This window comes from Canis aureus, chromosome 30, assembly GCF_053574225.1.
Source record: "Canis aureus isolate CA01 chromosome 30, VMU_Caureus_v.1.0, whole genome shotgun sequence".
Lineage (NCBI taxonomy): Eukaryota > Metazoa > Chordata > Mammalia > Carnivora > Canidae > Canis > Canis aureus.
Window position 1 is genome coordinate 34,821,731 of NC_135640.1, and position 144,179 is coordinate 34,965,909.

Genomic DNA, 144,179 nt, shown 5'->3' on the forward strand with positions numbered 1-144,179 from the left:
TTGCTTCTTATCTGTTCAGCCCTCAGAACTGTGGGGCTCAAATAATCGATAGGGAATTTTCTGCTAAGTGACAATTTTTAATTCTAGGAGACCCAAAATGGAATTCTATTCTTCCTTAAACTAAAAGGAGACATCTCAGAAAATGAGGTATTTAAGATAAATATCACCCAGCATCAATTTGAGCATTATCTGAATTCTGACATCACAAGCGAAAACAATTTCAGCTCCACTTAAAAAGATGTCAAATTCAGTCAGTTTTACAACAGGAAATGGAAAAAGGTTAAGGCTTTAACATGATTCAGGTGTCATTTGATATATATACATAGGAAATTAGGTCACTGAAAATAATTTTTTTTAATCAAGAAATTCACAGCTCAGAATAAAATGTTTCAATCCATTTTAACCAGTGTTTCTACTCATTCTCACGACATCCGTGTCTCTTAACATTACCCTACACTGATCACTTAAAAGATACGAACAATAAAAAGTTCAAAGACTTCTGTGCTTCTTTTATTGTTACTAATATTTTAATGCTAGTAAGATTAAAACTATTGAACACAGCCGTTTTAATGGAAAAAAAATTGGAGTCAGCCATCTGCTAAATCGTGAGTGACTAGAATAACACAGGAGAGATTCATTAGCATCTACATCCTTGATTCATGAAACAAACAAGAGCAAGCCAGGAGGGTGTGGAGGAGCCTCACCTACTTTTGCTATTTCTTTATAAATATCTATACAAGTATTCAGGACCCAACTCAAATATCCCTTGTGTGTGAACACTTGCCTTTCCCTCTCATGCAGGCTGGATCATTCCCTCTTCACTTTTCAATGTATGAATCCCTCTATTCTTATATATACTTTATGACGTTGAGACATGTCTCTGACACTTCTACTTTCTTAAAAATAGGAATCCTTTTTTTGTCAGCCCTGAATCTCCAGCCCCCAGCACAAGGCCAGCATTCAAGAAAAGCTTATTGGTGGAACAAAGTTAAAAAGTATTTAACTGAGGTCCTCCTACGCATACTAAGTGATGATCATGGTCACAGCTAGAGTAATTTTTAAAACTCTGATCTACCCCTGCCCTCGTACTTCGTGTTCTGCTTGTGGAGTTCAAAGAGAAGAAGGGCTTGCTCTCTATTTATCCCCTTGCCTTCACTCATCCAGTTTGTCAGGAGCATAAGGGCAACCTGTTTTTTTCTGGTACAAGGGGTTTATACTCCAAATCAACACGCATGGTCATAATAATAAAAAAAGATCAGAAAATTGTTTCACATCACTGCAACTAGCATGTGAATATTCATAATGCTGTCTTCTAAGTTAAGGGAAAAGATCCACAGCATTCCAGACTGTTTTCTAAAGAGAAGCTCCAATTTAAGAAATGTTTCAGAACATGTTTGCAATGTTTTTTTAAAGAAATTTTAAATATAATGTGTGCAAGTCACTATACTAATTTATTTATAAAATATACCCAGGAAAGAGCTCCTTCTAGGCATAACTTAAACATTGAATGTCCTGCTATAAATCAAGAGCACTCACCATGGGGTGTTTCTAGCAAAATTGTCCCACTCCCCATTAATTTTGCTGACTGGAATTTCACTTGAAGATTAAGTAGTTGATTTTTCAAGTGGTAGCACAAATTCTCCCTTCTCTTAATGGAAGATGGCAAGAAGAGTGTTTTTCACATTTGTAGTCCATGTGGGGAGACAAAACTATTTTATTGTATCTGATTGCAAAGTAATGATCCTATTTGGATAGATTTTTTTAATCACTCATTCGTGTAGTGTAGAAGTTGAGAATTTTCTTATTCAAGGGAGTTATAAAATATATTTTCAAATGGGAAAAATCTGCCATACTAGAGATATAAAAGCTATGTCATCCAATGTGTGAAATAATGGTGACTTAAAATATTATGTTCCATTATCCCCATAAGAACCCTTACACTTACCACACGTTAGGTTTGGTCTCTGATTTGAATAATATGGATGTTGTAATGTCCCAGCACACCAGGTCACCCAAAATGATATGTAATAAAAGCATACTGTAACTCAGTCTTCTCCATGGGAATTAACCCCACTCTACAGCTCTGATTTTATAAGCAGACCTCAGTCTAATTTCACTCTTTTAGAAAGCTCCTTGCTATAAATTTCCCACCAGATAATCTTTAAAATTATTGTGAGTTTATCCACAATGTGAAATTCCATGGAGTTAGTGATAGATCTTTCCTAAATCCAATAATCAAGTGTCTTTGAAACACTGTTTACTAAATATTAATCTCTGTGTTTAACACTAGCTTTTCTAAATTGTTTTCCTAGATCCTGTGGAAAGCATTCCAAAATAATGTCTTATGCAACACAAGTGCAGAAGTGCAGCTCATAAACAAAACAACTAAGTATTTATACTCTGCTTTCAATTTATTCAAAATACATGGTTCTCCCCTAGTTAAAGGAGAAAATGATTACATATTCAGTTATCTTGAAATAATTAAAAGGTCATCAATTTCCTGTCATGGAAGTGATATGGTTTAATTACATTCTATAAATGTATTGACCGGGCCATCAGGGGAGACTATCCTGCTGAGAGATTATTATCTTAATAACAAACTGATGTCCATAGAATGGGATAGAAGTATGTATATAGAGACTTGTGTATTTGTGGAGATTCAAAAATGACTGTAGAGACTATGAATGGCGAGAGTTGGTTGGAACCAGAGTGAATTTAAGATTTGCTCATATTATCCTAAGCGAGAGTATATATTTATTCATAAAAATAAAGAATGTACTTATATTAACATATAAAAACATTTCCCTAGCAAAAACTTTGAACCACATCAGACTATCTTTTTTTTAAGATTTTATTTATTTATTCATGAGAGACACACAGAGAGAGAGAGGCAGAGACACAGGCAGAGGGAGAAGCAGGCTCCATCCAGAGAGCCCAACATGGGACTTGATCCCGGGACTCCAGGATCACGCCCTGGGCTGAAGGCAGCGCTAAACCACTGAGCCACCTGGGCTGCCCAAAACACATCAGACTATTGAAGTTGGGTAAAGAAAATGGCACTGACCATCTAGAACATCAAAATGTAATGTTTCTGCCCAAAGGTTTCATTACAATGAAGGGTAGCATACTGTTATTAACAATGGATTAATAATTCATAAAATGGACTTTTATTGTCCCTCTCCTCCACATCAATAGTGCTGAAATGTACCAGGTTGCTTGGATCCCTCTACAAAAGCGTCACTGCTCCATTCATCTGAGCAATCCACTGGGTATGTGTCCCAAATGCTATTTTGTCCTCTTTCCTAGTCCCACTTGGTAAACAGACTTAACTCAGACATCAAAGTTCTTAGTAAAGCTCTCAGAGCTGGGCATTTCTTCCACTGCTTACCTCAATCATACAAGGCGGCCCAGTATATGGAAACACTGGACAAGGAATCAACTCTCTCTCTGAAACTAACCAGCTTTGTGACCCTGAGAAAGCTTCCAAACCACCCCAAGCATTGGGTTCCTTATCTGTAAGACTGGAATAATGACACATAATTCAGCAAATCTTACAACCAATGAGAGAATATGTGAGCCAAGTACAGTGTATGGTGCACAGAGGCATGCAGCAAATGGTAATTCCCCGCCTCCCCCCCCCCCCCCCCGCCGTGCCCCATGCCTCCACGTATTTCTGCCCCCCTTCAAGGCTCCAGGGTTTTCTCCAATAAACCTTCAGCCAACCAGAGTGGAGGCCGTGGAGATGAAGCAGCCTATGTTAGGTCAATACTCTGTTTGCTGCTCCCTAAAGTCCTATGTATACATAGGATCCCTTTTGTGTGTTTCATCCTTCTCTACCTCATCTCTCTGCCCAACTAATTCCAGCTTCCACCCACAGAGACTGCAACTAAAATAGTGCAGGGTAGGGTCTACAGCTGAGTATTTTGTTTTGTTTTTTTTTAACTTCTAGGGATTATTCTAATGTGCAACCAAGGTTGAAAACCAGAGTACCCCTCCATGGCCCTTTATGTACCTCCCACTAAGTAAGACCCTCCCCAAATGAACTGAAAGTGTTTCCTGGCTTGTTCATCCTGCTTTCTGTGATAGACTTCAACGCCAATGCTATGTCTTGCTCATCTTCAAATCAATTGAAATGTAGCACAATGCCTAGCCTTTTCCCAATCCTCTGAATCTTGATGAATAAATAAATGAATAATATATAGGATAAATGGCTTTCCCCTATCTTGTCTTTTTTATTCAGGAAAATGTGTATATTGATTCTTCTCCTATCTGCAAAGATATTGAATGGATAAATTGAGTCAAAGGAAAGCATCTGTTTAAAAAAATATATACCACACTAAATTATAAACACACACACATATATATACCACATAAAGCATAGTATTGCTAAACTCCAATAAATGTGTTCAAATTCACTTGATACAATAGGTAAGCAGCAAATAAGAATGTTTAGTGAAAACTTCTATCAATACAGTCATTCAGCATTCACTCTTGAATTCATTTCTTTTTTAACTTGAGACTCTCAGGGGTAATCCTGAAAGTAACTCCTATAGAGTAAAATTAATTCTTGGCCACCGTGATTTTGAATTCATCTCCCAAAGACTGATAAATGATGAGCTAAACTTCATTTGCAGACAAAACCAGAACATGAAGCTGTGGCCTTAGAGAAAAAAGGATTATGTGTGTAGGAGGTTCTGCTCCTGGATCCAGAACTGGACCAAATTCTGAAAAGCAGAACAAAACCAGAAGCCACTCTCTTTGCATCACTCTCAGGCAGAGTTTGGACAGCTCCCACCCTCATCCTTTGGAAGAGAGTTCTCCATACCATACCTGATGGGTGCTCTGGTTAAGTATGTTATTGACTCTAGATGTGGGGGAGACCAGTCTTACTTTCAGAGTGCTGCTGTAACAATTTACCACAAACTTAGTGGCTCAAAAACAAAACAAAAACATTCCCATAGTTTGTTTTTGTTTTCACAATTCTAGAGGTCAGAAGTCCAGAATGAGTCTTAAGTAGCTAAAATCAAGGCGTCGACAGGGCTGACTCCTTCTTGAGGCTTCAGAGGATAATCTGTCCCTAGCTTCTTCCATCTTTCAGTGGTTCCTGACTCCATTACTCTAATATCTTCCTCCATGGTCATATCTCCTTCTCCAGGTCAAGTTTCTCTTTGTCTCCTCCTTACAAAGATCTTTATGAATACATTTAGGACTACCTGGATGACCCAGGACAATCTCTCCATCTCAATATCCTTAATCACATCTGCAAAGTCCCTCTTGCCATGTAAGGTGACATTCACAGGTTCTGGAGATTAGGATATGGATATCTTTGGGGGCCATTATTCTGTATCTATTACAGATATAGAATTAGATGAAATGAGATTTGTCCACAAACAACTGTAGTACAAGGAAGCAAGTGAGTAATGATGAAGAGAAGTACCAGACATTGCCATGCAGGAGAAAGAAAGGGAGTAAAGTTCTTTCCACCCAGAAGGACCAGGAAAGACTCTGTGTGCTGCAGAAATGGGAAGAATTTGGAAAAAGTAAAACTCAAACTATGTCAGTATAAAAGTCAATAATCTATACTCACTCCTCCCATGGCGTGCACACACACATACCCAAAGTAACATAAAACAAAACACCTTCTTCAAAAAGATTAACATTGGGAAGATTCTGCACCAGACAGCCAATGACCAATGGTACAAACTGATAGTAAGTGAAACACTGAAATTCTGGAACAAGCTTAAAGTGAAAATTACCAGAACATAGTATCAAGAATCAAACTCTCTCATAAATTAAAAATGTGTATGTATATAATAGTATAAGAAACATTTTAAATGAATGAGGAAGGGTAAGTGATTTCATGGGTAAGTCCCCTTGGTACAGTTGATTATTCCATGAAAAAAATCTACTAGATGCTCACCTGAAATTATTCACCGAAATAAATTCCAGGAAATTTAAAAATTAAATATGAAGTGTCAGTATAAAAAAAATCAATGAGAATTTTTTTTTAATTTACCATCACTGGAGGAGATACAATTTACTGAATGTAGAATAAAAACAATCTATTTTACTAAGTTAAAATTTTAAGCCCCTGTTCATCCAGAATAAATAAATAGAACAAAATTAAAAGACAAGCGTTGTATTTGGGGGGAAAAGAGTCACAGGAAATACTATATAGACAAAGTACTAATATCCTACATACAAAGAGGTTAATCAGATTGAATTTTAAAATACTGAAGCTCTAATAGATAAATTGACAAAGGATGTGAATAGGCAATTTCCAGAAAGGAAATATAACTAATCAACAAATGTGTGGAAAATGCTTTCCTTCACTGGTAATCAAGGAATGGTGCATTAAAATAACAATGAAGTCACATTTGACCCCTATCAAATTAGCAAAGATTTTTTAAAAAAATAATAGTATCCATTGCTGATGTGGGGACTGTGGAAAGGGTACTCTCGAATATTGCTGATATTTTGGGATAAGCCTTTTGGAAAGCAATTTGGCAAAGAGCCTTATAATGTTTATACTCTATAACTCAGGAAGTCCACTTTTGAGAATGGAGCCTAAGAAAATAATCCTGAATATTGAGAAGCATTCAATAGCACAAAAAAATATTTCAAAAGGAATCTAAATAGCAGACAAAAAAATATAGTATTACACAAATATGTGTACTCACTTCACTTATTATGACGTAACTTCAAAAAATTATGTTTACAAATAATATGCAATATATGGAAAATATGTTATGTTGAATTGAAAAGTGGGATAAAGATAGTATATGCATGACATTTAGAGTGAAAACAGAATAGGATTAGAAAGAAATACAAGAACATATTAACAATGTCTGTTTTGGGGTAGTAGAACCATGGATAAGATACATATACATTTTTTTTTTTAATTCAAGGACCTCCTCATTATGAGATATCCCTTTTCTGTCACTGTCAATTTCTTATAGTATATCATATAAAGCTTTATTAAAAACCATATTTTTAAATACCCAAAATTAAATTGTTTTTCCTACTTAGGATTTTCAGGAAAAAAACTTTTTCCATTCTTTTAAAATAAGAACTGTCTTTTTTGTTGTTGTTGTTGTTTAATTTTGTTATTGTTGTTGGTAGGTAAATAACACAAGAATTATAGATTTGGAATTTCCCTCAAGAGGGTACCCAGACCACTTTCCTTCTAGGACAGTAATGTGTATAGCATTTTAAATCTCCATTGATTATAACACAGCCCTCATAAAATATTTCTACTTGCTCCTAATTTCCCCCCATAAACCTTGAAATTCAAATAAATGATGTGATTTTTAAAAATTTCTAATCTAGCTTTTGACATATATTTACCTAGAGATAAAAGCTAAATTGACTTCATGTTTTTAAAGAGACTCCCAAATATCATATATAGTTCTAAGCTTCAAAGCGATTAGTTTTTAAACTATTTGCTCATTGAATGTAACGTTTTAAGAAGTGATTTTTCAAATCATCTTAAGAAATCCATCAAATGACTCCCCACTGTTGGGTTTGGCAGAAATGGAGTTTGAGGTTGAGGGAAGGAGACAAAAAAAAAAAAAAAAAAAAGGCAGGGTCCAGGAGCCCAGTCAATTCAGGAACCGGAAGTCTTCATCCCCGAAAGGGGTCTTGTCATTCCTGGAAGCCAAGAGCTACTTGCCATTGTGAACCCAAAGGAAACCATTCTGTCTTGGAAACCAGACCTGGGATGCAGCCCAGAGTGGAGCTTGCCTTGGGGTACTTTTAGAAAAAGTAACCCACTTCTCTCCTACACCACCCTTGGATGGTCCCTTCTCATGTTGGAGCTTTATAGTGTCCTGGGCAGGAGCCATCCCCGCAGACCAGCATGCAGGCCCTCTAGCCACAGAGGGGAACCCCACTTCCATGGACCAGGAAGGGTGCCCTGTTCAGACACGATGGTGTCTTTAGGACATGGGCAAAACTTTGACTAATTCTCTTGAACTTCTCTGGCTTGGTTTGTGGCCTCATTGGATCAGGCCAGAGACTATGACCTCCTGATACACAGTGTCTTGACAGAATGACATTCTAAACGGCATTGGCAAACCTCACCTGATCACAAAAATCTCAGTGTTCTAGAATTGAGCTATCCAGTATTGGAGCCACTACCCATACAAGGCTACTTAACATCAACTTCAAATGAATTTAAATTAAATAAAATTAAAAATATAGCTCCTCAGCTACATAAGCCTTAGTTCAAGTTTAGCCACAGGTGGTTGGTGGCTTCCACATTGGAAAGCACAGGTATAGACCATCCCTACCTTCCCAGGAAGTTCTCCTAGACATGCTATTCCAGAAGATACTGGTTCTAGCAGAGTGAATGGGCCTTGTTTCTCCATTTCTAAGACAATAAAACTTAGACGATCTGACTTTTAAAAAGAACAAACAAACAAACAAACAAACACCCAGGGAACAGGCTTGCAGGCTGTTAGCATTTAATTAATTAATGAATTAATTAATTAAAATTTGCCTTCAGCCCATATAAAATATACCCCTGACTGTGGTCAGTGGTTACATGCAGACTTTGTCATTTTGCTTACTGACCACACATTCTCATTGATCAATTCTAAATTGGATTATTGTTAGTTTTAAAAGCGCCTGAGCAGCAGAAAGTGGCTGTGGTGGCAGGCAAAGGGGAGATTGATAGCAGAATAAACAGGGAAAGTGACAAGATTCGGGGCTGAATTGATCACTGTCAGCGGGTCCGTGGTCAGCTGTCTGCCCTTTAGTGCCCAGAGTAAACATCAGAATAATGTTTAGACAAACACATTTGATTTTTGAGGTAATGGGTATGTCAACTAAATGACAAACCTTAGAAAGGTCAAAGGGATATCCATTTTTCAGACTTTTTCAACCATTAATCGTTGATTTTGGTAACAGTGCACTTGTAGGCAGAGCAGGGAAAGAACGCCAGCTGGTGTGTGCACTGCATGATGTTCAAGGCAAACCTCCCCAGGATTCACTTGGACATCAAAATTTTCCATGATCAAATTACATCCTTTAAAAATGGCACCCTCGCTGGTGCACAACTATAGTTGTCTAAAGACAATCCAAAATGCAAAAATTCCATTAATCTTCAGAAGGGACCCAGTCTGTTAGCATCCACTCGAATCATATTTATGTTGCCTGTTATCCATAATAAAACAAAGCACAGCCAATCTATTCACAGTTGTCCATTAGTCTGTGAGAAATTTATAATGTTGTCCCAAAAACAGAATATCATTGGTGAATAACAAGTACCCAAAATTACAGTTTGGTACAATTCACCATTTGCTGGGTCATTTTTTAAGATTATTTGTTTATTTATTTATTTATTTAATATATTTATTTGAGGGAGAGCAAGAGAGAGCACAAGCAGGGGGGATGGAGCAGCTAGAGAGGGAGAAGCAGGCTCCCCATTGAGGAGGGAGATGCATGCAGGACTTAATCCCAGGACCCCAGGATCATGACCTGAGCCAAAGGCATATGCTTAATTGATTGAACCACTCAGGTGCTAGGTCATTTTTAAAGTGATTTTTTTTCCCTTTAAAATATCATACCTGGGTGGCTCAGCAGTTGAGCCTTTGCCTTTGACTCAGGGCGTGATCCCGGGGCCTTGGGACAGGCTCCCCACAGGGAGCCTGCTTCTCCCTCTGCCTGTGTCTCTGCCTCTCTCTCTCTCTATGTCTCTCATGAATAAATAAATAAAATATTTTAAAAAGTAAAATATCACACATTAGCTATGACTTGGCAGCCCAATCAGCATTGATGGTGACAGGTACTGAGAGTCCCAGAAATAACCTGGTTCTCCTGACCACACAGGCATTTTTTTCCTCTTACCTGGAGGGATGACAGATGAAACCAAGTGGGAATGGAATGTGGTATAGAAATTTGCTTACCTCCAGAAGGAGCTGAGCATGACTCTGCTTCTCACAGAGGAGACCCATAGTATGCTGGCAGTTGCCTCCTGCATATCATACTTATCAATCTACTGAAGTTGTGTCATTTGCCAAAATGCTGGGGCCCTCTAAATTCATCAAGTGCATCAATGTGTTGAGGAGGCAGATGAATGTGAAGTATGTACTTAAGTTCTACCTGCAAATCATGCTGCGGCACAGGATGCATATCACCCAAATGAAAGAATGTAATGAGAGGAAAGCACAAACAATACAGGTTCTACTTCCTTTGCTGTTTAAGTTTCCCAGCAAACTTACTGGGAAAGTTGAGTTCTTAGGAAATAAGTCTTAATATGTTTGCAGTGTGGGCTTGCAGTCGGCTCCTGCTGCCATAACATACGCTGGGTTAGACAACTGAATTTCATTGTCTCTCAATTCTGGAGTGTAAAAGTCCAAGGTCGAGGTACCATCATGGTCTCTCCCTAGCTTGCATACAACTCATTTCTCACTGTCTTCACATGGCAGGAGGAGAGAGAGAGAGAGCGAGTGCAAGCTCTCTGGTGTCTCTTCTTACAAGGGCACTAATCCCATCATGAGGGCCTCACCCTCATGACCTCACCTATCTAAACCAAATCACTTCCCAGAGGCCTTACCTGAAAAACCAACACAGTGGAGGTTAGGGCTTCAGCATACAATTGTGTGACGGGCACAATTTAGTCCATAGTATGAGGTATGGGGTTTCCAATGTTCAGAGGTGGATGTTGCTGATGTTCATTAGTTTCCAGTTCTGGTCTATTTCTGATGAATTGCTAATTATACTTCTCCACCCTCTTGAAATTAAGGCTGCATATGTGATTAGTCATGGCTATTGAAATATGAACATGTTACTTCCAGGCCAAAATGTTTCATTGCTGTGTCTCAGCTCTCCTGCTGTCTTTTATCCCGTCAGCAAGCTCTGAACCCATCAGGGAGGAGATGGTGTATACCAGTTACCATTGCTGCAGAAGAACTAAGCAGCTTAAACCAACCATCAACTTCTGCTCCTGGATTCTGTGGGTCAAACATTTGGACAGGGAAAGGCAGATGACTTATCCATACTCTGTAGTGTCTGAGACCAGGAAGACTCAGTGGCTGAGGTCTAGAATCATCTGAAGGCTTGTTCACACACATATGACTCAAAGGCTAAGACTGCCCCCTGGAGTGCCTGCTATAACCTCTGCAGGTGGTGAGGACTTGTTCACAACATGGTGACATCAAGGTGTTGGATTCCATCTGTGGCCACCAGGGCTCTAAGCAACAGTTGTCCCAGCAAAGGAGGCAGAAACTGAATGGCTTTTCTTGAGCCAGTTTGGAAGCCACGCAGCAGGACAACTGCCATGTTAAAGTAGTTAAAGTAGTAATAAGCTGGCTCAGATTCAAGCAGAGGGGAAACAGATGCTATGTATCTGTTAGAAGAGTGTCAAAATATGCATGCAGGACTTGGAGAAGGCATTTTAAAACCACCAAGGATGGTGTGGAGTGACTGTGGGGTGCAGAGCCCCCCACCTCTCACCCCACCAACCTACGTGAAATAATAGTAAACTCTGTAAAGCCATTAAGGTGTTAGTAGCACTCGTCCCGGTCCAACTCAAATAGAATATCTCTTAAGACCTTAAAGAAAAAAATAAAAATAAAAATAAAAATAAATAAATAAAAAAGACCTTAAAGAGTCAATGAGCATCCTCTCTAAATATCAAATTGACCAAAGCAGGAAAGAATTCTACGTTAGGGGAGTATATCTCCAGTACTAGATGAATGCTTCAAAAGCCATCAGGTCACTTAACTTTTAGCCAACATTCCCCAACCTGTGTTTAGAGGAACACTGAATATATGTATTCAGTCTTTTTTAGCAGGAAATTGGAGGTTCCCATTTGTACCATGATAGCAAACACCTGCCCCATGTCCCCACTGCCCACTGAGGAGCCACGCCAAATACTGCTGACCAGTCTCAATACCAATCAGTGAGCCATCCACCTGACTCCCCAAAACTACTCCCTGTAAGAATCTAGTGCAGTTCCTTTCCAAACTCACTCTGTGTTTGTATCTTCGTATTTTTAAGTTCCTGGCTTTGGTCAGCTTTGGTTCAGAAGAGGTGGTGCAGAGTCGAATGCCACTATTTTATTGGTTACTTCCAATTAATATTTCAAAGTATAACAATTCTTTAAAAATAAAGCTGAGATAAAAGCTGGGGGTGGGGCAGGGGTCTACTGAAGAAATGTAAAGCAAAGACTAAGATCTGAAGTCCCATTCCATCTCCCTGGTGAGGCAAAGTATGCACACAAAACCATAGTTAATAATATGACCATTCATGAGAAGGGCCTGAAGGCAAAGCACAATAAAGCCTGTTGTCAGAATTGTGAGCAAGGAGATGAGATTTGGTTGAAGAAAAAGACTTTCAGGAGGGAAGTGGGTTGAGCTTGATTTTGAAGGGAAGACAGATTTGACCAAAAGGAAAGGAGCAAAGAAAGTGCAGAGGCAGGGATGCTAAGGGCAGGACCTAGTGCAATGAAGAAACTGGACAGGCTGGGCTCTGCAGTGTTCTCCAGAAGCATCAAGCATTGAAGGCCATTCTAGAGACGTCAGTGTGATCTAACAGTCAGTCTCACTCAGCTCACTCCCTGAGGACTTCAGATGATGAAAAGCAAGGTCTTCTCTTAGTCTCTGATCTGGAACAGCTTGAAAGAGGCAAGCCAAGTCAAGAGCCCCTGAGAGGTTAAGCTTTGAAGCAGGGAATCTTGGGCACCAGTGCAGCTCTGGCTTTCACTCGCTGAGGACACCGGATAGGTTAACTACTTAACCCATCTGTATCTCTGTTACCTCTTTGTCAAATGGCCCTGAAATTCGAATTAGCATGACTTCTCTGAGAATTAGATTTAACAGTGGGTGTAAAGTTCCAAGCACTATGATGGTTACCCAGCAGGTGCTCAAGATATGTACCATCATCACCACCCCCATTGTCATTGTTGACATCATCATCATCATCATCATCATCATCATCATCATCATCTCATTAGTAAAATGAAGGCTCCCAAGGATAATTCCAAGATATGCTTTGGAAAGGAATAAACTAGGATGCTAGGGATCTGTGGAGAACACAGGGCCTATGGGTACTGAGTCAGTAATAGAATGTGCTTCGATTGGGGTGACTGGGTGGATTTGTTGGTTAAGCATAAGCCTTTGGCTCAGGTCATGATCCCAGGGTCCTATAATTGAGTTCAGCTTTGGGCTCCCTGCTCAGCGAGGAGTCTGCTTTTCTCTCTGCCCCTCTCCCCCTGCTCATTCTCTCTCTTTCTCTCTCTCTCTTTCAAATAAATAAATAAAATCTTTAAAAGATATATTAAAAAATGAAATAAATTTTTTTTCAAAAAGAATGCTTCAATTAAAAGCTTGATGTAGGGGTACTTTAGTGGCTCAGTTGGTTAAGCTTCTGCCTTTGTTTCAAGTCATGATCTCAGGGTCCTGGAATTGAGTTCAGCTTTGGGCTCCCTGCTCAGCAAGGAGTCTGCTTCTCCCTCCCCGTGCCCTTCCCTACCCCCTGCTCATGTGTGCATGTGCTCTCTCTCAAATAAATAAATAAAATTGAAGAAAATAAAATAAACTTAAGGTGTGATTATTATTTAGGTGTCATGCTTTGACATGAATAAACATTGAAACAGTATGCTAAGTGAAGGAAGCTAAACACAATGAGCCACATATTTTATGATTCTATTTGCAGGAAATGTCAAGAATAGGCAAATCCATGGAGACAAAAGACAGATTAGGGGTTGCCAGGGGCTGGAGAGAAGGGATAATGGGGTGACAAAGTATTGGGTCCAAGTTTCCACATGGGGTGATGAGAAAGTTCTGGAACTAAATACTGATGATGGTTGCAAAACATTGTGAATGTAAAATGCACCGAATTGTCCACTTTGCAATTGTACACTTTTAAGATGATAGATTTTATATTAGGTATATTTTACCACAATTAAGAAGTGTGACATCCAAACCTATGAACAGAAAAACATCATCTGAAATCCAGGCACTAACTCCCACCTGCTGCTCAGAATTTAAAACCCTAAGTAGATTACGGTACAGTGTGGATCCATCACATTAAAAGTAACTGATAGGGAAATTAAAGAGCAATGAAAATAATAAAAAGCCCAGATAAGAGACACTGTGCCAATAAGTGGCTGGAGATAGAATGACTAACATGGACCAAGGGCAGCAATAACACAAGGAACAGAAGAGGTTATCAGAGATGACCTGACCTATTCAGGCAGGCTCTTAAAATAACAACAAAAATGGTGTTTTGGCATAAATCCTCACTCTAACTCACTTCAGCCAGTCTCATCCCAGAACCTCAGGGACGCTGAGTGCCAACTACACATAAATCGTGTATAGCAAAACCTGAATCAATTTTCATTGTTTTTCCAAACTTCAATGCATGGTGAAACTCTCCTCCTGGTGTAATATTTCCAAACCCAGAGAAAGCTGATAGTTTCACCACTTGGAAGGTGGGGAGCAAATCAGTGTTGATTGGAGGAGGAAGGTGAAAGACACCTTCCTGTGAGCAGGAGGAGAGCCATGGTGGGCAAGTACCTCCATACAACAGCCAGCCACCTGCCAGAAGCAGCGAGCAGAAGGGCAGATGTGCAATCTAATCTCTGTATTAGGGAAGCCCTTCACTGGGGAGGAAAACTTTGCTGACATGGAGCAACCAACGAGCCACACCAGAACCGTACCTGAGGTGACCCCGAGAGCTCTGTAGGGAAAAGGCACCTGCCGTTAGGCTCAGATGAGAGTCAGCAAACAAATACATAATTTTCAAGTTATTTCTGGCATTTCCCACTGTAATAATTTTGTTTCTATGCTTATAAGGTTTTCACGTTGGAATTTGTGGACTATCAGGCAGCGATAGCTCCGTGGATCTGGCTGCCTGAGTTCAGTTACAAATATTTTATCTATGGTGGCAGCAAGTTGGTATGAGGTTCAGCTTGGAGGGAAGACTGGAAAAGTTTCATCTGGACCACTAGCCTTCAAACATGCTCCTGAAAATATTACCAATGATTCTGAAACATTCACAGACATACACATTTCACACTATGAGCTTCTTTTCTATTTAAATTCTAGTTAGTGAACATATAGTGCAATATTGGTTTCAGGAGTAGAATTCAGTGATTCATCACTTACGTACCATAGCCAGGACTCATCACAACAAGTATCCTCCTTAATGCTCATCCCCCATCTAGCCTATCTCCCACTGACCTCCTTCTATCAACCCTGTTTGTTCTCTATTATTAAGAGTCTCTTGGGGATCCCTGGGTGGCTCAGCGGTTTAGCGCCTGCCTTTGGCCCAGGGCACGATCCTGGAGTCCCGGGATCGAGTCCCACGTCAGGCTCCCTGCATGGAGCCTGCTTCTCCCTCTGCCTGTGTCTCTACCTCTTTCTCCCCCTATGTCTATCATGAATAAATAAATAAAATCTTTAAAAAAAAAAAAAAAGGGTTGTAAAAAAAAAAAAGAGTCTCTTAAGGCTTGTTTCCCTCTCTCCCTTTTTTCCTTTTCCCCCTTCGCATATCTTAATCTAATTTCTTTCTTAAATTCAACATATAAGTGAGATCATATGCCTTATTTCACTTAGCACAATATACTCTAGCTCCGTCTACATCATGGCAAATGGCAAGATTTCATTCTTTTTGATGGTTGAGTAATATTCCATTATACGTATAAACACCACATCTTCTTCATCTATTCGTCAGTCGATGGACTTTTGGGCCCTCTTCATACTGTGGCTATTGTTGATACTGTTGCTATAAACATCAGGGTGCATGTATCCTTTTGAAAATGTATTTTTGTATCCATTGGGTAAATCCCCAGTAGTGGAATTGCTAGATTGCACAGTAGTTCTATTTTTAACTTTCCGAGAACCTCCAAACTGTTGTCCAGAGTGGCTGCACCAGTTTGCATTCCCACCAACAGTGCAAGAGGGTTCCCTTTCTCTATATCCTCGCCAACATCTGTTGTTTCTTGCGTTGTTAATTCTACCCATTCTGACAGGTGTGAGGTGATATCTCATTGTAGTTTTGATTTGTATTTCCCTGATGATGATTGATGTTGAGCATCTTTTCCTGCGTCTGTTAGCCATCTGGATGTCTTCCTTAAAAAAGTGTCTGTTTATGTCTTTGCCCATTTCTTAACTAGGTTATTTGTTTTTTGGGGTGTTGAGTTTAATAAGTTCTTTATAGGGCAGCCTGGGTGGCTCAGCAGTTTAGCGCTTGCTTTTGGCCCAGGGTGTGATCCTGGAGACCTGGGATCGAGTCCCACATCAGGCTCCCTGCATGGAGCCTGCTTCTCCCTCTGCCTGTGTCTCTGCCTCTCTCTCTTATGAATGAATAAATAAAATTTTTTTTAAAAAGTTCTTTTTTTTTTTTTTAATAAATTTTTTAATTTTTTAATTTTTTTATTTATTTATGATAGTCACAGAGAGAGAGAGAGAGAGGCAGAGACACAGGCAGAGGGAGAAGCAGGCTCCATGAACTGGGAGCCCGACGTGGGATTCGATCCTGGGTCTCCAGGATCGCGCCCTGGGCCAAAGGCAGGTGCCAAACCGCTGCGCCACCCAGGGATCCCTAAAAAGTTCTTTATAGATTTTTGGATTCCAACCCTTTATTAACCAGGTTATTTGTTTTTTTGGGTGTTGAGTTTAATAAGTTCTTTATAGATTTTTGGATACTAACCCTTTATTAGGTATTTCATTTGCAAATATCTTCTCCCATTCCATAGATTGCCTTTTAGTTTTGTTGTTTCCTTCCCTGTGCAGAAGCTTTTTATCTTGATGAAGTCCCAATAGTTCATTCTTGCATTTGTTTCCCTTGCCTCCAGAGACTTGTCTAGTAAGAAGTTGCTGCGGCAGAGGTCAAAGAAGTTTTTGACTATGTTTTCCTCTAGGATTTTGATAGTTTCCTGTCTCACGTTTAGGTCTTTCATCTTTTTTGAATTTATTTTTTACACTCTGAGCCTCCTAAGGAATCTTTTTGGGAGAGGGCTTATTGCACACCCTGGATTTGGATTGCAAATCGCCACCTGCAGAGGAAGGAAGAAAGAGATCCATTTAAAAAGCAGATTACCAGAAAAAGAGTGGGAGAGAGGGAGAAACAACAGGGGGGAAATGGGATAAAGTGATGGGGTGAAATAGGAGGGACAGAGATGGAAATAAGAAAGGTCCTCAAAGTGATAGTTACTTCATCTCTACAAACTCGCTGGTGCCCTGATGGAGTTATGAGAGATCCAACCATGAGGAAAGAGTCAAGACACATGCATTGGCTTCCAGATTTGTCATTCTGGATTTGGGCATTGTCCACCTCTCAGCTGACATGTCACTTGCCCACAGGCTTTCCCCAATCTGATACAGGTGTGAATGCTTGCTGGCCAGCACATCAGCATGTCTGTAAGAGCTTGCCATGGAAAAATGAGTGATAATATGCAGAATGCTCATTGACAAAGAGTCACTCACTTACCTGCCCCGATGACATAAATTGCACAAAAGGATACTTTGTCATCATAGAGGAAGAACATCCGCAGCCATGCTGATATATGAGCTTGACCTACCTACCTAGGGCTTGGAAAACCAGGAGCCCCACGAGGGCTCCAGCCCTTGGCACCAGGGTACATCATTAACACTCTCATCCACTCACTTATTTCTGAACTCCCAAATATTCTGCAAACCTTCCTAAGTATTAGCACCATGGGAAATACAGTGAGCACCTTGAGAAGAGAAAGGGTTTTTGTTTTTATTAAGGTTTTCTTTTTTCAATTTGTTCTGATTACACTTATTTTTCAGGTCTGCTACCAACTCTTCAGAATGGAATCAGACTTCCTTCCATGTACCACAAACAGGACCCTGGCTTTACCCCCCCCCCCAAAAAAAAAAAACTTCTAGAACTTCTAGAACCTTCCTGACACAAGTTGCAGGCAGGAAGTTAGAAGCACAGAGCTCTGGAATTATGAGGATGGAAAAGACATAAAGGGTGCCAACCTGGGGCACCTGGGTGGCTCAATCAGTTAAGCATCTACCTTCAGCTCAAGTTGTTGTGATCCTGGGGTCCTGGGATCGAGCCCTGTGTCAGGCTCCCTGCTGAGCAGGGAATTTCTCCCTGCTTGTGCTCTCTCTCTCTCTCGCAAATAAATAAATTAATTCTTAAAAAAAGAAAGGCCCAACTTTCAGTCTTCTGGACTATAACTTAAATTTAGTGCTTAAAACAGCAACTTCATCCCAGAAAGAGGAGGCTGCTGCTCAGGGCAGTGGGCCATTTCCTGGCTAGAGCTGCTCCTTTCTGGGCTAATGCCAAAGTGCCTGCTGTGTGAGCCCCAGCTAGACACTCCTTTGTGTTCTACAACTGTCTTTTTTAAAACTGGCCACAGCTGAGGTCCATCCACTCCCCCTATTGTACCTGTTTTGTTGGCATCCCGGGTTTCTATTAGAGAGCTATCCCCTCAATATATTACTTTTTTTAAAAAAAAGATGAAATAACTTAGTTTCAAGAAATTTAGTAAATGTCCCTAGCTGAACCAAAAACGTAAAAACCAAGGAGGATATAGAATTATCTATACAATTTTACTGTTCAGTGACCAAATGATGTATTGTTTGCTTATTGTGACAAGAGGCTCTTTGGCTACATATATAAATCTCCTTAAATGGTCTCAGTGATTTCCAGCTTCATAGGAAATCATCTAGACGTATCCTAGTGCAAATTTAAAAAAAAAAAAGTTTTAATTAAAAATAAACTAGAGAGAGTAAACGTAGAGTTAGAACGTCCCAGGAATCAAACACTCTGGAGACCAGTCCCAGCTACTCTGCCATTGATGATCTGAGACCAGTTTCCAACACTTCCCCTACCTCAACTTCCTATGCCCATGAGACTCTGGTAAGGAATCCTGCCCTACCTGCTTCACAGTGCTAAAATGAGGAAATGGGAAAGTGCTAGGAATTATAAAGCACACAAATGTGCCCTCCGATTGCTGCTAAGACAAGCTGGTCCAGTCCACAATAATCATTGGGAGACTTAAAGGTTATGTGTGAGTCTGTGAAACAAAACATAAGCAACCTCCTAGCTAAACTACTATATGATCTCCTCCATAACCTAACCATGCATGTGCTTTTAGTATGCTGTTACATGGGATTTTATCTATGATATTTAATATCTGTTTTTGCAGAAAGATAATAGTAATGCACTCATTTCCATCTTTTTTTTTTTTTTTGAAAAGTCAAGATGGGGCACCTGGGTGGCTCAGTGGATTAAATGTCTGCCTTTGGCTCAGGTCATGACCCCAGAGTTCCAGGGATTGAGCCCCTTATCAAGCTCCTCACTCCAGAGAGTCTGCTTCTCCATCTCCCCTTCCTCTTATTCATGCACTCTCTCTCTCTCTCTCTCTCAAATAAATAAAATATTTTTTTAAAACAAAAAGTCTAGATAAGAGCAATTTAAAAAATTATTTCACTTATACAGTAAAATTAACCTTCACTTTTTGATGTACAGTTCTATGCATTTTAACACATGCATGGATTTGCCTAACACCATCACAATCAAGACACCCAACAGGTCTATAACCCTAAAAATTCCTATTATAGTTACATTCTACCCCCCACCCCAGCCCCTACACCATGGATCTGTTCTCCTGGTCTATTCTGTTCCTTTCCAAAAAGGTCCTATACATGGAACTATATGATATGTAGCCTTTAAACCTTTTTTTCTTTTTTCATTTCAGTGTAATATCTTTGAGAATCATCAAAGTTATTGTCCATTCCTTTCTTTGCTAAATAATATTCCATGGCTTCTTTAACTATTCACTTGGTGAAGGACATCTAGTTCATTTCCAGATCTTGGTACTTATAAATAAAGAGGCTATAAACATTCATGTATAGGTTGCTGTGTGACTATAAGTTTTTGGTTCTCTAGAACACCCAGTTGTGGGCCTCCTGAGTCATTCAATTTTGTTTTAAACAGTGACTTGCAGATGTCAACATCACTGTAAATCTCCAGAACTGTTTTTCAAGTCAACCTTTTAAAATCAAAGACTAGTACCACTATTAATCTACACTCAAAAACTAATGTTTTAATACTTTGGGGGAACTACTGTTTTCCATAGATAGTAACAAAAAATGTCATTGTAGCACTGTTGCAAAAAAGAAAAAAAAAACTTCAGTGATTCTATCAAGAGTTATTTTTATTGGCTAAGAAATGGTCCCTCCATTTTCCAAAATAAGGTAAAATAAAATAAAGCTGAGTCGAAAGGGGTTTTAACATCAGGCATTGAGTTAACACACACCAGGTCTGGCCCAACGTAAAAGCCAGGTGCTAAACTGGAAAGGACACACCATCGTCCCTACTCACCTTGGAGTGTTTGAAGAGACTTTGGGGTGTGGCCCAAAGGCCTGTGTTTAGCATTTGTTAAACAGTCTAGAGGAAGCTGCCTTCACTGGGGTTCTGTGGGCCAATCAGTAACTGGCACCTCTCACCCTGTGCCTCATGGGTCCCGTGGGCCCCAGAACAATCTATATTCCCCCGGTTGAAGATGATAGCATAATGTCAGTGTACTTAAAATTCAATTTCACTCTCCTGATCTATGCTCCATTATGCAGGCCTTTGAAATAGTCTCCAAAGAAGGTAAGCCTTCTATTGATTCCCATTCTCCTACAGAGCAACTGGTGTGTAGCAACCCATAGCATAATATGAGGGGGAGAAAATATTGATTCTAGGAAACTTAATATTATTAAAAGACAGTTGTATTAAATCTCTTTCCTGGACTTAGCTGAGCGCTTTTTTTTTTCTTTCCCATTTTCAGAAAATCAATGAAGCTAATACCCTTGTTAGTTTTAGAGTTTCTACTACAGCAGTTTCATGTCATCGTAGAACCTACGGAAGGTTTGTAGGCTCAGCATTTGAGGCTGGCAGTCCTTCACTGATCATAACCACAGTTCTCTCTTTAGTGATTCACTCAGAGGGGGCAAGTTATATTTAAATCACATGTTCCACATATTCGTTTTCATCAGTGTGTAAAAGTCTCAAGACCATGCTTAGTCTTAGCTACAAAATGCCTAAATTCTTAAGATAAAGTTCATTGCACAAATGCAATGTTCAAGTTGGGAGGAGTCTAAAGAAATAAAAGCAACAAGAATCCGTGTGGGGAGAGGGTTGTTTGATGGGGAACACCTGCCAATTGAAAACCCCAGAATCTGCTATTTAAGACTGTAAGTCACATTTGCTTTTCTGTGGATCATCCTTGAACTTTCCATTTTATGAGGAGCAGCTGCTTCTGATTTGTGACAAGATTAAAGCATTTTGGAATCTCTCTCCATATAGCCAAGTTCTGATAGAATGTCTGCTATGTCATTATCAAATATAACAAGACTGTAATATGGCTCCAGAGTCAATGAACCAAGGACCGGAATCTTCTTCTAATTATATAATATGAAACTTCTTGTAATTCTGATGCCATGAATTTGGAATTTGTGATTAATATGGGTTAGACTGCTAAGCAAGCGTTTTCTTCACAGACCCTGCAAACAGTATTTTAAAGAGAAGATAGCAAGAATAATGCTGAAACTATGTGAAAAACAAACTTTTTTCAAACCCCCTCAAAGATTTTAGAAGCCACAATTAACATGTAAATACTTGTGGGGCTTTTTATTGTTATTTTATACCCTTTCTTCTGGCTTCTCTTGAGAGTGGTATTCTCAGCTCCCAATTGACCAAGTCCACCTGCATATTCCAGACAGCATGAACTTATTTGTCCCAAATTGGATCAGATATTTGTATTCTTGCTCACTCTCCATCTTCCTGTTTTCCCAAGTACCACTACAAGGCTCTTCATTTCCATCTTCATTTCCACCACCATCTAAAAGAGCAATCAAGGACCATTGGTTGACATTGTTTTTGATTCCTTTCCCCAGAATCCAGCCTGTTGCTGCTTCCTCCTCACTCATCTGAACTCTGCAAGCCCTCCTTCAAGCCTACCAGTATCTCTTGCCCACCCTCTGCTACTGGAGAGACCCTTCTGAAAACAACAAAATGCATTATGTCCAAGCATATTGAAAATTGCCGTGGGCTTCACATGACTGATCAGATAGCCCACCAAGTCATCAGCACTGGGTACTGGGAAAGCTCTGCAGATGATGCAGACAAGCCTGAGCAGGCACAGGAGCAAAAACACTTATGTCATGTTTGGGTGATGGCAAGAAGACATAATTGGCTTAAACAGGAATTTTTTATTAATGATAGCTATATAAGACTGGGACATAAAAGTGAAGGAGGTTCAGACCTGAGACTTGAAAGTCAGGCTGAGATTTCTGAGCTTTATCCTTCCATTCCTGGGGAGCCATTGTGCATCATGACCAGAAGAGGCAGATAAGGCAAAGTCCAGTTGGAAACAACTATTGCCTCCCCTGCTGCCAAACTGGTGGATGATACCATTAGGCTGCTAATTATTTTTGCTAGTGACAAACTTTGTCTTTCACTAGGAAAAGGAGAAAAAGGAGAAATTTATTGATGAGTAATTCTTTAGGTGTTTCTCTTTAATACACTTTGAATTTTCAAGTAACATTTCATACTGGCTTTGCAAATATAAATACCAGTTCAGAGATTCACAATATGGTAGTAGTAGTAGTAGTAGTAGTATGTAATTAAAATGCACTAATCCTTTTTCCGAGGCTAAGAAAATAGAAACAAAACACATCACTAGATAAAGTACTAAGGCATTCATGAGCCGACTTCATTTCTTTGAACCAAAGAAAACAAAAAATATGATGAAGAAATGCACTCTTGAGGATTTCAAGTGCAAGTGCCAGAAATTCAAATGTTGTTCCCAAATATGTTAATTGCTTAAGATCAGAATTGGATATGTTAAAACCTATAGATCATCGGAGCTGCCCTCTATGCTGACTATGAGAGTGCAACCTCAGTGTCGACCAGCCACCTCTCCCAACATATCTTTGGGGCAGCTCCAACTTACCATGACCAGACCTGAATCCATTACCACCCACTCCAAACCTTCTTTCTCTCCATCAAAGGTATTTGTGTCCATCTGTCCACCTAAGCTCGAAACACTGTCATCATCCATGCCTCTCTCTCTCTCTCTCTCTCTCTCTCTCTCTCTCTCTCCCTGGACCTCTTCATCCATGGGGCTCCCCATAGCTATCACTTATCTTCCGAGTGTCTGCCTGAATCAGCCCCCCTCAACGGTCACAAAATCTTGCCTTACTATCAGTCTCCCAAGATTTCAGCTACCTTCTAAATGGCTCTCACTACCAATCTGACAGCCGGTGGTGTCTTCTCTTTTGAGCACTCCTGGAATCCTCTCTCCCTCTTTCTTCTCCACCTGTCAAATGCCCCTCACTCTTTTAGCTTGAGCCAAATGACATTTCCTTGCACTCTCATTATTTCCTACCTCTTTCTCCAAAAGTGAACAGTTTTCTCATCTAGATTCCCTCTTATTTTTTCTCTTTGATTATAACACACATCCAGTTTCTACTATGATTTGATGCTTAAGACTCTTTCTCCTCTGATAAATGTGTATTTCTTCAGGTTTGGGACCACATGTTATTCTTTGAGTCTCTGGGGAGTGTAGCACTCTCCGAGAAACATGGTACACTCTCTCGAAATTGCTGAATTCATGCCATCTTCTCTCTGAAAAGTGACATATCTGATCCAAAATGTGATCATTCCCAATTTAAGCTTTTATGATTTTTCTGGCTGCAGATCTTGCCTCACTTAAGTTATTCTTGCTCACTCTCCCCTGTGGCTATGTCTATTTGGTCTTTTTAAGAGCAAATCACTTTCAAGCAGAACTTGGTATAAGATTTTATCACTAGCTAGATGCCTACAGGAAATACAGATGAAAGAGTAGGTACAGTGAAAGATCTATGTGTACCTCAGCACTTAGTTTAAAAATACCCTATACATATACCTATAGAGATAACCCATGCCCCAACCCTGGCCTTGACATCTAGAGAAAATAGCTGCATGTAGAGAGCCACCTGTGTGCTCCAATGAGGAGACTAGAGTGTTACATGACTGATAATTATCTGTGGGCAAAAATAACAACATGGTCCCTGCAGCGATCGTTCCTCATGCCAACTAAACAGCTTTCTCAAACCCACACCTGCCTTGAATTAGTCAATTACCAATGTTGAGAAAGCAGGAAATGAATGGCTCATGGTTTTAAGCATCAATAATTAAAATAAAAAAGTCATAAAGAGTCATTCTTCTTCCTGGAGTGTAAATGAATGAGACTCTAAGTGTATGGTAAAGACACTATAATTGCCAGCAAATTAACTCCCAAAGAAAATGAAGAGGGAAATCTGTCTCCTTGACTCTTGGACTATTTCCTTCCAAAGGTATTTTATTGTTCCACTTTAGGAGTGGGAACTCAACTCAGTATAGACAACACTCCTGTAGTGTGATCACCAGGCAGCCACATGGGAGCATCTTCTATCCACGGCATCACTTGTATCCACTTGGGCCTGTTAAGGTTATGCGCTCTGCAACTGAGGTCCTCATCCAGTGAAGACTTGGTCCAGAGATGTGCTGGATAAAGAGAAGGCAGGCCTTCTCTTGCCCAGATCCTCTTTTAGCACTAATCTTTGAGAATAAGGGGTGTGTATGTTTTGATTCTACACTCAGCAATGCTATGTTACATTTAGTCAGAGAGAAGCCATAGGAATCATTTCCTAGAACTCAAACCAGAGTCAGACCTCTACTAAATTATATGTGGTTCCACCCCCCTCCATCCCTCCATCACTTCTCTGTAGTTTGAGAGTCCCCTTTCCCAGGCAATTTTCCCTGGTCCTTTTAGTCCAAAGTAATTGTATCAGATAAGCTCTTTCAAAGAAATATATCAGTAGTTGTGGTCCTATGCATTATCTGCTTATTTGAGGAGATCATTTAAAAATAATTTTAAAAGGACTTCATATATATATTCCACAGTCTATTTATCCAACCATCTATCCACTGATGAACATTTGGGTTCAGCCATAAAAAAAAAATCTACAATATGAATGAACCTTGAAAACATGATGCTAAGTAAAAGAAGTCAGACACAAAAGACCGCATGTTGTATGATCCCATTTATATGCAATGCCCAGAATAGACTAATCCATAGACAAAGAAAGCAGAGAGTTGGTTCCCAGGGGTTGGAGAGAAGGAAAATAAGGAATGACTGCTTATTGGGTACAAGGTTTCCTTTTGGGGTGATTAAAAATGCTTTGGAACAAGATATAATTGGTAATTATATGATGTGCATGTACTTAATGCCATTGAATTCCCTTTAAAGTGGTTAATTTTATAATATGTGAACTTCAGCACAGTTTTTAAAGGGTGGAGGAATCTGTAGATGGTCATCCACTAGTCTCTCTTGGTGAAATTCCAGATATAGTAGCAATAGGGTAGAGCTCCCATTAAAGAGCTTTCTCAGGGTCCTTAAATCACAGGAATTTGTTTGCTTTGTCCAACACTGAGCCTGCCTCAGATGGGAAGCCCTCATTGTGGCCTGTCTGGGAAGCCAAGGTTAGCTCACAAGGAAGGAAGCAGAGTTGGCCTCAACCTTTCATTGGAATAGATCCAACCTCTATGGAGAAAAAGAAATAATAAGTAGCTAATGCTGACTGGAATTATTATTATTATTATCATCCTTCTTCTATGCTGACCTTTATATTCTGTGACCTAAAATTAGATTGTGTGTTGTTTATTTAACTTTTTCTTGGGATTTTGTGGGGAAGTTTTTTGTTTTTTTGTTTTTGTTTTTGTTTGTTTGTTTTTGTTTTTGTTTTGTTTTAGTTTGTATTGATTCCCTACTGCTGTGGCAGCAAAACCAAGCCAAGGCAAAAGAGCTGGTGGTTACACACAGTTCACTTTCTGGTTTCACCCCCAGCCAGAGACTGAGGCAGCAAGACTGGTTTCTGGTTACTGATGACACGTGTGCTTCCTCTTTCTTTCCCATGCCCCCCTCACCCACTAATCCGGGAATCCTCCCTAGGGCCTTACCCACGGAGTCCCTGGTTATTGAGGCTCAAGATTAGAAAGTCTAGAAGTCTGAGACCTGAAGACCCCCTCAGCCTGTTCTCATTGGATCTTTGATAAGAACACCAGCCTTTCTCAGGACAAGAAATTAACATACTAGAGCTAAGAATAAAGAAGGGGATTCAATGGAAGTGAACTTTGAGTAGGTATGGTTTTGCTGTCCTACTTTCTGATTTGAAAGGATGGACATTTCAACTTTGACTTTCTACAGCAAAAACTACTAGAAGGAGGTCATATCCATCAGGGTCCAGTCAAAAGAAATCACTCTAGTTATTTTAACAAGGAAAACGTGATATAAAGAACTGTTAATTATAAAAGGTGCTTGTCTATGAAAAATGACTAAAAATGGACCCCAAAGAAGTAGCATGTGTGAAGAGTAGCTCTTATCTCCAGGATGAGAAAGAACAGATAAAGGGACTAAGGACTAGTTGCGAAACCTCTGTCCCTAGGCTTGGCCACCCTCAAAGCTGAGACTCAGACCTCATCAGAGAGCCTAGCTACTATAGGAATTCACAACCCACTGGTGAGGTTAAAAAAATAAACCTTTCTGGAAGACAAAGGCCAGAGATGGCCTGGAGAAGCAGCCTATCATTGCAGGAGGTATGGTGGGAAAAGCTTCTGGGAAGTGGCCAGCAGTGGAGAGAGTATGGCCTTGAGGGCACAGCTGAGCTCAGCTCCATGGGCCACTGGACTACTGGAATGAACAATAATAGTGGGGGCCCAGAACTCAAAAACAAAGTTCCTTCACCTTGCACTGCACTCTAGAACCTTCCAGTGATGAAGTTCATATTCAGCAAGTGGACAAAAAAAGGCATGTTTACAGGGTCCAGTTCCAGCATTACAGATCAGGGTGGAGAAGGGTGGATCTGGAGCTGAGAGACAACAAATTGAAACTTGGCCCAGATGGAGATCCCCATTCCAGATCTGGCTTGGCGTCCAGGGCAGACAAACCCTTCACCTTGGTGAACTGTTATCATAGTGTCTTCAGCCATGGGAGGAACACAAACAACATGATTCACCACTCCGTTAGCTGGTACTCAAGAATATGTCCAAGAGGGTCAAGGAATATCATTCAACTTTCAAAATCATTGACTAATAAATAATGTCACAGTGTCTTAGGAACAGGAAAAAAGTAAAGAGGAGAACTTTCATAACTTAGGTGTGGCAAAAAATGGCTATATTTTCATTAATCTAGTTTCCTTGTCCTCCTGAGGACCCAGATGGACTCTGTTCCCAGCTTCCTTTTGCAATTAAGTAGAGCCACATGACTGATCCTAGCCAATAAGATGTAAGGAAAAGTAATACATCCCACCTCCAGGCCTGCCCTAGAGCCTTCTGACACAATTCTGTGTGCTCTTTCTTCCACAACCTACTAGCCACCTACAGACCAAGAGTCCATGGTCTTTGAACCTGGCAGAGATTCTAGGGAAAGAGCCTAAGTCCCTGACTTACCATTTGGAGGAGAGCATTCCCAGAGAGTTGCTCAACCAGAAATACCCCCACTGGACTATGATGGTAGCAAGAAATAAGCCCATAATGCACTGATTCCTACAGTATGATCTCCAGGAAAGCAGCATTAGCACTGCCCAGAAACTTGTTAAAAGTGCAGATTCTCAGGCCCCAGTCAAAACTCAATCAGAAACCTGGAAGAGTAGACCAGCAGTTTGTGTCTTATTTGTCTCCTTATTAAAGGAGATCAAAATGCTCTACAGTTTAAAAACCATTGCCATATTGTATAAAGATACTGAGATTGGGAAGCTCTTTGTTAAGGCACTTGGATAACAATCCAGGGAGTTCCAACACAAAAACCATAAACCAAGTCTTCAATAACCTATTAGAACTTAACATCACCTCACTAGGAACCTTTGACATGGCTCTGTCACCCATGAGGCTCCTGTAAGTTCCATCAGGGGGTTGATCACACTTGTGTTGCAGACTTTTTGCTTTTGAACATTTGGCTGTTCTGCTATTCTTATGACCTACTTTGGATCTTCCCATTTATCCCAAACTGGGACCAAATTGATGAGGTCTTTGTAAAGTTGAAGGTTTACCAACCTCAGGTATCACCTGTGACATTTGCCAAGAGCCAGAAAACAAGAACTGCATTTGTTGAGTTCTTCTGGACAAGTCACTTAACCTGCTCACCTTATTACCCTCTGTGAAAAGTTTGATTAACTCTAACCCCTTTACAAGTCACCTGGAGGAAAAGTCTTCAGAAAAGCATAACCCATAGATTATATGTCCATGGTTAGAGAAATTCCATATAACTCTGTATATCTTTCAAACTTTACACAACAGAAAACAAAAAGCAGCCCCTCTTCACTCTGTATACAACAGCTGGAAACAAGAAACTGTGGAGAAAGAAACTCTAGATTGACTCATTATAAGTTTAGAACTATTCAAATGCAAAATTTTCTATTTCCTTTTTTTTAATTTTTTTTTAAGTTATCTCTACACCCAACTTATACCTGGAACTCACAAACTTGAGATCAAGAGTCACATGCTCTACCCACTGAGCCAGCCAGGTGCTCACAAAGTTTTCTTTTTCAATTGTTGACCAAAATGTGATATCACCTCTACAAAATTTGAGTTTATTTGCCAAATATGAAGTGCAACTAGTGTGTGTGTGTGTGTGTGTGTGTGTGTGTGTGTGTGTTTAAGTCAGATCTCCTGGCGGGGGCGAGGGGAGTCATCATTTAAGGAAAATGCGAAGCTTGGAATGAGCATCTGTTATCAAAGCAATGTGTTTAATTAGCCACATGGGTAAACAAGTGTTGCCAGGAATGTGGTGGCTCAAAAGATGTGGCATTTAGCTCCAGCTCCATGCAAAGCCACATCTTCAGCACTTAGTTCAAAAGTAATTACCATCTCACTGGCACTTGGGTAGAGAGAGAAAAGAAATCACTATATTCATCTTGTGATTAAATGGCAATTAGCAACTAAGTGCCCTGCAACAATGTGGCACTCACCACCTCATCACAGCATCAGTAGCTTCCCCGCCAATCCGCCAGTCCTCTGGGCATCAGAGCCCAGCGCACCAGGAGGAGGGTCCTGGGGAGGACCCACACACCAGCCCACGCAGGCGGGAGTGAGGCACAAATGAATGGTTAACAAATGAATACTTCAGCTAAGCTATGTGGGTTCCAAACACAATCCCATCACTTATTAACCTGCCAACTTGGCCAATTTACTTAAACATTTCTTGTCATCAGTGTCCTCACCTGTAAATTGGGAGAACTAGTTGTTCTTAACATATAACATGGTGTGAGGCTTACGTGAGTTAATAGATGCAAAGCATATAAGAGAGCTCTTGGAATATGGAAAATCCTCAAAGATGGTTAGTGTCTCAATGCTTCAGTTACTTCTCCCACCAGGCGAGGTAGATTAACTCTTTCCTGCCATATGCCATTTAACGCTAAAAAAATCATTTAAAACGTATTGTACTGCCAAAACCCAAACCCAAACACAAAACAAAAAAAACCCTCTCTATGCCAGCACGCCTCTTCAGTCATGAATTCTGGTTCATGCGGTACCTGAGGAACAACCCCCAAATTCCAAATTGTGAAACAAATAGAAGCAATTTCTGGGAAACCATGAACAGAAATTGTGTATTGTCCAAGAAGAACAAGCCTACAAATTCAGACAAGAAACTCAGAAGTCCAAACCCTGCAGACAGAAATGAATGAGGATGGACCAAAGTAAGACCAAAAGGATGATGGGTATGGCCAGCTCTTCATTATGAACATTTATGGTCAAAAGGTTGCTTCTCAACTGGCATCTCCACTCACCTTAGTTATTGTGAATTTGGTGCACAAATTATTTCTATATTAGCTTTAAAACATAAACAGGTGACAAAGCTGTTGTAAAACCATACAGCTTTTTAAAGTCTATCCCTCTGTGGTGGCAGGTGCCCATCTATTCTCAGATGCCTTCCCAACCTTTGCCCTGATCTGTTCTGTGCCACAGGAATCTGCATCTCCTGTGCCCCTTGCCAACTGACTTCTAATGAATTGGTCCAATAGGAGGCAATGGTGAGACTTGAGAGTCTTTCTTACTCCTCTTGTAACAGGGCTTCCAACTGTATCTGAGTCTCCTACCTAATCGCCTTCCACATTGAGTTTCTAGATTCAGTCAGGGGCCCCAGTTTGATATCAGATCCTCCCAATGTCCTTCCAGCCCAAGAGGTGGAAGTGGAATGTTCTTAGAGCTAATCACTGATTGCTTAATGGCTTTCTAATGGTTTATTAGCTCTTATAGCACATGTGTATCCAATTCCCTTTCTTAAATTCCCTCTGAAATACCTAGACTGGATTTTAGGAATCAAGGGACTCTGACTGGTAAACCGTTGCCTCATTTACATAATTTTCCCTTCAATTATCTTAGTAGGAAAAGCACTGAATAGGAATCAGGAATGCAGAGCTCTGAGTTCTGATCCCATTTCAGCTGCTAATTGACTACATAACCACAGGCATTTCTCAGTGCCTCAGTTTCCTAATACATAGGAATATTGGACTGGGGGACTTCTAAGATCACTTTCAGTTATAATATTCTGGGACTTGACATTATAACCAATGTCACTGGCATCACTGTCACCTGGCACTTGAGAATGTGCAGTGGTGGGGACTGGGGGCATGCACTTACTGAGCTGCTTCAAGCACATGTGCTGGCAAGCCATTTTAGATCAGCAGCTGAGTTCAATCAAGGTGATCCAATCTGTTTCATGGGTAAGAGTAGGAATCAGGGAGGGCTGGGGTAGATGGGCTGGGTGCATGGATGGTGGGCACACGTACGCTTGTATGTCTTACACAAGTGTGTGATTGGCTAAGAAACTCATCAGTACATGAATCTCTATGTGTTGTTCCCACCCTTTATCTTTTACATTTAAAATTATAAAGAAAAACAAGTACAAAAATGAAATTATAAAGAATTTAGCACTTTAGCATCACACGATGAGGATCAGTAAGGATGATACTATCCAAATTAATTCCCCATCCAAATGAATATAAAGCCACTAGATACTAAGCATGACTATGTGATAAATTCATGGCCTCAGTAAGCAGATTTCCATTCTCCTTCTCTTCCCCAAACTTCCCCAAATCTTTTTTCCCTCACAACATGACAATGTATGGGTCACACATGAGCAGAGCCATGCAAAACTCCCGGTGTGCTGTCTGTACTCTGACCCTTCTTGCTTTTTCTAATCATTATGAAATGTGCCTATAACATTTACATTGTTAGCCTTTAATTGGTTTTGGGCTCAAAGTTGTGATCAGTAAATAGTAAAGCGAGTTATCATGTTCTTTATTGATAAAACATTAAATATAAGCCTCTATTGCACATCACATACACAAGTGCACACTCAACCTTGAAGATATTTTTACAGTAAAAACTCCCACAAATTTTTTCTTCTCAAGAAATATAGTCCTAAACTTCACACAAAATAATCCAGTTTAACTCCTCAGGGCTTCTTTAAAAAGATTGCTCTATCCTTTTTGTCAAAAGCAAATGCTGATATATTCCTCTATAACTAGTTGCAATTTGCAATGTGATAACCACTAAACACATGCTATTGAGCACTTGAAATGTAGCTGGTCCAAATCAATTTATGCCATAAACGTAAAGAACACACTAGATTTTGAAATCTCAATGTGAAAAAAAAAAAAAGGCCTAAGACATCTCAGTAACTTTGAATATTGGTTGCATTTTGAAATTATAACATTTTGGATATTGTGTTAAATAAAAGATACCATTAAAATTCATTTTATCTCTTCATTAGACAATTTTAACTTCCATTGCTCCATCTCTCTACTGAGCAGCACTGATTCTAGGAGTTAAAGGAAATGCAAACATACTTCTTCCACGTTTTTCTTTCTTACTAGACGATCTTGATGAAAAGCAGCCATACTGACTACAATTGATGGGGGGGGGCACCCAAATTTACAGGAAAGATGGATGTGCTGTAGTTTCAACTTGATGACACCCAAATCAAACTTCAGTCTAAAAAAAAAAAAAAAAAAGCTTCAGTCTATACAGAAAATAGCAAAGACTCAGTTAATGGTGCTGTTCACTGGAAAGAGCATCATTGTGTTTAAAACCTTGTGCTTCAAAAAAATAAATAAATAAAAAAAAATAAAACCTTGTGCTTCTTTCAAAAAACCAAGGGAGGGGAGGGCTTAAGGCAATTATTCGTATTAATTGAAAGCCAAAGAAGGTAAGGACCCCAAGTTAAAGTTTCAGAGGATTGACTTCACCCACAGCTCCTCCATGTCCTTACTATTCCAAAGCACACATCAAAAATAAATCTTACGGGGGTGCTTGGGTGGCTCAGTCATTTAAGGTTCCGACTCTTGATTTTGGCTCAATCATGATCTCAGGATTGTGAGATTAAACCCCATGTCAGGCTCCCTGCTGGGCAGGGAGTCTGCTTAAGATCCTCTCTCTCCCTCTCCCACTTCCCCTCCTCCTATCTCTCCTCCTCTCTAAAACACACAAAAAAATAAAAATAAAAATAGATCTTATGGACATGCAGGAGGCTTTAAAGCTTTAGGATGTTCAGAGCAGAGGATCTCATATGTTCTGTCTTACAACTAAATAATTTTATTCAGCATCTTAATCCCTGGCCTGAGCCATGGAGCCTGGTATACAGTAGGTGCTTAAGGATATTTGCTGAACTGAACCAAGCAACTGAAACACTGCAGTAACTGAGAGCTAGGGCCAGTCAGCTGTTGATAGCAAGGGAACAAAGACACAGCTCCAGAAATTGAGAAACACAATTACAGAAATTACCAGGAACATGCCACAGTGATTACAACTACGAAAGACTGAGTGAACCATTTTCCGAATACCACATTGTCACTCTAAGGAACTGAGGACCTTGGTTTTTCTTCTGGGTCACATAATAATCACCTTGCTAGCTTCATATTAGTAAAAAAAAAAAAAAAAAAAAAAAGCCAGGACTCTTTGCCACCTCTGCTTTGTATTCTTTTGTCCAAGCATTCACACTTACAAAAAAAAAAAAAAGAAAGGGAAAAAAAATATATATATATATTTATATTTATATATATTTAAACTTTGCATTCTTTTTCACCTAAATGGATCACGTAGGGACTCGGGTGGACCTTGGGGGCTTTTGGGGGGATAAGACCAATAACAGGAATTGCTAATGTAGTTTCTATTGAATGTGATGGATTCATTATGTAGAATCATTTGATAAATCAAGAGTACTACATTTTTACTCCATTCATCTTTGTCTTTTGGATTGCAGGGTGACATTGCCCACAGTCCCACTTTGAGCCTTGCTTGAAGCAGCTGGCCTCAGGGGTGAGCGCGGCCATGCCTCAATTCTCGTGAGCCTCTGCATTCATAATGCTGGTCTCTTGCCTTGAAGTCACTCTGAAGCTACACCCCACAGAAGTGCCCTCTTTTCTCCCAGCGAGTACAGGGACAAGCCTCATGCCTTGGAGATTGTCCTTGTCTCTCTGCCACATACTGGATGCAACCAGCGTGATCTTTAAAAATCACAAGGGTTATTATTTATCAGGTGTAGTGGGTTGAATAGGGCCACCTTTTGGGCTCCCCCAAAATATATGTCTACGTCCTAACCTCCAGAATCTGTGAATGTGATCTGATTTGGGAAAAAGGTCTTTACAGATATAATTAATCTCAGGATCTCAAGATGACATCATCCTGGATTTAATGTGATCCTGCCTAAATCTGACAACAGGTATCCTTATAAGAAAAAAACAGAGCGTGTTGACACACAGGGAAGAAGGCATGTGAGGTGGAGGAAGAGACTGGAAGGCTGCAGCTGCAAGCCAAGGAATGCCAAGGATTGCGGGAGGCCACCAGAAGGCCAGAGAGAGGCATGGAAGAGGTTCCCCCTCCTCATGAACTTCCAGATGGAACCAACCCTATTGACAGCTTGATTTTGAACTTCTAACCTTTAAACCTATCAGAGCATGAAGTTCTGTTGTTTTAAGCCACTCCATTGGTGGCAATTTGTTACAGCAGCCGCAGGAAATGAATATATCAGGTAAAAATGTTCAACAGAACCCAGGGAATAAATGAACCTGACGGTTTGCACAGGGAGGCTAGAGGCAAGTTTACATTTGCAAAGTCTATGAAGAGTGTAAATTCTGCTCAGCACGTTGTGTTTTCCATGAGACTAAAGCCTAAGTCGCCCCATGTGTCCTAGCTCCATTATTGCTGTTTATTCATGATGTCACTCTCCCTATTCGCAGCCACATACCTCTGGGGAATTCACCTCCTCCTACAAAGTCACCCACCTTCAGGCTCCCCTCTGAGCCTCTGGAAAGCAGGCTGTATTCTCAAGCTCCTTATGGCCCCAGCTTCCAAAGCCATGTCCATCACAAACAGGAACTTGATAAATGTCTGCTGAGTGGACAAATGGAACCAACCTTTGATTTATAATGTCCTCTTTGTATTGAGCATAAATGGACCTCCCCAAAACACCTGTCTCCATCCTAACTCCTTTCTGCAATACCCTCGCCAGGTGAGCTTTGTCATGGTCAATATGGCACTGCTTTCCTGGCCAGTTTGACTAACAGGCTTCCTCGTGTAGACCCTTTGCTGCTGAGCAGAGGCACTAAACACACGGTGTTCTCCTCTATCTTTTTGCCCTTATAAGGCTGCCTCTTCTTTGTTTTTGTTTTTGTTTTTTTTTAATTTTATTTATTTATTCTTGAAAGACACACAGAGAGAGAGGCAGAGACACAGGCAGAGGGAGAAGCAGGCTCCATGCAGAGAGCCTGACGTGGGACTCGATCCCAGGACTCCAGGATCACACCCTGGGCCAAAGGCAGGTGCTAAACCGCTGAGCCACCCAGGGATCCCCGTCTTCTTTGCTCAAAATCCTATTCCTTCAAATCTCAACTCAAAGGCAGTGACCTCTGGAAAGCTTTTCTGGATTTCCCTAAACAGTTTAACTTTTACCTTCCTTCTCCACTGCATTATGGAAAACCCTTAGCATTGAAACCCAGTAGATTTCAATTGTTGCTCCGTACCCTTTGGTGTTAGAAGGGGTAGCATCAAGATGAGGACCCTCTGCCGGGTGTCCTCCCCTTCATTACACCAATTATCTTGTTTTATTGTAACTCCTTGCATGTTTGCCTCTCCCACTATGGATTTCTCCATAAGCCATTATAAATTGAGTCTACTGTTTAAAAAATATTATCATCTCAGAGGAAGGAGGGCTGCCTTCAGTGCCCATGGAGCCAAGCCACCACAAAAACCCTGGTGGAAAGTTTTCTTAAAGACAAACTGACAGGCAGGCTGAGTCTGTAGAGGAAATGAGCCCACGGCATGAGCATGGGAATGCAACTCTCTGCCTAGACCCTGTGGGACAAAATCTGGAAATCTGCCCAAATGAGAAACCCCAAGTGCAGTGTGCAGGGGATTTCACACAGAATATAAGCGATACCCTAACTAGTCAGAACTGCGCCCTAGGGTCAAGTAGTTTCATTCTTCTTCACAGGGGAAAACTTGGAAAATGAGCCCTTTCACCTTGCCTAGCCTTATGTTTTTATTGCTTCCTTGTTACCCCTTCAGAGAAGTCAAACTTTTCTCTGATGATGACGGCATCTTCCTAAAAGCTTCTTCTGAGTTATTTTCGAAGAAGCTGGATCCATCTTAATATTTTCCTGCCATAATTGCCTCAGGCCAATTTCTTCTAAAGGAATTAAAAATGCAAATCTAATATTCTAATTGCATAATAGGATCATCTTGGCAGCTCGATCAATACTATCTCCCACTGTCAATAATATGGCTGGGCTGCGTGGATGTCAGAGCCCACCAGTCTCACTTTATCACTGGCCCCATGGCCCATCCACATCTATAAGATGTGACATCTTCTCCGTGCCCTTCTATCAATCAGCTTTAATTTGTGCATCACAGAGATGCACATTGTCATCTTCACATCCACATTGCCTTGGGCACCAGACAGCCCGGAGTTTGAGCGTTCGCATTTCCAAGGACTTGAGTTAAATGGCAGAAAGAGCGTGGATGACAACCTCATATAGGATCTTTTTTTCTTTCTGGCTACCATCCAACGGAATTGGAAGCACAGGACCTACAACAACAGGTGACCCCAAAGATCCCAGATCTGTCAGTGCAGCTACAGATCATTGCAAATGGCATGGGCCTGGAGCCCAGAGTCCCTGCTATGAGCTCCAGCTTGGCCGTCCCTCAGTGAGTCCAGTTGAGCAAGTCACCTAGCTTCTAGGTGTCTCAGTTTCTCCTTTTATAACAGATGGTGTTAACTTAGGTTGAATGCTGAAGTCTCTCCCAGCCTAAAACTTATTTTACTTCTAGAAGAATAAAGATCCTACTCTGTGTAGCAAGGATGAAAACTGTCAGCTTGATTGAAATAACTGACATTGTCACTACTTCTGGGCAATTTGCCAATTAACAGTAGCAATATTGTAATTAACACCTATTACACAAATTCTATTTCCATTGGGAAATGCTTTTTCAATAGATGTCCTTCACCCTTTCAATATTCCTTCTCTGGCTGAATTTGTTTTTCCAGGTTTCAAGTACCGTTCTATTTAATCCAAAATGCCATCATTCAATTTATCTACTTCAGCCCGCAAAAAACACCGGTGCAAACTATATCAAAAATCTTAAATTTCCTGAGGTAGAAATAAGCAATGGGGGTATACCAAATTGAGGTTTTTAATAGAAACCTTTACCTTTAGGTTTCTATTAAGTCCGATTTTAGGGTAAGCTAATTTTGTGGGTTGTTTTGTTTTGTTTTGTTTTGTTTTTTAGGGTAAGCTAATTTTGAATTGGCAATCAGGCCAAAGATTTTTAGATTCTTTGAGGAACATCTTTCTGAGATTATGACAGCACAGTGAAATTCAAAGTAATTTATTTGGCTTCCTAGAGAAGTATTTTGTGGGCATCTGTGAGTACCTCATGCAATTATAGTAAAATTCCTTATTTATATGGTTCTTTTTAGTTCATTCAATCACTCTATGCTGGGCTTGGGTAAAGAGCTTTCATACATATTTTCTTATCTGGTGTTCAGAGTGACCCAGGGCTTAGATGAGATTGGCATCATTTTCCCCAGAGGAGGAAATCAAGGCTGCAGGACAGTAAGAGATCCCCAGGAAATATCAGGAGACACGAAAGTGACAGAAGACACAAGGATTATTCAAGAAACCAGGAAGAAAAGAAAAGGTTCCTGCAGACTTAAGGCAGGCAAAGTGTTCCATTTTCAAAAGAGCTGGCAGAGGTCTTGAAGTTAAGGAGGTAGAGAGTGGAAAGGAAGGGATATTCTGTGAAATACAGACCAGCGAGCTTAATATTGATCCCTGGCAAAACACAAGAACTAATCATTATGGGTTGATCTGTGCGCTCAGGGACAAACAGTGACTGCCAAGAGGCTGGCCGCTCTTAGACAAGTCACCCCAATCTAATCTCGTTTCCTCTCCTGATACGGTTATTAGCCTGGTTGATCAGTGGATCTGGATTTCAGCAAGGCACTTGACAGAGTTGCTCAGGATATTCTTGTGGACAAGAGGGAGAAATGGGAGTGGGACTGGAGTATAGCTAAGTGAATTTGTAGCTGGTCAGACAAGCGTATCCAAAGTGTTGATTAATAGAGTGATGTCAACCTAGAAAGAGGACCATAATCATGTGCCCTGGGGCTCTGTTTTTTTGGCCTTGATGTGTTCAGCAAGCTCATCAGTGTCTGGAACAGTGTTGTCGGAGGCATGCTTGTTAGAACATTGACTGACACGAATGTGGGAGGGATGCTAATACGTTAAATAAAAGAATCAGGATCCAGAATGCTACCCCGCTAGTCCAATGGCCCCAGAACCATCCAGAAGAAATGTCATAGGAATGAATATAAACTCCTCTAATATATTCCAAAATGAGGAATAGAGAATGTGAGAATCTTAGCTTATGAGAAAAGACCTGGCCCCATGCATCATGTGCTTCCATGATTTGCTGTAGCCAATAACAAACCCAAGGGATTTCGGGCTGCCTTGGTAGACACTCAGGGTCCCCTCAAAAAGTAGTTCTGACCCTGCTATGTGGTGGGCTGGGAGAGACCCGGGTTCAGGTCAAGCACTGCATTTGGGAACAGATAAGAGATGATTCACTTGAGGGGAACAATATCCGTGACAGATGTGGCTGCCCCAGTAAGTGACAAATAGTTGACATAGTTGGGGATATTTACCCAAGGAAAGGCAAGGATGGCAATCTTCTAATATCAGAAGAGTGATGCAGGAAGAATGAGAAAACACAGTCTCCACTGTTCTGTGAGGGCAGAGGACATTATAGAAGCTGAGAGTTTCAGGCCATGGATGTTGCCCCATGAGCAAAGGAGTTCCCAATATTGAGTTTACAGGCTGGGTTTCTGGAAGAACGATTCCTTTCCGGAGTGAGAAATTGCTCTGTGTAGTTCTACAGGGCAAGATTTTGGTGTGTAGAGATGTGTTAACAATCGAATTGCCATAAACATGGCCAGCTGGTTAAATCCATCACATAAGCACTAGCCAGTTATTGCTTCAAGGTATTTTGTGTACATCGGGAAAGTGTGACGGAAGAATAAAAACGAGCATGACACATGGCTTTCCCTGGAGGAGCTTAAAATCTAAAGTCAGTAGTTGACTAAGTAAAAAGCAATGAAATCAGTTGTAATAGAGGCACAAAGAAAGAGCTGCAGGATGAAGAGAGGGTGATGGCTAACTTTAGGTTGGATTGGAGGCCATTCAAAGAAAGCTTCGCAGAACAGGAAGCATTTGACCTTGGTGGATGCTGGAACTCCAGCCCAGGCCTCCCAGAAGTATGACCAGTGCCATTCTAAAGACTCCCAGTCCTGCAACTTTCCCCATATGTACCCTTTTGAGATTTCACCTTCCCTGTCATTTCTTTGACAAGATGTTGTTCTCTGCCCACACTTGGCAATGCCGCAGTTTAGATCTCCTTGACTTGCTGACTTCCTCGTCACCTCACTGTTTCAAGGGACCTGACATGTGCCAGCCCTGCCTGCTTTCACAGTGGACAGAGTCCTGGGTCAGGAGTGGCATTCCATCACCTTTACCATGTCAGGTAACCTGATCCCAGGAGCGTCCCTTTGTCAGCTTTGCCATATTCTGTTGCTCAGAAGTCAGAGGCCCCTCCCACACTGGGTGGGCATACAAAGGCCACCCAAAGGTCTGTCTGCCACAGGTGCTGGACAAGAGTCAGCAGTCTCCTGGAGCAAGGGGATGAAAAGACGAGGCAAGGGCAGAGCTGCATAGTCAGTTCACAGCTGGGCTCCCGGCCCCGAGGGAAGCCTTTGGCATGCTCTTACTTTCTCACCTCTCTTGCACAGACAAATGGCTTGCTATCCTGTGAGTGTCACGGGGGTGCAGTTTAGGCACCAGGTCACCTCTGGAGTCACCTCTGAAGACTTGGTTAATTATTGGTAATTAAAAAGCCAGCAAATACTTTCAGAGCATGAACGAATTCCCAGCACAGCAGGTGAGATGAAACTGATCTCAACCAGCCATCTTGAGTTCTTCCCATTCTGGAAGCCCCTGTGCCCTTAAGGGCTCCACCAACCCACCCAGCCATGGTGGCTGACACTGCTGGATTTAGAGGGCTTGGCCATCGTACAGGCCCCCAGCCCGTGCCTACATGACAAGCCCAAGCCCAGCTGCCCAGATGGAACATTTCCTTTCCAGCAGTTTCAATTCCATGGAGCACTCAGAGACTATTGCTGGAAGCATCCCCTCAGCTTTCTCATGATGCAAGGTGTCACCTCCCCTGAGAACCAACCATTTAGAAATTAATCACCATAATGTTTTATTCTACAATAAAGATCCTGTTCTCTTTGTTTTTTGTTCTTAAGACCTGCCCCTAGAGATCTCAGGGGAAGATTGATTTGTATTTTCTCCTTCTGTCAAATGGTGTGAAACTGCATAGGAAATCATCACGCGGCACTTCCAATCCAAGCCATTTGCTCCATCCAGACATGGTGCCTTCCTTGGGGAGATAGTGTTTCCAACAGTGCGTAACCACCACAAGTCTGATGCTCTTTGGGGAATTGACTAGTGCAAAGAATGGCTCTGTGATAGACTGAAAAATGGCCACAATCCTTTGATCCTTACGAGAGTCACACCCTTTGCAATGTGACTTGGTGACACTTCCCATCAAAAAGTGGAATCTACTTCTTCATCCCCTGAATTTAAATTGTTGTTATAACTTAATTAAGGCAAAAGGATGAAGTGGGAAGGACAGTTTGGAAATCTGGGGCCCAGGTATCAAAAGGCTTTTTATTAAGTCCGCCTCTCAGAATCCTGCAAAAAGCAAGCCCAGGCGAGCCCGTTGGAGGATGAGAGACAATGTGTAAGAGAAGCTCGTTGCCTCATCTGATGCCATCCTGGACTGGCTAGGCTCCCGTCAACCCAGCCACTAACTGCAGACGGAGTGAATCCAACAGACACAGGAAAAACTGTCCAGCTGAGAGCCCAGACCAAGCTACAGACACCTGAGTGAGCCAATTGGCTATGATTTGTTTATTAGTTTGTTATGCAGTAAAAACTAACTGTTGCAGGCTCCATAGTTTATCAGCATAAATATCAGGGTTCCAAGTTTGAACGAATCCACTCCTTAGCTCGTTCTTAAACACCCAGTAGGCTGGGGATGTCCCTGCTCCTTCTGCCACGAGGTCTTTTGGTACCATTTTCTTGGGCCACCAGGACCTCACATTGAAATGAAGGAAAAACCTTGATGGTGAGGCGGGAGGTTTGAGCTGCCATGTTTTCCTTTCACAAAAGCCCTTGCAAAGCATATTTCTTTATTTCAGCCTTGGATGATTGCCTTCAATTCTTTGTTTCATAAGCTTCTATTCTTCCAAAGAGCCGTGACAGCATTGATTTCAACCTATGATTACTGGTGAAATATTAAACCTTATTGATTTGAAACTCAGGATTAGTTGCAAGTTGGATACGCTGCATATTCTGAAGATGGGCAATTTTATTTCTTCTAGTTGAAAAGTAAGTGCAGCTCCACGATATGTTCTGGGGGATGTAGCACGTCAAGTCAGCTTTCTTATTTTGTCTGCCTCCAGATTTCCTAGGATAGGAGAATCCCAGCTATTCCTAGGCATTTTCTCATTACAAGTATTTTTGAAACTTAGTTCATACCCTCCCCACCCCAAATTAATGAATAATTCCTTTTATGTGTCAGTAGCTACTAAAATTAATTATTCAAAATAAATCACACATCACATTCAAGATTAAAAATGGAAATTTAGTATTTTTTGATCAGTTGGGGAAAATATTGAGTTCCAATTCCCCTGAAATTAGATACTTTATTGCAAATGATGCATATTTATTAGCAAATATTTATATACCACAGTGCCTTTTTAATAGATGAGTAATTTTTTAAAAAGTAATAAAAATAGAAACATAACAAACATAGAAACATAGAAATATAGCATTACTAGTATGTGGACATCTCATTCATTCTGTAACATTTGGTCATGTGTTACCCAGAAATGCTACTGAAAGTAGCTAATAATTAGCTATCAGAGAATGAAAGTATGGTCTTAGAAGACAAACGAATACCCAGAAAATTTTTTTTTAATTATTTGAAGACTTTTGAAATACCTTCAGTTCACTGTGTAAGGTCCCCAACGGCAAGAAGCACCTGTGTTTTATTCCCTGAGACATACCACTTGGCAGAGTGACCAGCATAGAGTAGGTCCTCAAGACACATTATAGTTGAAAACATTTGGCCATGAGTAGTAGACATCTCTTTAATCTGAGCATCGGAGTTAGGGCATTTAAAAGAAACCTATCTGACAAGTATGTAATCGATATTTCTGATGGGAACTCAGGGCTGCTTTTATATTTTAGTGCCTCATTAAGTTTTTCAACTTTTAAAACTTAATACATCAAGGTTTATTGATACCTTATATATCTTTCCATCAATCATAATACAAGACTAGTTTCAATGCTGGGAGCCTACAATAATCCACGTTCCAACTAATTCATTAAGAAATTCCCAAGGTTGGGTGAAATGAATAAAAGCAGATATATTTGCTCCCCTATTGGCATGGCTGTGGGGAGAGCTCTTCTGAATGGACGTGGCATTTGGTCTTTCCCTTTAGGACAAGCTGGGCTGGACAGCTGATCATCTTCTCTCCGCCCATCAGTCAGCATGGCCTGTGTCGGCTGAGGCTCCTGCTACCTGAAACTTCCAGAGACTTTTTCCAGAAAGGGACTCTGGTCAACTCCAGCAAAGTGTGGGATTCTAGAAAAAGAAGCTGAAGGCACTCACAGAATCAGGGGGATGAAGAAGGAACCTGGAAAGACCAGCTCTGGTACCAGCCTTGGTACCCCATGGGAAGCCCTGAGACATTCTCTCAGACATGGAGGTAAGATGACACAGCTCTCACAGGCCTTCTGTCACAGCGTGTGGCACCTTTGCACATTTAAAAAAAAGATTTTATCTATTTATTTGAGAGAGAGTGAGACAGAGAATGGGCAAGGAAAGAGGCAGAGGGAGAGAGAGAAGCAGACTTCCCACTGAGCAGGGACCCCGATGCCAGGCTGGATCCCAGGACCCTGGAATCCTGACCTGAACCAAAGGCAGATGCTCAAACAACTGAGCCACCCAAGCACCCCTCTTTTTATTTTTAAGATTTTATTTATTTATTTGAGAGAGAGAGAGCACAAGCCAAGGAGGGGCGGCAGGAGACTGAGAAGCAGACTCCCTGCTGACCATTGGGGCTCCATCCCAGGAGCCTGGGATCCTGACCAGAGCTGAAGGCAGTTGCTTAGATGCTTAACCGCCTGAGCCACCCACGCACCCCACACACACCTTTTCACATTCTTAAGAGAGTCAGACAGCCATCAACCTGCAGCCACAACAGGGTCACGTGTCCACTTCCCAGTGGGAAGGAGCCCAGAGAAGAAATCTCAACATGCACAACTCACATTGTCCCTAGAATAAGGCACTAGAAAAATGAGCTCAGGTCACATATCAGCGGGGTCAAACAGGCGCTGGCTCAGGGTGTACTCCTGCAGAGGATGGATGCTGAGACTAGTAATGATGTTATTGTTAACTATTGTTATTATTAGGGCTTCCTATGTGCCAGGCACCCTTCTATTTTTCTCTGGTTACTAAACCCATTGCTCACAACAACCCATGAAGTAACTCTTTGACAAATGAGGATGCCAAAGCAGAGAGAAGTGAAATAACTTGCCGAAGATCTCACTGCCAGTGAAGAGAGCTCAGACTCTAACCCAGTCACCTCATCTCTAGAATTATTCTCACAGTGAGTCACACCTATAGGTGCTGAGGAACTTCAGCCTACTGACGTCCCAGCTGACTGAGTAACCCCAGAAGCTCCAGAAACACCTCTCCAGAGAGACTGAAGAAGCTCTTACACTGGTTAAGCCCAGATAGTGGCTGTGATCCCCACCCCTGGTGTCATGCTTCATGCAACCTCTTCCTCTTGGCTTATAAATATATGTGTGTGTGTGTGTGTGTGTGTGTGTGTGTGTGTGTGCTGTTGCAAATCCTGCTGGCCTTGGAGGAGCTAGCTGCCTCAGACCTACACATGACACACTAAACTCTACCAACCTCCAGTGAGCTTGCGAGAGCCCCAGCCTCAGGAGAGTGGACATTCCAGTGAGCCTATGAGAACCTGAGCAGAGATCCCAGGTAAGGCATGTCCAGACCCCTAGCCAATGAAAACAGTGAGATAATAAGTATGTGGTTTGGGAGGGTTTTCTAAAAATTTTATTTACTTATTTACGAGAGACACAGAGAGAAAGAGGTAGAGACACAGGCAGAGGGAGAGGCAGGCTCCTCACAGGGAGCCCGATGCAGGAATCGATCCTGGATTCCCGGGATCACGGCCTGAGCCGAAGGCAGATGCTCAACCGCTGAGTTACCCAGGTGTCCCACAAGTATGTGTTTAAACCACCAAGTTGGGTAATTTGTAACACAGCCTGGAAACCTAATGTAGACACCGATAAGAACAGGGGCAGCCCCACCAGTAGGACCATTCCTGTGGGGTACTTCGGAGGAGGAGAGAGTCCACCACAACAAAATGCCCCACCAGGGGGCTCACTGTGTAGCTAACCAAGACTTTGGCGATTGATCTGGGAACCCTGTTGCTTTCAGCCTTTTCATAATCTTAAGAACACTAGAGATCACTCCAGAAAAATGCATTTACGGGCAATATTGTGTACACCTCGGGTGGGCATTCGGGCAGGTCCCTGAAATGTCCCCTTGCATCTTCTGCATTCATACCCAGAACCCCTGCTCGAGGGCACACCTTCCTGATGAGGCATGTTGTTTCCAGATATAAAGTGGTTCTTGGGGAACAAAAAAATATTTTTTAAAGCATAAGGTACAGATATACATATAGGACATAAGCAGATTTACAGATTCTCTGTGACATTATAATTTGTTGGGAGACCATTAGAAAATGTCTTAAAAAGCTCTACAGGGGGATCCCTGGGTGGCGCAGCGGTTTGGCGCCTGCCTTTGGCCCAGGGCGTGATCCTGGAGACCCGGGATCGAATCCCATGTCGGGCTCCCGGTGCATGGAGCCTGCTTCTCCCTCTGCCTGTGTCTCTGCCTCTCTCTCTCTCTCTCTCTCTCTCTGTGACTATCATAAATAAATAAAAATGAAAAAAAAGAATTAAAAAAAAAGCTCTACAGGGAGCAGACAATGAAAAGACAAGGTGGAGAAACAGTGATCTACAGAATAACAGTTCGGGGCCAGAACACAGCAAGGCTTCCGAAACGCTAATAATTCTACATCGTGTCCTGGCTGCTGGTTACATGGATGCGTTCACTAGTTAAAAAAAAAAAAAAATCCGTGAGCTGCTGGCTAGTGACTGCACACCTGACTCTATGGGAGGCAAGAGGCCAAGTTTACCCCCAGGAAACTACAGTCCAGAGTCCCACTACCTCTAGCTGAAGAAGCTTTCATGCCAAGGTCAAGAGTAAAGACTCCAGGCAAAAGCCTGGGCTCTGTCCCAGCTTCCCCCTTTCCTAACCGTGTTACTTTGGCAAAAAATAACCACCCTGGCAAGCCTCAGTGTTTTCATCCAGAAAATGGGCTTAATAACACAACCTACCTCAAAGTGCTCCAGTGCGATTGACGGAACGTGTACCTGAAAAAACACTTAGGACAGTGTCTGAAACAGCCAACAGCCCACAAGTTTTGCTGGTTTGTTTTCATTGTAGCTCTTTCTGCCTTGTCCTCTCTCTCTCTCTCTCTCCCTCTCGATTTTAGGTTTCTGAAAAACAGCAAAACAGAACAAAACGAACGAAAAAAACTTAGCAATTCTCCTTCCCCACTGAGCCCTCAGTGTGGCGCTCAGCAGAAGCTAGATGCTTCCAGGGTTGTGGTCAAAGTTGTGGAATCATTTACTTTCTTGTGGCATTTTGATACAGTTCAGAATTATTGATCTTGGTTTCTGGGAACAATATGGTTACATATTAGATACTTTCAGACCAAATTTTGTTTTCTCCTACAAAGATGGGGTAAAGGGTCACAGCTTCCCAGGCTTGACACAAAAGAATGATCCTCTGGGACCCAGGAGCCCGGTTCCATTTCCACCTCTGCTGGCCACCAGCTGGGGGATTTTTAAAAATAAATCCCCTTGCCCACACAGACCCAGGCTCTCCCATCTGGGCAGCGAGAAGGGCTCCCTCTGCGGGGCTATAGGGTGAGTAATGACAGCAATAGCAAACTCGCCTCTCCTGTGTGCCAGGGATGAGTTGGAACGCTCTGGAATTACTCCTTTTGTCCTCATGAGGGAGCACTCTTGTCATCCCCATTCAACAGCTGGGGAAAGTGAGGCACGGGAGTCCCACTGTTGGTAAGTGGTAGAGTTAGCAGCTGGCTAGGAGCCTGTCTTCCCAACCATTACCCAGTCCTGCCACATACAAGTTCATTAAGTTCATTAAGAAATACTTAAGGTGGAGCATTTGGGTGGCTTAGTCAATTAAGCATCTGACTCTTGATTTCAGCTCAGGTCATGATCTCGGGGTCTTGAGATTGAACCCCATGTCAGATTCTGTGCTCAGTGGGGAGGCTGCTTGAGACTCTCCCTCTCCAGCTGCCCCTCCCCTCCTCAAATAAATAAATGAATCTATTAAAAAAAAAGAAATACTCAACGTGCCTTCCCTAGAACTACATGCATTTCAACCCTGGGGCTGGTGTGGTGGTCATGGTGTCTTGAGTTGGCTCCTGTTGCTCTATATGAATTGTCTCATCTCCCCGGGCACATGATTGGCCTCTGGCATCAGAGACTGTCTTCCTGTATACGGGCTCTTCCTTGCTGAGACACATAGTGGGGTTCAGCAAATACTGGCATGGTCAGAGTGTCCCACATAGGCAAATCCATCTACTGATTTAGCTGAGAGGGTGCTGGAGGGGGAGAGAAGAAAGCCTGGTGCTCCCAGGGGTCAGTAGTTTGGTGAGACAAGTCTGGCACCAGAGGAGGACCACAGGTCCCCAGGGAAGTCAGGACACGCCTGGTACAAGGTGTGGTGAGGACAGTCGAGGCTGATTTCGGCGGCAGGCTGTAAGACCGTGACACCAGACAGACACCAACTCGCCACAGGAACTTCCTGAAGGACCCTTCGCCCGCAGCCTCCAAAGAGTTGCCCGGAGGGACAATGCATCATTCACAATGCCATTTCCATGTTCACCTTTTTGAAATATTAATGGACCTGGCTGGCCTTTGTTCTGCTGACCATGGACACAGCACCTGTCCCTAGAGAAGATGGACTCAGAGGCCAGGATTGAAATTCCATCAAGTCTTTGGGTCAATGGAAATCCTTTATGCTGTGACAGTGACGCAGGCCCACTCCTTCCCTTCACTTAATTCCAGAGGCTTCAAGCAAGATTTGCTCATGGGATAGAATAGAGTTCCATTTCAATTATAACCCCAAACGCTGTGGTGAGGAGAGAGAGGCTTGCCAGCAGAATCAAGGGTCTGCAATGAACAGCCCACTGGCTGCTGGCAGGTGTAGGTACAACCGTCATGCATGGATCCCCCTGGGCGTCAGCCCTGCAGCCTGAGAGGAAAGTTCACTCCAGGATTTATACTGGGAGTACACACGCGGGAAGAGGCTCAGATCTTTCTGCACTTCTGATTTGAGGCTCTGTGTCCGCACCCAACTATTAATATCCGAAACACACCTGAATCACCTAGGGTTGTGTCTCGATGTCAGCATTGTCTGGAAGGGCCACGGGAGGCTCAGGGCTCCAGGTTGCAAAGCGGTGGCCAACAAATGCGCATCCGACTCTAGAGCATTCAGTAGTTTGCCTGCATCCTGCCCAGTGACCAACTATTGTCTATCACAGTAGACTCTGTGGTTACAGGCCACCCGGTAATTCTAAAGCCAGCACACACTAGCGCTGACACACACACTGTGGCAGACGCTGAGGGCACCTGTCCATATCCCCTCACCCCTCCCTGTCAGTGCACTCCAGCCCAACTTCCAACTCCCAGCACCTGCACTTATTTGCCTGAGGGCTTTCTGTGGCCACCGGAGCCTGATCTCCACATAGAGGAGGTTGGAATGGACAGAAGATCAATGCCACCAGGAGCAGCTCTCACCCACTGACTGGCTGGTGGGTATTGGTGGGTATTGGTGGGTACATACACCACAAGGTGGGAAAAATCTAACATTTAACATTGACTCCTAGAGTTCCTGAGGTATCAGGCTCTAGTTTTCCACAAAAGTAATTTATAGACTTGAATCTTTGTCTCAGAATCTGCTTCTAGAAGGACCTAAACTTAGATGTCTATCTTACACACACACACACACACACACACACACACGCATGCACACTCACATGCATGAACACACGTGCACACAAGCACACACACACATACCACTATTCACGGAAGGGTTTAAATTGTACAACACTCTGATTACATTACCTTATTTATTTATGACTGTTCTTATTTCATTTTAGAAATTGGGAAACGAGTCTAAAGAGGCTAACAGATCGCCCAGAGTCAAGTATTGGGCTCAAACCATTTCTAGCTATTTCCAATGCCTTTGGTTTTTCTATAGCATAGTGCTGCCCCAATGCAGGTGACAAACAAAGAAGACTTCCAAAAATCTCACTTATGGTCAGTGTGTCTCTTGGTAAAATCTAAAATTGGCAGACTAAACTACTCTAATATTTGGAGTGAATCAGTGCCTACCCATTCCCGGCAAGGCTTCCCCTATCATCTACTGGCGTGTACTACAAACTATAGTGGTGTTCAATAAATACATGGTGGATAGATGGATGGAAGATAGATGATGGATGGTGGATGGATGGGTGCATGGATGGATGAATGGGCAGATGGATGGATGGATGGACGGATGGGCAGATGGGTGGATGGATGAATGGGCAGATGGATGGATGAATAACTGCCTATTATCAGTCCACAATGAATGCCTAGATCTCTTGCATTCTGAGCAAGGACAAGGGTGAAGTTACAATTTATGAAATGTGATTTGCATGTAACCTATTGCCTATGTTCTGTCCTAGCACCAAAGACATCTGAAAGGAGGTATATGAGGATGTCATCTATTGGGAGTATCAGAAAAAAAAAAAAAAAAAGTTTGAGAAAAACAAGTTTCAATCATTCACCAAAAGCTGGGGGTGAAACAGATCTTGAACCTGAAGCAGTGGTTTTTATGCCTAAGTGAGAACAAAAACCCCCTGGCAAACTCGTTGGAAATGCTAATTTCCTGCTATACATCCAAGGTTCTAGTTTAATAAGAACCCAGGATCATGTATATCCTCAGGTAATTCCAAAGACATCACAGGGATTGTGATGTCCTGGACTGGAATGAAGGGACCCTCCTCCCTTCACAGAGATCTCTTCTTCCCTTTAGTTTATTGTCGGGGTTTGCCTTTAAGTATCAGCATCACAAATACACCTGTGACTTGTAGAAGTGGGATATAAAAGGCACTACTCCCGCCCTGGGTATTCACTGAAAGTGGCAAGGAAAAACACAGAACCAAGATCTTAGGGTGAGAGGGGAAATTGGGGGCTGGGAAATTCAACCCCAGACCCAGAGTATCAATCCCTCATAATGCTGCCCACAGAAAGCAGTCTAGCTTTTGCTTGAACACTTCCTGTAAGAGGAGGCTGTCTACCACCCCAAACTGTCCATTTATTTTTTAACTGTTTGGTTACAAAGTTCTCAGTGGTTTCAGGTGTGTTTGCTGAGGCCACAAAGATTAGGTCCAGTCCCTGTGCACCGTGGCAGCTCATGGAATATTTAGGGACAAATGGAATGGCTGGTCGTCCAAGATGAGCACCACCCTTATTTCTTAAGCATCCATGTGATAGAATATGATCACTGTCAACACCTGGGTGATGCCCTCAGACCTGCCTTTGAATTCGGCCTTCCAGCTGTGGTCTGATAAGCACGAGGAGAGAAGGTCTACACACCCTTTATTATGGACACTCTACCTCCATTATTGCCTTCTGAAATCACATTAGCTGATCTAGTAGCCACATCCTATTGAGCCAAAACTCAATTAAAACCCCCAAAGTCTTTTTTCACTGAGAACCTCTCTGTGTGTGGCCATTGATCCAGTTATCAGCACTCTCTGAGTAAAGCTATTCAACCATGTTGCGAATCAGAATCTCACTACTTGGCCTGTGTTTCCACATCTTTCCATCAGCTCCACGTGGGAGGAGGCCCATTGCTTCTTCAGTCTTCCTCCGTTTACTAGATCTGGGTAGAGTGACCAAAATCACCAGAGGCACACCGACCGTCACGACACCAGAGGAGACTTTTGGTCTGGGATCTGATCACACCCACAGAAACACACGACAGGTAACACTTCATTTCCAAATCATCAAATGAAGTGCTCTTGTCATGAAAAAAATTCTCTCTTCCCATGCTGATGGTGGAAAATAGGCTAACACGGGGCTCTCTGAGAGTATCCAAGGAATGAGGGAACTTGTGTCAAATCTGAAGCACAGCTGGTATAAGAACAGAGTTTAATCCACTTTTATTTATTTTAATAGCTGATCACTCATTTGGATCTATTTTTGTGGTCACTTCCCTGGCTTTGTTTCTTCTGTCTCCTTTTTTTCCTGCCTTCTGCTCTGTTTTTGTTTCTTTTTTTTTAAAGATTTTATTTATTTAATAGAAAGCACACACGTGTGTCCGAGAGCAAGAGGAAGGCACAGAGAGGGAGCAGCAGACTCCCTGTTGAGCAGGGAGCCTGAGGTGGGGCTGGATCCCAGGACCCTGGGATTATGACCTGAGCTTCAGGCAAATGCTTAACCAACTGAGCCATCCAGGCTCCTCTATTTTTGTTTTGTTTTTGTTTTTTTTATCCCTTTTTCCTTTCTATTCTTTTGGAATCATATATCTATATTTCTATATTTGCATTAATATAGTATTAAGTGTACTAGGCTATCTTTTTTTTCAGATTGTGATGCTAACCAATACCAACAAAATAAGGATTTTAGAACTCTTAAATATCTCTCACAAATTCTGTCCTTTTATCATCCATCATGTTGTTGTTCGATATTTTCATTCCTTCTCCTTTTAAATAGCCTCTCACATATCATTCATATTATCTTTATGGTAGATTGGCAAAATGTTTTTACCAGTTTCTTAACTTGCCCTTGCTTCTTGCAGCGCAGATTCCTTACAGCTTTCTTTCCTTATTTTCAGTACTGCATTACTTTATTTTCTCTTTCAGGTTGTAAGTCTCTTAGTCTTTGTCAAAAACACCTCTATTTTGCTTTCACTCATTATAGAGCAATGGGTGAAACCATTATATCTGAGAGGGTTTTAGAAGGAATGAGATAAGAGGAAGTGAGGAGAAGAACCGTGAGGACCCTGCCAGCATCTCAGGCTCAAGCTGCTAGGAAAGCTCCCTCCCCTGTGAACGATCATTGAACTGAGTATAGATATGAAGCTGATTATTACTTTTCTTTTTTTAATTTTTTAAAATGTATTTATTCATAGAGAGAGACAGAGACAGAGACAGAGACACAGGCAGATGGAGAAGCAGGCTCCATGGAGGGAGCCCGAGGTGGGACTCATCCGGGGTCTCCAGGATCACGCCCTGGACTGAAGGCGGCGCTAAACCTCTGAGCCAACAGGGCTGCCCTAATTATTACTTTTCTTTAGCGGTTAGGAAACAGTATTTGATCATCTTCTGACATCTGTTGCTGCTAATGAAAAGTCTTCTTTTCTGACTGCTGCTCCATTGGAGGTGCACATTGTAAAGATTTTTATATCACCTTACACGTCCCGCAGTGTCACTGCAGTGTGTTAGATAGATGTGGGTTTATGCTATGTAGCCTCCTCAAGGCTTAAGATGCTATTGCAAACTGATCTAATGGTTATTAGTTACAGAAAATTCTCCAGCAATGTTTCTCTATCGTCTCTTCTCATTCTTTCTAAAACTGCCTTCTGCAACTCCAATTAGCTAGAGTTGGAGCTTCTTGATTTGTGTTCATTGTCTCAACTTCTGCTTCATATTTGCTATCTCTTTGTCTCTTTGAGCTGGATTCTTTTTCTTTTTAAAAGATTTTATTTATTTATTAATGAGAGACACAGAGAGAGAGAGAGGCAGAGACACAGGCAGAGGGAGAAGCAGGCTCCCCACTAAGCAGGGAGCCCTATGCGGGACTCGATCCCAGGACACTGGGATCACGACTTGAGCCAAAGGCAGATGCTCAACCACTGAGCTACCCACGTGCTCCTGAGCTGGATTCTGAGTGTTTTATTTTTTCAGTGTTATCCTCAAAATTACTTATTTCTTCAGCTGTGTTATCAGTCTACTTTTCTCAAACCCACCTGCTTTGCTCTCATTGTGCATTATAAAGTCAATTCCTCACTTTTCTCTTTGAACATCTATATCATGCTCATTTTCAAATTCTTTGGACATTTGTCTGCAGTTCTTTGTGAGGGCTTCCACTTGCTGCATCTGTTGACCCTCACTCCAGGGGTAAATATGTCTGTGTGTTCTGTAATCCTTTTAGTTGCTTGGTGGGGGGGGGATCAGAATATACAAGCGTGCACAACGTGTCAGATGTAAGCTTGTCTTTGGCATATTTTGGCTCCTGAAGGAATGTCACCAGCATACCCAGGGTTATGGAGGTGACCCTCGACAACAGTGCAAATGTGGTTCCCGTAGACCCTGTGGAGTTCCAGGCTGTTTTTAATGGGACTTGTTTTTAATGGGATTTCTTGGCTTGAGACCTGGCTGTGAGCATTTAGTCTCACACTCACACTGTGCTGACTGGTGTTTTCTGCTTTCCCTCAAGCAACTCTTTCTACCCAGGTCCAGAACAAAAGTCCATAATTGGTGCTGATGGTTGGAGCCTTTGATCCCATTTCAGTGACAGGATGGTTCTTATGACTGTGGGTTCAGTCTCACCTCATCCCTCACAGATCTTGACACCTGAACACATTCCCCATCCACTGATACAACCCAGGCTTAGGGTATGCCCACGTCCAGAGTCCCCAAGCTTCCTTCTGTTCCAAATCTGGCTTCTTATTTCTGGCACCTGGAGATCTGCCTTTCCAGCTTTTGGACTCACCTGTGGATTTTCATGTTATTGTTATTTTTGGAGTAGAAGGGGGAAGACTGCCGCAATTACCTCACTTGGCGATCTTAACCAGAAGTTTAAAGGACCTTTCCAACTTTAGAGGAATTAACTCATGGGTAATGCTTTACCCTCAGCCTCTAATTCATTGTCTTTCTGGTCATCCACCTCTGCATCCACTTTGCATCCGAGTCCTACAAGAACAAACAAGTGGCTTTATAGCAAGACAAAAAATCCCAACACACTCACTAAGGCAAAAGCTGAACCTCACAGAGACTCATCTGAAACCAAAAGCACCATATGCTCAGCGAACACTCGTCTTGGTATCCTCAGGGTGCTGACCAACTAAAGATGTTAGCGAAGCAAAAGGGAAGTTTCTACCCAGTGTGCTCCTGGCTCAGAAGTGGAAGGACCCATATTATAAGAAGCAACATTTACCAAATACAATTTTGACAAGAAGACTTTTTGCAACTCCTCATCCTCACCCAAACCCTGGTTGGAAACTCTGAGCAGTCGCACGTATATGCAAAGCTGAATGAGTCTGAAGCAGAGCCGTTCAATAATATATAATAGAAATGTTAACTGCCGTATTGATTTTTTATTATGTTTGTATTGCCTGTTTAATTTTATTTCCCTTACAGGAAATTTTTTAATCAAAAATCCAGTTATTGAAAAGCCCCATAAGCTAACAGATAGTAGCGAGATGCGAGGAAACACAGGCACTAAATCACTCCTGGTTATTCCCTCCTCCACCTTCACCCACCCCCAGCAAGAGTTCAAAACCGAAAGCTCCTCCATTTCCAACAGAGAGTAAATGCGTGTGACCTTCAGTTCCACAGAGGTTAACCTACTCTGATTAACTTTTCCATGTTATTCCATTAAATAAAAACAGTTTTGACACCCAGAGACTAAAGCATCCTAGAGATAATACAATAACCCTATGCAATCATTTCAAATTGGATTGTAATAATTCATTTAGGTGACCATACATATTTGTTATATGTAATATGAAACATCGCAAAATGAAATCAATAGAAATGTTTCTTGTTAATGAAGATATACTGGGCTGTTATGTGTGGGTTGCGGACTCAATACCACAGAAATCTTATTTGTATTATAAATTTCAGGGTATCCTGAGAGTTACAAATGAAGATAGCATTTCTTAAAGAAGCGACGGCTGGTCATTTAGAAAATTATATCATAAATTTATGTCGTTTCTGGGTCTTTCAAGTCTTTGCACAGCAACATAGTCTTGTAATTCAGGTAAAAATTCAAGCGGAGTGATTATATTCAACTATCTGCAAATGAACTTTTACCCAAACTTCCATTTTAAAATAACAGAATTCAAAATAATCTAGCTTTGGTTAATCTAAAGATGTCACCCCAGGATATTTTAATGCGCAATCTAGGGTATAAAAAATTGCAGGTAACTGATATAGAAATAGAGAGATAGGTGTAGGTCTAGATATATAACCATACACACATCCACCGATGTGACTGTTACGAACTCCACTAGAATGCTTTCCTTAACCTTCTATATGAAATGTAACATACTATAATATTATATAGTATGATATAGTATTAATATATTGTATTTAGATATATTTATTTAGACATATAGATCAATATAATATGATTGTTTTCAAATTCCCATTTTAATAGGAAGTCTTGCATTTTGAACAATATTATGGTGACATTTCAGATGCGTAGTTAGCCATAAAAAATTAGTGAGGTCACGAATTGAGTCTATTTACACTCCTCTTGTCAAAGCTCGTATGTTTACTGCTAGTGAGACCTTCACCGTGAACAAGACCCATCAGAACAGCACCTGTGCCTTGGGGAGAAAGGAGAGTCATCAAATGCACAGAGTTCTTCACAGCAAAGAAACGGTCACCCTGGTTAAGTACAGTTAAAACAGATCCACAACAAATTAGTGTTGTCATTGTTTCTCCATTGGCTGTCCTTTTTCCTGGCGTCCCTCTCGCTCCCTTATCTGCTCTACCTGCTGCAATTCCTCAATTTTAGAGGAATATGGGATCACAAGGAGCAGTTCCCCTAACCTGCTTTCACTGATTCACAATTTTCAACTGACATCTGGATTGACAGCCCCCTCCCCGCCCCCGCCCCCGCCCCGTGAGCCTACTGGGTTTGGCAGACCCCCAGAGGACTGTCCAAATGGACTGCCTTTCCTTCCCGCTTTCCCAGTCTTTGAAGTACTTTGAGTCTTGGGCCTGTAGGCTCTGTGGCCTCCTAACTTACCCCTGCACCATTTCTACAGTCCCCTCTTTCAACTCCCCACACTCACTGGAGACTTTGGTTGGCATGTTTGGCTGTGTTAAGAGTCCATATGGACACCTCAGTTCCTTGAGCTTCTCCATGCTCTTCCACGAACCACACCTGAGACTAACACCGCTCTGATCTCACTGCTCCTACCTGGTGTTTGTTTCCCCCTTCCTCTGCCTCTGAAATTGGAAACTCTGGGATCTTGTGCTTACACTCTCTGCCCCTCTGCCCCTCACCTGTTCTTCCTATCTAGTATCACCCACCTCCTCAGGGGCTCCACCTTTGCATCACCACAGGCATCTGGAACCTCTCCCTTCTGACTCTACCCACATACTGATAATATCCTAGCTCTGCCTGCCTTAAAAAAAGAAGAAAGCCAATTGTCTGGGTCTAGACTCCAATTGCCTCCCTAGCTACTTATCTCATTCCTTCACTTCCCAGGAGGATTCCTTGAAGGAATAGCTCACACTTCTCTCTGCTTATACCCCTTCTTCTCACTCCAAAATCCCCACTACCACCACCCTATGAAACTGTACTGGTTGGACTCCCCAATGCCCTTTTAATTTCCAAATCCAATTGAATTATTTCTATCTTTATTTATCTCTATCCCCTGTGGCCATGAGTTCCTATTTTCCCAACATTCTCATTCCACAAGCTCATGAATTCCCAGACTGATGGTTGGCTGCATCTTTATCCATGGAAGTCTTCTCTTCCTCCATCTGTGGGTTGTTTTTTTTTTAATGTTTAAATTTTATTTTTTTTTAATGATAAACCCTTTCAAACATTCATAAAAGTACAGAGAATAGTATGTTCATCTCGAATTCTCTCATTTTCTCACCCCCTGGGTTGTTCTCGGTGATTTCATCCATTGTTCTCTACCCCCTTCCCCTGGAATAGTGTTAACTGCAAAGTTTTTTTCCTATGATTCGGTCCTTCTCTGCATGTCTGTGCATCCTCCACCTCCAGCCACAGACAACTTGGATGCCCTATGGATGGCTCAACCACACTGATCTCTTCTCCACCCACTGGATTGCTCCCCTCTTTTACTATTTGTACTAGTGATTCTCTGTCTCGCCAACCAAGTTGGAAACATCGGCAGGCTTCAGGCAACATTCTGTTATCACATTTCACAGACATTGTTTTTTGTTTTTTGTTTTTTTTAATTTTATGATAGTCACACACACAGAGAGAGAGAAGCAGAGACACAGGCTCCATGCACTGGGAGCCCGACGTGGGATTCGATCCCGGGTCTCCAGGATCGCGCCCTGGGCCAAAGGCAGGCTCCAAACCGCTGCGCCACAGACATTGTTATACTCTATCCCTCCTCCCATGCCCCAAACATGGCTTTAATCCTGGCTCTTGCATTTCTCACTGGATTTGGTCTAATAATCTCATAGGCCTGGCCCTCAATCTTGCTCACCAGACCCCAATCCAGTCTCCACCCATCTCTACACTCTACTCTCATTTTTTTTCTTTATACAATTAAAATCCTATTGCACTGTTTCCCTACTTGGAAGGTATTGAGGTCCCTCCTTGAACTCACCATAAGGTCTAGGCTATAACATGGATAACAGCTCCTCCTGAGCAGTTCCTGGCCCCCTACTCACATACTCTCTGCTCCTCCAACCTGTCCCTCCCAGAAGACCACTCCTCTGCTCCCCTCTCAGTCACTGGGCTCACTCTAGGTCTTCCTTCAGGAGTTAAGGACTTTGAAGTGTTTCCTTTCCTGGGTCACCTTGTGGAGGTCTTGATTCCGGGGCAACACTGCTCCTCCATGAGTACGTCTAACACCGCTCTGATCTCACTGCTGCTACCTGGTGTTTGTCTCCCTGACCCATCTGTGTGCACCCAGAAAAAGCAGGGAATGTGATCTCTGCATAACCAGGATTTAACACATTTCCTGGCATCGAGTAAGTGCTCCCTAAGTACCCAACATATCCTGACTCAAGAGCTTGTTCATATGCACACAGATGGTGTGCTGGAATTTAATAGAAAATCAATGAAACAGCTAATGATTGTAAGAACCCCACTGAGGGCACACGTTCAGTATAAATTAAACAAATCTTTCTATTCAAAAGCTATCATTTCAATTGCTTTAAGGCAAGTCGCGTGCAGTTAGCATTATAAATCACTCCCAAGTCCTGGAAAGCTATTACTTAGGAACCCATAAGCATATAATCAAATGCTCACTTAAAAGGCTGAACCCTTGTCTTATCACAGGAAACTGAATGCATGAGGTGATCCACTGATGATAGCCCTTCATCCCCAGGCATGACTACAGAATTGTTTGCTTTGTGCTGCCAAGGGCAGGAACTGGGGCCTGGCTTTTTAGATGTGTGTGTGGGGCGGCGGGGGTGGGGGGGGGTGGGGGGGGGAGGAGAGAAAGGAAAACAGGTTCTAAGTCAGGAGGCCCCATCCCAAGGGGCTGAAAACCGGGAGTCACCTGAGCCCCAGAGTTCAAGGAGGCTAAGAATTCTTTTCCCCCATATCATGGAACATATATTTATATCTCCCTGCTGCCTTGCTGGATAGAGGAACTACATTGCACCAAAACAACTTGTTTCTTTTTTTAAGTGACAAGATCAAGCTTATAATTTACCAAAAGTGAATAAATTATTATGAATTCTCCAGAATGGATTCCTACCTAATCTGGTTATTCTTTGTTTCTCCAGATCCAGTCTCTGTCCTTTTCTCCCCTGTTCCATATTCCAAGAGGCTGGTCCTGTGAACGTTTCCAGTGATGTTCCTTGTGCCGTGGCTGTGGGTTGGTCCCACAATGGGAGGTCCTGGCAAGAGACTGGGGTTGGAGGAGACCAAGACCAGGATGCTTGTTCCCTCCACACCTTCTTGGCCAGCCCTCAGTTTTGCCAATGGCCGCACTCCTCTGCCCAGGTCCCCAAGCTTCATCAGGGGAGGTATCCCCCATAGATCTCATTCCTTGCCCTGCTCCTGTAAGCCTATGGGCACTAACAGATTCCCACTGATGCTCACTCCTGGATGCACCACCTTCTTGATTCCTTTACCCTTTACCTTTGAAATGGTCTCTTCAATGGATGCCTGGAGTGCGCCATCGGTTTCCTGCCAGGAACCTGATGGGGAGAACTTCCTTGATGCTCTCCCTCACCAGAAACCTGACTATAGAGCCACACACCTCTCCAAGACAGTCGTGCTTGGCGCTTGAGGTCACTAAGCAGACAGATCTGTGGTGGTCCACCTCGATGTCCAAATCTTTCCCCAACTCTATGTTAGTCAGGTTTCTCCAGGGAAGCAAAACCAATAGGATATTTTAAGGAATTGGCTTATACAATTGTTGTGACTGGCAGTCCAAAATCCATAGGGCAAGCTGGCAGACAAGAGATTCAGGTCAGAGTTGATACTGCAGTCTTAATTTTCCTACATGACAGTCCTGAGGCAGGATTACTTCTTCTTTGGGGAACATTAGTCTTTGCTCTGAAGGCCTTTGATTGATTGGGTGAAGCCCACCCACATTAGGGAAAGTAATATACTTTGTTAAAGTCAATTAATTACAGATGTTACTCACATCTAAAAATATCTTCACAGCAATATCAAGCGAGTGTTTGACCAAACACCTGTGCACCATAGTTCAGCCAGGTGACACAGAAAATCAGTCATCACACCCATCTACCGCAATAGATTCAATTCCCTTTGGGTAAGGAGGTTCCTCTTTATCTCAAAAGCGAACGGGGGTGTAGAACAATTTGTACTCACCTCTATTCTCTGATACAAAAGATAAGGAAGTGTCTAATGACATAACAAAGACAAACACCTCCATGCTACCATCCAAACACCATCCAAAAAGCCATCAGGCTCTGCATAGAGTAAACCCTGTTACGGTTTTTTATTGACACTGATTGGCTTGTGCTTGAAACTGCCCAAGAAATTTAGAAATATGGACATTAGGATTAGAAGGAGTTTGAACTCTGACCCCAGAGATCAAAGCCTGACAGCTTGGTATGCTAAACTATATTAAAATGTATGACTGAAGGAAGAGGTCAATATTTTTTTTTTCTGTTTGTAAAAAGCCTGCAGTAAATGATAGTGGGGAATAAGCAGCCTGAGAAGGTAGACATTTCCTAAGGATTCCACAACTTGTAGTCACACAAGGAGACCATCTATAGAAAGGGAAAACATAAAGTCTTCTAGAAAGAATAGCTGAAACATTTGCTTGTTTATTTTAAAATCAAAAAGTATTTATAAATTATTTATGCTTTAAAAACCACATGACTGCCACAATGGACCTGACCCAAGCCTCTTAAACACAGTGCAATACAACCCTAACTTTCTCTTAGCCTGTGTGCCATGGAAGGTGCCAGCAGGAGAATGGGGGTTTGGGGAGCAAGTCCAGGGCATTTATTCCTTCCATGCTGCAGTTTTGCAATGGTTGGGCTGTAGCACCCCTACCTATAACCACAAATCCCCATCAGGGACCCCTCTCACCCAGGTAAATTCTTCCTCCCGTAGCCCTCCATGCCTAAGGGAGGTGCAGTCTTGCTGCCAAGCACCTCTCCACCCTTCCTTGCAACCAACAGAATCTAGGAGAAACGACATCCCAAGAATGGGAAAGTATGTAAATCCTAAGAGAAATATCAATACCATTAATCCCATAAATTCTTCTATCTTCTTCCAATACGAGGTCTTTTTTCTTTCTTTTTTTTTTTTTTTTTTTTTTTTTTTAACGTGGTCTTTTTTCTAGAGCAAGTGCATTAAGGAATTGGTCACTCTAACAGTGTCCCTTTTTGAACCTGTATCACAATTCCCTTTACACTTGCTCGCCTCTACCTTTATCATTCTGTCTCTGTGTCTATTTGTCTCTCTCTCTCTGTCTCTCTCCTCTTCTCTAGTAGTTACATGCTTGAGCCCAAAACCTAAATTTTCTTATTCATGCACTATAAGAAGAAGGCTTTTTGTGTAAGAAACAAATATGAAGGGAACTGTCAGACATATTAATAAAAGTCATTTGCTTTATACTGTGATTTCTTTAAATATATCTCAAAACGTTCTTCTGTGAAACATTTTTCTTTCATCCTTTTCTTTGATTATTAAGTGCCCTCACATGGCTTTGGCTCACACAGTCTTCAACTATGGTCTCACACTACAAGGTGATGTAAGGACTGCCTACACCTAGAGCATCTGAGCCACCATGAGATGGAGACGGATTTTTCTTCCCTTCCTCTATGAGATCTCTATGCCGACTTAGTAGATTGAAGCCAACAAGAGCCAGAAACTGGGCACATAAAGCAAAATGCTTAAAAAATGCCTTGGAAACAAATACTTTCCTTTCTCTTGATAGAGAGATGCAAGCTACCTGGTATCACCAGGTGTCATTGACAGACAGGTGGGGAGAGCGTGCCTACTGGATTGCACCAGTGTCAATTTCCTGGCTGTGATAGTTTACGATAGACAGGCAAGGTGTTATCACTGGGACAGGACAACTGGGTAAAGGGTACACTGGATCTTCCTGTATTGTTTCTTACAACTAAATACGACTTTACAATGATCTCACAATAACAAGTGTAATTCCAATAAATAAATAAAATCAAAAAGGTAAAATACTAAGAACTGAGCTTATCATGGCAAAAGGGAAGGTAGGCAGCAAAATGGTAAGCCCAAGAGTAATTAAAAAGCACAGAAACACAAGGCCACCTCCTTCTGCAGCTGTTGGCAGTAGTCTGACAGCTTGACCTAAGCTTCCCAGTGACCATACAGGGAATCAGCTGCAAGGATCACAGCGTCCATAGGTTTGCTTTTCTGTTTTTGTTTTGTTTTGTTTAGAGACTGCAGTTCTGATCCTGTAGCCTGGGAGGAGTTTGCACCTCAAATTCCGGTGCTGATATGTTGTATTACAGCCAACAAAGTGCCTACAAGAGTTAAAACAGAAAAATCCATAAGACTGTCTTGTAACTCCATGTACATCACAGGAAAACAAAAATTCTGAGGGGCCAGTAAATTTCACCTACAAGTAATGAAAAGAAACATGATGACGTCAAGTGACCACTTTTCTGCTATCATTATTCACAGTTATTGAATTACATTTTCATCCTGACACCATGAAATATACGTTCTTTGGGATCAGTGGGCAAAGGTGATGCTTCGGTACATTTTCTAGGATCCTTCTTTTAAGCAAAAATTAACTACTTGCCAGCCATTGCCTGTCCTCCCCCATTCTCCCTGGCCGTCCCCACCCCCCAGTGCCATCTCCAGCGCTATTTCCTGGCCACATGGCTCCAAACACAGCTCATACAGAAACTGGTCAGAGCCCTGATCAGTCTCTGCCAGTCCCTGGCTGAGGAGCAAGGTTGGTGCTGCAAAGCTCTCTCTCTCCTGTGAACAAAAGCAGAACTGGGAATTTTTAAAGCAATCCTTGAGCAGATGTTTCCATGCTGGTTACTACTGCACTTCAGACAGGCACAAACCCAGCGTGTCCTCTCAAGCACACGCTGGAGAAATGGGAGTAGAAGGAACACCTAAATGACTTTAATAAGCTCAAATTCTACTGGTTAGTGGGGATCAAAAGGCAAAGAATCAAACTCATGATCTCTTAATATCTGAAGTTGATTATTTGTCCAATACTGAGCATCAGTAAAGGTCCTGGAGAAGTTACACAGAACAGAATCACATGAAAAGCAAAATCCTATAGACTCAAGATGCAAATGCTCGGTTGGAGAGAGCAATCTGGACAATGAAACCAGGAAGTGAGCTTTAAATGGGGTCTTGGAAAGAGGAATATATACAGGCTGCCAGAGAAGAAAGGATGTTCCTCAAGTGAAGTATAAGAGAGACAGGAACGTGAAAGTGGGGTTTGCAGCTTATCCTTGGGAGACATGATGCAGATTGACTTGGTTGGTGAAACAGGGTAGAGAGTAACAGGGGAGAAAGTCAGAGAGAGAACCAGCTGACGTCTTTGTGTACTAGACTATGGTATTTAGAGGGCTCCCAAAGAATGATATCAGCATGTATGTGCTAGCCTAACAAAAAGTAGAAACAATGGAATGTCTTGTATATCAGAGGTACTCTGCCTAAATTATTTTTGATCTATTGGCACATCTTTTATGATCTACTAAAAAATTTAATTTTTCATTCATCTATTGTAGTCAACAAGCACAAGTTGCAAGCCCAGATTATTGATGATGTCAGATCTTGTATTACTAAAACAAATGCATACAGGTTCCATTTCTGATGACAAAAAGAGAGTCATTTGTTTCAATCATGGAGGACAATCTTATTAAACATTGCCAACTTACTGCCAAGCTGGCTGGTCACCAATGTGCAGCTACAGAACAAATGGAATGTGGAGGACTGTCAATCTTCAGACAGTGTCACTGCCCCCAAAATAATAAACTTAGGAGGAGATAAATCTGTTGTGACTTGGACACTTTTACTTCTTAATTCTGGAGTCTTTCAAGTTCAGCATTTTCATAATCCTTTCATGTAGCAAGTAAGCTGTTTGGCAAACGCTAGTGAGAGATGGGCTAAAAGGGTCTTATCCACTCTAAACCTTATACATAACTTGGATAGACTGACTTAAGCTTTCAAGAAAATAATTTAGTAAAACAAAAAGCCTCTAAAAAATGTTAATATCCTTTGACCTAATAATCCTACTTCTCAGTCTGGGGAAATCATCTGAAATGCAGAAAAGGCATTGCACTCAAGAACGTCCATTACTCTGTTGCTTCTAATGGCCAAAAACGATAGAGCCAACCAATTTTCTGACAGGAGGAGCATGATTTAATAAAGTATGGCCCAGTCACAGAAAGAAATGCTCACAGAATGTTATGCCGTACACACTACGCTTCCAAGTATATAAACACGGTTCCCAGAAAGCATATAAACACAGTTCCCAGAATGAAGACTAAAAGATAATTGCACCAAAATTTGACAATGGTTCTGTGGGTGTTGAGACAGGATGCATTTGTTTATTTTTTCTATGTTCTTTACTGTATTTTAAAAACTGTCCCAACAATCATTTATCACCTTTAAATGCAAACAGGACTCTTAGAATCTTTCTGAACAGGTTCATCCCAGAAGGTGTCTGAGTCATAAGGTAGGAGGAAGAGTGAACAGCAAAGCTGAGGGCAAAATGCAGAGGTGAGAGCAGCTCCCATTACATGAGAAGGATAAATGCATTTGTTCTGGGCTTGCTGAAAGGAGCTCAGAGGGGTTCACGGGAAATGAGGCCAAGGTCAGAGTGCTGGCCAGGTCCTAGAATAGGTCTAGCTCCTACCTAGGTGGCCTTGAGGTAGAAGCAATAATAAAAATGCCAATTAGTTTGAGGGGGTCCAAAAAAAGAGAGGATCTTGTACCCCAGTTTCTGTCTGGAATTCTGGAAGGAGAACATGTTGTGGGATGCCCAAAGGCAACATGAGGTGGTCCCAGTAAAGTGAAATGATACAGTGGGGTCTGGAGGCTCTGAAATAGTTCCCACTCCAGATCTTTAGCCTGAGCAGCAAAGCCTAGAAAGTTCCAGAAGTTCCCATGAGTGTTAGTGGTGGAACTGGGCAACAGACTGAAACAACCTAGAGTTGGGAAAAAGAAAAGCCAAGTAAGGACATTAGTGACCAAAGGGCCCTGGCACCGGCAGCAGATGTTGGCACACACCTAAGACCAGGAAAGATTCACTGTGTTTGTTTGGTTTTAACCCTTTGAGCCACGGATGCACAGAGCTGAGTTAAACATCCTCCTAGTTAATGGTAGGCCATCATTGGCTTGTGTTGGATTGGTAGCTGATTAATTGATTAGTGGGTTGCCTTTTATTCCCATTCCCATAGTCATCTCTCTCTCCCACCGTGGGTGGTCACCAAATTGTGTTTGACCAGTGTTGAGTTTGGATGTATCCTCAAGAAATATATACTGTTAATCTACATAAATGGTAATGCCCTAAAGATAACATTCTGGTTTTATTTTCTTCATGCTGCTTTTAAAGTCTATTCATTCCATTGTGTGTCCACCTAGTTTGGCATCCGCATAGTATTCCTTGCTGTATTTATACATTCCCCAAGTAACAAATACCTCAGATGTGTTCAACTCCAGCACAAACAGTGCTATAGTGGAAACTCTTTTGCATATCCGCTCATGAGCCCTTAGGAGAATTTCTCTGATATTTATCTCCAGAACTGGAATTTCTGCATTATAATAGACGCACCTATTTAACTTAAGGACTTCTCATTGCTATTAAAAATGGCTCCAAAGGGACGCCTAGGTGGCTCAAAGGTTGAGCTTCTGGGATTGAGTCCCACATCTAGCTCCCTGCGTGGAGCCTGCTCCTCCCTCTACCTGTGTCTCTGCCTCTCTCTGTGTCTCTCATGAATAGATAAATAAAATCTTTAAAAACAAATAAATATATAAAAATAAAAATGGCTCCATAAGTCTTCATTTCCATTAGCAATATTTGAGGGTTGCAGTTTTCCCCCAGCTGCATGGTCACGCACACTCATACACATAAACACACACACGTACACATACACACACATCCATGTTGGACAGAGCTGTACTGCCCACATCTTTGAGAAAGGACCCACTGCCCAGCTGCAGGGAGTGAGGTCAACTGTCAGCCCCCAGCTGTCAGCTCCTGCAGGGTCTGTCTCACTTGCAGAACATCTGATCTCCAACCTCCTGAAGTTCATTATCTGACCGAGGCCAAATACAGATAATGACCTAGCCCCAGGTCTCACCCTTCCCAGGGCAGCTCGCAGCTGGGGGTGTGAAGGGCCAGCTATTTCAGCTGGATGCTGGCGACCCTGAAGGGTAATTTCCACTCCAGAGACCCTGGCTGGGCTGCCTGAGGCTTTGCCCTGCCTCCATCACACCTCAGCTTCTCCTCCTGCCCAATCCTGCACCCTCCCACTCCTGTCTCAGCTGTGGAGCTCTAATAAACATCTACCCAAGCTCTGTCTGAATGTCTATTCCTGAAGAGCCCAACCTGCAACAGCACCAATCAACTTCCTGATTTTGCCAGTCGGTTATATGGAAAACACTATCTCATTGCTCTTTTGACTTTCATTTCTCTGCTTTCTAGTAAGTTGGAACATTTATTAATATACTTATTAGTTGTTCAGATATCACCTCCTCTTAATCAATGTATTATATCCCTTTTTCTTGATTTTGCTGACTTTTTCACACTAATATGTAGGAATTCCTTGATTATCCCTTATAAGCCTTTCAACTTTAGAGTCACAAATACCTTCTCCCAATTTGCCATCTGACTAATAACAATGTCTACAGGAGATTCTACAATGAGTTATATTCTTAAGTTTGATGCAATAAAATCTACCAAGTTTTTACATTACATTGTGATATCAAGGTCCAGTTTTAGAAGGCTTCTCTTATCTCTAAAGTATAAAGATATTATCTCTTTTTTTTATAGGGCTACTTCTCATGTTTCAGTTTCTAATTTATCTGGAGCCTACCTTTGTATATGAAATAAGGTTGGGATTCAGTTTTATTTCCACTCATCCAGAGAAGATGTTTTCATAGCAGCAATGGAGGAAAAAGTAGTAATCCAGCTGTACGGGGTGGGGGGGGAGGTGGGCAAGGTGCTGACAGCAACCAGTACCATTTAGAGATATGGGCTTGAGCACCAAAAGTAATTAAAAACAGAAGCAGTTAAAGTTTGTAAAGCCTTGGGGTATAGGGAGGGGCAGACTGGGACTAGGGGGTCAGTGGGCAGACCAGGAACTACCACTTGTCGTATGACTTTTCTTGCTCTCTCTTTTATCACTTCCACAAATTTGTGTAATTATTATTGCACTTAAACTTTTCAAAAGTCCTAATTGTTATGAATCCTTTGCAAGCAGACTCTGATCTCTTCACCCCAGTCCCCACCAACTCCACTACATGTCTTCATTTTAGAATGAATTCTCAAAGGCGAACACCACCCTAGGCACTTTCCATGATACCACCCATGAGGATGAGATGTCCATGGACAGGAAAGAGTGCTGATTGTCCCTGATGGGAAAAGAAATGGACACACTGTGGGGTAAGGAGGCCCAAGGTCTTAAAAGATGCAGGTTTTGGGGCAGAGGGCTGTGAGCCTTTGTCATTTCCCCCCAGTACACATGTCCTTTCTGAATAGAGGATATATTCTTAAATTTTCTACAATAACTTATCTGTGTATATATATGATACTCCTCCCCCCAAAAAAAATTTTTTTTAAATAGCCCTTGATACTGTCTAGTAGGTCCAAATCACCAAGAACTGTCATATATTTTGGCACAGGTATTTTATTAGAACACTCTTGAAATGCCTTAAGGTGTATATAATCACTCACCTGTGTTTATATAAGAGGAATTTTGGTACTTTGGGAAGAACACTGGACTGAGAGTCAGGAGAGCTAAAAGTTGGCCATAGGCTACATGACTTCCTACCTACCTCTATTAGCCTCAGTTTCCTCTAAAAAAATGATTATGGGGTAGTTTCTAACACCCCTTCTCATTTAATTGCTTATGATTCAAATAGACAATTATATTCCTAGAGAGTTGCATAGTACCAGACTATGTCAGAAACACGCTTTCTACCCAGCAACTGAATTTCACTGAAATTTACTACCAAGTGAAAATGTTATTTGTGAATCTGATTACTCTTTCAAAATATATCCCTTAAATGCTATTAACTGGTAAACAGCTGAAGTGGTCTCAAAATCTAACAAGTGTACATGATAACCTAACAAGGCTCTTGTTAGATGAATAGATGAATCCTTCAATTATTTATGGTTCTTGGGCATTTACAATACTGCCAGCTCATGAGAGGGATGAACTACAGTACTTCTCATGGGCTCCAAGTTTTGTCATCAGCCCAAATACCTGACCACCTGAAGGAAGGAGCATGTCTGTGGGCCAACCTTCCCTCTTGTGGGCACATACCACTTCCTCAGGCCTATATAAGAAATTGAGTTCATTTTGTATCTTGCAAATCAGGTATAGCCTCCCTAGGCCTTTCTAATCATTAGTCAGACCCATCTGGAAAAATCCCACACTGATTACTAAATTTTCCATCTCTGGATGGGAAATTCAAGAGAGCCAAACTCTTCTATTTCTAACACTACAGTTTACTTAAAAAAAAAAAAAAAAAAAAAAAGAATGTGGCTTTTTCCACCCTGCAAGACTCCCAGTTATGGACACGGTTGGTATCTCAGGGTATATTTAAACAAGTGATTGGCCATTCCTATGTATCTGTGTATTATTGCTTTTCTACAAAAAAATGGGGGGGAATATTATAATGCTGGCTATAAAATGGTATAGTAATGGTATAACTAATTAAACCAAATTTAATTGTTGGGCACCTATGTCATTCCAGCTTTCTATTACTATGAACAACCTAAGACTGATAGAACCAAATGCCCAACTCAAAGACAATCAGAAGGAAATTTCTTCGAATGGAAAGGAATGAGAATTTCATTGCCATCAGCATGTGCGACAAAATTTAGTTCTAGGACCGGAATGAAGAAATTGGAGAGACACATACCAAGCTGCCCCCTGGCCTGCTCTGGAACTGAACTCTGAATGGTACCATCATCTTCAGGTAGTAGCTCTGAAGGCTCCTTCCTGGTGTTGTCCCATCCATGCCTGCGCAGCACTGAATGCTATAAAACGTATCTTCCTTCTGAAATTGCATCCTCTTCTGGATTTTGGGAGAATTCTTTTGGACCACTTTTTCTTCTACTCATAACCTAATGCTGCTATTCACCAAGGAGCAGCTTTTTCCTCACAGCTTTTCCAGGGCAAGTTCATCCTCTGCAGGACCAACTATCACCAGGTCATGATGATTCTCAGAGAACTCTTTACAGAGTTCCAATACAACATGTTCAGTTGTCAATTGTACACTCTCCATCTTGCATTCTAAAAACTTAAATATATCCCTTCCTCACTGATTCCACACAAACACACACAAAATCTGATGCCTTTTCCAAGTTTCCTCGCTTGCTATCACTATAATAAATCCATTCCTTTGGATTTGGATCTCAGAACCACTCGAATTTTGCTTTATTCCTGTATTCTATCAGTTACCAGATCCTACCAATTCTGTGGCCTAAAAATGGGTCATATTTTGATTATTGATGTTGAATTAACCATGATTAAGGTTGAGCAGTAGGCTGGGACCCCTTTACCACTCCAGCTGAATGAGAACCCTCCTTGTTGGCCAAGTGCCAAGCTGGGAAGAAAGAACCCAAAATGCAGAAGAGCTGCCTTTGATGTCAGCAGGGAAGAAAGACTAGAGCTCTATCTGGCCTTCCCATCTCAGTCTCCTTCCTCCACCTCATGTGGCTTTCATTCCAAGATTGGTCCCCAAGCACAGACACACAGCATCCATCAGCTGACTTGTAGTCAGTCATGTTCCGACTGTCCTCTATGTCTCAGCCCTACTCACTCCACCCCTAGAAAACCAAAAGTTGATTTAATTATAACTAGGAACTAACGTTTTCTTCTGTACTACCAATTTCTCCCACTTAATAGAATATGAGCTATAATCCTAGAATCATTCTCCTTCTTTATCACTATAACCCTAATTCAAGTCTTTAGCATCTCTCCTCTAGGTTATTATATAAACAGCCTACTAGTTTTCCTTGCTTGGAGTCTCTCCAGTCCAATTCAGCCCCACTTTAAGTCCTTCTAATATACACTCTGATCATATTGTTTCTTTTTTGAAAACTTCAGTGGTCAACTACCAACATTCCTTAGATACCACTAGTGATGCTAATATTCCTACTTCAACAAGTTCTTGCTTATTCATAACCCATTTAGAGTAAGAAAAAACACTGGCAATAACCTCATTTCCACCAACAAGGAAATGTTGAAGAAATTCTAGTATATCCAAGATATGGAATATTAAGCAGTCTTTTGAAACAATGAGATGGTAGCATACAAAGGTACCCACCATATATGTGCCTTAATTTTATTATTTACAAGCAAAAAAAAAAATGGAGAATAACACATACTGAACAGTTAACCTATAGGTAGGTGCCACTGGAGAGAGAGATCATATATACACGTCTATGTATAAAAATAAAGTTCAACAATGTAATGTACTTACTAAACTGTGTTCTCTCTCTTTTTTTAAGATTTTATTTATTCATGACAGACACACAGAGGGAATGGCAGAGACATGGGCAGAGGGAGAAGCAGGATCCATGCAGGGGAATGATGTGGGACTCCATCCCAGGACTCCAGGATCACATCCTGAGCCAAAGGCAAACACTCAACCACTGAGCCATCCAGGAGGCCCTAAACTATGTTTTCATCGAAGGAAAAGTCTGGTCCAATTCATCTTTGTATTTCCCCAGGATGCTTTGCATAATCCCTGGCTTTTATTAGGTGATTTATTTTGCTACCAATTCCTCCATTAATGGAACACGTTGGTACATGGACTGTGGTTCTAGAATCATTCTTCTAATGCTCTACATAGTCCAAACAAAGCAAGCAAGAGAGAACATAAGTGGAGGAAGGGGTAGAGGGAGAGGGAGAAGCAGACTCCCTGCTGAGCCGGGAGTCCAATGTGAGACTTGACCCCAGGATCCTGGAATCATGACCTGAGCCTGAGGCAAACGTTTAAGCAACTGAATCACCCAGGCACCCCATCACTGACAATCCCACCTTGCTCACTGCTGTGAGAACTCCAAATCACCACATGTTCCAGAAAGGACGAGAGCCATTCAACAGAAAATGGATCATCAGGTCTGCAGCCTGCAACGGTAAGCACAGGCCAGGATTAACAGGCTCACGTGTGAGCCTGGGCCATTTGGGGGATCAAGCATTTCAGCAGGAAGTCTCTTTCTGTGCAACTGACAATGGGGAGCTCCACCCATCCTGAGCTGGAGAGCCTGAGAATCCTCAGGGAGGCAGGAAACAAATTCCCAACCCCAACCATCCTAGCTGGAAAGGGAGTGTTCACTATATACACTCATGTCTCTGAAATCCTGCCCAGTGATTACAAAGCATTAGCTGGTGTTTAACTAGATATTTAAAATCTTATAGAGGCAAAAGGGATTGCCATAGAAAGGAATAAAGAAAAGCAAGCTCAGCTTTTGCTGGGTGGCAGTTGAGTTCTCCCCCAAACCCTGGGCAGCTAAGAGGTGGAAAGTCCAGAAACCGAATCGAACATGTCTAATCTCTTTTATAACAATGTTCTTATTTTAACCCATGCCATCAGGGGAAATGGCTGAAAATAGTGACAAATACGACATCAATAAACATAATAATAATTGATTTTCCAGAGATGAAAAATTTGAAATTAGTGGCCATTTCCCCCCAGAGCATTGGTTGATTAATTTAATGTTCATCTTAGTCTTTCAAAGATATCCTCTTACTGCTGATCTGCTCTGCCACACTTTGTGATGGGTTTGTGGTTAGGACTGGATGCTTGAAGTATATTGCACAGTTCTGCAGTTTTAAAGAGAATCCTGATAATTTAAGGGTGGCTGCGGCCAACAAGAACAACAAAAGTGAAGTCGTGTAAAGCAATTAAGTTTCCCAAGACAGGGAATTCAGGTTTTTCAGGTAGGCTATAAGTTTGGTGACTGAGCTTCTCAACATTTTTCTTTTTTTCTTTTTTTAGATATTATTTGTTTATTTATGAGAGACACAGAGAAAGGCAGAGACACAAAGCAGAGGGAGAAGCAGGTTCCCTGCGGGGAGCCCGATCCAGGCTTGATCCCAGGACCCCGGGATCATGACCTGAGCCAAAGGCAGATGCTCAACCACTGAGCCACCCAGGTGCCCCCCAGTGTTTCTCTAACTTAAGGAGAGAGTGGAGACTTCCCTGTGACACTTTAACCTGAGTGGCTCTCTCTAAACAAGAGTCATGGTCAGATGGCAGCTCAGAAAGTCACCCAAGGGCCAAGGTCCCTAGGTCGAGGGACCATCAGGCATCAGCAAAGGACTCTAGTATATAAATGAAAACATTTCCCAGAGGAGAAAAATCATCACTTGCAAACACTTAAGCATGCATTTTGTAAACTTTCTTTCATTAAGATATGTCTTTCCAAAATGCATCAAAAACAAAGAGGAGAAAAATCTCCTTACTTCCTTTCCTAGGCTCTGCTCTTCAGAGCCGTTGAGGCAGAGTGATGCTGGGAATAAGCAAAGTCATACAAACAGGGAGGGCTGAGCCAGGGAATCTAGTTAGAGACACAACCTGTGTCACTGAGTCACAGTCCCCAAGCACAGGCCCCATTTATAACCTGTTCTTTAACTTTGTTTATCCTTGCAGATATCCGCAGAAGCATCTTACTTTCCAGAAGTTGGGGCCCTATAATCATTACTTGTCTTCGGAGCAAACGAAATTACACGCCTTTAATTCTTCTTCCAGAAGGTCGACATCATAATAGGCTGCTCTTCGCTGACCTCCTTCCTCCTCCCCAGCCCCAGGTGGAGCTGCTGTATTTTCACATGTTCTTTTTGTGCCTGGACACTATAAACACAACCAACAAAGAAGGTGGGATCTTTGATTCTACACCTTAATGACAACTGAAAGGGGATGGTGGGACTTCTCATTTAGGGTCTGTGATGGAGAGCCCTTAGCAGTTCATTCATAAGAATGAACTCAGGTCTGCGGAAGGGCATCCATACATCCAGGGTGCCGGCTTGTATTCGCTTGCTATGGCAGCCGTAAAGTACCACAGGCTGGATGGTTAAAACAACACAGATGTATTGTCTCACATTTCTGGAAGCCAAAAGCCCAAACTCAAGGTGTCAGAAGGGTCAGCTCCGTCTGAGGGCCTCTAGAGAAGGATCTATTCCAGGCCTCTCTCCTTGGCTTGTGGATGGCCATCTTCTCCCTGTGTACCTTCCTTCTATGCATGTCTGTCTCTATGTCCAAATTTCCTCTTTTAATAAGGACAGCATTCATATTGGATCATTAGGCCCCCCTAATGATGTGACTTTAACTTGATCACCTCTATAAGGACTCACTCTCCAAACAAGGTCACATTTTGAGGACTAGGATTTAACATGTGGATTTGAGTATTCAATTCAACCCATAACACAGCTCAAATAAGTTGTCCCAAGTTCTAGGGATTAGGTTTTGGTAAAAAGTGACTAGAAGCAGCAAGGGATTTCCTACCCGTGTCCTGTGTACCACACAGTTTCCCACCCTGGCCCCTGCCCTATGCCACAGAAGATCTGCAAAGTTGCCAGTAGATGTCCCCTCACTTTAGTAGAAGCTCCGCTCCAGGTGGTAACTTCAGGACCATCAGGGGCAAGCCTGTGAGGACAGGTGTTGGCCTTCAGAAGAGGCTCTCCCATAACAGCCCTTGACTATGGGAATGGGAACTTTTCAAAGCTAAACTCAAATTTCATTCATTCATTCATTTGACAAAGCATTTCTTAGCATCGGCCATGTGTACGCACTGTACTGCTTTCTGGAAGCCTAACTGATGAAGAGCCATCTCAAGGAGCTCATAGCGCAGCATGGAAGTCAGGGACAGCAGGAATCCAATACAAATGCAGTGATGGGGGGCTCCTTGGGTACTCAGAGGTGGGTGGTTCTGGTGAAACTGCAGAAGGTACAAGAAGACTCCTGGATTTACCAGGAGGCTCTGACAGCTTTGCCTGGACAAGTTCTGAGGTGATATGTCCTCCTGCAGATGTGGTGTGACATGAAGCCAAAGAGAAAATGAGGATGTAGGAGAGGGGAGGGCGTCAGGACTCAAGTAGCCAGCGGCCCCAGCCTTCCATCCCCACTCCCACCATAGGACCTCTCCTTCCTCTTCTTTCTTTCTCCCCAAAGGCCTCTCTTTCTGGCCTGTGCACATGGATCATTCTGTCTTTCCTCATGCCCCAAACTGCATCTCAAAGTGTTGTCCTAACCATATTAGTTTCCTATGGCTACCTACCCTTTACAAACTTAGTGACTTAAAACAACCCAAATGTGTTATCTTGTCACTCTGGAGGCCAGAAGTCTGAAATGGGTCTCCCTGGGCTAAAATGTGGACAGCACAGCATTCCTTCTGGAGCTCTAGGGAAGAATCTGTGGCCTTGCTTTTTTCCAGCTTCTAGTGACTGCCTAGATATCTTGGCCTGTGGCCTCTTCTTCCATCTGCAAAGACAACAGTGCGACATGTCTAAATCTCTCTTTCTGACTTGGACCTCCTTCTTCCACTTATAAGGACCAACATGATGGCATTGGGCCCACTCATGTAAGACAGGAAAATCTCCCCACCTGAAGGTCAGCTGATTAGCAAACTTAATTCCATTTGCAACCTTCATTCCCCCTTGCCATGTAATATAAAATATTCACACGTTCTGGGATTGGATGTGGATATCTTTGAAAGGAGGGAAGGCAGAGGAATGGCATTACTCCACCAAGTTACCAAGCAAAGATAAATTCCTTCCTATGAAGAATTTCAATGACAGGTGTTATGAAAATAAGTCTTTTTCTCTCATTACATAAGGACTGAAAAGTGTCCACTGGGTTTTTGAGCAGAAAGAGGACTCAAGTGAGGGTAGAGTCAGAGTTCAGTTAGCTGAAACTTGAAGGAGGAGTCGGGGAACATGAAAATAAGTCCAGACATCACTGGTAAGGATATCATTTGTTGATAAGGCCAGTAAATGAGTTCTTGATATTAGTAAGTAGAGCAAGCACCAGGGCTGGGGTAAACGTATCAGATTTAAAATCTTGATTATAGACTCCCTGCTCATGAAGCATAAGGAATCAGCATTCCATGTTCCATAGATCCTCATCCCAGCCCGTTCAGCAATCAGCTTTCTGGAAAGACTGGCACAGGAGTGCTGAGGCAGTGATGTGCTGCCCATGTATCCCTCACAGCATGATTGCACAACATCCCAGGGTCCTTGATCTTGGAAAAGTGCTCTCAAATCAATAAATTCTCCCTTCTCCAAGCTTGTGTCTCAAGCTCCATGTCCCTAGAGCCCTTGGAACCAGGCCCACAGATGCTCCCAGGTCCTGCAGGTTCCTGCTGCCTACATCCTGCAGCTCATTTCTTCAGTTGTCAGGACTGTCGCATCCTCAGCTAGGGCATGCCATGATGAAACCCCAGGTAGAGGCCTCAGGGCCAGGAGGGGAGAGGTGTCTGCCCTGCATCCAAGTGTGAAGGAGATGCTAGTTCTTCAAAGGAAGCATAAGCTACTTCTGAAGATTCAGTGAGTATAGAGGAATCTGGAGATTCAAGACTTTTGAGAACATCAAAAAGGTACCGAATTTCCCTCGGCCCTGTATGGGCGCTGTACTTGCATGGCAGAGTGAACGCTCCCTTAAACCACACCCTGGGTGCCTCCTTCACCTCTTCCAAATCACTGCCCTGCATCCATGTGTCAGAGTCCCTTTCTTTCCCAGCCAGGGCCCTGACCTTGACATAGCAGATTGACCTTGCTTAACAAGGACCCCAGGAGATTATGCATTCTGGCTGTTTGTATGGCACCTCCAAGCATGGAGAAAGGGACAGCCCAACTTAGTGAGGTTCAAGTCACAGTGCAGCCCAGATTCAAAGGTAGGGGCAACAGACTGATTCTTCCCTTTGATGGGATAGTTGCAAAAATCACATTACAGTGAACAAGGATACAGGGAAAATTAAAGGAGTGAGGCCATTTTTGCAATCTACTAGTCTGTTAGATTGTGTATCAATTAACAGTTGTTGGAGGTCCCGGAGAAGAGTGGCCCCAAGAGAGGGAGGGAAGTAGGGACTTGATCAAACTTCTAGGGCAGTCATTTCAAGGCAAGAATCAGAAATCCCTAAACAGATCTGATGTCCCTCTATTAGAAACCCACCAGCACAAAGCCCTGACCTTCCTGGACTCACTCTGAAATGGCCTCTCTGTGCCTCATTTAGAGTCAATTTAGAAATGACTCCATGACTTCTGCCATCAGGGAGCAAATCTGTAAACACACCAGAAGGGGTGTACCATTTATTCAAGCAAAATAGGAATGGGTTTCTATAATCTACCTGGCATCCTCATGCATGATTTTATCATATTCTTCCCTCCAAAAGAGAAGAAAAACAAGGAAGTGGTCTGACACGTAAACTGCACTAAAATGCTATTGTCTGCACTCACAGAGAAACAAAAAGAAGGAAAGAAGAAAATCCTAAAAATATTGAGGTTGGGTGCCAAATGTAGCATATGTTCTTGGGAATCTGATCTTTGCAATGAATCTCCCAGACGGCCCCTGAGTGAGCTCTGCGGGGAGTGGAATGAGGTGATAAGAAGCGGTCCATGGAAATCTCCACCCTGGGTCTCACCAGCAGAATAACCATGTGTGAGCTCTCACTTTTCTCCTTTGACGATTGGAATTTGATGAAGCAAAGCATAATTTTCTAAACCCCACGCCCAACTTTTACTTTTATTTGCAAAATTCCTTTCTCTGCTCCTTTCCTTTCCCCGATTCTCCTTTTCCTCCTCCTTTTCCCTCCTCCATTAGAGAACAGGGATTTTCAAGCCTTGCTTCCTTGTTAAGTCAGAAGGCCAAAGAATAAGAACTCGGGGGCCCTTTGGTTTCTCCCTTTCCATTTCAAGAGATGATGAGGTCAGGGCGATTTGCAAGGTGGAGTGGTGCTGATTACCTAATCATGGCTCCAAGTACAGGAATTTGGAAAGAAAAAAGGAAGTAATTAGGTCTCTCCCTCCTAAAATGCCTTTTAAAATGTGGATTTAAGAAAACATGTGCCCCAGAGTCAAACAGAAAGAGCTGGAAGAGCTTTTAGATTTCAAACCATAGTGAGCTTGGGGCTCACAGGGAATTTAGAAAGCCTTCAACTATAAGCCAGTCTGATCCCTAAAATTAGCCAGATCCCTGCCTGAGCTCACAGAGACACCGTCCCCAAGAGCAGCCAAGCTGAGGACAATTCTTGGATAGGAATCAGTAAGATGCTCTAAGTCAAATTTGCCTTAATGAGCCTTTTATACTCACAAAGACCAACCAATGGGAGGTGGCCTAGCCTGATGGTGAAGAGCACAGAGCCGGGCCAGATTGCCTGGGTTCAGTGAGTTGTGTCCACTCCCCCGTCCTTCCCCAGAATTTGTACGTTGGAGTCGTAATCCCCCAACACCTCAGCACCTGACCTTATTTGGAGATCAGGTCTTTATGGAGGGAAATTAAAATGAGGTCATTAGGGTGGGCCTCTGATCCAACATAACTGCCTTCCTTACAACAAGAGGAAATGTGGACCCAGACACACACACAGTGAAGACATTTCATGAAGATGCAGGCAGAGATCGGGGTGATGCCTCTGTGAGCCAAGAACCCCCCCTCAATTGCCAGAAACCATCAGAACCGGGTAGGGGGGAGGCCTGAAGCAGGTTTTCCTTCGTGGCCCTCAGAAGGAACCAATCCTGCTGATCCCTTGATCTTGGACTTCTGGCCTCTAGCACTGGGAGAGGGGAAGTTTTTGGTATTTAAGCCCCCAGTGGGCGGTACTGTGTCATGGCAGCCTCGGCAACTAATACCCCTGGTCCCCGTCTCTCTGCGTGACTCTGGGCACAGCTGCAGGCACATATGGATGACCTAGCAGTGTCCAGCTCAGACGGACGTTGGGAGGATTATGGATCAATGTGCACAAGTGCTTCAAGTAGAAGTGGACACAAAAGAAGAGGAATGCGAGTGTTGAGTAATTTTTTTCTAAATCAACATCACACAAAATCATTATAGGAATTATTAGTTAATTCGTCTGGCTTTGCAACCAGTGTGGTATTAAGGGGAAATTTTAAAATCCTTTAGAAAGCGTAAATGCTATTACTTATTCCAAGCATCGTTGACGAATTGTTATAATTAGAGCTGTGCTGTTTTCTTCGTTTTTCTTTCAATAGTGTGATCAGGCCGTGCCTCGGGCCGTTAGGCTTCTAATAAATTATTAATCTGGGAGTTAATAATTCATGTTAATTGGTGCTGTAAGCCACTTTCTCTGGCAAATGCGAGCAAAGGTCATAACTTCTTCATCGCAAAGGTGAAACCTTTTCTAAGTTTTTTTTTTCCATATTCTATCATGGAAATATTAAGATATGGAAGGCAAAATTTAACTAACGCTGGGAAAGTAAGCTAATTCCAAGGGTAGAGGTCAAAACCTTGAGTCTTAGTTGGCGGGCCAGCGCTGCCTCCGCAGCCCTGTCGGAGGGAGAGGAGGGCTGCAGGGAGCTCAGCGGACCCTGGAGGCCCCACGGGAGCCCCCTCAGGAAGGAGACTGCGACTGGGGTTTGGGACACTCCAATACGACAATGTAGCGCAACCGTGAGTGTGACTTGTTGTTGATCAAATCTTTTTTTTTTTTTTTTTTTTTTTTTCCAAATGATAAAACAAGGCATTTGAGAGATTGGCTCACCAATGGGATTTTTTTTGTAATGAATGTTGATTCTGCTAAATGACAAGGCACAGCTTTAAGCACAGAGGACCATTCATTGACACAGGGTGACACCCCCGAATCCCAGGCAAATCCCTGTCACCACTGATGTCTTTGATTCACATCAATGTATTCAGTTTTGTCCTTTCTCTATCCCCCAGAAAGAATTTGAGGAAATTCCTGATTGCAGACCACGGAAGACAAGGAACCAAAGGCTTTCTCTTAATAAATCTGCATTTACTTCGCAACTCATTGGTTCATCCTTGGGTCTATGATGTGGCTGCTAGCAGCCTAGATGTTCTGGGTGTTTTATACCTTTTTCAGCCTTGATAATGACTTGAATGTTTCACATCAAGCCACAGACTGATGCAATGAAATGAAATTTTCCCACTTGGAGAATAAAATTATTCTCAGTAGTGGGTTGGGTTTTTTTTTTTTTTTCAATTTTCATGAGAAGATAGACATAAATGATGCAAAGGATCATGTCTGAAGACGAAGGATAAAATTTAAGTGCAAACTGCTAGTTTAAGGAGTTTCAGGGCCAGAAGTCAAGTCCTCCAGCTCTTTTTTCTTTCTTTTTTTTTTTTTTCTTAAGAAAATTTGAATAGCATATGCTTTTCATTGTGCTCCTTTCCAGTCATTTACATACTGGGGAAATGTATATTTGGCAACAGGTCCTATTTTTAGTTGTCCTTGAAACTTGCCCTTTGAAAATGTTTTCATTTCTGGCACATATGTGTGTTTTAAGCAGAATGAAAACACAAAGCAAAAAAAGAAAAATATGTACAGAAAGGAATGGTTTTTCCAGCCCCCTTGTAGCACAATAAGAAAGCAATCATTCAGTTGTGACTTTAAAAATGGATCGGTGCCTGGATTTTCCAAGTATTTCCTTCTCAATGACCGTTTCTCTACAGAACTGAACTAATGTAAAGAGACGGGTTGTTCCAGTGCCAGAACTGAACAAGCAAAAAAAGGATGCAGGCTATATTTTCATAGGAGGAACTTGACCAAATAATACCCACTCTGTTTCCCTGCAGCTTCTTGGGTTGATTCAGAAGAAGGTGCCATATGCCCCCTGCGTGTCTCTGAGCATGTTTTCCTGGCCTGACTCTTGATCCGCACCAGACTTCTATTATTTGTACTCAGTAACAAAGATTCATCCTTGTGTCCGTCAAGCAACAAGGAGAATCTTTGTCACTTAGTGTAATTAATAGCTGTACCTCGCATGGGAAGACCAGAGAAGGGTGCCCTTCACATAGAGACTTTGGTGGACTCACAACAGGCTTCATAAATTTTTGCTGCCTTTTGACCAACTAAAATGCCAGAACTCCAGCGGAGGTGGAAAGATGGTAAGCCAAGTGTTTCCTCCAGGGCCATGTATGTTCCTACCTCCAAGCCCTGTAACTGTAGTCCAAGAGAGCTCTCTAACTTTTCCTATCCAACCCAATGAGCTTGGAGGCTCCTCCACCATGTACATCCCACACCCGAGCCTCACATCCTTCCTGCTACCTACCGCATTGCCTCAGTGAACCTCCAGACAGGTTCCATACAGGATAAAAAATAAAAACAGAAATGAGAAGTTGGATTGTTCAATTTGCTCAATAACCCTTCAGAGAATGTGAGTTACGCCCTGTTTTCAAAATGAGAGAACTGATAATGCAGGCTTGGGGATGCTAGTACTTGCCCAGGGGACACAGATGGAAACAGCTGAATCTGGATTCAAATCCAGACTACTTGGCTTACCTTACACTGAATCGTGGCCTTTTCTTTCACTCTCTGAGCTCCTATGTTTTTATAATTTTGAGGACCCCACTTTCTCTTCTTCCTCCTCTTCCACAAAAAATGGCTAGATTTATGTCACTTGTCCCCAGACCTTTAACTTGCTGGCCTCTATCCTGGGGCAAACCAAATCTTCTCTTTGATGGGTTCGGTTCCTGGTGCCCTTAAATACTAATAGTACCTTACCATCACCCCGCTTTCAATTGCTGAGTCTCCAAGTTTTCTTTCCAGAGGCCACTTTGTCACTTCACTTATCAAACAGACACAAATTTTAAGGCCAATGGTGCTTTTTCTTTTTTTCATATATTTTTAACTTGGCTTATCCGTCCGATATTCAGATGATGGTCCACCGGGCTTTCTTACCTCTCAACTCCCAGGAATGTCCAATCCAGCTTACTGGAGATGGTTAGGTCTCTTTTCCTGCTCTGTTGTCTCCCTCTATGCAACCAGCATCTACCTGACTCCCCTCCCCTGTTTAGGGCCCAGGACTCCCTGACACTTTCCTCTGAATGTGAATGTCATCCATCCCCCTGCTCCCCTGACCTCCCCTATCAATAGCTCTGTTTCAGAACCACCAGCTCCCACCCCTTCTTCACCTTTCCAGGGACTCTTTGCAATCATCCCACCATGCCAACTCTGTCCTACTCCACCTAACCATATTTTTAGGCCTCTAGAGTATCACCAATCAATGTTCATGCTGCTTCTCATCCAACCTACCTCATTGCCATAGGCTGCATCAATAACCGCTCTTAGGGGCTAGCCTCCATGAGTTGGCTCTGATTTGGGGTATGTAGTTTCATGCTGCATGCACACTAAGAACAGGAGTTCCTGTTAGTCCCAGTGGTGCTATGAGTATAATAAATTATAACACTACTAGTATGCATTAAATCCTAATTCTATATGTTCATGTTAAATAAAAATCATTCATTCCAAGCTCACAAATGTTCCTTGCCTATAAAAGGTGTTATTTTGTAGCTAAGGGCATTACACATTTACACAGAAAGTTCAGCCCAGTTTGACAAGCACAATCAAGCACAATCTTCATTCCTACCCCTAAAGCACCACTTTTGGTTGACGTGCTCCTAAACTGAGTAAATATTCCCTTTGCCCACCCCAAACCCCTTTCTCACCTTATGCCATTGGTTTTGCCCAATGGAAAACATAATAAGGTTTCCTGTGACCCTGGTAGGCAAGATAGTGAGCTTCTGCTGTTATCCTAATACCTTCCACTCATAGAATCTGCCAGCCATAGAATCTTGAACTAGAGAGCAAGTTAAGGACTGAGAACTAAAGGACAGGCTGCCCTAAATCCTTCTGTTTAGCCCGGACCACTGCACAAGTTCCAGATTGAATTGCCTCTGAGACACCTCAGAGTGTCTTAGATGTCCAAGAGGCAAATGTCACCACCAAGGCGAACTTCCTTCCCCCTTCTGCAGGTAAAATCAGGCAGGGATTTGGGAGTCATCCTGGACTTTTCCTTTTCCACCATCCTTTGCCACCTCCAAGTCAGATTCAAATCTGAGGAGCTGATCTGAAATCCCCTGATTCTGTCCTCTCCTCTGCAACCCCATCATTCGCTCTCCAACACACAATTAGAAATAGTATCACAGTGCCCAGACCACCTTTTAACCTGCACCCAAGGATTGTTTGAAATCCTCCCCCACTTCTCTGTTGTCTACACCATAAACTTGTGAAGACGTCTGAGCTAGACAGATGGCTCTGGAGGCAACTGGAACCAAGCTCTCAGTATTCCTTCTCAGCTGGCTCTCTAGGTCACCATCCATATTAGAGACTGGGCTCTCTGCTCAAACTCCATCTGTATTACAACAATAGCAGAAGCTGTTTTGCATCTCTTGGGGTAGCATAGAAGGCTTTCCAAGGTCTGGCCTCTGCAGAATGCTATTTACAACGATAGTAGATTGCTCATAGTTCTCCATACCCACCAGCCTTTGTATATGCGCTCTCCACAGGAAGATCTTTCCCCGACATTCTCACGTCGCTATACAATACCCCTCTCCCATTATTCATTAGAGGAAAAGCTATTTACAGATTTGCTTGGATATTACATTCTCTGAAATCTTTCTGACTACTTCATCCTTAACCTGCATCCCAAATACCCTCACAGAATGAAGCACACGACCTGTACACAATAGTATAAAGACTTCCATTGACAACTACTCTACAAATTAGTTTGCTGAGTATTTTAATATAGTGGTTATTATTCACAATATATGTCACTAGAATTATAGTGTTACATTATTGTTTGATAAGTAGAAATCCAATATACATATATATATTTTATTTGAATCTCACAAAATTAAAAATATTTGTCCTACTTTTACCTAAAAATGTCAGTTTTGTAGAGCTAAATATATGTATGCATGTGTAATTTATCCTTATGTGTTGATTGGCCACATAGCTAATATAATTTAACTTTTATTTGCTATGTTCACTACTTGTTATACAAAACTTTTAAAGAAAAAGGTCAAAAACAACAAGCATGATTATCTAAACATGAAACTGTATTTTGTGAAACTAAGGAAGTTTCACTATTGCCATCAATCTGTGAGTCACAGCAGGAAAAAGACTTTCTGGACAGAGGGAGGCCCACTGCACCTGCCTTTGAAGGAACTACACACCCTACTCTCTCTCTTTCATGGATTACTTAAGACATAAAGGTTGCTGTTCTGGAAATGGATGGATGCTCTCAGGTATCACATAACAGGTAGAGTTTATTTATCTTTATCTTATTCATTGTTCCCTCTCACATACATACTGAAAAAATGCCAGGGATCACTAAACACCACTGGTTATGTGGTATCTAAGTCTTCAATGTTGACCAAAACCATTTAAAGTTTAATCTTTAATCCCACTTATATTACCTATTAAAAAAAACTTGGACTGTAGTCCAGATTCTTACTCCTTATAAAGTCAGTCTGTAAAATAATCAGATTAATTTGTAGAAGTCATAAAGGAAAGACCATTGAACTATGGTTACACCTCACTTGCTTAATTTATTCAGTGTCATGCTTAACTTCCACAGCAAGTAATAGCTGCCAACAGTTGTTGGTTGCGAAGCTGTAGAAAGAGCACACTTAGGGTAGTCCCACACCAAACCAGCCCACGAGCCCATGAAATGAACATGAGAGTCCTTATAATAACCTGCCATCTTTTGTGGCTATCATCTGAGGCAAATACTTAGGGTCTCCATTGTCCATGAGTTGGGCCCTTCTATGCATAAAAAATGACTGCTCTTGAGGAGTAATTACACGCTACCAATCCTTCCAAGTAGAAGTGAGCTTATGCACTAAAAGATAGGAATTCATCCACATTTGACCCCAGTGGACTAAATTCTATAGTAGAGAATTAGAACACCTCAACATTTTTCAATAAGTAAAAAAATGCTATGCTTCAGCTCCCTCTGCTCCATCCTTGCCTCCTCCCTACCCACTGCCACTGATCTATAGTGACTCTCTCTCTCTTCACCTAGACTAGGATTTCTTCTTCATTCACTTAAGCTTCAGGTTCCAGAACTTTCCTTATTTCCCATATTAGTGTCATCTTGATCCAAAATTCAAATGCCAGCTTCCCCAGTGTTTTTCTTTTTCATTATTCTCAGAAACACATTTTCTGTCAGAGTTCTCAACCAACCATTCACTCCACTCAATCCAAAAAGGGAGCCAAGCAGCTCACTCTCCACATGGCCTTCTGTTTGTTTTGGTGCTTCACTAGCTCTACTCTTTTATAAATAATTAACTGATAATGACTTCCAGAAACATTTAAACTTTAAAAGATTGTAAAGGAAACCCCCTCTTTGCCCTCTGCCATTTCCCATCTATCCATTAACCCTACTTTCCAGAGCCCAGCCTCTCCCTTGCTTCCTCAACTACTTCTCTCCTACCACTGGATTTGACTAACCCAATTCATCATATAGTGGCTTCTGAAGAATGGGACAGCAAGTAACCATAGCTCTTCCCTCTACCCTTCACTTAACCTTCTACCATACACACACCTTTCTTTATGGAATCCATAAAGACATGTAGCAAGCTGACTCTAAAAAGCCACTGGTTACACCGCCTGTATAAAAGCAGAAGAAATGCCAAAGAAATAATCACCAATAGTAATGAAAAGTGGAACTTCAAATTTGAAGGCTATTTCTCATTTCTTTGTTCAAGTCACTGGAAAAGGTTTTATGGGTTGGTTCATTTCCCACAGTAATGTGTTTACCATCCCAGAAACTTGAGAGAAACTTAAAAATATTAATAGAACTCTTCTTGTATAAAAATATGTTGCATTTGTCTGAGGACACTTGAACCTGAAAAAGTGCAGATGCAATTTGAATTCCAAAAAGATGCATTTCTCCACTATTTATTAAGAGATTTCCCTCAATTTTCACTTTCTTGATGTCCATACATTTATCAATTTAAACTTGAGGAAGGCAGAGAGTGCTTATCCTTGAGAAGTTTATGGAAACAGAAGCACCAGAATGGAACCATGAGATAACTTAGAAAAATTAACCACTTACCTCTAAATAGCATGCAAAAAAAGTAAACCATTCTAAGGGATGAACATTTTATTTCTTTTTCATTACAGTATCAAGTATCATAAATAGATCGATTTGGTTTGCCTCTGTTATTACGGGCAATAAAGTAAGATTAACCTTTTAGTGCTTAAAAGTGTTCTGTCTTTTTAAAAATAAGCCTTCTGGAGACTAAAAAGACATACGTCTAATGCAATCTTAGGCTGGATCCTGTATTGAAGGAAAAAAATGTTATAAGGGCCATAACGGATAGCAGATTAGATAAAAGTATTATACTGATGTTAAATTTACTAAAGCTGATAAGAGTGTTGTGATTATATGAGAATAATTATCTTTGTTCTTAGGAAATAAACACTAAATATTGAAGGATGGCAGGCCATGAGGTGTGAACTTATTTACAAATGTTCAGAAAAAAATATTACATGCACTTATGTATAGAAAGAGAGGGACAAAGCAAACCCAATAAAATGTTCACAACAGGTGAATCTACTTGTTGTTCTTTGTAAATATTCTTAATGCAATTTTCCTGTAAGTCTGAAATTAGCTCAAAGCAAAAAGTTTTAAAAATAGAGGGCATATAGTTTAAAAAAGAATAGTTGAAAAGTCAAGAGACCAAGGAAAGATGAAGTTGAAAATTAATGTCCTGGAAAATAATTCTCTGCAATATGGGAAGATGTCACCTTCATCTTCAGAGATGTGTTGAAGCCATAAACGCTCTTTGTACTTTTGTCCACCAGGCTCATTCTTATCTCTCCAGTCCTCATCAGCTAACAGCATTCAAAAGTATTCGGGTTAGCTCAAAAATATCATCAAACAAAAAAAATACAAAAATGAGCATCTTGGTGCAAACAATGTGTATCACCATCCTGGCTCTGAAATTTCTTTCTGCTGCTGATGAAATGTCCCTTAAATCAGGCAAGTGCGGTTCTATGCTACACCCATACAGGGGAGATCCTTAAGATTAAAGTTCAATGTTACGAAGCTCAAAACATCTTTCAAATAGATGGCTGTTTCCAGACCAAGTTACTAAATAATATTCTCTAATAATAATAATGATAATGATGATAAATAATAACAATTAGTATCATTCTATTCTAAGCCTTTTATATGTATTAATTCATCTAATCATCATAACCTTATGAGAGGTATTATGATTATTTCCATTTTACAAGTAAAGATACCAAAGCCCAGAAAGACTAAGTTAGTTGCCTAAGGTCACATAGCTAATAAACTGACAAATCTAAACCCAGGCAGTCTGACTCTAAATCTCACATCTTTAATGACCACAGTAGACTTCTCAACGTTATTCTCCTTGTACTCAGACATCTACCTGCGAGCCAGTTGAAACAATTTTAATTATCCTAATTGACTTGTTGTGACATCACTATAAATGCCACTTGTTTTTGTGTAAAATCCTATTACCTACGTTTCTTAAAGCAAATCTCCATTGAAAAGTCAAATTTACTCTATGACTACTATTAAATTTCTAGGGACAAGTTTACTGTTTTTTTCAGTAAGTGAGATCACCACTCCTGAATAAGCCGGGAAGATTAAATCATTAACTGCCTTTCCATGAACTCTTCAGTGATTTACTCATAACCCAAAATGATCTTTCCTTTCTAAATCCATTGTGAACCATTAGGTGGCATTCAGCTTCAGTAACAACAGGAAATATATTAGTTCCTTATATGTAATCCCTGAGTAACATGATCTAAAACTTATTTTGTTAGTTTAGCTAGTACTTCACATGAGTTCTCATCAAGGAAACTATTCTTTTCCTCTCAGGAGGGATAAGAGCTCAGGTAGGCCTTCCTAAAAAGAGCAACCATTTACTTCATAGGCTTCTTCCTCCCAAAGGAAATAACTGAGTGTGTGTGTTTGGGGCGGGGTATTCCAGCAGAGGTACTACTAGTAGTGATCATGGTACCTAATGGTAGTAGTTGCTAACATCTCATTGAATAGCAGACACTGTTCTGTAATTTTATCTCCCCACATGCTGATGATAGAAGAATCATCAGTGTCCTGTTTAATAGATGAAGGAGTTGAGGCAGAGAACAAGGAAGGTATTCTGGCCATTGGGAAGTTAGATTTTGCAACACTTTGTATTGGTCAGATGGTCTAACTACTGTAACAAACAACCCTAAATCTCAGCAGTGTACCCTAATCGAAGTTTATGTACCGCTCATATCACAGGCCAATCAAACATGCAGCAGCAGCCTACTACAAGGGGATCAGGAACTCTGGCTCACTCCTTTTGGTAATTTCGCCCTCCTCTGGCCCTTAGAGTTCTCCTTGGGCCACATTCAGCTAGTGAAGAACAAAGAGGCCTAGTCTCCTGTGTGAGCCGAAGAAAATGAGCATCTTGGTGCAGACTTATCTCAAGATTAGAAAGATATGGAAGTGTAGGGTAGGTGGGGGCAAAGGAGAGAAAGCAAGAGAAGAATTTTGGTTTCTGGCCACCAGCCAGTGGGGCATGCCACACTTCCTTCCTTACCTTGCCCCACGCAGAAAACCAACATCCACACATATCTTCTGGGGCCAGGTAATCGCAATTGTGATTTCTTGTGCCTTCAAGACCAATCAATCCTTAAAGTTTTCTGAGCCAGGGTCTCCCTCAATAATTAAACAAAAGGAGCATCATGGAGTGGAAGTCAGAGGCACATGGATGTTCTCTGATTCATCTGAGCTTTGGTCTGAAGTAAACAGAGTGTTAATACATTGACATGGCCTTGACTCAGACAAGGAATTGCTTTGGATGAGTCTGTTGCTTAGTGCTTAGTCTGGGCTCGGCCAGACTGGATCTCACTCCGGTTCCCACCACACCTTATTTGATTATTAGGTCACAAGAGTTTCAAGAAGTGAAGTCAGACACATCAAGGCTTAGCCAGCTATAGTTACAGGCATCCAGGAAGAGCCCTGGTGATAAGGCACAGATGCTTGTCGAGGGTTGACAACCACCCCTCCTTGCTATTCAGTTATGTCCTATTTATTCTGAATTTTATTTGGGTTCATCAGACAGTCTTTGAAGGCATTCTTTTTCAATTATGTATAGTATGAAAATTTCCTATCAATAAACATCAAATTCTGGACTTTTACAGTCTTTCATTGTTTCAGAAGATAAAAATTAATGTTGCCTTAAAAATATCTGTCAAAGATCCTGACTTTGCCAAATATTATTGTTTCAGAGACAATATATTTATAATATAAATATTATATTATTTAATATAATAAATATATATTATATAAAATAAATATATATTATTTATAATATAAATATTATTTATATAATAATGCCACAACCCAACGACATCATAAGGTAGCATCACTGATCCAACATTTCCTTAGAATGTATGAGTCAACAGAATCTTTCTCTGCCCAGTTGGTATTTCAATGTCTTTATCCTCCACTTAGTATAAAACCTTCAGGAAAAATACAGTAGTTAAGAACCACTGCAGTGTTCACTGAAGTACAGCACAAAAATTTTAAAGATAAAACACAAAAATAATCAATTGGCCCTCTTTGTCTTTTTTCTCCTTTCCTCCCCACTACGCTTCCTCCTCTTCCTCCTTCTAAGACTTTCAAAGATAAATTGAGAAGGGAAGAAAGCTCTCAAATAAAACGAAACAGGCAGCGGTGCCTGGGTGGTGCAGTCAGTTGAGTGTCAGACTCTTAATTTCGGCTCAGGTTATGATCTCAGCTCAGGTCATGATCTCAGGGTCGTGGGATCGAGTCCTGAGTTAGGCTCTCTGCTCAGCAGGGAGTCTGCTTCTCCCTCTGCCTTGCCTCCTCCCCACACTATCTCTAAAATAATTTTTTTTTAAAAAAACAATTTTTTTAAAGAATTTAAAACTAAACAGGCCAATTCATCAGTCATAGTATCTGTGCAGTTCTGTATGAATATCATTACATATGTGTGTCCTGACAGAGTCAGAGAAGACAACTGGCACGGATGAGCGAGAAACCAATGTAGCAGGGTGAGCCAAAAAAAGAAAAGGTGAGGTTTTAGGGCAAGGACATAAAAAGGCCATGAGAACCTGATGTGCTGGGAATCACAACAGGAACATAGCAATGTCTAAAATAAACTGATCCTGCAGCTGAGGAAACGGAAATTACACCCAGCATAATTCAGTTCACATAATTGTTCCGAGCGCCTACGAAAATGGGGTGTCATGTTACACACTGGGGTTGAACAGATAAAAAGGAAGTGATCCTTGCCCCTGAAGAGAGAGACAGATGCGTAATTTCCCCGCATGGTGGTAAATGTGACGCCAGCAATGTGCAGGGTTGAGAGGAGAACAGAGAACACTGGACCTCCAATCGTGTCTTGGGGACAGAGACAGAGAGACAGGGTCTGGGCATGTGGGAGGAAACCACTAATCCAAGAGTAGAAGACAGAGTGAAGGGCATTTGAACATGGATAAGAAAAAAAGATGAGCAGAAGGGATGTCATGGTGAGAGTATGTCAATATATAAAAGATCAGGGGAAAGTGTTGAAGAATCTGGCCTGATCAGCTCAGAGGCAGAGCAAGACACATGGAATACAAAATTTACCTGCAGACACTTCTAGAAAGCAGCATACTTATGACATTCTTCACTCACCTTAGCGGTAACTTCATCTATCAGAATGTAAGGAAAATAGTAAGTCCTACCCAAACCCAAGTTCTGATTAACCAAAATAAACTGTTTGGCAGAGGAGAAGGAACAGGAATCCAAAGAAAATTATTGTATGTCCTTGGGGTTTTGTAGGCAAGCAGAATACATTTGAAAAATACATTCCCCCCCCCCAAATTTTTTTAAAGTCAGAAAATAATTGCATAAAATTCCACAGGCAAACTCTTTATAGAAAAAAAAAAAGAAGAAGACAATTCAAGTGAGATTCAAGGTTCTAAAAAAGTAAAATGGAGCATAGTGACACATGCAAAAATAATGACAATGGGATTTGGGGTTCCAAAACAACTTTGCTTTCATTAAAAACATTTTAGATATAATAACATTTGCAAGAGTGAAATTAAAACCACTCATAATTCCATGTACCAAAAATAGTCCTTTTTTTATAATAAATATACTTAAAGTGGAATAGCATAAACTGCATTTTACATTTTTTTCCACTGAACATAGCATAAGCATATTCCCATTAATTTAGTTTTCTTTGAAAACATGACTTTTCATCACTGAGACAAGTGTCTGTTGAATGGACAGTACTAACATTGATTTAAGCATCTCCTAATTGCTGAAGTACAAGTCATTAATAATTTATATTATAAATAACTCTATGATGAACATCTCAAGGTGCCACTTAGTTATTGACATTCCTTCACAACCGTGTGAGCCCGGGCCCCTCCTCAGCCACTGTGGGGACGTGGACTGCCCATTTGCCGCCACGGGCCAGAGACAGTGTTCCTGGCTGGCCCATGCATCTGTCTCAGGGAAATATTACAAAGCTCACTTTCAGTTATCCTTGAACAATGGAGGAGGAAAGAGATGAAAACCATTAGGCCCTATTTCAAGCACTTTCTGCTTGGCCTGAAACTGTGAAACTGTGAGAACAGATCCAGGGAATTCCTAGACACTGTGGGTGGCCTGGAGGGACTATTTTTACCATCGTTAATTTTATGCACTTTGTCTTGTGCCAATCAGAAGTTTGGCCAATGAGACCTTTTGCCCTCTCTCTCCTAATCTGAGAGATTGGGCAACTTTGTAGTCTATGCACAGAGATTTTTTTTTTTTTTTTAATACAAGTCACAAACATGGAAGAGAGAAAAGCACAGGAGGGGGAAATGCAACTATTTTTGTCCAGATTTTTCATGAAATTGTCAAGCCAAGGGGAAAACCGAAAAGATTGTTGGGTGGGGAGGCAATATCAAGAGGCGAAAGAGTGAGATGGTGTGATGGGCAGAGGCACGCACGCAGTGGGTGGGCACCCAGCGAGTCTAGAGAACAAGTGAGGACAGGCCGTCCAGGGACTTGAGGCAGAGGTTGATGGCCTATAGGGGTCAGTAGGGAAGGGGATCACTTTTTGTCCATAGTTTCAGGGAACTTGCTGGTTGGATGCTGCTCCTTCGAGGCAAAGTCCAGTTGAAGACCTTCATGAGACCTGCGACTGAATCCCTAAGGGAAAGCATCCATGAGAAACCCAAACAAAACCAGCAGTGAAGTGCTGGACGTTGTTGGTGGCAGAAGGTGAGGCAAGAAGACCTACAGAAAGTAGGTCCTGGGTCCTGGCTCAGCGGTTTGGTGTCGCCTTTGGCCTAGGGTGTGATCCTGGAGACCCAGGATCGAGTCCCACGTCGGGCTCCCTGCATAGAGCCTGCTTCTCCCTCTGCCTGTGTCTCTGCCTCTCTCTCTCTCTGTGTCTCCCATGAATAAATAAATAAAATCTTAAAAAAAAAAAAGAAATAAAGGAAAGAAAGAAAGAAAGAAAGAAAGAAAGAAAGAAAGAAAGAAAGTCCTGTCCTTCCTACTCACAAATCTCAGAACTAGCTCAGATTCATGGGAGCTTTGTGAAAACAATAGCACTCCTCAGTGGGCTTAGAACCAGCCCATTGCTCACCACTAAGAGTGAGGTTCCACCAGCAAAGGATAGACACACATCTGTCATGATTCCATCTCAGAGAAGTTTGTCCTTCCTGAGAACCAAATGGGCTCCTCCAGACAACGTGAAGTTCTCCCATCCAGAAGCTTGGGAGAATTCCAGAAGGGGAGGGGAGAGAGACTTTGAAATTGCCTCGTCATACAATGAGTCACCAATGGCTCGCTGAGCCTTGTTCTTTCTTTCCCGATGGCAGTAAGGGCCATCACCGGGCAGAGGGGCACCCCATTTCAGGCCCCGGCACTGGGGACAGGAAGAGGAGGAAGGGGCAGGGAGCTCAGAGGCTCAAGTAGCAGCCTGCTCTTGGCAGGGGCCACTGCTAATTTTCTTTGGCTGGCTCTGACTACCTGTCTGAAAGCGCTGCAATGCAGGAAGGAAATTTTTCAAGAGATTAAACTATGATTGTTTCCTGTGTGGCTGTCTTCGCTGGTGTATGAAAAAAAGCTTTAAGGGCACTTGAAAAGAGATTTGTCTGAATAGCAGGGTTGTTGTGATTCATCTCCCCCAAGTCGGGATTTGGCCAATTTCCTCAGGAAAGTGGTTGATTAGGACCCATGGATTTATCCGTGGCCTAAATATAAGATGTCATAAAGGTGATTAATGGTGAGCTCACCATCAGAGGGAGTTAAGAGTTTATAAAAGCTATTTTTAACGGTTTGGAAGGGGGGAAAAAAACTCACTTGTCACATTGCCAACGTGTTTCAATAGTTAAAAACCTCTTTGTGGCCCCTGATAATTCATGCTACCAACTGTTAAAGGTCGTTGTATTTTCTGATTTTACAAGTTGGTTTGAAAAATTGATTCAATGTGTTTTGCTGTTTATAGAAAAAGCACAGGAGGGAAGGAAAATAAAATGTATTTCCACTGCGATTAGTGATTGCTGTTGCTGGTACCACTTAAGTACAATAAACTTGTTTCTTTTTTCCACCCTGCCTTGCCGCTTACCTGCCTGCCCTACAAATAGCAATTGACAGAGGATAGTCCAAGATCCTCAAGAGCCCAAGTAAAACCAGGCTGGGATTCCTAAATCAAAGGAAATTGGGTAGCTCAGGCAGTAGATGGCCATGGGCAGGGTGTAGGGTGGCTCAGTGATGTCATGCTACCCAGAGATGCTCCAAAATGTGACTTTATTGTCATGACAGTTCCACAAGGCAAGAGCCCTCCTCCAGTCACAAACCAACCAACTTTGGTTAAAGGGGCGCAGATAATCAACCTCTTTTTAAAGGTGAATTTACCATTAGGTAGTTAGAGAATTCTCAGAAAGTGGTATTTAACCATCTGGCCCGATCTTGTGTTAGCACCCTGAAAAAAAGATTTGCTGAAAATTAAAGGTTGTCACCATTGGCTAGATATTTGGGCATTTTATGGATGGTAGAAACACGGAGGCATGGATGCATTCTGTAAGCCGTACAAGGTGGGAACAGGGGAGGGGTTAGTTGTTGAAATACAATTATTATCAACTATCAACTATTACCAACGACTTGCATTTACGAATGAGATGCTTTCTGTGCTCCTTGCACCATTTTGTAGATTGACCCGATTTGACATAGGAAACCCAATGCAGGGTTTCCCTCCCTGTTTGGCAAACACTGTTGGGGGCCTTCTGACGTGGCAGGAACACGTTACTCGGTGCTGGAAAGGCAAATATGGCTAAGAGTTCATTCAGTGAGCTCCACAGTGAGCCTGGTAGGTAAAGAAGGTTCTTAGAACAGAGTAAAGTAAGTGATATGATAATATGTACCCATGCATATGGACTGGCAGTCAGGGAGAGGTAAAACCTTTTCTCCCAGAGTGCCAGAAGATTAGAGCAGCTATTATAGCTAACTAGAAGCTTCTGTTTAAAGGGAAAACCCAGAATTTGCAGGAGTGGCTCTCTTTCCTTTCCCACTGGTCTGAACTGACTCTGATCACCACCCCCGACTACACAGGAGGCTGGGAAATGTAGTCTCAAGCTAAGTGGCCATTACTTCCTAAAGTGGTAGAGTTCCCATTACTATAAGGAAGACAGAGAATTCACTACTGGGCAACAGTTAGCACTTTCTGCATCTGTCATGTCAAACCATTGTCATGTGGGAGTCCAAAAGGGGACCATAACATCAAAAGCATCAACGAGTAAGACCGCTTTTGTTGAGTATGCAAGGCACAGGGCTGCATGCTGCAAAATCTACGACAAAGGATAGGACACTTGATTATTACATTTTGTAACAAAATTGCCTAGTAATTTACAATTAATTATTTATAAGATATAAATATGACAAAATTTATTTTCACATTAATATAAATAGCGACATAATGTGTTTAGGTTTTGTTCTAAAAGTAGTCTAGAATTGAAGGACAAGAGGAGCAAAAGGAAGTGGGACAACCTTCAAATCCTAAGAACTCAAGGGAAGAGAGCAAGAACAAGAAACATCTCCCAGAATCAGAGCGAGCTGCGACTGCTTCCTCAGCCGTGTGAGCTCTTCCAGCAGAGGGCTGCATGTTATTCATCTTTGTGTCCTCTGTGCCTGGCATAGAGGCATTTCCTGGCATGTGTTGGCTCTTGATTAATGTTGAAGAGAGGGGAAGAACACTTTTTGGGGGGTTTTAAATAACAGATACAATGTACTGAGAACCATCACTGAAGGCCCATTTGACCTTGGCCTCATGACCACCAGGTCTCAATTTTTGACTTTAACGATGTATATACAGGACACAATATACAGATGACACACTAGGTTGAAAGATGATGACATTCATCAACCAACTTAAATCTCATGTTGCATCTCTTGTGGCCAAAACAGCTGATACATAGTGAATTGACTTTTATAAACCCTTTAAATGTGCCATGCCCGGAGTGCCTTGGTGGATCAGTCACTTAAGCATCTGACTCTTGATTTTGGCTCAGTTTATGATTCTAGGGTCGTGAGATTGAGCCCCACATAGGGCCCAGCACTAGGCATGGAGTCTGCTTAAGATTCTCTCTCTCCAGGCAGCCCAAGTGGCTCAGTGGTGTAGCGCCTGCCTTTGGCCTAGGGCATGATCCTGGAGACCCGATATCGAGTCCCACGTCAGGCTCCCTGCATGGAGCCTGCTACTCCCTCTGCCCTTGTCTCTGCCTTTCTCTCTCTCTCTCTCTCTGTGTGTGTGTGTCTCTCATGAATAAATAAAATCTTAAAAAAAAAAGATTCTCTCTCTCCTTCTGCCCCTCCCCCCACTTGCATGCTTTCTCATAAGTTAATTAATTAATTAATATCTCATGCCTGACACAATTATACTGCATTGCAGGGTCTGTTTGGGAGTTTAAAACAATTTGTTTGTTAAATGTAAACTTAGATATCACAGACTATTTGCAACATTATGTCATCATTTCTTCCCTTTTTCATTGTTGTCATTGGTTTGGGGTTTTTAAACATAGGATCTCAAAAAACTTGCATTATCCTGGACCTCTCTCAACCTTTTTAAAATCCTGTGAAGGGTACACTAAGGTTCCACCTCCAACTAATAGTCTTAAGTACAGAGCCTTGAATATCCTCTCTTCTTTTGTACTGGTTAGATTTGGTGACAGGGCTTTATCCAGTTTTCCAGGGTGGTCACAGGGTTCTGGAAGTGTCCTTGCTCTTTCCATCCTTCATAACCATTACTCCAAACTCTCGCTGGGCCTGAGCCCTCAGGATACCCAGGCTGGGACCCTGGCTTCCAGCTGAGTCCAAGCCTTCATGGTAAGAAGGTAAACAAGGAAAGAAAGTATGGACCCGGCCCCAGCTTCCTCTAGCCCCTGGGAGAGCCTGTCTGGACAGATTTTTGAGGTGCCTACCACACTCTCCACTCAAATGTGATAAATATGCACCTAACTAGACCCAAATTTCAAATCTCACACAAAAATACTTCAGTGCAAGCAATCTCCAAGCGGACTTTCTAAAAATACGTGATTTCCATATTCCATGCCAACCCCCCAGGGTTCATCCTAATAAGAACTATTCATAAAAGCAACACAAAGGCAAAAACACTTGACACAAACAATGACCTTTTCCAAGCCTGAGTTTCAACATGCACAGCAGTGATATGGGAATTGGAAACAGATTTTGTGAACTGTGCTCCAGGGCTTGGTCCAGACACTCTTTCCCCATCTATATTTCTCCTCTCTGTGACCACATTGGAGTCTGTGACTCCCATGAACCACTTCTGAAGAGGTGGTTTGACTTCCAAATCTTAAATTCCAGCCTCCACCTCATTCCTAAGATTCAGACTCAATGTAGATCACGGCCTGTTAGGAGTTGACACTTAGGTATCCCAACATCAAGCAACTCAAACTTAGCCCATCTCAATCTATGTTCATCACCTCATCCAAATCTGCTGCTCTTGCAGGTGCCTTGTGACATTAGAGGCACTACCACCCGCCTCTGTGCCCAAGCTACACATCTGTGTGTCACCCATCCTCAGATCTCATTAACCTCCAAGTCATGTTGATTATCTCCTAAACTGTTCTCAAATCCAACCACAGATACCACCTTTTCCAGGCAACTCTGATTCATCTTCTGAACAAAAATAACTTCCTATTGGTCTATCTACATCCACTCTTGCCCTAATTTAATCTGTTCTTTCTTCTGTAGCCAAAACTTGTTAAACATCTTTCTCCTTACTCTTTCAGCAAATATTTATGAAGCACCTATCATGTGCTGAGCACAGTGCCAAGCACAGGATATATAGTGGTGAGCAAAAGAGCCATGGATCCTGTCCTTGTGGATACACACCAATCAGATGGTGTCACCTCCAGGCCTAATATCTGTGGTTGGCAGAGTCATAGCCCCAAACATACCCACATCCTAATGGGAGGAGGACACAAGCTAAGAAATGTAGGTGGTTTCTAAAAGCTAGAAAAGGCAGGATGAAGGATTCTTCCCTAGAACCTTCAGGAGGAACACAGCTCTGTCAACACCTTTATTTTAGTCCATTGAGCCCAGTTTGGACCTCTAGAACTGTGTTATTTTAAACCACCAAGTGTGTGGTCATTGATCACAGCAGCCATAGAAAACTAATATCATGGTGTCAAAGTATTCATAGCACCTAAACAATGGACTAGCCTTCAACAGCTTCCCAGTGCCTTTGGGATAGAGTACAGAATCCTTACACACTGCTTCTAGCTACCCTCCCTTCCTGTCCCCACTGCTACCAACTGAACTTCTTCCCACTCTCAAAGGAACTACACTCCTCCCCTCTGAGGCTAGAACACACTACTGTCACTTCCTGGAACCCTCTTCTGTTTTATCTGCTGAACTCCAATTCCCAAATTCAACCTTTAAATTAAAGGTTATTTACTCAAACATGTCTTACCAGAACCCCTCAGTCTCATCATGTTAGAGGCGTCCATACTCCTTCTACTTTCCCGTTTCAAGTATGCTTCACATTTGGCTCTGCTGGTCTTAATGTCTATTCCCCACAAGACAATATAAGCTTCTGAGTGAGGAGCAGAGTCTAGAACGCTCTTATTTATCACTGTGCCCCCAACACCCACTGTGTGGGGTACTCAATACAGATTTGCAAAATGAATGAATGTATAAACGAATAATGAATAAAAGATACATTTCTCTTTCATCTGGAGAACAGTCCCACCTATGTACATCTGGCCATTTTTTTTACACTCAAACCATTGCTTTGTCAGAGAAAATTTTTGACATCTTAAATTCTGATTCTTTGACTCAAACACAAGAAAAAAGCCACCTCCTTTTTTAAGATAAGGGAAACAGATAAGATGTATCAGCCACCTGATACATCTTATTTTTTTCAAATTACAGACCATTAAGTTTTTATCTACTGAGATTCTCTTCCTTCCTAGAGTCCTCTACAGAGTGTGGATGCACCTCCTGGGACTCTGTTTATTCATTCCAAGCAGAACCATCACTGAACCACAATAGAACCAGTGACCAGAGGTATTCAAAATAGCCAATGAGCCACAGCCCCTGGAAATTAGCTCATCTCTCCAGGAAGGTGACCTGCCTTCCCATTAGTGGAGCCTGCATGCTCTAGGGTCTTGCCTGTTGTAGTAAAAGTGCACATGAGGAAGTGGACCTCTCCTGCTTTCCACTCAGTGCAGCACCCCCTCTTGTGGGGCCTTTGCCTCCTTTCTGGGGACTCTCTTCCCTTGCAAGGGGATTACAGGATACTACCTCATTCAGTGAAACATCAGTCCAACATCTAAGAAATCTTTGTCAATCTTTTGAATCTTTGCTAGCATCTGTAAAAAAGTCAAGGAAGGATTTGTTCATAACTCACAGCAAAATCTAAAATCTTTTCCCATCTTTCTCAAATGCTCGCAGGCACAGCAGCCACACATCAGCACCACCCACCTCCCTCAACTTCCAAAATCTCTCCCTTCCATCACCCACTGCCCACCTGGTATGGGCCATTGTCACTCATTCTTTCAACACATGTGTAGTACGCACTGTGTGCCAAGCATTTCAAGAACAGGGATAAGCTGGAGAACATGTCACACAAAAATCTCTGCTCTCATGGAGCTTAAATTTTACAGCGGGAAAATGAACCTTCCAATTTTCTTGATTGACTATATTTTCTTCTACCCATAGCTTTCTGAAATAAATCAATATAGATATTTCTCTTTTCCCATCATTCATATAAAGGTCTGTGTATGACCAGGAACATACAGAAATCTGTATGGAAAAAAAATGCTGTGAATTCTTCTAAGTGAGGAAGAGTTGTGAGTATCTATTTCTGAGTATTTTTCATGTCATAGATCCTGATACAAAATGACATGGGAATAAGAATTTACAATAAAGATATATACAGATAGATAAATATATACATATATATATATGTACCTCTACATCATACATGTACATGATGCCTAGATATGTGTGTTTGCATATATGCATGCCATGTGAAAGGCTCAGTCTCTGCAAGACTGAGAAAGGGCAGTTCAGTCAATTGAGTAAGAAGAGAGAAGTCTTCCTGGAGGACATTGCCTTGGAAAGATGAGGAAAATCTGCACACAGATGTGGCATTGTAAATAGGGAGAACCTTCTGAGCAAGGAGACAGGAAGGAAAGCTGGGGAAGCCAGCAGACCAGGAGTGTGCTGTCCTGAAGGCCTCGTGTGCAGGAGGCACAAGGGACCTCTGGTAGGGCTGGGAATAGACAACAAATGAGTTTGCATAATGTCTTCTAGGTCATGGTTGGCTACTGGAACTGGAGGTGGTGAGGGAGGCAGGACACAGAATCACTGAAAATCAATATAGGAAGAGAAATGAAAGGTCACCTAATCTTCCCACCCTGCTCACCCTGTATTCTATAGATAAAGTAACTGAGACAGAGTAGCAATTATAACCCCAAGGTCCTAATACTTCTCACTGCTCCTATCCCCATGGTCTTCCCAGCATACATCACTGTCTTATTGAGAGATTAAATTGATGCCATTGTGGAAAGAGAGAGTGATGGGGAGGGTGAGGGGGTGGATAGTAGAGGCCTATTTTAAATTTTCTAAGTTAGAACTAAGAATAATGAGATAATGGTCTAAAAATAAGATGTTAGGGATTTGGAGGACAGATGCAAATAATTATAAAAATAATAATTAGGCATGCATATGCACTCTCTCTCACATATAAACCCATAAATTGAGCTGGTATGGAGACCATGTAGAAGGAAGGTACCTCCAGACTTAAAGCCCAGCTATCCAGCACAGTCCTTGTTTTACAAAGAAAGTCCTCAGTGAACAGTCATTAAATGGAAGAATAAATATGTGATGGGAAAAGAGACAGTAGCCACTTCTCTTCCAGTCTTAACATTATGAGTTCCATTTCCTTATCATTTATTGTCCAGGAAAACTCAAAGTGATTTTTAATGGCTGAGTGTCCTATCCTTGCCAAGCGCATTCAGGTGTGACTGCCAGCAGCCCAGGATAGTAATTCAGAATTCCATTATTTTCTGGGTCTTAGAGAAACACAAAATGGTTCACATCAGATGCAATGAGGAAATAGCCAGATGCACAGCAGGCCCAGGCTGTTGCAGTCTCAAGCCTCCACCCCAGAGGTGCACAGAGACACAAGAGGAAGCACAATAGGGCCCCAAGGCTTCATGAAACACCTTATCCAGAAGCCAGACTCATTTTTTTTTTTCAACTCACTTTTTGATGGGACTCAGATCACTTACTGCAGGTACCCTTAATGTCCAAGTCAGAGTCCAACTACCAACGCAACTGTGTAGGCCTAGCAAGGGCAGCAGGGAATTCAAGCACTCTCCAAAAGGCAAGAATCTGTAGGTAGGATGGTTTTTCCAATGTGTGAATCCAAAAGTAAAACACTCTCTGCACCCCTTACCTGCCATATACCCCATCTCACCACCACTCCAATTTCTAGGCTGTGGGCCTTAAAGAAAGAATTCACATCGATGGCCACTGGGAAGAGGAAAGAAGTCATAAAGAGTGCAAGGGATAAGGGGAGAGAAAACTGGGATGAGGATGGTAGCTCCTATACATGTAAATGGGCCCTGAACTAGTTTTCATGTTCATTGAGGCACCAACTGTGTATGGTGTTACAGCCCATCTGCCAGCAGCAACATGAGACACCCCCACCCCCAATGAGGGGCAAGAGCATCTATTTGCTATAACAAATAGATCTATCTGGGCCAAGGAACTGGTTGGGGGAAGTCAGTCATCTCCAAACACCATCCAGCAGCATCATAAAGGATTAAGTGTAGATTTCAGCTCATTGGCAAACCAGATCCTTCATAAAGTAGTTTGGAACAGAAAAATGGAGGAGCTACATATTTTGGTAGAAAACTATATTCACAAAAATTCAAGAGGGAGGCATATTTATTAAACTAATTGCATAGTAAAATGACAGAAAAGGAGGAGAGAGAGAAAGAACATTTCCCTAGACACAAAATGTCTAAAAGAGGTCTGGGGCTGGACACCTGAACCTAAAATAGCTCTCTATTCTGTGGGTTCTGTGGTCTTTCAGCAAAAGTTAATTTTTCTGGCTTCAAGTTTATAACTGAACTCCAGTGTGAAATATTGAAAAGAAAATGACTACAGAGAACCTATTTAGACCTTCCTGGCAAGACCCAAGTTGGAGGACAGGAGGGGAAGGGCTGTTTATCTTGACAGAGGATTTCCTTACCAGAACATGGAAAACATTCTTTTTGTCAAATATAGTTAATGGTCACCCAGCAACACAAAGAGTAGTTTCAGTAGCTTAAAATCAACAAGGGGCCACTGGGAGAGGTGTGACTTGCCCCCCCACCCCAGACAGAACATGAGCTAACTCATGGCCATGTCTTGGACAGGGACAGTGTTGTTGATGAGTGCATAGGAAAAATATCATTACCTAATGCACTTTCCACCAAGGAAAATGTTGTCACCTACTTAGTAGGTAATGTAGACATGCCCAACCAAAAGTTAGGCAAGAGGCACTATTAACACATTTCCCAAAATGCCTTGAAAGACACAGCTGCCTTTTCAAATAGGAAGAACAGGGGATGCCCTCGCCCATTCAACTTCCCATTCTAATGGGAATGACTAATATTTTGCAGCTTTCCAACGGACTTCCTCTCTAAGCTTTGGGTATATCCTCTAAAGATAGGAGCCTCTGAACACAGCAGCTATGATACAAGCAGTATGAGATAATGGAAAAATCTTAGATTTGCAACTTGGTGATATAGGTTCTAGTCCTAACTCTACTACTAACTAGTTGAGTTTCCCAAGACGATTCAGTCTGTCTGGGCCACAATTTCCTAAAGGTCTTTTCACGTAAAGAACCAACACGTAGAGAATAGTCACAGAGTTAGTTCCTTAAAGATCATCTACATTAGAGATAGATCTCTGGATTAATCCACCAGTTTCAAGTCAAATATCCATACCAAGGCTTTATTTTATTTTCATATTAAGGTTTTGGTTTTTATTCTTTAGGCTTCAGAATTAGCTCAAGGAACATATGTATGTGGTTCATCTTACTGGCCCTTTCTTCCACGCACGCATCTTAAGGCACAGCTTTCTGTATCTTTTCTCTACATACACCAAAAATGTTTTAAAACTAAAATAAAATAAAAATGATTTTTGTTTTCATATTCTTCAAAATTCTAATTACCTGAAATGCTTTTCTCTTCCACCTGAGGTACAGAGGATCATTCATATTTCCGATTCAGAAATATGGTTTAGTGGTTTTTAGATACTTTCTTCTATATATCAGAATAAGAATATTGGGATGTGTGGAATGTGCTGAGCAATTCTTATCTCATTTGAATTTTGGAATTGGAATAACAAAAGCCTGAAGCAGTAAATTAGAAAACCAGGCTAAGTACTTGGAAGAGTTTATGCCTAGTATAGTAGATTTCAAATATGGTTCAGAAACTTTGTAGCCTCTCTCATTAAGGGATAGAATCTACTCCTGCATCCCTTAATATAGCCATGTGACTTGCTTTAACAAATAGAAGGCAGCAGATGTGATATTGGGCCACTCCTCAGCTTAATTCTCCAGAGGCCTTATTTCTCTGGCTTGATTGTAAGAATCTTGCCACCACATGAACAGACCCTGCTAGCTTACTGGAAGTTGAAAAACTTTGGGCTTGATCACCCCAACATTTCAGCCTCTAGTCAACCAATCATATGAAAGAAACTATCTGAGACCAGCCAACACCCAGCTGACCCACCAAAGACCAGACTCACAAGCCCAGTCAAGATCAGCCAAGCTCAAAGAAGACCAGAAGAGCCACTTACCAGAATCATGAGTTAAATAAATAGTTGTTATTTTAATGCAGGTTGTTTGTCATGCAGCAAAACTGATATGATACACCAACTGATACATCTGGCTTATTTTAAACAAAGGTTGTCCTAGATATTATTATGCATTATATTTTAGATAATATTATAAAATAAGTAGTTTGTCCTCAGCAACCTCCCTGCCCATCCCGCTTTTGCCCTCACCCTCTAACACAGAACCTTCTTTCCCAAAAATGTCTCCTGCCATCCCCAGCCTTCCTGTCCTAAAGGGAAAAATTTTTAATAAAACCAATTTAAACAAATATATGAACAGGAAGAGAGTTTTTGGATGCATTAGCTCACTAGATCTTATTTGACTTCAAAAATTATCAATTATCAATTATTCAATAATTATCATTCTCATTTTACAGATTAGGAAACTGTAGCTCAGAAAAAAAAATCTTTCCTTTCCATGTCCACTAAAACAGTTAGCAGTCTCTCATTCTTAAATCTTACACTCCTCCCTTTCAAGTTGTTTCTCTTTATCCAAGGTATTTGCATTTTAAAAAAAAGGAATTTGCATTCCTGGAGGATTGGCCCTACTGAAAATTCCAGCATTGAATGAATATTCAGTAGATTACAGAAAACATTTTGGGGAATCTATTCTGACATCCCTCAAATTACACAATTTAAGAAAGTGTTGACTGCTTCTCTGCCAGAGACCTGAAGAAAGCTATCCACTTAGATGGTATGTACTTTAGTTATACATTCAGAAGATAAGTGCATATTACTGTTTTATTGAAGGAAAGATTAAAAACTTTTCTTTGAGATAATATCATTGTCTCTTATTCATGAATGTTAACCTAAGACTATGGTTCTCAGAGTATGATCCCCTCACCAGTGACATCAGCTCCACCTGGGACCATGTTGAAACCACAACTTGTAGGGTTCTACCCCAAACCCATTGAACCAAAACTCTGGAGATGGGGTTGAGCTTCTGTGTTTTAACAAGTCCTCTGGGTCATTGTGATGCATGGACCAATGTGAGAGCCACTCATTTATTCCATGGCACCTGTTCAACCCAATGACTTCCTAAGTGCAGGAGTTGATAACCTGCAAGCAAGTCCAGCCAGCCACCTGTTTTTGTAAATAAAATTCTATTGAAAAACAATACTGTCATTCTTTTATTTATTGTCTCCCCACTGCAAAGGCAGAGTTGAGTTGTTGAAATGGAGACCACATGGCTAAGAGAGCCAAAACGTCTATACTATCAGGCCTTTTACAGAAAAGTTGTGCTTATCTCTTTTCTGGAGGTTGACTACATTTATGTGCAATGGATAAGAATATAGGTTTTATATTCAAACAATATGATGTGCAATACTGGCTCTACCATTTACTAACAGGGCTACTAATGAACAATTTCTTAGCTACTCTAAGACCATCTCAACTTTGAGCAGGACAGCTCTGGAGGCCATTCTAACTCCAGAGTCCCCTGTGGGTTGACTGAAGCTAGAACTCAACTTCTGCCCTCCTCACTCCTGCCTCCCTACACACCCATAGCTGTTGTTTCCAAGAACACTTCTTAGTGAGCATTCTGCATGCTAACGACTGCTTGGTTGGCCTCTGAGTGAACCCAATCCATGCCAATCCCAGACTTGAAGAAGTTTCTAACTGTCTGATACAAAATACAATGTCCAACAGAATAATGTTCCCGTAAAAGATACCCATGCCCTAATCCGCAGAACCTGTGAACCAAACACGGCAAAAGGAAATTAGCAGGTATGAATCAGTTAAGGAATTTGACATGAAAGATTATTACCCTGGATTTTCTGGATTGGCCCAACTAATCACATGAGCCCACAAAAGCAGAGAACCTCTCCAGGTTAGGGTCAGAGGGAGGTAAGGCTACGTAAGAAGGATGAGGGAGATATGACATCGCTGGCTTGAAGAGGAAGGAAGGAGCTGTATGTGGAGGAGGGAGGGTGCATGAGAGAAGCTAGAAGAGACAAGGAAATGGATTCTTCCCAAAGCCTTCCAGAAAGAAATGCAGGCCTGACATATCTTTGTCTTAGCCCAGTGAGACCCAGATAAACTTCTGACCTACACAACTGTAAGAGAACCAATTTGTATTGTTTTAAGCCACCAGGTTTATGATAATTTGTTAGAGCAGCCATGGAAAACTAATACAAATCAAGACAATTGACAAATGTAAAATTCACAGTAATAGGCTATGGGGCCTGTCAAAGAGACAGAGGTCACTCTCTGGTGTCTCCTGAGGAGCTTCTGTGCTGGGCAATCAAGAGAGATGAGGCACAAGTATTAAGATTTCACAGACAGGAAAAAACAAGACAAACAGACAAAACAAAAAATAAGCAGGAGTCAAATGTGGACTTTGGACTTAAAGCCAGAAGTGACGAGGACAGATGCACACTTGCAATGGGATTGCTTCTCCCAGGGGATTTCCACTGGCGCCAAGGACAGGGCCAGAGGATCTCATTTTGATCAGTGATTCTCCTGGTAACACTGGTAGGTCAGCTGGTTAACAAGGAGGACTTTGATAATAATCACTACTTCATTAAGAATTATGCATCAAATTTCTGCAGTTAACACCAGCTTTCTTGTTCCACTCAGTGAGGCATTTTCACAGATCAGGGGAAAACCAGCGAAGAAAAATTGAGTTGCAACAGTCTGTTCATTAGGGCTGAGTCACTGGGCATTCACAGTGCTTTTATAAAGCCTTTTATTCATTCAGGACAAGATACAACTGCCCACACAGCACAGCTCACATCATTTCACAGCTGTCAACGCTGGGAGGAATCTCAGAATTATCTCGTCTAACCCTGTCATCCTTTGGAAACTAAGGACCAAGGCAATCATGTGATTCATCCAAGGCCACACAGCCAGTTCACATGGGTCTCAGGACTCAGTGCCAGCCCTTGGGCTGCTGGGCCAACCCTGTCCCACTCCAACTCCCTCAGGCTGGCTGGGCTTCTGGAGCAGAGAGGGCCAGAAATACGCACAAGGCCAGAGTAAACACGTGCTTCAGGTGCTTCAGGCCAGCCAATAATCTGAGCCCTTTCAACAATATTCTTTAAGCATTTGTTCTGCATTTTTTGGTGGGGACAAGATTTGTTTAGGTTAATAAAAAAAAAAAATAGATACAGAAACCAAGGCACTTCCCAATTCACTTTCCCAGTCTGGTCCAAAGCGGTATCCATATTGTAAAAGAAATAATGACAAAACACCTCTCATTTTTCTGTCTTACTAACTAGGCAGATCTTTAGGAGGCATAGGAAGCGTTTAAAACTAATAGATTAAACCGGTTGTTCCCAGTAGAAAATATTGTTTGGGTTCAGAATTTCAGCTCGAGTGTTTTTATAGCAGATCTACCACAGATAGAGGTCTGGGCAAGTGGGAGTGGTTGGGGGTTTTTTAATTTTAATTTTTTGATAGTGGAGGGCACTATCTTTGGTGGCTCAAGTTAAACTTCCTTGGTTGTGTGAGTTGCAGAATAGGGAAATAAGTTAACTGGTACACCATTTAGAGAGATCTTTGGATTCACCGTTTGAGTTCAATGCCTAGGCAGCTCCCAGCTATCCTATCCCATCCCCTACTCCAGGTGCTCCTTCAAATCTTGGTAGATGGGAGAGGGGGTATCAAAGGATGCTTGGGCCCAGCCTCAGGAAAGCACCAGATTGTTCTAGAGGAGAATCAGCAGCTTGGGCGGATGCTGAGTAAAGACCCTCATAACCACAAGATCCAGATTTATCCTCAAAGTGGGACCTCCATACTAATGCCTATCTCTGTGGAGCTTGTGCTGGTAGGTAGTCTCCATTTTGAAGAAGGGGAAGAAACAGAGGAAGAAGAGGAATGAGAAGGGAAGAGGAAGAGGCAGGAAGAAAGAAGGAAGGTAGGGAAGGAGGGAGAGAGAGTGAGAGAGCAAGAGAGAGTAAAGCAAGAGAAGCAGACTTTCTGCCCATATCTGCCAGACTGGAAACTACTCAAATGCTCATCAACTACTGAACCTGAAATTTCATTAAGCCTATACCCTTTAGCCTGTGTACTTTTTTGTATGTGTGTTACACTTCAGTTAAAAGTTTTCACTTTTCAGCACAAGAGTTCTACGCCTTAATCAGGTTTCCTCTGACCCCAGTACTAAAAGGAAGAACCCTCCCTGACTCCCTATGCAAAGAGGATCAAGTAAAAGAGGGGGCTTAAGGAAATCAATTCTGAAACTGAATCACCAAGATAATTCATGGGGGCAAAAAAAAGAAAGAAAAATGTTTCCCAAACACCTAATTGAAGCCTGGTGATTCCATCTACAAAGAAACATACTATTTGCATTATTATAAGTGAACTTTTTATTCCAAACCCTCTCAATATGCACATTTCCAAAAATGTGGCTCATTTCTCTAGAGAACTTTGTAAATGCCCCCACTGTTTACTAAAGACCCAGGCTTGAAGAGCAGGAAAATGTTTATAAGCTGCTAATGAGGGCTTAGCACCCTTTGGGGGACAAACAGCTCTAGTCAGCAGCTCCACTGAGGGAAATGAGATCTGTGGCCAGCAGGTACCAGCCAGGAGGCACAGTCATGCATTGATTGTTAGGCAGCGTAGCCAGAAGGAGGCCTGGTTAATTATCAGGCCGCGGACTCAGTGGAAGGTATCGTAAGCCTCATATGTCTGGGTTCTCCAAACATCAAGGCAGATAACCAGAAAACCACATGCTCACTATAATAATTGCTTGATTGTGACTGCCATACGCCACTTTTTCTTTTGACTTAAGGGAAATTTTCTTGAGGAAGGGACCTAAGAAAGGCTGCATCCCATCTATTTGTTTGTCTCATTCACTCATTCAACAAGCATTTGCTGAGCCCTGCTTTAGCACCAGACACTCTCATAGATGCTTCATATGCAACACTGAACAAGATCTGCAAAGTCCCTGTCCACAAGGAGGTGAAATTCTGGTTGGCAAGACAGAAAAACAAAGAATCCAGTAAGTACCTAGTATCATTGTCATATAGCAATTGTTGCTCTGAGGAAGAGCAAAACCAGAGAGAAGACAGGTCTTGGTGGGAGCCTCTGCTTCAGAAAAGGGGATCTCATCAATCTCTCCCCAAAGAGGGGGCATTTACCTTGTAAGCTAAGAAATTTAACTTTTTCTTTAAGTTATTGGAAATTATCAGAAGTTTTTGAGCAACGGAATAACATACACTGATTATAGATTTGAAGGATCCGCTGTGCAGAGAATGATTTTTGGGGAGGCAACAGTGGAAATCGAGAGCCACAAAGAGGAGTGAGGAGATGGTGGCAGAGACATGGAGACACAGGTACGAACAGATCTGCAAGGTCTTACAGGTTGAGGCAACAGACCACTAACAAATGGAGCGTGGCTTCTGAGAGAAAGGAAAGAAAGACAGTTTTTTGGCTTGAGCCAAAGTGGATGGTGGTGCCATTTCCTAGAACATTCCTGCCTCCTGATCCATATGAGGAAAAGGCCTTTTTTCCCCTATGGAGTTTCCTCTGTCTGTACTGTGTAAAGAAGATTCAACGGGCTTGGACATATTCCTAGCTAGAGAGAAATGGTAGCCTCATTATTTTATTTCAGCCCTTATAGGCTGTAATTTTGGGAGCACACAATTCATAAATAAATTCAGGGTAGCCTATTTATCTCTCCTTTTTCCATTTGATTGAAATCCTGGGCATTGGTTTCTACTGAGATGATGAATTTGGCTAGAACTTTGTCACATTTATTCAAGACTAATATGGTGTTATCTAGCACAAGAAACAGACAAGAAATCATTCCTGCAGGACTGCAGCTCAGACGTGGCCCAAAGGAAACACACGAGACATAAGGAAATCATTGGAACACAAACAGTAGACAGCCTTGTGCTGAACTAAAAATGTCTTAGTTCACCCAGAATGTAGTATTTATAATCGTGGGCAAGGAGGAAGAAGGATTTAACTTGGGCACATGGTAGTTGTGCTTCAAAGGTAAATTTTCTTAGCATTGTTCAAGAGCATTGAACTTTGGATAAGCAAATAACCAAGATAGGAAAATCAGCCAGTCAACAAATATTTATTGAGGCATTCTGTCCTCCAAGTACCAAGGAAGGGACAATGGGAAGCAAAATAAACCTGCTCACTTCCCCTGTGGAACTGATGGTCTCAAGGCAAAGGTGGCATAAATGAAGTGATTATAAATTACAGAAGACTTACAAGGGAGAAGTAGGGGTGCTGTAGGAGTACATTGTGGGGGGACCAACCTGGTCCAGGGAGTCATGCTGAGTTGGGAAGGGTGAGTAGGTGTCTACAAGGAGAAAAGAAAAGAAATACTGAGAACAGAGCAAACACCAAGAGGACCAAGAGGGAACGGATGTGGCACTTTCTAGGATCTCTGAGGATTGAAGAAAGAGATGGGAGAGGTCAGCAAGGGCCAGCCCAGGCAGTGAGAGCCTGCATGGTGTTTATTCTAAATGCGGGGGGAAGCTGCTAAGTGGTTCTAAGTAGAGGAATACATCCAGGGTGAGGTTTTGAAGATGGCTCTGACTGTAGGAAGGGAGGGGTTGGGAGATATGCACCACAGAGAGGGAGGAGGTATGATGGGGCAGGGTGGGGCAACAGGAGCTATAAAAGTGGGCGGGGAGCAGGATGGACAGGACTAAGTGAGGCCATGTGCAGGGTTGGGCAGAGGCAGGAGATGGAGAGGGCAAGGAGATGAGGTGGCAGGATCACTGGCATCCCTGGGTGTCTGGCCTGAACCTTATACTGACATGGAGAATTCCAGAAATCTGCATGAGTCTCTCCACCTACATTTGGAAAGTTCTGATTCACACCCTAGGTAACAAAAATGTAACAAGGGAATCAAGAAGGAAAGCCAAAGAAATCAAAGGGACAGAGAGACTTTTTAAGAGCCCAGTAGTAGATATAGAAAGTCAGAAAAAAGGAAAAATGTGGTAAGCATCAGCAAATATAATTAACCCCCTTCCCCTCTGACAAGGTGAGAGGGATACAATCATAGTGCGGCTGCTAGAGATCAGAGAAGCCAGATGTAGCAGCCGCCTGCCTTGTGGTTTTCTGGGTGGCAAGAGGTGAAGGCATCATTCTAGTCCAGACACCCACAAAGGGAGGGCAGATGCCAGCGGAAGGAAAAGGTGGGAGCTCTGTGGAGCCAAAAGGGAACCTCTGCTCCCTTGAGTGGAGGCTTGGACCATGCATGGGGAGGCTGGACACAGAAACCAGAATCCCACAATTGCTCTTGTTTACTCGTTCTTGGATAGGAATTAAAATACTAATGATTTGGACCTGAGGTGCAGAGGTTTTGCAAAAAAGAGGGAGCCCGGGGTTTTGCAGAAAGGAGGGTGCACAGTTATAGGCAAATGACATGTGATACTTCCTGTTCACCAAACATCTCAAATCTGTGAGGATGGAATTATGTTCCAGCATTGAGGTATACTCAGGGGGTGCTGGCAAAGGGGTTGTAATATGTCATTCATAAGATCCCATGGAACTGTTTACCAGGGGAATTTTTGGAAAATGTTGACTAGATGTCTCACTCCTGCAATTAACCTCTGCCCCGTAAGCGTGTTTCCTGTTTGCTTACAGAATCTTTTAGGGAAGAATAGGTGGACTCCGTTTATCCTTCCTGCTGCAAGAGGTCATGTTAATTAATAACCCAGAGGGTGTAAGATCTAGAACTCCAACCACCCAAACCATGCAAGCAATGCCTTGTTCTCAAAGGAAAGGTGAAAACATCAGGGTGACAGGCAAACCTTTTGTCCTAGGGAGAGAAATGCAGGGGTGTAGAACTTGCTCTATTAATTGAAGGTTTCCCTTACATCGCATGTACCCATGCAGTTCCCTCTGGCCTTTCCCAACTCAGAGTCAGTAAGCAGCAGCCATTGAGTCAGAGAAGTGGCCTTACAACAGAATAGGACGGAAAAAGGGAGGTGCTTTGAATATGACTTTGAATGCAGCTTTTCTTATTCAGAATCTACAGCTTTTGCCTTTCCAGAGAAGGAGCTTGAATTGCCCCAAGGAAAGCTTCAGGAAATAAAGTCTAGTTGGTTTGAATTTATGGGTCCCAGAACTCAGATATCAAGTTAATCATGACTCTCAGTTCTGAGCACTTTATTAAGAGCATCAATGCTGAGTGCAATAAGGACACTCAGAAGGACAAACATTATATGGTCTCATTCATTTGGGGAATATAAAAAATAGTGAAAGGGAATAAAGGGGAAAGGAGAGAAAATGAGTGGGAAATATCAGAGAAGGAGACAGAACATGAGAGACTCCTAACTCTGGGAAACAAGGGGTGGTGGAAAGGGAGGTGGGCGGGGGGTGGGGGTGACTAGGTGACGGGCACTGAGGGGGCCACTTGATGGGATGAGCACTGAGTGTTATACTATATGTTGGCAAATTGAACTCCAATAAAAAAAATTTTTTTAATTTAAACTAAAACTAAAATGTGTGCACAAAAAAAAAAAAAAAAAAAGAGCATCAATGCATGCAAAGCCCCTTTGGTCCAAGATCTCTACTCCATTCCTCTGTTCTGAAGGTAATCTATCTGAAGTGTTTCCTTAACCCTGATTATGCAAGGTCCTTCCAAAATATGCAGAGCCATTCTGTGTATGTGTTTTAAACTGATTAATAATAAATTAGTTTATTAATAACAATAACTTATCTGCCCCTATTGTCATGTGTACATCTATTTTGTAGCTTCTCTCCACTACCATACAAAAAGAGTTCAAGACCTAAAATGTATGTGGTAAACAAAGAATAAGAAAAAATGAAGCATGAGCTGTATCATCCAGCCCAAGGCAAAAGAAAGCATCGCTGGGCCTGGAGGGAAGAAAAGATTCAAAGGTAGAGAAAAGAGCTGAGACATCAGTGGAGGTCCTGAAAGGACAGTTCCTTGTTCTGACCCCCAGACCCACACCTGGGGGCTCACAAGAGAACCCCAGGTAGATCAGGGAATCTGAGAGGCCCTTTCCCAGGTAGAGTTTACAGACAAAAAGCAAGACCCAAAGCTTTCTTATGCCCAACTCGTGGCAGCAATTGGAGAAATGTCTGTGTGGGTTGCCTGGACAGATTCCTAGAAGACCCCTGCAAGCCCCCATGTCCTAGCACATACAGGTCTGGTGGGACTTTGCCCTCACCAGGGAATGTGCAGCATCCCAGGGGCCTGAACCAGCCTTGTGCTCCAGATGGGGCTGAGAAGCCATTAAGCACCTGACCATAACCCTTTCCTGGTGGCCTCCTACCCTTGATATCTTGGTTCTTTATGAGCCCACAACATAAGCATGAAACCTCAGGAAAAGGGATAAAGACTCTAAATTCACAAAACTTAGTTTCTACCATTCAGCATAGTGGAGACCCTGAACAGAAATTAAATAATTACAGAAAAATTAAGTAGGTTACAGTTTGTATGCAACTGAGTTTTTTTTTTTTTTAGCTCAAATTTGTTTCTGCTACACATTTCTTTCCTCCTTCTAGATAGTGCCTTTTTTTTTTTTCTTTTTAATTAGGAACCTCAAAAATATCCCAAGAGTACCTGGTTGGCTCAGTCAGTAGAGGGTGCAACTTTTGATCTCAGGGTTATGAGTTTGAGCTTCACATTGGGTGTAGAGATTACTTTTTAAAAAATAAAAGAGTTTATTATATATATATATATATATATATATATATATATATATATACACATGCCTGGAGCAGTTCAGAACCTAAAAATACTAGAGAAATGATCTATATACTACTAAAATGAGCATTTAAAGAAAGTCAGTTGGCAAGTTAGAAAATAATTACTCATATTCTTCTGAGTAGAGAAACCTGTGGAATTTGGACACTAAACAGAACATCAGGATGGAAACACACCTCATTGACTGTTCCATGTGATCTACCACCAAGGTCGTTTTTGCAGGGAAGCCCCAGAAACCCCATTTCAAAGCTCCTCTGTTAGTACAAAAGCCAGACACAAAGGTCAACACAGCTGAATCTCCTACAGGAGAGTCAAGGACAAAGACTAGGGGTGGAATAGGGGTGTCACAGTCTATGGTGCTGTCCCTTTTAGGAATATTTTTCTGCTTTTAACATATTCTGTTAAGAAATTACAATATGGGGGCAGCCCAGGTGGCTCAGTGGTTTAGCACCGCCTTCAGCCGGCGGCCTAAGCCTGGAGACCCAAGATTGAGTCCCACGTCGGCTCCCTGTATGGAGCCTGCTTCTCCCTCTGCCTGTGTCTCTGCCTCACTCTCTCTCTCTCTCTCTCTCTCTCTGTGTGTGTCTCATGAATAAATAAATAAAATCTTTAAAAAAAAGAAATTACAATATGTAGAATCTTCTCATTAACATATATATCAAGAATAGTGATATTTCATTAGGTTTTTAAAACTTGATTCAAAAAAATAAAATAAAATAAAAATAAAACTTGATTCAAATCTCTAAATGAAATTTTAAAAACTAGATCTAATAAATAAGGATTACAGGAAAAGTGTAATAGAACTTTTTCGGATCCTCCTAGAAAACTATTAAGAACTGCTATAGAGATCTTGGGAGCTTAGGAAGATGGGGGACCCTGAGTTCACCCCATCCCACATTTACAACTAGATATCACTCATCTCCAAATCAATAAGCCAGACAGAGAACAAAAAACTGGTAGAACAAGCTCCATAACTAAATGCAGAGAAGCAACTGTGTCTGAAAGGTTAAGAAGGTCAGAAAGGCAGAGGAAGGCTGCCTGCAGGAGGGCAGGAGCTGGGCACAGAGATGGCAGAGAAATGGGCCCCCATACCAAGGAGCTCACACAGGGAAGACCAATGCCCATTGCATTTGGCTTTAAAAACCAGAGGTGTTGAATTCTGTGTTTGTAAAACCAGGAGGATGAAACAGAAGCTTTAAAAGCCAGCTGCTCAGAACTAGGTGAGCTGGAAGGGTGAGTGACAGCTGGGTTGCCACCCTTAAAGAGCCAGCAGCCTACACAGGAGGCAATCACAATGCCGGGATGGGGACGGGGTGGGGGGGTGGGGGGTTGGCAAATGAGACAGATCTGTGCATACTGATTTCAGAGCATGTTTGGGGACTTCTTTGAAAATAAGGGAGCTGGCAGGCATTTTCCTCCCCCACCTCCCAGCATAAACATAGAGATACCTGTGGGAGGTACAACTGCACTGACACTGGCTACCTAACCCACTAGTAGTGTGCCACGTCCATGAGTTCTCCTGAGGGTATCCACTCCACACCTTCTGGCCTCAGCTGTGGGCTCAGGGCAAATTTTGTTAAAACCAAATGGGTGCCCTGCCCAACCTCCAGGTGCCCAGTTCCCACTACAACTCACATATCTACCACACCACTCCCAGCCACAAACACTCTCAGCCACTTGCATGTTGCACCCAACCTCATGGCCCAGCCACCTTGTGTGCAGGCCCCAGCAGCTGCAGTGCTTCAGGGGATCCTGCATAGAAATAGTGGCCCAGTGCAAACACTACCACCCTGCCCCCAGGTTCCCCAGCAGGCATGCTCCCTCAGAGCTGGCCTGACTCGGTCCCACTAACACCACAAAGAGCAAACACAGCCCACAGCAGTGTAGTCATTGGCACTGAAATGGAAAGTGATTCAGACATAGCAGCAGGGCATAAGCAAAACACATAGGATACTCTCCTGAAGGGCTAGGTTCTAATGAACAGAAAACACTACACCACAGGGAACTCCAGGACTCTTCTTCATAAAATCATGACTTTCAAGAATAGAAGACACAGCTGACATTCCTAACACAGAGAAACAGACACAGAGAGGCAGACAGAAGGAGGAGACAGAGAAATTTATCCCAAATGAAAGAATAAGACAAGGCCACAAACAGAGATCTAAGTGAAACAGGTATAAGTAACTTGCATAAGGATACTCACTGGACTTGAGAAAAAAGTGGAAGACATGAGTGAGTCCCTTAACACAGAGATAAGAAATAACATTGCAGAGATTAAGGGCTTAACAAATGAAATGAGAAACACACTTAATGGAAGGAACAGCAGGATGTAAGAAGCAGAGGAATGAATTAGTGACCTAGAAGATAAAGTAATGGAAATTAATCAAGCTGAACAAAAGAGAGAGAAAAGAATTATGTAAAACGAGAATAGACTTGAGAACTCAGTGACTCCATCAAATGCAATAACATCCATATAATAGGAGTCCCAGAAGAAGAAGAAGAAGAAGAAGAAGAAGAAGAAGAAGAAGAAGAAGAAGAAGAGGAGATAGAAAGAGGGACAGAAAATTTATTTGAAGAAATAATAGCTGAAAACTTCCCTAATCTGGGGAAGGAAACAGATATCCAGATCCAGGAGGCATAGAGAACCCCCAAAAGAAACAACAAAAGCAAGATTGACACCAATACATATTATAATTAAATTTGCAAAATATAGTGATAAAGAAAAAACTTTAAAAGCAGCAAGACAAAAGAAGTCATTAACTTAAAAGGGAAAACCCATAAGGCTAGCATGAGATTTTTCAACAGAAATTTTTCAGGCCAGAAGAGAGTGGCATGATATATTCAAAGTGCTGAATGAGAAAAATCTGCAGCCAAAAATACTCTCTCTAGGAAGACTATTACTCAGAATAGAAGGAGAGATAAAGAGTTTCCCAGGCAGACACAAACTAAAGGAGTTCATGACCACTAAACCAGCTCTGCAAAAAATATTAAAAGGGACACTTTGAGTGGAAAGGAGAGACCAAAAATGACAGTAGGAGACACAAAAGTAGTAAAACTGAATATTTCTGTAAAAAAATAAGAAACTCACAAAGAAGGATATAAAATATAATAACATAAACCTAAAATTTGGGGAGGAGAAAAGAAGAAGTTAAAATATAAACAATTAAAAAAAAAAATATAAACAATTACCAATTTAATATAGACTACTATATGCAGAAGAGGTTGTATACAAACCTAAGGCAACATTACATCAAAGCCACTAATAAATGGGCAAACAATAAAGAGAAAGAAATTCAGATACATCACTAGAGAAGTCAGCAAAATATGAAAGAGAGAAAAACATGAAAGGACCAGAGAAAATCTCCAGAAACAACCACAAAACAAATAATAAAATGGAAATAGGTACATATCTATCAATAATTATTTTGAATGTAAATGGACTCAATGCTCCAATCAAAAGACATAGGGTAATAGAAGGGATAAAAAAAAATAAAAAAAATAAAAACAAGACCCATCTATATGCTGCCTACAAAAGGCCCACTTTAGACCTAGAGACACCTGCAGTTTAGAAGTGACAGGATAGAGAAACATTTATCATGCAAATGGATATTAAAAGAAAGCTGAGTAGCAATACTTATATTGGAAAAATAGACTTTAAAACAAAGACTGGGGGTGCCTGGATGGCTCAGTCAGTTAAGCATCTGCCCTCTGCTTGGGTCATGAGCTCAGGGTCCTGGGATTGAGCCCTGTGTTGGGCTTCCTGCTTAGCGGGGAATCTGGATCTCCCTCTCTCTCTGCCTCTCTCCCTCCACCCCTCCCCCCTTATGTTCTCTGCTCTCTCTGTGCTCTCTCTCCCAAATGAATAAATAAAATATTTTTTAAAAATTCAAAAATAAAACAAAGAAGATCATAACAAGAGACAAAGAGGGACAGTGTACAATAAAAAAGGGAACAATTCAATAAGAAGATATAATAATTGTAAATATTTGCGCACTGAACATAGAAACACCCCAAATACACTAAACAGTTAATAACAAAAGTAAAGGAACTAATTGATAATAATACAATAAGAGTAGGGGCTTTAATACCCCACTTACATCAATGGACAGATCATTTAAACAGAACATCAACAACAACAAAAATAATGGCTTTGGGGCACCTGGGAGTTATGCATCTAACTCTTAATTTTGGCTTAGATCATAGTCTTAGAGTAATGAGATCAATTCCTGCATTGGGCTCTGTGCTTAGCAGGGAGTCTGCTTGAGATTCTTTCTCTCCCTCTGTCCCTCCTTCTACTCATTTTGTCTCTCTCTTTACCACCAAAAGTAAATAACCCTTAAAAAAATTAACTAATGTCTTTGAGTAACACAGCAAAACAGATATAACAGATATTTAACAGATATATTTAGGATTTAACAGATATATTCAGAACATTCCATCCTAAACAAGCAGAATACACATTCTTTTCAAATGCACATGGAACATTCTCCAGAATAGACCATATGTTAACACACAAAACAAACCTCAACAAATTGAAGATCAAAATCACACCATGTATCTTTTCTGACTACAATGCTATAAAACTAGAAGTCAACCAGAAAAAAAAATTTGAAAGAATGCAAATACATGGAGGTTAAATAACATGCTACTAAATAATGAATGGATCAACAAAGAAATCAAAGAAGAAATTAAAAAGTGCATAGAAACAAATGAAAATGAAAACACAATAGTCCAAAACTTCTGGCATGCAGCAAAAGCAGTTCTAACAGGGAATTTTATGGCAATACAGGCTTACCTCAAGAAGCAAGAAAAATCTCAAAAACAAACAAACAAACAAAAACCTAACTTTGCACCTAGAGAAGCTAGGAAAAGTACAGCAATCGAAATCTAAAACCAGAAGAAGGAAGGAAATAATAAAGATTACAGTAGAAATAAATGATATAGAAACTAAAAAAAAAAAAAAAAAAAAAATAGAACAGATCAATGAAACCAAGAGCTTGTTCTTTAAAAAGAAAATCATTAAAGTAATAAACCTCTATCCAGACTTATCAAGAAAAAAAGAGAAAGGACTCAGATAAATTAAATCACAAGTGAGAAGGAGAAATCACAAGCAACACCACAGAAATACAATCATAAGAAAATATTAAGAAAAAGAATATGCCCCAAAATTGGACAACTTAGAAAAAAATGGAGAAATTCCTAGAATTATATAACGTACCAAAATTGAAACAGGAGGACATAGAAAATTTGAACAGATCAATAACCAGCAAAGAAATTCAGTCAGTAATCAAAAAATTCCCAAGAAACAGAAGGCCAGGACCAGATGGCTTCACAGAATTCTATCAAACATTTAAAAAACATTCCAAAATATAGGAAAGGAAGGAAAACTTCCAAATTCATTCTATGAGGTCAGCATTAGCCTGATACTAAAACTACATAAAGATACCACTAAAAAGAGAACTACAGGCCAATATCCCTGTTGAACACAGATGCAAAAATTCACAACTAAATATTAGCAAACCAATTCAACAATACATTTGTAAAAAAAATTATTCACCACAATAAAATGGGATTATTCTTGGGTTGCAAGTGTGGCTCAATATACACAAATCAATCGATGTGATATATCACAATAAGAGAAAGGATAAGAACCATCCAATCATTTCAGTAGACACAGGAAAAGCATTTGACAAGTACAACATCCATTTATGATTAAAAATCCTCAACAAAATGGATTTAGAGGGAATATACCTCAACATTATAGAGGCCATTTATGAAAAACCCATAGCTAGCATCATCCTTAATAGGGAAAAACTGAGAGCTTTTCACCGAAGGTCAGGAATAAGACAAGGATATCTACTCCATCACTTTTATTCAACATAGTGCTGGAAGTCCCAGCCATAGCAATCAGACAACAAAAAAGAAATAAAAGGAATCCAAATCAGTAAGGAAGAAGTATAAACCTACATTTGCAGATTACATGATACTAAATACAGAAAATCCTAACAATTCCACACACACACAAAAAAACCCTGCTAGCATTGATTTAAAAAAATTTCAGTAAAATCACAGGATATAAAGTCAACATACAGAAATTTGTTCCATTTCTATACACCAATAATGAAGCAGCAGAAAGAGAAATTAAGAAAAGAATCCCACTTACAAGTGTACCAAAAATAGTAAGATACCCATGAATAAACCTACCCAACAAGGTGAAAGATTCAAGATGACACAAAGAAATGGAAAGACATTCCTCATTCATGGATTGGAAGAACACTGTTAAAATGTCTATACTACCCAAAGCAATCTACACACTTAATGCAATCCCTATCAAAAAAGAAGAAGAAAGAAGAAAGAAAGAGAAAGAAAGAAAGAGTGCCTGAGTGGCTCAGTTGGTTAAGCATCTACCTTCAGCTTGGGTCATGATCTCAGGGTCCTGGAATCGAGCTCTGCTCAGTGGAGAGTCTGCTTCTCCCTCTCCCCCTCCCCCTACTAATGCTCACTCTCTCTCTCTCTCTCTCTCTTTCTCTCTCTCAAATATTTATTCTCTCAAATAAATAAATAAATTTTTTTAAAAATGATAATCTCTTCAAAAAATGGTGTTGGGAAAACTGGACAGCAACATGCAGAAGAATGAAACTGGACTACTTTCTTATACCATACATAGAAATTAACTTAAAGTGGATTAAAGACTTAAATGCAAGACCTGAAATCATCAAAATCCTATAAGAGAACACAGGCAGTAGATTCTATGACATCGGCCATAGCACTCTCAAGATATATCTCCTGAGGCAAGGGAAATAAAAACAAAAATAAATTCATGGGACTACATCAAAATAAAAAACTTCTGCACAGTGAAGGAAATAATCGACAAAACTAAAAACCAGCCTACAGAGTGGGAGAAGATATTTCCAAATGGCATATCTAATAAAGGGTTAGTATCCAAAATATATAAAGAACTTATAAAATTCAACACCCAAAAAAACAAATATTCCAAATAAATGTGCAGAAGACATGAACAGACATTTCTCCACAGAAGACACACAAATGGCCAAAAAAACACATGAAAAGATACTCATCATCACTTATCAGGCAAATGCATATCAAAACCACACTGAGTATCACCTCACACCAGTCAGAATAGGTAAAATTAACAACACAAGAAACACTTATACACTGTTGGTGGAAATGCAAATGGGGCAGCCACTGTGGAAAACAGTATAGAATTTCTTCAAAAATTTAATAGAACTACTTATGATCCAGCAATTGCACTATTGGGTATCTACTCAGAGAATACAAGAATTCAGAGATTATAGAGAATACACTAATTTAAAAGGATACATGTACCCTTATGTTTATAGAGCATTATTTATAATAGCCAAGATATGGAAAGAGCCCAAGTGTCCATTGATTGATGAATGCAAAGAAGATATTATATATATATATATATATACAATTAAATACTATTTAATAATATATAAATATAGATATTATATATACAATTAAATACTACTTAGCCATAAAAAAAATGAAATCTTGGTATTTGCAATGACATGGATAGAGCTAGAGAATATAGCAAAATAAATCAAAGAAGGACAAATATCATATGATCTCACTCATGTGGAATTTAAAACACAAAACAAACAAGCAAAGGGAAAAATAATAAAGAGAGAGTGAGAAAACAAGAAACAGACTCTTGATTATACAGAACAAGCTGATGGTTACCAGAGGGGTGGAGACATGGATGAAATAGGTGACGGGAATTAAGGAGTACATTTGTCGTGATGAACACTGGGTGATATATGGAACTATAGAATTACTGTTGTACACCTGAAACTAATGTAATGTTATATGTTAACTGGAATTAAAATAAAAATTTAAATTAAAAAAGGAGTGCTATAGCCAAAATGTTTGTGGTCCCTCAGAATTCATATGTCAAATCCCAAAGCCCAGTGTGATAGTTTTTGGAGGTGGGGCCTTTGGGAGGTGTGAGGTATGAAGGTGGAGGCTTCATGAACAGAATCAATGCTCTTATAAAAGAGACCCCACAGAGCTCCCTCACCCCTCCTGCCATGTGAGGACACAGTGAGAAGACTGTGAATGAAGCAGGTCCTCATCAGACATGGAATTTGCTGGCACCTTGATCTCAGACTTCCAGCCTCCAAAACTATGAGAAATAAATTTCTGTTGTTTATAAACCATCCAGTCTATGATATCTGTTATAGCAGCTCAAATGAACTAAGACAAGAACCAAATATCAGTTAAAAGTCAAAGGAGGGGAGAATTCCTATGGTCAAGGATGGTGCTCACATTTTCTTTGACTCTATTATTAGAGTATGAAAAGATTAATGGATAGCTAAGGTCTACAGGGGAGAAAAAACTGGAAAATATTTGAATTACATCGGCATTTGCTCTTCAATTCCCAACTATTATTGGCTCTTTACCAAATTCCAGTGAACTGTAACTTGGCAGTATCCAGAAATAGACCATTTGAAAATTAAAACAAATAAAATCAGAGATTCTTTTGTGCACTTGGTGAGTAGGTTCAGGGAATTCATTACTCACAAGGTGACAGAAGGGTGTGAGGCCATTCACAGGTGACAGAAATCATAAAGGACTATTGAAGGGGGTTTTGTTGAGACAGTCTTTGTCCTGAGGTTGATAACATATCTTCCAAGAAGACACACTTTGACCTTCACCCACAGCAAGAATTCTAGTTATATCTTATTCATAAAGGATTGGTTCTAAACACAGATAGAGTAGATTCTGGATGGACTCCTCAATGTTGGTCAATCTGCCAGAGTTAAAAAGTCATCTTAGATCAATTTTACCAGGACAAATATTTCTCAAGCATCACAGATCAAGTCAACATCACCAAAGAACATTATTCCAAGAAACAGCCCCTGCTTAGTCCCACCATGAACCAATCTAACATGTTTTCCATAAAGTGTCTTCCAAGCAGGAACCAGCATGCTCTGGAAGCAGCCCCTCTTTCTGTTCTGTATCACATCACTTTGCTGGACAAATAGTGATTCACACCTAATTTCAACAAGGACCACAAAGAACAAATGGTTCCCTTATATTATTCTGGATATTACCTTATAATAATAAGGTAACCTTATATTCAGGCTTGCTTTTTTAATGGTGACTCTTCACTGCTCACAAAATATCTAGTCAAACATGGGACATTTGTTCAAGTTAAAACTCATTCTGAATGGCCATAAAATCTATCGATTTTATATCTGTGGCTTAGTGAAAGCTAACTGTCCATATTGTTTAAGTCAGTTAAATTAACAACTTGGAGAACCAGTGGTGTCCAAGCATGCCCAGCTGTGCACTGTGCCTTAAGTAATGAATAGTATGTCCTATTTTTATTTAGTACTTTTATCCTATTCACCTGGTCTCTTTTAAAAAAGAAATGCTTCTAAAACTAATATTTACTTGTTCCTCCAGAAATACTTTAATTGGCTTTGTGAAATCAATGGTTCCCTTGATAATTGATAAGAGAGTGTCTCTTTTCCCTGTCCTGGCAATATCTTGGTTTGAATAACAGGATAGATAATTCTTTCACAAATATGAAAAACAGATTTTCGGAAACAAGCTTATTTTATTAAGCCATGTTATTTAATTTTATCTGACATTTGCAAGTCATTTTTGCTAGTAAGCACTCTACATTAATACCTTGAGTTCACATAGAGTTTAACAATATGAATTTCCATTCAGAGGAAAGTATAATATATGTTTGGCAGAAGCCAAGTTCATGAAGAATTAACAGTTATCACATCTCAAAGGGAAACAAATTTTCTCTGTTTCTCTCCTGCCAGCTGTCAAGCATCCAATTTGCACTTTCAAAATTCTGTATATTACCCCAGATTCAGGAATGAGAGTATTGGTAACTTTTTAGCACATCCATGTCCACACATAGCAAATCCAAACACTTATAGGTGACCAACTGCTACTGAGGTAGAAAAAACATATCAACATATCATCTTCAAATATTTCCATATTAATATCCAGAATAAACCACAGAAAATAAGTTATTTTTATATGTTTAAATAAATGTGACAGAAACCTTTCAAAATTTACAAATTAAATGGTTTCCTGAAAAGTTGTGTTAAATGAAAATTGATCATTGAATCTTCTTTCCTGCTGACCTACATTTTTTTTAAAAAAAGATTTTATTTATTTATTCATAGAGAGAGAGAGAGAGGCAGACACAGGCAGAGGGAGAAGCAGGCTCCATGCAGAGAGCCTGACGTGGGACTCGATCCAGGGTCTCCAGGATCATGCCCTGAGCTGCAGGCAGCACTAAACCGCTGCGCCACCGGGGCTGCCCCTGACCTACATTTTAAAACATAAAATATCGCACCAAGTTCTACAATGTTGGGCAGCCGGGGGGCTCAGTAGTTTAGCACCGCCTTTGGCCCAGAATGTGATCCTGGAGTCCAGGGATTGGGTCCTCATCGGGCTCCCTGCATGGAGCCTCCTTCTCCCTCTGCCTGTGTCTCTGCCTCTCTCTCTCTGTCTCTCATGAATAAATAAATGAAATTTTTTTTTAAAGTTCTAAAATGTGAAAACCAAGCATTAATACAAATAGCCGATATTGAACAAACATAGATCTTTAAGAGGAAAATGTGTTCTTTCTTACTATAAGTAACACATATGAAAATAAACTGGTCTTCAGAAATGCTGTTTAATTTGCAGGGAAAAAATCTGCAATCGTGTGGAAAACTACTCAATTTTAAATGCTCAACCCAAATGCCACCACCTCTGCATATCTAGCCTTCTTTACTCTGTAATCCCTAAAGGAAAAAATATGTCTACATCATTCCATGAACACGGGTGCAGAATTAGGGTACTTCCTTCCTCTCCTGGCACCTAAGCTTCCCTCTTTTATAGCCCCAGGACAAATTATTATCATTCTTGAGAATCTAGATCCTCCACTGGACCTTGTGCTCCCTGAGGAGGGAATGCTGAATGAACCTTTGAAGGACCAGTGCCTACATGAGTGCCTGGCATCTCATTGGTGCTAAGTAAGCACTTATGAAACGAATGAGTAAACAAATGAAAGAATTGATGAATGTAAGAGGAAATATAATCAATAATGTTGTAATAACTTTGTATGGTGACAGGTGGTAACTAGACTTATTATGGGGGTCATTTTGTGATATATAAAAATATAAAACCACTGATATATACCTGAAACTAACAGAATATTGTATCTCAGTTATACTTAAATAATATATAAATAAGCATTTTGAATTCTTAGAAACTTAATGTAGATACTGCTTAGATTGCCCCCTCTGGGTGTTTTGGAAATACTTTCAGTTATCAGGTCCCTTATATCTCCTATTGTCAATACAGGGTATTTTTAGTTTGGTTACTCTAAATAAACTGAACTCTCTGATTTCAGAAATCAGCGTTGACAGACCTCTTAGACCTGAGGTGCTCATCTGCTGACATAAGAGTGACTCAACAATGGGCTAGAGACTAAGACATGCCACTTAACAATGTCTCAATTGACAGACTTTTTATTTTATTTTTTTTTAAGATTTTATTTATTTATTCATGACAGAGCAAGAGAGGCAGAGACATACACAGATGGAGAAGCAGGCTCCCTGTGAGGAGACTGATGTGAGACTGGATCCCAGGACTTCATGACCTGAGCCAAAGGCAGATATTCAACCATTGAGCCACCCAGGCGTCCCTCAGTTGACAGACTTTTTAAAGTGCTATCCCCAGACAATTAACAAGTATTGCTGCAGGGATTATGTAGTTTACTGAGCAGAAACAACTCTGGACCTGAAGGAAGGAACAAAGTTACCAATTAAAGAATGTGTAACATATAAACAGCAAACACCAGAGAAATGCAAAGGAGTGTGTAGAGTCAAGGGCCAACACATTCTCACAAGCAGGCCATGCAATGTCCACATGACATGCTCATGCTGATGGGAATGCCTCACCAGCAGATTTTAGAGAGTTGTCCCGATGGATGGCTGGGCATATACCAGCTTTTAGAATCTTCCCAAGAAAGAGCTTTGAGTAATCACCCACGGTGTTGGGTCAATATCTTAACCTCCCCAACCCTCTGGAAGGGGAATTGTGAGGCAGAGTATCAAGAAAGAGGTGGTAGATAAAACCGCCTAGAAAAATGACTCACAGTGTTTATTTGCAGGCTTCAGTCATAAAAAATTAAAGGCCATTTTAAGGTACACTGGGCACTGATGGAATCGCAACCAAAATGACAATAGAAGCCTCAATGTTTTCAATACATAAAAAGGAGAGAATGCCCAACTGTAAATAAACTACCAGCAGACCTTCCCAGGGGGTGGAGAAGTAGAAGATCCCCTAAAGCAAAAGACACTTTTCCTTTTGCATATTTTAGTTTGTTAATTGTGAACTTAAAAGTTTGATAACCTGGAGTCTATGTTCTACCTGCTGATTCTTTAGCCTACAGAAGGACTTCTAAATCATCCACAATGCTAGAATCTTCCTAATGCAACCACCAAAGCCTATAGAGGATCAAGTCAGAGATTGGCTTGAACTGAAACAACCTCAAGAAGGTGTGACATAAGGTGGATATTTGAAATTGTCAGTTGCTGAAATCTCTTGCTGTCAGTGGGCACCCTTGTATTTAAAGGTATTTAAGGGTATTTAAATCTCCTGTGGTCAGTCAAGTATGCAACCAAAGCACAATATTCCTCCAGGACTCTTTAAGTAACTATATGACAAAATTTGTTTATAAAATTCACCTTGATAAAACTTCAGAATTCCTAATTCAGTAGAATTAGAGATTTTATTATTCTTTCTCCTTTTTGTCTCTATAGTTTAGTCATATTTGCTGTCTATTTCTGTGCACCCTAATTGTTATCAATTTCTTTAATGTTTACCATTATCAAGAGCTGCTGTCACTTTCTAATACCAAGATCTAGATTTTGGAAATCTAAAGTTAATGGCATCTGCAAAGTTCTCGGCAAAGTAGGTACAAACCATGTTTATGGTTCCTTTCATTTCACATTATTCCACAGTTTCATCCAACATAGAGAACTAAGAACTGATACCACATAAGCTACTAAATTTTGAATCTTTGATTTCTAGACATCTTAAACAAACTCCCAAGAGAAAAAAGAAGACAGTCCTCTACTTTCATATAAAATTTAAAAATCCATGTGTGTGTGTGTGTGTGCATGTGCATGTGCGTGTGTTTGGGATTGCAGAAAGCAAGTGGAGTACAACTTAAATAATATATTCTTCACGATGAAGGGATTCCCAGAGATACTTATGAAAAAGTCTTTAATTATATCTCATCTTTAGACATCCTTGCACTCTTCACTGGTTTATTTCTAGTTTTTCAAGCATGCCTCTTAATATTTTGATTACACAATTAAGAGGCTTAAAGGTTCACATATGAATACATGATTAACAGGCTTAGAACTAATGCATGCCTCGGGTTAATTTACCACAAAGCTTTCCATTTTTCTTCCAATTTTATAAATGTTTTAAAGTCTATGTTTCTTATCACAGATATCAGCATTTGGGTTCTAATATTTTCCACTCATTTTTATAAATTAAGGCCAAAATTTAGAAATATTCAAACAATTTTACAAACACTGCCTTTCAGTCAAAGATAGCAAAGTGCCAGAGTTGAACGGTCTAGACAAAGACAACACCACGCGCACAACTCACTCAGCAGCTGAAGCCCAAAATCTGCCTTGGAGTCATCAAAACCTCCATGTGTGAGTAAATTTAGATTCAGAAATCAGCTGTACTACCAGGCGACATTAGAAACAATTACCCAAATATCTGGGCACTTTCTGTATTGCAGCCATACTGGGACAGTATTCGTTCCTCACAAAGACCATGGCCTTCAAACTCCTACTTCTACATGGCAGTTTCTTAGTCTAGAATATTCTTTCCCCACCATCTTCTCCAAATTTCCCCTGGCTTATTCCTGTTCTTCAGTTCTCAACTTAAATGTAGCCTTCTATGTACCCCCACATCAGACTCTATCTATCCTCTGTGTCACTGTCACTTGAGGCTTAGCAACATGTCTTAGGCTTATAATGAGGTTTGCTGGCTATCTTCCTTAAATGACCATCAATCCTATACACACAATCTGGAAACCTGCTTCCCCAGTTCCATCCTACATTTTCACTGCCTGGCACATACACTCTATACTCTGGACAAGTTGTTGTGTGACTGGATTAAACCAGGTTAAACTGTAAAAGCATTGAACACAATTTGTATCTGAATGATATACATGTTTCTTTTTGTCATGTTTAAGTAGGAGGGAGACAGAAATCGAGGGGGCAGGGTGGAGTAGGAGTCATTGCTTCATCATGATGAAACAATCCCATTGAGCCATGGAGGCTATTTATATGGCATCCCTGTGGGACAAGTTTTCCTTCCTACAGACAAGTGTCCAAGGGCCAAACAAAGCAAAGCAAGGCTGTACTTTGGCCTGACATCTGCAAAGTTTTGATCCTCATCCATGTCTTCATACCAATAGAGATCTGATCTCTGTGTGTAGTGGCATTGACTCTCTTTGATCATCTATGTTGGCCACATGTTCCCCTGAAGCCAGGGAAACAATCCTGTCTTCATCTGGGAACTGGGAACTTGATTCAAATATAAAACATAAAGCTCTGTTTATAAAATGAGGGCCACAGTGCATCCTATAGTTTTAGGTTTCAGAGAAAAGGTGATTAACAGTGACCCCACATGTTTGCTTCCCAGCTATCACCAATGGCACCACCAGGAGCTACTGGACACACAGAGAGAGCAACCAAAACCACAGGCAAGGAATTACAAATACTTTCTCTTAAATAAAAAAGCAACCCCATGTGGGAAATAATCAGTCTTACCCAAGGAAAAATCAAAAGGGAGGAGTGATAAAAGAAATATAAGCTTACTTCTAAAACAATAGTATTAATAATAAGCTTTTAAACAAAAGTCCTTTTTAAAAATGCCTGGTTCGGCAAGTTCTCTTTCATCAGAAGCGCTCTGCTGAAACTCAACTTGAGATTGAGGCCGAGACTCTGGAGCTTGGCTCTTTGCCTCTTGTTAGGGACCACTGTACCTGAGTCACCAAGCAGGTACGGGAATACCAACAGGCCCCTGCCTCAATGTGGTTTCATAAAGCAATACAGAAACAATTTTTGGCTTTGCTGCAAATGTGCATAATGGAAAGCAAATATTATTAAAAAGACAATCATTTTTAGTGATTAAAATAATCCAAGGCAGAAAAAATTTCTCCCATAAGTTTCTAAGTTCTCATTTATCATCGTTTTGCCGCAAGAAGCCAGAGTAATTTTATTTTTCCTGACTTCTATTAAAAAGATCAATACATATGATTCCAAAGAGTCTCGGCTCATGAAAAGATGGAGCAGGCCTGTAATCACATATGAAAGTATTGGTTGTCATTAGCAGAAAGATTGATCTGAAAAGACAACAGACCTAGAGTGAAAGGGCTTAAAATTTTCCATTGGGCAGCCCAGCAACTTTCACCTTCCAGATAATTGAATACAGATAACAGATTACCATATTAGAGGAAAGAATTGGATTGGGGATATTCAGTAGATACCCACTTTAGCAAAGCAATACCAAATTTCTCAATAATGATTTTGTTTGATGCAAAAAATTAAAGTGGCCTGCTGGTACAAAAGTATTGTCTGATGCACATTTGAGTCAATGTTGTTAGATGAGATTTTTATATAGTTACCTGCGGCATTGGTGGCTCTAATGAAAGCACATGTTCAGCTGACTGCCAAGACGACAGTTAAGAAACATGTTAAGGAATGTGTATTCCATGAACAGAACTTCTTTCAGCTTTCTTCAGTGAATTATTGACATGACTCGTAGTGATGATTGTATAAAACTCACAAAAACTGAACTCATGGGCACGCAAAGAGTCTTCTTCACTCCATAGTTCTCCTTTCCTGAAACCCACTCACAGCTGTAAAAATGCTAGCTATAAATCAAGATGGAATTTTTATAGGATCTTGGAAAGGCATGGTGAACTTGGAAATTCAGAATTGTGGACATTTTAAACTGGAGGTCAACATTTTCAGTATCTTTATCTTTGTCCTACATATGTACAATATTGACACACCTGAGGATGGTGTTTCCATGTTCCAAAATTAATAGATAAGATGAAAGAAGAGCTGAAACCAGCACAAGATGCTATTAACCAAACACTGCCCTGTATGTTTTTTCCAAAACATCCGAATATTTTATCACTCTTCAATCCCTCTACTTACTTAGCTGCCAACAATAACTGGACATCTCACAGTTATCGGATCTGTTCATAATTATTAACCACTGATCATTTTCATAATAACCTAAAAGCTGATCCTGGAGAAAGATATCAACATCCCTTCCCTAAAACAATAATGTTGACAGTGTTAGTGTTAAGAATCATTGTTTGTAATGGGCTTCAACAGAGTTTGAAAGATGTTTTATGTAAGTGTGATACTCTATTACTCTCTTATGAATTTTTCAATGCTTTCATTATCTACATTTTACACAAAATCACATTGTCACAGCATTCACTAGACACTTCAATGCATACAAAGCAAACCTGCTTTCCTCCATGCCTAAATTAAACAAAACATAAACACTTGTTTTTGTGAAAATACCAGAAAATGTTCATGCTTTTGGAATTTCCTGTAATAATAGTATCAGGAGTAAATTCCTCTAAATACAGAGGACAGGAATAAGACCAGCCAGGAATTATTTTTAGTTTTTCAAACTTAGTAAATTCTTTCCCATTTTCAGCTGAACAGATTATTTTTTCTTGCCACTAAGTAAACATCTCCATTTTACTAATGAAGTCAGTATTTTTAAGAAAGGAAGGAATAGGATTTTTCCCATGAGTGCTTCATACAGGAGTCTGTGTAAGTGTATGTGTACATGTTAATAGGCCATGCTGGTAATGAGGCCACATCCTCTTAAAGCCAATTCTCTTTTTAAGAAGACTGAAGTTATAATCACTCCAGGGCATTATTATTTTATTGTGGTGAGCACTGAGTAATATATGGAATTGTTGAATCAATATGTTCTATACTTGAAACTAATATAGTATTGTATGTTAATTCTACTTCAATAAAATAAGTAAATACAGAGAGACAGACAGACAGACAGTGAAGCAGGTAGCTCTCCAAGATTGCAGTGACTTGTGGAAACTGCCCATCTTTCTCCTGAGGAAGAGTTCTCGAATGATGACTCTGGAGCCATAAGACACCAGAATGGACAGATAGCCCATGATGTAGTTACGAACACTCAGTGACAGAAGCACTTGTCAAGTCTGTATTCCTCCCCTGCCCTTCCCTGTCTTGCCCCTGCCTTAATGAAAGGTCTATGATATGATACCCTGGGTTAACATGCTCTCAAGGGAGATGATGGAATAGCTTGTATGGTGCTCCAGACTAGCACACCAGGCTCAAATTTGCACTGGGCTGTGCTGCTGTCATACGTATGAGATGTATCTCATTCCTGTCCTCTGTGTATAGTCTGACGAAGAAGTTGCTGAGGCCCAAAACATGATGTAAATTGGGGTTCAAACATTATATTTCCAAACACTAAAAATTATAGCATTTTTGAATAAAAAGATGAAATAAGAGAGAAAAGCTAAAACTCTATCAGCCAGGGTTCACCAGAAAAACAGAACTGATAGGAGCTAGAGATAGATGTATATTTATATTGAGGCCCATGAAGAGCCAAAGTTTCAGTTCAACTGTAAAGGCAGGAAAAAGTCAGTGTCCCAGCTCAAAGCCATTTAGGAAGGAGGAATTGTCTATTACTCAAGGGTGGGTGAGTCTTTTTGTTTTATTAAATCCTTCAATTGATTGGCTGAGGGCCACCCACATTAGGGAAGGCAATCTGCTTTTACTCAGTCTACCAATTTAAGTGTTAATCTCACCTTCAGTGAAACACCCAGAATGCTTGACTAAATATCTGGCACCTCATGACCCAGTTAAATTTATATAAAATTAACTGCCGTAGTAACTTCATCAAATACTAAGCAAATACACTTTTTCTTCTGTTTGTCTTAATACAAATGATAATGTAACTTTCTATTCATTCCTTTTTTGTGATTATTCTTTTTTTCCATTTGGTTTAAATATTTCTTCTGCACTTCAACAAGCAGGCAATGGATGGGCAATAAAACTGTGCTGAAAGCTGCCCACCTCCTCCCCCCCAGCTAAAGCAAGCTCAAGGAACATTTATTTAATAAAAAGGAGAATCAATAAAATTATAATTTGAGGAAGTCAGAATCAATGCCAAGTTGTCCTGTAAAAGAAAAAAAAATTGGTTGAAATTCATGCTTTTTCTTCTCTTTGTTAGGAAAAACTATATTAAGAGTAGGATTAATTTAATGATCACCATACTGGTTGGTTTAGTGCTAAGAACCATGACTAAGAAACATGCATGCAGCTTCTATTCCTTTGAAACTGCATTTTTCAATCCTATCAGACCCTTGCTGCTGTAGGAAAGTTCCACAGACAAGCAGCATCAGAATTCCGTGGGCATTTGTTTAAAATGCATATCCTGGTTCCAACCCCAATTCTATTAAATCAGAATATGTGGGGATGGGACCTAGGAATTTGCATTCTAAGAAGCTCTCCAGGTGATTATTTTTTTCTTCATCTTTTTTTAAATTTAATTTTTAATTTAAATTCTAGTTAACATATATGATAAAACTGGTTTCAGGTGTAGAATTTAGTGATTCTTCACTTATATATAGCATCCAGGTAATACTTAAGTATGATAACATGAGAATCTCCAATTAAATAACACTTTATCCAGTTCACAAAATCACATACATCACAGGTTAAACCTCAACCAGAGAAACGTAGTACTATCATCCAGTTAGAGCCTAATTTATCAACCAGTTTAATCAACCAATTATCAACCTAATTTATCAACATACTCCAATTCAACTATCAAGAATTTTGTGTTGAATTGTGTTGCTCATTTCCTCTAAATTCTGAAGTATTATAAATGAATATAAGTTAGCAGTACTATAGAATACCAGATTACCAAGATATTACAATATTAACATTTAATAGCACCTTTTAAATTTAAGTATTAAATTACATTTAATATTAAATATTAATTTCCTTGCATTTCATTCCACCATGTTGACATAAATAGATGGCCCTCAAAAAAGATTTCAAGTTGTTCTCAGTTGTCTAATTATTCATATTTTCAATAAAAAGCACTTGTCAACACATATGAACAAGGTTGGCCATGAACAGCAATACAGAGAAGCTCTGTTTTAAAGTAGTTGGTCTATTTATTGTGCATCATCTGTTAATTCTGCCTTCCAAGTCCAGACTTAGAAAAATACTCTAGAGCCTCCATAGTCTTCATTCAGCCCAGATCTTTTCTTTGCAACAAGAATATTAAAAGAGGCCAAATTTTGAAATAGTGGAATCTTCCTTCTCTTCCCCCCAATCTGAGTTCCCAATGTCTTCATAATACCCACACTACACCATGATAACTCCCCATCAAGACATTCTGTGTCTGCATGTTGGCCTCTGTTGCCAGTAGGGCCCCTCTCACAAGGGCCTCATCCCAAGACCATCCTCACTAACAAAGCCCGGCTTTCCAAAAGCTTCTTTCCCCTCTTTCCAAATATAAATATTCTATATTGCTTCTCATTCTCAAGAGACCTGACATCGACTACCTACCTGTTCAAATCTGATACTATTCCCTTTGGAATAATAATGAACATTAGTTTAGCATCATCTCTGATTATGGTTTAAAGCAAAGCAGAACTTGGGGTTGAACTATCAGAGTCTAATAAGACATGGCTGTGGTTATGAATCCTAAGGAAGCTCTTGCCCTCAAAGAACTCATAATTTAATATGATAAATAAGATAGCTAAACCAAAACACAGTGGGCTGGAAAACAAAGAAAGGTGCAGGGTGCTAAGGTAGTCAAGAACAGGAGAGCTCACAGTCAGTTGAATGTGGGCTTCAAGCTTTCCAAAGGATGCTAGCATGGTTCATTATAAACCCGCCCCTTCTGAGGTCACAATTGAAACAAAATAGATATACCAAAATTTTTTCTATCTGGAAATGAGAACTGTGTCCATGAGAACTTACATCATGTCAGTTTTCCTCCTGGTTCTGAATACACTGAGGTGCATCATGTGATCCTACTGGAATCATTCTGACATAGCCATAGGCAAGAACTGTCATCATTGTCTTTTTGAACCTAGTCCCATAGCATTGCAAGCTATGTGTGAGGGGTATACACTTGCACATGGATGGGGACAAATGTGTGTGCAGCAGCATATATGATTCTTGCCACAGGTAAAGTAGATATCTTCCCTGTATATCAGTAAATAAGTGCATTGAGTTACTTATTACTCAAATATTGAGTTACAAATACTCAAATATTGAGTATTTGTTGGGAATCAAATTCCAAGATGATGGCTACAAACAATGCGAACCAGTCCCTGCCCTCCAGGAGCTTAGAGTCCACATAGCCAAAGAGAAATTAAACACATAATGACTAGTGTAGACTCAAGTATAGTTGCAAGTTTAAGACTAATGCCTACATAGGTGTCAAACAGTGCTTTATCTTCTATAGTTGCAGAAACTAGTGTTGCAATGAAGAAGATGATGACTCTCGTCCTCATATTGAGTGGTGTTGCAAATACCTGTCTCAGTTCCGTGGACAGCCCTGTTGCCTCAGCATAGAGTCCTCATCTATACCCTGGAACCACTCTAGTAAGCCATGGTTCTAAGCCTGTAGGTGAGCATAAAGATAACCTGGGGGACTAAAGATCGGACACCTGGCTTCACCCAGAAATGCTCATACAGTAGGTCTATGCTGGGAAAAGTCCACGCTGTATTTGAAATACCCACGTGAGTGGTTCTAAAGCAATTATATGAACTGTCTTGGGAAACTCCGTAGCCTAGAAATGAATGAACTAAATACTCTGATTTTCCCTATTCAAACATATTAAGAACATGATTTAATTGATATACTGCATTCACTTCAGAATGTCTCAAAAATATGCACGAATATTCACATATTGTACCTTCTCCTGTCTTCAAGAGACACAAAGAGGCAAACTATTCTCAAAATAGAAGAAAGTTCACAATCCTTAGATTTGAACTCTTTTGAAAGGACCTTTTAGTATGTAATTTCAATACAATTGTCAGGTTAACAAAAAAATTATTCATTTATGACTCAGTTTTTTAAAATATTGACTAGTAAATCTCTCTTTAAGACAACATGCATAAACCCCTAAATGTAAGAAATATGCTAAAGCAAAAACTTGATATGGCCAACACTTCATGATAGAAATAAAATCAGCTGCTAAGCCACAGACAAAACGGAGGTTTTTCTTTGTACCTTCAAATCAATTCTTTGTTTTGTTTGTTCGTTTGTTTTACCATTTTTAAATGACAATTAGAAAAAAATCTGTATTTTCACTAAATTTAACTTTTCCTCTTCCATACAATATTGACTCAAAAACAATGTTATCAATAGTCACAAGTAAAAGAAAAGGAACTTCCGAAGCCACAAATCCTACTGGAACCAAGATTCCCAGTTTATGAGTAGAGATTAGCAACTGACTTTAAAAAGAGACTGCAAGTCTCGGAACAAGCCCAGAATGATGTGAAGTGAGAAGGTTGGGAGGAAGGGTAGGAACAGAAAAAAAACATATTCTCCAAAATTCCAGAGTTTTCTTTTTAGTTCAAAAAAGGCAAACTTTATGTAAAAACTTTGCAAAGATATGAACAGTAGAACAGCTCAACAGCATAGCCAACATTGATATTGATATTGATGATATTGATATTGATATTGATACTGATCTTGATATTGGACTATGAACTATGAACTAGAATGGAATCCTTCTTTCACCCAGTAAACCACTAATGCGTGAGGCCTGATATAGCGAACTGTGTTGGGGATACAGTTGGGAACTGTGTGAATAAAATACAATTCCTGTCTTTAAGACATTCACCACCACGCCTGTAAAATGACAGCCATCTATCTCTACGAGGCATTACTCACCAAGGTGTGTTATACGGGTCCAGCAAAACAGCGAGGAAGGGATAATGAACTCTTCCTGGGATTGTGAGTAAGATGGCCTCAGAGAGGAAATGAGTGTTTTTGCAGACCTTGAGTCCAAGCAAGTCTCTGGGTAAAGAGATCACTAGTTTGGGACAGTTTTTAATTTGTGTGGAGTTCCCTCTTCGGTCCTCTACTTGACTCTCATTGCATGCTCTTCCTGGGCAAGCCTTTCACATGCACAAGTTCAGCTCCCATCACTACGCTTATGACTCCCAAAACTGTATCTTGAGACAAAAACTTCCTGCCTGGGTATCTCAGTTGGTGAAGCATCTGCCTTCAGCTTGGGTCATGATCCTAGGGTCCTTGGATCGAGCCCTTCATTGGGCTCCCTGCTCAGTTTCTTCCTCTCCCTCCGCTCCTCCCCCAATTCGTGTGCATGTGCTTGCTCTCTCTCGCTCTCTCTCTCAAATGAATAAATCAAACCTTAAAAAAAAAAAAAAAAAAAAAAAACTTCATGTCTGAGTTTCAGAATCACAGCTAGATTCTCTCGTGGGAAACCAAAATCTCCTCAAGTCTGACACATCTAAATCTAAGTCACATAACTTGTTGCCTAAGACCGAAATGATACATAACCCCAGACTCACCCTCTCCTCACTAGTCACTAGGTTCTGCTCTTTCCATTTAAGTATCTCACCCTCCTCTGCTTCCATAGCCACAGTTTTGGTTGATACTCTTAACCATGTTTTACATCATATCCCTGTCTCCAGTCTTATTTCCTTCCAATTCATCCTCCATGCACTGTCAGGGGAATGCACTGTAAGTGACAGCTAGTGATTTTGCTTCTCTGATTAATACCTTCCAATGCTGCATGAGCACATTAGGATAAATTCCAAACCCCTCACGAATTGGGCTCCTTCATCCTGCCATCCTTTTTCCCACTATCCCCAACAGGTACACAGAGCTTTGCTCAAATGCACATATGCTATCTTCTCTGGCCTGAGCATCCTTTTCTCCCCATCTATTCACCATCTGCCCTGCTTGCCTAACTTCTGCTCAGCTCAGCAACCTCTTCCTTTGGGGAGCTATCTCTGATATCCTCAGGCTGAGTCAGGTCCCCCTCTCTGGCCCTGAGTTCCCTGTGCATGCCCCTATTGGAGCACCCTCCACCTGTTAGGTATTGGTTGAACTATTCGTCTGCCTCCCCCAAGCTGACTGTGTGAGACTCGAGGGCAGGACTGTGTTCTGTTCATTTTATATCTCTCATGCCTAGCACAAAGCTCATTACATAAGAACTCAACTGTTTGTGGATTATCTTAATTAACGAATGCCATTCACTGAGCTGCATAATATTGCCATCCAAGAATAAATACTTGAAAACCTCAGAGACCACAGGCTATTCAACAACTCTACTCCTTAAAAACAATCAACAATAAAAATGTGCATCCTAAAGTTATATAAATATCATAGAAAAACAACTGGTTGGATATGAAAACTGGGGTCAACCAGCTGTTTCTTTCTACATTGTACCAAATAACTGATGTGATAGTTGCTGCTGTTTGGTATTTTTGGTATTTTGCTTTTTTAAATTTTTGATAGCTAACATATAGTGCAATATTGGTTTCTGGAATAGATTTCAGGGATTCATCACTTACATACAACACCCAGGGCTCATCACAACAAGTGCTCTCCTTAATCCCCATCCCCCATCTAGCCTATCCCCCACCCATCTCCCTCTATCAACCCTCAGTTTTTTCTCTGTAGTAAGAGTCTCTTAGGGCTTATTGTTTACCTCTCTCCTTTTTTCTTTTCCTCCTTCCTATATGTTCATGTTTTCCTTCTTAAATTTGTCTTCATCTAAGTAACTTATTTCCCTTAATAATTATATTATTATAATTATATTTTATATATTATATTAATATAATTATATTATAATTCACTTAAGCTCCATCCATGTTGTTGCAACTGGCAAGATTTCACCCTCTTTGATGGCTAAATAATATTCCTTTGCTATATATACCATATCTTCTTTATCCATTCATCAGTGATGGCCAGTTGGACTCTCTCCATAGTTTGACTATTGTTGATTATGTTGCTATAAGCATCGGGGTGGGGGGTGCCTGGGTGGCTCAGTCAGTTAAGTGTCTGCCTTCAGCTTGGGTCATGATCCCAGAGTCCTGGGATTGAGACCCATGCTGGGCTCCCTGCTCAGTGTGGAGTCTGCTTCTCCCTCTCCCTCTGCCTCTCCCTCCACTCATTCTCTCTCTCTCTCAAATAAACTTTTAAAAATCTTTTTTTTTTAATTTTTAAAAATCTTAAAAAAAATCAAGGTGCATATATTCTTTTGAATTTGTATTTTTGTATACTCTGGGTAAATACTGAGTAGTACAGTTGCTAGATTATAGGGTAGTTCTATTTTTAACTTTTTGAGGAACCTCCATACTGTTCTCCAGAGTGGCTGCACCAGTTCGCATTCCCACCAACACTACAAGAGGGTTCCCCTTTCTTTGCACCCTTCCCAGCACCTGTTGTTTCTTATGTTGCTAATTTTAGCCATTCTGACAGGTATGAGATTGTATCTCATCGTGGTTTTGATTTGTACTTCCCTAACAAAGAGTGATATTCAACATCTTTTCATGTGTCAGTTAGCTATCTGGATGTCTTCTTTGGAAAAGTATCTATTCATGTCTTCTGCTCATTTCTTAACTGAGTTATTTGTTTTTGGATGTTGAGTTTGATAAGTTCTTTATAGATTTTGGATACTAACCCTTTATCAGATATGTCATTTGCTAATACCTTCTCCTATTCTGTAGGTTGCCTTTTAGTTTTGTTGTTTCCTTCACTGTGCAAAAGCCTTTCTTCTTGATGAAGTCCCAATAGTTCCTTTTTGCTTTTATTTACTTTGCCTTTGGAGACATGTTGCTGTGGCAGATGTCAAAGAGGCTGCTTGTGCTGTCTTCTATGACTTTGATAGTTTCCTGTCTCACATTAAAGTCTTTCATCTATTTTGAATTTATTTTTATGTATGGTATAAAAACGTGGCCCAGTTTCATTCTTCTGCATGTTGCTATCTAGTTTTCCCCAACACCATTTGTTGAAGAGACTGTCTTTTTTCCATTGGATAGTCTTTCCTGCTTTGTCTTCCTGCAAAGATTACATCGCCATATAGCTGTGGGTCCATTTCTGGGTTCTCACTGCGGTTGTTTAAGCCATTATATTATCTGATACTTTTGAGGCAGTTGAGTCAATAGAGAAGTTAAATATCATGTAAGTTCCATCTGTGTTTAGCATCAGCAGATCTCATTAATTACTGTAACCTATTATCTCAAGTCCTTTTCTGAGCATCTACTTCAGGTTAGGCATCCATACTGTATAAATGCTTCTCCCAGTGTAGCTCATGGACCACTCCTATCTATATCACCTGAGGGTCTTCCTAAAAAATGCATATTCTTATACCTCACCCAAGATATCCTAAACCAGAACTTCTTTTCAATAAAGTCCACCCTATTAATATTTATTCAAAGTAAAATTTGAGGGCAGCCTGGGTGGCTCAGCAGTTTAGCACTGCCTTCAGCCCAGGGCGTGATCCTAGAGACCTAGGGTCAAGTCCCCCATTGGGTTCCCTGCATGGAGCCTGCTTCTCCCTCTGCCTGTGTCTCTGCCTCTCTCTCAATCTCTCTCTCTCATGAATAAATAAAAATTAAAAAAAAAAAACTAAAATTTGTGAGTCATTGGTCTACACTTTGGACAGTCTCAGAGAAGGTGGAAAGGATGGAGTAGTGAAGAGATAAGGGAATGAGAGAGGCCAAGGTGTAAAAGGGGAAAACATATTAGTTAGGATATAGGAACAGCTGCTGTGAAAAGAAGAGCCAATATAGTAGTGGTTTAAACAAACAGAGTTTATTTCTATTTCATATAATGGTTTATATAATGAATGTTGACAGTCCAGGGAATATTGACAGTCCAGGATGTAGAGGCATCAAGATGTCAGGAACCCGAGATCCTTCCAGCTTGCTGTTCTCTCTGCCATCCTTAGAGTCTTTCCCTCAACTACATGGTCTAAGGTGGTTCATTACTTCATCCTCATTGAATGAGATGGAAATAAAAGGGAAAGGATACTTCCCCTAAAAGGCATAAGCCAGAAGGTATACCTACCACAACCTGTTAATTTTCCAGAAATTGCTTATGTATCTTCAACCAACTACAAAGGAGACTGAGAAATGCAGTAGGTGTAGGAGGAGTCCATGTACCCAATTAAAAACTGGGAATCTGTAACAATGGAGTAAAAGGGGAATAGATAACGGGGTCTATTTGCAGTCTCTGTCACCTGGGAGAAAGAAGAAGGGGAGAAAGGAAGTAGAAGGGAACAAAAAAATACAAAATCAGTTGTCAATTCTTCAGAACATCCTCCATCCCCTAACCCTTACCGAAATATGTCTGCTTTAGCCTGGTGTTCTTGGTTTTCCAAACATCTTTAATCAAGATTATTGAATTCACTTTCACTGACACCCCTCCAGTCTTGGCCTTGGACATTGACTTTGATTGGAAACTAATCTGCTGCCAGTGTTTCCAATACCATTGACATAATGGGCTACAGGCACAAGCTGTTTATCCAAGTTCTCTGCTTTATATTAAAAGTCATGGGATTAGAGATGAATTTTAAACAGCACAGTTTCCTCATTTGTGTTTAAAGATGGCGCTGTTTGGGATGCCTGGGCAGCTCAGTGGTTGAGCATCTGCCTTTGGGTCAGGGTGTGATCCCAGATTCCTGGCATTGAGTCCCACATCAGGCTCCCTGCATGGAGCCTGCTTCTCCTCCCTCTGCCTGTGTCTCTGCCTCTGTTTCTGTGTCTCTCATGAATAAATAAATAAAATATTTTTTAAAAAATAGATGGCACTGTTTGATCAGTCCTACCATGGCACCCCTTCTACATGACTAGTACCCTCTGGAACTGGGCAGTGCCCTGGCCCTGTGCTTGGTAAATTGAATTTCCATGTGACTAATCACCTCGAGTTTCATGTGAAAACTGCACTTTGGTTTATACTCTGGCTGTTGGGGAAAGTCTAAAACATGAAGGGACAGGCAGATTTGGTGCTACTGCTCCACTCAGACTACCTTTCCTATGGAATAAGAACTACCATGGCCCCACGCCAGAATGCTGACCTGTAGAGAACAACCCCCTCCAGCCTTCCGTGGGCCTAAGATGAACCATGTGACATTCATTCCATGGATCAGACATCAGGTCAGATCTTATTGCTTTTGGACAACAGCCATTATGAGATTTATGGAGCAAAGAATAGGTACAATACAACCCTCAGAGTACATTACAAAGTTAGAGGGTATTTCTAAGCATGGAAATATGCAACATTTCAGGGCTAATGTCATAAAAAGAGGCATCAGACCAATAGATCACTGTCTCCACTCAACTGTAATCTCTAAAAATAACTTCAGCTCTCATTTCTGAGAATGAGAGAAACTTTAGAAGTTACATTCATGTTTTTAGGAGTCCATATGTAACCTAAATTTTCCAGAAATGAACCTGAATATAATCTAGTTAGAATTACATCCCTCAAATACATTTCAGTACAGATGCAGATTCATAAAGCAAAATAAAAGATAACGTGGTTTTATTCCAAAGCACAGACTTAAACACATGGCAACACTCATCATTCTCAAAGTTCCCAGTTGCTTCATTTGCTCCCGAGAGTCAAGTGGTTTCTATAAGAAAATCACATGTGGTCAGAAAATTATAGGAGGCCTGGTTCTTAGGGAGTAATGATCCATTCATTTGATAATTTGCTAAATGCCTACTCTTGCTCTTCGTCATTTTTTCCTTCTTGGTTAGCACATCATGCAAATTGTGACAAGAGATAAAGAAATGGAAATGCTCCCGGAAAAACAAACCAAAATGATGAAAAAAAAAAAAAGATACAAAATCTTTTTAAAATAAACTTAATATTTTGGGATCCCTGGGTGGCCCAGTGGTTTAGCGCCTGCCTTTGGCCCAGGGCGTGATCCTGGAGACCCGGGATCAAATCCCACGTCGGGCTCCCAGTGCATGGAGCCTGCTTCTCCCTCTTCCTGTGTCCCTGCCTCTCTCTGTCTCACTGTGTGCCTATCATAAATAAATAAAGTAAAATAAAAATTTTAAAATAAACTTAATATTTTTTAGAAGTGTCTCTATAAAAAATACTCATGGAAAAATTTAAATGTGCTATTGTAGCCCCTCCGACACTGATTTTCAGAGAGTGATGCCACATGCCCCCATCACTAGCATCCATACCATCGGAAATGGCCACTGAGGATGTTCAAGGACAACTCCAAACAGGCATCTAGATGTGAGCAAATGTACCTCTCTCTGGAGACTTTGGATTCCATGTCTCTCATTTTTTAAGTATGGGTATATGAGAAACACTGATCCCTAGGCTATTGTTTTTAGGTAAATCCTTGAGTTTACTTTATTCTGAGGTTGATATTCTTATTTGTTGGCTATTCTTGTCCATTCATTTTCCTGAGGACCAATTCTCAGTGTTCACCAGGATTGGAATAGAAGCATGGAAACCAAAAAGCAGCTCCACATTATTGCTTGTTGCTATGCCCGCTGATGTGTGGTGATGAAAAGAGCAGACGTAAAAGCCAAGATGAATTTCCACCATGAAATGCAAGATAAGCATAGGGACATCCTCATGTGCCCAAAGAATGGGGCCAATTTTAGTATGTCAACAGAGTTCCAAGTCACGTGACCTGGAGTTATATAAATCAGACAGATTTAATGTGATATAACAGCAAGGATTTTAAATAGGTCAGCTCTTTTTGGTGTGACTTACTACAGTTTACTTAAAAGGAAAAATAGAAAATTTATTATATAAGGAAAAGTAGAAACTATTATATAGTCTCCAGCTGTCAGATCTAATTTCCTAGGATGGTGTAGGACAGAGCACTCTCAGGGTTATTGAACAGTTTGTATCAGAAAAGGCCTGATTGGAATTTGTGCTCACTGTCCTCTTTCTCTTTACTCTTTCTCAGTTTTCTTAGGAAACATATCCAATATTCAGGCTTCTCCAGCCAAGCAGGGTGGGGAGAAAAAGGCATTTACACTGAATGGTGTCTAAAAATATTTTATACCAATTTCAACATTTTAGGAAAATAACTGTATGATATTCCAACATTAACAGAAGAAAGGAAAAATTACTTAAAAGATGCCTATCTGCTCATGCCCTACATAGATCCTCTGTTGGACAAAAATTTTCCATTCTTCTCATGAAACTAATTAATTATAAAGTTGGAAAGTTTAGCAGACACTGTGTTTTAATGAATTTCTCTATTTCTCTTTGGAGTTCTTAGGGAAGAAGGGGGTAAAGCACAGATAAATACTCTCTAGGCTGTAAGATCAGAGGAGCAGGCAGGTGATCCAGTCAATGTTGAGTACCTAACTCATTACTTGGCATGTAATAGTTGCTTAATAAAATTTTTTGCTGTGTGTTAAATAGCTCTTTCAAATTAGTAATTCATAGTTTTTCTGCCACTCTCCCATACTCAAAATCTAACAAAAATCTTTTAAAGGTATGAGTCCATGACTTTTTTATTCCAGAGTTTTACAAGGCAACATTTCTTCTATCTAGTCGCTTTCTCTTGCATACTCAAGGGTTCATCTTAGTAATGGAGCACAAGGGCTTTGAGGTCAGACATGTTCAACCATGAGGTTCTGCTGTTTGCCTCATGTGGTTCAGTGAGTCACTTAATTTCTCTGAGCCTCATTTTCCCTTTCTTAATGCATTTTGATACTTATTTCACAAGGCTATCTATGGATCAAATAAAATAATATGTATTAAACAGCAAAGTGCTTGACTTCAATTAATGAAGTCTACTTGTGATGATTACTTCAGTAGTAGTAGTAGTATCTACATGAAACTTTATTTTTATTTTTTAATTTTTTTTTACATGAAACTTTAGAATAATCTTATAACATGCTTTATTTTTTTATTTTTTTTTTAAGATTTTATATATTTATTCACGAGAGACACAGAGAGAGATAGAGGCAGAGGCAGAGGCAGAAGCAGGCCCCATGCAGGGAGCCTGATGTGGGACTTGATCCTGGGTCTCCAGGATCACACCCTGGGTTAAAGGTGGCTTTAAACTGCTGAGCCACCAGGGCTGCCCTTATAACATGCTTTAAAAGTTAAATGTCATTGCATATCTAATTGAGAAATTTTTTTTTCATCATGAACTGAATAAGCTGCTTTTTTGCACTGTGTAATACCAAAGGAAAAGTACCTCCATTTTTGTAATGACTGGGGATAAATACTAAAATATGCAAATTCTTGGATGCAAATTTCTCTGGATCTTTCTTAATCTATACAATACTTTAGAATAATATGCATATATTTCTCCATCACAAATTAGCTGTAATTTTCCCAAAGTCAATAGCCTATCAATGGGAACAAAATAAATAGAGAAAGTAACATACAAAACACCCGTAAACATCCTCAGTGCAATAAATGTGAGATTGAAGAGAAGACACAAGGAGAGATGCTCTTCTAGAAGCTTCCATTTTCCACATATCTTCTTTTTGCCTTGTGGCATGGTTAAAGGGATACACGCAAATCTAAGAAGCTCAACAAAGACTCCTTTGCCTCAGGCATCATGGATGGCTAGAAGGAAAATGGGCTGTTTCCTTCAAAGAACTTGAGAAGAGAACACAGAAAGCACAGAGGTAGAAGTATGTACATGAAGAACATGTAAGAAACACACAGCCAAATATGTGCAGATGGATAAAAACTTGAAGAGGAAAAGATAGTAGAGTGCCTCAGGCCATTACTGTCAATTAAATGACTGAACTACAATGGTTTGGACTAACCTAAAATCAATAAAAATTGGCACATGTATCTAGGTTCCGAAAATCAGAGGTGAGAGGCATGCCATCTCATATTTGTTGTCCTTCTACTCCCAAAATCCCCTGACAAGAAAATGAGCCTCAGACAACTCATCTACTCATCTGCTTTCAGCTAACACCTAACTCTGAATTGTCCTCAAATTTTTGTTTGATGTTTCTCCTTCTAATTTCAGTTTCATTAAATGGGGATTTCCTTGTGGATGTTTCACAAAGATGTTAAACAATCATAAACAAGTCCTGTATTCATCCACATTTTTAAAAAAATTAACTTAAATCTTAATCATTTGTAACTTACAAACCAGTTTATAATTTGTTTTCTGATTGGATAGTTAGTCAGTGAAATTAATTGAATGCTTCTCTTTAAACTTCATAGTGTTGAAATACCCTAAACATGTCTACAAATGCACTCATCCATTTATCTTACATTCATCTTTCCTAAATCACCCTATGACCAGCAAGAACACCATAACCTTCCTGCTTCTGAAAGTCTTTGGCTTTGGGCTTATCTTCAACTCTTCCTCATCCTCAGGGGTAGCGGGGAACAATCTACATCCTCTATACGTCTACAAGCTCAAAGGCTGGGGTAGAAAACATCTAGTGTGAATGTGCCTCAATACCCCTACAGAAGGCCCCTAGGAAGGACCCAAGACAAGGGACAAAAAAGATGAAAGCTATTGATCAACTCCCCCAATGCTACACATGCCTGCACCCCACCCTTTAGAGCCATAGGGCTGATTCGTTCCTAGTTACAATTTAGAAATATTAGGTAAGCACCTACAATGTGCCAAGCACTGCTTTACTTTTGATGATGGAAATAACTGGTGAACAAAACCAGCAAAGTGTCTGCCCTCATGAAGCTTGCATTCCAGAGAGAGCTCTTTCTTGGTAGCGAGAAAAAGGAGTCTGAATAACAGACCTTATAGTTGGCATAGGATATAATTTTCTATCTTTCTAAATGCTCTTAATTGTCCCAGTCTAAGCCAAATTTCATTCCTGCTGTGCAAAATGGCATGGCCAGTCTGACCACCAAATACCAAGAGGCTTTCTTAACTACTCGAGTATGTTGTTGGCCAAAAAAAGCCGGCTGCTCCAAAATGACAAGGCAAAACATGTAGAGTAATTTTAATCAATTCTTTCAGCCAATTTTAAAGGTATTTATCACAAAGCACCACAGTCTTGCTAAAATATTTCTTTAAACACAAAGAGTACTTTGTTCCTAAACCTAAACCTTTGAGAAATAAAGGGAGCACCCAGACACTGTGCCTGTTTTGTAAGTTAAAGTGAAAAAATGCAACACTGAAACTTGTAGTTGATATCTCTTCAGAAGAGAATTCATCAGCAAGGTAATAATTCCCAGTAGCTATACAAAGAAACCACAGTCTTCAGAAAAACCACATAACAGAGAATGGAATACTGGGAGCAGCCCACATAATTACTCATGATAGATAACTGTATTAAAAATTAAATATAAATTATTGTGGGCATTATAGTTTTGGCAGAAGATGAAAAAAGTGCTTTATGTTACTTAAAAGTTTCAATAACTGCCTTAAATTTGGCTCCATCGAAAGTAAGCCTACCCTGAGTAAATATAAAACATTTATTATTTGCAATATTGCTTTCAATACAATTGCAGGTTTTAAAAAAAGATCTCTTGAATTTTCTAAAAGTTTCTATATGGCATTGTTCTTTCTAACAAGTACTAAAAATGGATACAAAGAGGTGAATTTTAAGCACAGCTTTAAAGAAGATGACTTTAGTATATGAAAATCTCTTAGTGAAACTCAACAAAACACAAAAATCAATTCCAGATGATCTTCAAATCTAAACATAAGAGGGGAAAAATAAATCTTCCAAAAAAATATGAGAATGTCCTCACGACCTCGGAGTAGGCAAAGATTCCTTAAATAACACACAAAGCAGTACCCTCAAAAAAGAGATGAATTAGATTATATTAAAATTACAAATTTCTGTTCAACACTGTTGGGAGACTGAAAAGGCAACCCACAGAGTGGGAAAAGAAACTTGCAATAAAAAAAAAAATCCAACAAAGAACTGATACCCAGAATATATAAAGATTTCCTACAATTCAATAAGAAAAAGAAAGACAATCCAATAGAAAAATGAGCAAAAGACTTTAACACACACTTCACATAAGAAGATATCTAAATAGCCAATAAACATGGAAAGGAGCTCTACTTCATTAGTCGTTAGGCAAATGCAAATTAAAAGCACAAGGAAATACCTTACATTTCCATCTATATGGTTGAAATTTATTTTTTTATTTTTATTTATTTATTTTTTTGTATGGTTGAAATTTAAAAGGAGTCTCCTACCAAGCAGAGCAACTGGCTCTTTCACATCCTGCTGGTGGAAGGATAAATTGGCACCAATACTTTGCAAAACTACACAGCCACATCTGCTAAGCGGAGGCCTTCAAAGTGTGGTCCATTGACCAGCACCATCACTATCACCTGGAACTCATCAGAAGTGCAAAGTCTCAGGACCCACCCCAGACGTCCTGGGTCAGAAACTCTCCAGGTGTGTCCCAGAGTTATGTAGTTTAACAAGCCCTCCAGGTGATTCTGATTCATGCAAAATCTTGAGAACCACCATGTTATAGCTAAACATATGCATGCCTTGTAACCCAGGAACTGCACCTAGATACAGAATTCACCAGAAAGTGTGCAAGAATGTTCACAGGGGATCCCTGGGTGGCGCAGCGGTTTAGCGCCTGCCTTTGGCCCAGGGCGCGATCCTGGAGACCCGGAATCGAATCCCACGTCAGACTCCCGGTGCGTGGAGCCTG

General features: G+C 40.9%; 2 long non-coding RNA genes across 2 annotated transcripts; one reads left to right on the plus strand and one right to left on the minus strand.

Annotated features, from left to right (window-relative positions):
• Positions 1-21,605: 21,605 nt before the first annotated feature.
• On the minus strand, positions 21,606-86,289 carry LOC144301903 (uncharacterized). The gene is made up of 3 exons (XR_013368806.1): positions 85,971-86,289; positions 31,848-31,992; positions 21,606-21,817 (listed from the first exon to the last, which is right to left on the minus strand). It is a non-coding gene; the product is annotated as an uncharacterized LOC144301903 (long non-coding RNA).
• Positions 71,194-77,393, plus strand: LOC144301654 (uncharacterized). The gene is made up of 3 exons (XR_013368393.1): positions 71,194-71,306; positions 76,308-76,431; positions 77,319-77,393. It is a non-coding gene; the product is annotated as an uncharacterized LOC144301654 (long non-coding RNA).
• Positions 86,290-144,179: the final 57,890 nt, after the last annotated feature.